Source organism: Cervus elaphus, chromosome 31 (assembly GCF_910594005.1).
Source record: "Cervus elaphus chromosome 31, mCerEla1.1, whole genome shotgun sequence".
Lineage (NCBI taxonomy): Eukaryota > Metazoa > Chordata > Mammalia > Artiodactyla > Cervidae > Cervus > Cervus elaphus.
Window position 1 is genome coordinate 20213184 of NC_057845.1, and position 123056 is coordinate 20336239.

The window sequence follows — 123056 nt, forward strand, 5'->3', positions numbered from 1 at the left end:
AATAGCTGCTTCTGAAGGAATGAGAAATGTCTCGCTACAACAGGAAGGGTTGCCACACAGTTTAGATGAAGTGGAGATTGGCACCCATGACTCACCATTGAATGAATTTCTCTAAATTTGCGTTCAGATTTTGTTACTGTAAATACAGAGTATTTTTGCAATTGGAGTATACTGAGAGCACTACTGAAAATAGAATGTGAAACTCAAATTTGTGGCTCAAAAATTCACAAAACAGCACCCAATAGATAAAGTTTCAAGTGTGGGGAGAACGAGAAATTTGAAAAGCTCCTATAAATAGTAAGTAGGAAACAATGAATTATGTAGCTCTAAGCAATAATTTTCACTTGTCCTCTCAGTAATTGGTCCTACAGGCAAGGTCCTAAGGCTGTTTTGAAGGACAAGCCTTTACAAGTCAGTTGGTATCAAGCTTCAGCAGAGGGAAGTGGGGAAATTTGAACCTAGATAAAAGGAGTTTGTTGAGAGGCCATCAACCTCCTCACAGAATGTGGAAGAAAGCCAAGGCATAGCTAAACACAGAGTTTCAGATCTGTAACTTCAAAGTAAAGGAAAGGAGATGTAAAAGGAGAGAGGCTCTTCTGGGGGAAAGAGCCAAGTGAAACGAAAGTGATGAAGGCAAAAGAGGAAGCTGAAATGAGCAAGGCCATTGCTGAACTGAAATTCGGGAACTTGGGGCCTAACCCACCGCTGCCGCTCCTGGGCGCCACTTCACCTCTCTTAGCCTCCGTTATCTTGCCTGTCAAAAGTGGACTTGAACTTGGTGATCTTCAGGGGAACTTCCAGCTCTCACATTCTGTAAGGATAATGAGTTTTAAGAAGCCTGTCATGAACAGTTTCCTCGGCCTCTGCATGAACAGTAGAGCTGAGCGGAACGGACATGAGAAATGTGGTTTCATTTAGAAGAAACCATGAGGTGCTTTTACAGCAAGATATTTCTATGATCACCTGTAACAAAAGAGACAGGACTCAAGAAAGCATGGCTCATAAACAACCCTCCAATTCCCTACGTGCTGTTTATAGAAAGAAAAAGAGGACTGTAAGTCTTGACACCTCATTACTTTCCTACTTTCTTTTATCAGGGGAAAATATTTGGGGAGACTCTTCTCTCACACTATCAACAGCTAGTCCAGCTCCTAAAGACGGGCTCAGGCACTTCTACCTGTGCTTGGAAAATGAAAACCTGGAAAGGCTGTGCACAAAGCTGTTTGGAGGACATGATCATTTCAATCAATAAAACTGTCCTTTATTTTGAGATTACATCTTTTCTGTTATGGGAGTAGAAAATTTTCTTCATGAAGTGATAACAGTAGATGGTAGGTTTTCATTATTTATTTGTTTGGATTTGAGTCCTTACTTGGTAAACATTAAAACCACAGTCTTAAGTTGGTGCATGATTCAGGGTTCTCCAAATAAAAACCAAAAAGGATAGGTAGACAGGTAGGTGGGTAGAGAGATAGGTAGGTGAAAGTGTGAGTCACTCAGTCGTGTCCAACTCTTTACAATCCCATGGGCTATAGCTTCCCCGCCACCTCTGTCCATAGAATTTCCCAGGTAAGAATACTGGAGTGGGTAGCCATTCCCTTCTCTGGGGGATCTTCCCGACCCAGGGATTGAACCCAAATAGATAGACAAACAAGACAGATGGGCTGGGGAAGGGGTTGAATGATTTAAGGGAACTGGCTTAAACAATTGTGGGGGCTACAGGCTGGAAATTTATGTTGCAGTCTTGGTTGGACCTGAAAGCAGTCTGGAGGCAGAATCCCTTCCCTCTCAGGGAAACTTAGTCTTTTCTCTTAAGGCCTTCAACTTATTGGATGAGGCCCACCCACATTATGGAGATTATCAAGCATAATCTGCCTTATACAGTCTACTGATTTAAATATTAGTCACATCGAAAAAATATTTTCACAGCAACATCTCAACTAGCGTTAACCAAACAACTAGACACCAAAGCCTAGGCCAGTTAACACATAAAATTAACCATCACAGTTGGTTACTATTTTTATTTTAAATTCCATGAATCTAGTAAGTCTGGAAATCATAGATCTGGCATAGTCTAGTTGGGATCTGCTGTCATAGGAGACCACAAAATATGTGGCACTAGAGGGGTCTCATAGCTTTTCTTTGATTTGCCCTTGTTTTATTTTACGAGAAAGTTTTCTTCAGAAAAAAAAAATTCCTTTAAGAACAGCTAAGCTGCAACATATATGAAAGTTGAACTGCTCCTGCTCTGTGTGAAAGACCGTGGAGATTATCTGACACAGCCCGCTTCACACCCTTTTCAGTTACTATCCCCCCCCCACCAGTCCACCAGAACTGCCACCATAAGCCCCCGAAACAGTTCTGAGTGACCTACAGGCCTGGGGATCTACAAAGTACTCATTAGAAACTGATCTGGTCTCACCCACATAAAATGGCCTAAATCGCTTAAGAAACTTCCAAACCTTCTACAGTCCTTATTAGCCACAGATGCAAAGACTGGACCCCAAACCTCCTGATTCCATTTCCAGAGCTCCTGTGACATGATATCACCTCTGCCTGGGCTCCTAGCTTTTATTTCTATTACACAAGATCTTCTGTTTGAGGGAATTATAGGATATTTCTCCACACTCCGAGGGACCACAGAAACAGCCAGGAAAGGAAAACAGGGGGCAAAGAAAAGGCGGGGCAAGTTTTCCCTGCTAAGCAAAACAGGGTTTAGTCTGAACCAGGACAACTGCTAGTGAATCCTGACAGCGCCTTATCTGCCCCTATTCTGGAAGGCAACCAGGATGGGCTACAAAGACAGTTCCCATCAGAACCTAAGACAGCAAGTGCCTTTCTTATATCAAAAAGCCAGTTTTAGCAGCACTCAATCCTAGGAAATGTCAAAGCTTATAAATGCCCATTGCTTTTCTTAGAAAATAAAGGGAAACACTCTGTTGCTCCTGATTCTTCAAAGCAGAGGCAATAAAGTCATATATTATCACAGTCACATTTACAAGGGACAGTGCACAGTGTTGGGGGGATTTCCTCTGTCAACAGAAGGAAATGGAAATAGTGTGTAAAAGCCCCAAATATATTATGTTATATTATATTATATCCTTGTGCAGAAATTACATACGTCTGTACCATACCCTAGAACCAATAAGAAGGCTAAACTAACATCAGGGGTCCCAGCAAAAAGGGTCATCATGAAGCCTAATTCCAATCTCATATGGAGGTGAATTTGAAATGGAAACCTAGTTAGTTACAAAGAAACTTTGAACAAGCTCTGAAACTGTTAGCTAAATAGCCCTCTTCTTAGTCATTACCAGTAACTTAATGCTCATTAGAAGTAAAAGGAGGACCTATCCAATTACCCACTGCTTGAGACTGCTGGAAAGCAAGAATGCATATCTGCTGTAGCCAGCTGCTGGCCACATGTCTTGGTGTACTGAGTTCTGATCAGTCAACTTAGGTAAAATCTTATCACTAGAGATGCTAGAAATAGCGCCAGCAAAATGACCGAAGAAAGGGCAGTAAGTTTGTGTTGTCCCTTTTCCTTTCCTTCTAGAACAGTTCAGTCCAAGAGCTATTAGGTGGGACAAACAAGGGTGGTATCCAAGCGGGGGTATGCGGGGCGGGGGGCGGGGGTGACGGGGGGCGCGGGGCGGGTGCGCTGTTGATGGGGGAGGGGGGTGTTAGACTTGAAGTAAGTTCTTACGTAGGTTGTCAGACTGCCAGAAGGATAAGTAGGGCACCCATGGGGGTGTTAGAGGAGATAAGGGCCTGGATATGGGGGCTCAGAGCCTCAGTGGGCTAAAGAGGCCACCTGTAGAGGAAAGAGTGACAATGGAAAATCTAACACACACAGAGATTGATCAGATAAGTAAATATATTAAGGATAATGACGGCCTGGTTTCTCATTCCTGAAGGAGTTAGAAAAGCAGTTAGAAAGGCAGAAAACTAGAATGAACCCTGTGGATCTGACTGAAATTGAAGGCAATGACATAAACTCATCATTTTCAAAAAGATATGTAAATACATAGATGCATACACATAGACACACCTGTGTTTGCTCACTAAGAAGGTCTGAGAGAGTGACCTCAGACAAAAGCAATGAATACATCTAGCATTCAAGTGTTACTCTCTAAAATCATTCTCCACTAAATCAGCAACCCTTCAGGGGAAATGACTGACTTTGGAGTTGAGACAGGGTATAGGGAAGGAGCAAATTAGCCAAGATGGACTATTCAGGCTCTCTCGCCCCACGTTTTGTGACAGCTGCGATCACTTACAGCACCGCGCAAGGGCGTCACGAGGTACTCGCTTGGTCACGGGGTTTTGTGTGCTGCAAGCACATGTGACCTCCACCCATAAGGCTGCGGGAACTGCTGCTGCATCATGGTTGCGTCTGGTGGGTCAGCCGTGAGAGGAAAGACTAGCGTGAAGCCTGCTCTGACTGCTGCAGCCAGCCAGGAGAGGACTGTGACGGCTGCCGTGTCAGCCAGGAGAGAGGTTGCGTGCAGTTATGTTGTGTTACGTTATGGCTGCTGCTATGGCTGCATTGGCATAGACTGCTATGCCAGCCAGAGGGAATAAACACGTCTGCAGCTCCCATGGCGTCTCGCGTCTCCTTCCGGCCTTCCGGCCTCTTAGCTCATGCCTCGCCTACCCTGGCTTCAGCAAACAGTGCCGGCAGTATGAACAGCAAGTCAACTGGCCCTGTGAACAGGATGAAGAGCAAAACACAGGGAAAGAAGAAGATGGGCCTTTGTGCCTCCCAAAAAGGGCTCAAAAAATGATATGGACATGTCAAAAAACACAGAAGCTATGTTGAAGAGGATCCACTGACCAAATAACAGATAATTTAAGTATCAGAATAATTAGTGAATCAGTTGAGTAAAATTTAAAAATATGTGTCCATACTGTTTCTTAAAAAATGAGTGAATGGAGAGTTGGCCATGAGAGATGGGAGAATTAGTGATGCCAAAAACTTGACCTCTGTGCACCAGTGCCAAATCAAATCTTGGAGACAGAGTTTTCAGTGATGTAGAAAGAATAGCTTTATTGCTTTACCAAGCTGAGAGGGACACTGAGGGCTCATGCCTCAAAAACCATGTGTCCTGACCTGGGAGGATTTGGGGAGGAGTTTTATAGCAATGATTCAAGGGCAGGGTTGCTGATAACATTAGAGAGTGTGAGGGGCCTGCACTCATTTAATCTGGTCTCGGGTAGGTAATCTTTTAATGAGCTTCTCTGTTTCCTTCTGGCCTCTTCAGAATGAACAATGCTGAGTCCATTTGCCAGGGTTTTAGTTCTATAAACAGCTCAAATATATTATTATGTGTATGCCTTGAAGTAGAACCAGGACCCCAAGGTTGCACTATTGTCTGTCTGAGCTGCTCCTCCCTGTCTGCCCTCCCTTCCCTGATTAGCAACTGTTTGAATCTCCCCTTCAGGACTCAAGGAAGGTCATAGTGGCTGGAATTTGTTCCCTAGAAAAAAGGAATGGGGGAGACAGAAAGGCTACCATGCCCACGGGCCCCACAGAGTCCTGCTCAGTTTCATGACCTCATCTCAAATTTATCTCCCCCCAAATAATAGTTATTTACAAAGAAGAAAAAGAAGAAGTTTAAGTCTCTACCTTAATCAAGTGATAAAGCCATATCAGGAATGAGGGTAAAGATAGGAATGAGCATGAGACTGCTATTTTTCATAAGAAAGTATAATTGATATTTTAAATAATATAAATGTGTAACTGTGATAAAAAAATATTATATTGGAAAAATTTTAACAAAAATGCTTATCTGTTATTCTTAGGTAAGAAAGCCAGAAAATAAACAACAAATATCATAAATGAAGACTAGTCAATGATAACACAGTATTTGAAACAAAAAAAAAGAAACAGTTTTTACAAAGCAAAAAAAATTATATAATGACTCTTAAGACAACTCCTGATCCTTAGAGTTTAAAATGTTATCAATTTGAACAAAGCAATTCAAAAAATTTAGTGGAAAATATTATGAGTTATTGTTGGTAATAAAATACTATCTAGTTAACATTTGTAGAGTCTTAACATGCATTTATGCTAAGTCATTTTAGTTGTGTCTGACTCTTTGTCACCCCATGGACTGTCCCCACCAGGCTCCTCTGTCCCTGTTGCCATTCCCTTCTCCAGGGGCTCTACCTGACCCAGGGATTGACCTGAGTCTCTTATGTCTCCTGCATTGGCAGATAGGTTCTTTACCACTAGTGCCATGTGGGAAGCCCTTGTAGAGTCTTCCTGAAGGGGAAAAACTCTTCTTAGTGCTTTATACCCATTATCATGTCTAACTCACAATTTCGCTATGAGGTAGGTACAATTATTATCCCCACTGTACAGATGAGGAAACCGAGGTAGAGACTTTAAAAATCTAGCCCCACCTCACATAGTCAGAAGGATGAACTCAGGGGGTTTCCCTCTTGTGCCTATGCATTGAATCATTACCCTGACAGTTTTAATCCTAAACTCTAACCTTTTGTGTTTTTCCTCCTCAGGTCATCTAAGATCTAGTAATGACATCTGTAACAGCTATCTCTACCACCATGACTATCTCAACCTTAATTCTAACCCTGCTATTTAATGCCTTGGTTATTAAGGAGACCTCTAATTCTTCTCTGTTATGCACTGAATATTTGTGTCCCCCCAGATTTCACATGGTGAAGCTGTAACCCTCAATGTGATAGTGTTAGGAGGTAGGGCCTTTGAGAGGTACTTAGGTTCATGTGAGGTCAAGAGGGTGGTTGCCATGATGATATTAGTGTCCTTATAGAAAAAGAGACCAGAGCACTCTCCCATCTCCCTCTCCCCCTCCATCTCTCTCTTTCTCTCTCTCTCTCTCTCTCTCTCTGCCTTGGAAGGACACAAGCGAGAAGGTAGTCATCTGCAAGTCAGGAAGAGAGCCCTAACCAGGAACCAAATGGCCAGCAACTGATCTTGGCCCTTTCCAGGGCCCTGGAACTATGAGAAATAAATATCTGTTGTTTAAGGCACCCAGCCTATGGTATTTGCTACAACAGCCTGATTAATATACTATCCCTTGAGTTGGACTCAACTTAGTGGCCAAACAACAACAACTATATATATATATATATATATATATATATATAATGACATACAGATTCTCCCCATACTGATACATACTCAAGGCTATCTACCAAGTAAGTTTTCAAAGACAGATTTATCAATATCACATTCCTACTTAAAAATATGTAAGGGTATGGTGCCTGAGGGCAGGATTCAAATCCTTCAGGAGAGTATTCAAAGCTTCATACCCTTGGACTCAATTACTTCTACTAACTTTACTTCTCACTATACTTTTCTCTGAAATGTTCCCTCCAGCCAATTCCGGAAACACCCCCAAACAAATGTTTGGATATACAGCCTCTCTCTCTCTGCCCCTATGCATTCTTTCTGGCCATTTCTGGAATGCCCTGCCCCTATTCTCTCTCCAGAAACTTCCTTTTACCTGTTCAGACTCACTGTAAGTATCCAAACTTTTGAAAAGATTTCTCCAAATCTCTGTGCTCCCATAAGACTTTGCTTATAGCTCTATTTTGACAAGCATTTATTTAGGGTCAGTCTCCACCTAAACCAGGCTTCCTTTGTGGCTCATGTGGTAAAGAATCTTCCTGCAACGCGAGAGACCTGGCTTCGATTCCTGGGTTGGGAAGATCCCCTGGAGAAGGGAAAGGCTACCCACTCCAGGATTCTGGCCTGGAGAATTCCATGGATTGTATAGTCCATGGGGTCGCAGAGAGTCAGACGTGACTGAGCAACTTTCACTTTGTTGTACAACATAATTGTTCACTGTTTGTGTATACCATTAAAAAGATGACTACAGTATGTCTAGTTAACATCCATCCCCATACATAGTTACAAAAATGTTTTTCTTGTAGTGAAGACTTTTAAGGTCTTTTATTGAGAGCTACTGTGTACAGATGGTCAATACCGAAATCAGATTGAATATATTCTTTGCAGCCAAAGATGGAGAAGTTCTATACAGTCAGCAAAAACAAGACCAGGAGCTGACTATGGCTCACATCATGAACTCCTTACTGCAAAATTCAGACTTGAATTAAAGAAAGTAGGGAAAACCACTAGACTGTTAAGCTATGACCTAAATCAAATCCCTTACAATTATAGAGTGGAAGTGACAAACAGATTCAAGGGATTAGATCTGATAGACAGACTGCCTGAAGAACTGTGGACAAAGGTTTGTGACACTGTACAGGAGGCAATGATCAAGACCATCCCCAAGAAGAAGAAATGCAAAAAGGCAAAATGATTGTCTGAGGAGACCTTACAAATAGATGTGAAAAGAGAAGCAAAAGGCAAAGGAGAAAAGGAAAGATATATATACCCATTTGAATGCAGAGTTGCAAAGAACAGCAAAGAGAGATAAGAAAGCCTTCTTCACTGAACAATGCAAAGAAATAGAGGGAAACAATAGAATGGGAAAGACTAGCGATCTCGTCAAGAAAATTAGAGATACTAAGGGAAATTTCCATGCAAAGATGGGCTCAATAAAGGACAGAATGGTATAGACCTAACAGAAGCAGAAGATATTAAGAAGAGGTGGCAAGAATACACAGAAGAACTATGCAAAAAAGATCTTCATGACCCAGATAATCACGATGGTGTGATCATTCACGTAGAATCAGACATTCTAGAATGCGAAGTCAAGTGGGCCTTAAGAAGCATCACTATGAACAAAGCTAGTGGAGGTGATGGAATTCCAGTTGAACTATTTCAAATCCTAAAAGATGATGCTGTGAAAGTGCTGCACTCAATATGCCAGCAAATTTGGAAAACTCAGCAGGGGGCCACAAGACTGGAAAAGGTCAGTTTTCATTCCAATCCCAAAGAAAGGCAATGCCAAAGAATACTCAAACTACCGCACAATTGCACTCATCTCACACACTAGCAAAGTAATGCTCAAAATTCTCCAAGCCAGGCTTCAACACTATGTGAACCGTGAACATCCAGATGTTCAAGCTGTATTTAGAAAAGGCAGAGGAACCAGAGATCAAATTGGCAACATCCGTTGGATCATCAAAAAAGCAAGAGAGTTCCAGAAGAACATCTACTTCTGCTTCATTGACTATGATAAAGCCTTTGACTGTGTGGACCACAATAAACTGTGGAAAATTCTGAAAGAGATGGGACTACCAGACCACCTGACCTGCCTCCTGAGAAATCTGTATGGAGGTCAAGAAGCAACAGTTAGAACTGGACATGGAACAACAGACTGGTTCCAAATCAGGAAAGGAGGATGTCAAGGCTGCTTATTGTCACCCTGCTTATTTAACTTATATGCAGAGTACATCATGAGAAATGCTGGGCTGGAGGAAGCACAAGCTGGAATCAAGATTGCCGAGAAAAATACCAATAACCTCAGATAGGCAGACGACACCACCCTTATGGCAGAAAGTGAAGAGGAACTAAAGAGCCTCTTGATGAACGTGAAGGAGGAGAGTGAAAAAGTTAGCTTGAAACTCAACATTCAGAAAACTAAGATCATGGCATCCCGTCCCATCATTTCATGGCAAATAGATGAGGAAACAATGGAAACAGTGACAGGCTTTACTTTTTTGGGCTCCAAAATCACTGCAGATGGTGACTGCAGCCATGATTAAAAGACGCTTACTCCTTGGAAGAAAAGTTATGACCAACCTAGACAGCGTATTAAAAAGCAGAGGCGTTCCTTTGCCTACAAAGGTCCATATAGTAAAAGCTATGGCTTTTCCAGTAGTCATGTATGGATGTGAGAGTTGGACTATAAAGAAAACTGAGCACTGAAGAATTGGTGCTTTTGAACTGTGGTGTTGGAGAAGACTCTTGAGAGTCCCTTGCACAGCAAGTATATCCAACCTAAAGGAAATCAGTCCTGAATATTCACTGGAAGGACGGATGCTGAAGCTGACACTCCAATACTTTGGCCACCTTATGCAAAGAACTGACTCATTGGAAAAGACCCTGATGCTGGGAAAGATTGAGGGCAGGAGGAGAAGGGGACAACAGAGGATGAGATGGTTGGATGGCATCACCCACTCAATGGCCATGAGTTTGAGTAAACTCCAGCAGTTGGTGATGGACAGGGAAACCTGGTGTGCTGCAGTCCGTGGGATCACAAAGAATCAGACACAACTGAGCAACTGAATTGAACTACTGTGTACAAGTACTGTTGTAAACATTATATATATGTGTGTGTGTATATATATATACACACACACAGTCATTAATCCTTGTAACACTATGAGCTAAATATAAAGATTGGGAAATGGGGCCCCAGAGAAGTCAAACAATGTACCCCAATGTTATAGGACTAGTAGGTGGCAGAATTAAGATCTTAACCCAGTTACCAATTTCAGCCACATAATCAGCAAAGTTTTCTGCTATTTTCTTACCTCCTTTTCCTTATAGGGATATTTGGTTGCCCAGAGGACTTGTATGAGAAGCAGGATGAAATAAAATGGACAAGCCAGAAACACATGCAGATACTTGCTTTACAGCAATATCACTGCAGAGCAGTAGGTATAGAAAATCTTCAATAAATATATATCTGAAAAAGAAAGTAGAAAGTGAAGTCGCTCAGTTGTGTCTGACTCTTTGTGACCCCATGGACTATGTAGCCCACCGGGCTCCTCTCTCCATGGGATTCTCCAGGCCCAGGTCTCCAACATTGCGGGCAGACGCTTTAACCTCTGAGCCACCAGGGAAGCATATATATCTACATGGAAACAAATGTAACTTCACTCTCCACCTATTCCCCCACCGCCCCCCACCCAGAGAATTTATCTAGAGGCAAAAGGCAAAACAATAGGACTTCTAGAAGATAAAATAGACAAATTTACGAACTCAAGGTAGGAAAAACTTCTTCAAGCGTCTGCCTGCAATGTGGGAGACCCGGGTTTGATCCCTGGGTCGGGAAGGTCCCCTAGAGAAGGAAATGGCAACCCACTCCAGTACTGTTGCCTGGAAAATTCCACAGACAGAGGTGCTGGTAGGCTACAGTCAATGGGATCACAAAGAGTTGATCAGCACTGAGCAACTTCACTTCAAAACCTGAAGATGCCCTAAGAGCAAGGACTATATCTCTTTGTCTTTGTATCCTCATCCTTTACACAGATAAGACAGCATTGTGGACTCAGATGGAGAGATAGTGGAGGACAGGGAAGCCTGGGGGGCTTCTCTGGTGGCTCAGATGATAAAAGCATCTGCCTACAATGCAGCAGACCCAGGTTCGACCCCTGGGTCAGGAAGATGCCCTGGAAAAGGAAATGGCAACCCACTCCAGTACTCTCGCCTGGAAAATCCCATGGACGGAGGAGCCTAGTAGGCTACAGTCCATGGGGTCGCAAAAAGTGACTTCACAAAGACACAACGCAAAGACAGTCGCAAAGACACAACTGAGTGACTTCACTTTCACCTTCTTTCAGGGGAGCCTGGTATGCTGCACTACGCAGGGTCTCAAAGAGTCAGACAGGACTTAGTGACTGGACAACAACAACCCTTGCACAGGGACCTTTAGTAGACGCTCATTAAATTAATTTTGAGGGAGTGAGTTGAAGTTAAAAATATACTCTTTCTGCATTTTGATGGCCATTAACTCTGGCCAGAGTAGTAGATAATTTTAATGAGCAGAGTTTTATTTTAGTGATAATCTTGCTTATCTAATTTCCTCACCCTGCAAATCTCCTGCCGTTGCACATCCAGTTCACTGATCTACTATCAAACTGAAGAACAGCTTGTCATTACATCCGCAGTGAGTCAGTTGCCTGGGGAAAAGTACATGTCACACATTTACATTTTGGCCTCAAGGTAAAAGCACTTTTTTGTTTTCTGAACAGAGCAACAGTCTTGAAGACTAAAACAGTAAATTTGATGCTGACTGTGGTCAGTGATGCAAACCTTGTATCACTTACAAAACTGTACAGTTTTTGGGGGAGGCGTGTTCCCGGTCTTGGGCTGATATATCTGACTATCATTCGTGTGATGAACTGCCAGACTGCTAAGTCTCACACAGATGACTTGTACAAACAGAACCTGTAACAAGCTATTCAGCCAAAATATTTCTTTGAGAATTTTAACTGCTAGCTGTATCACTGGTGACCTTAAAACTTCTACTTGAAGAAAAAGCCTAATATTTATATGAAAGCTTGTTCTGGGGCAAAGGGGTAAGAGTGGTGGCTAAGGAGAGGTCACTTAGGAGTCATCTGTAATAGTCTAGATGAAAGGAGACAAAGCCACCTCTTTGAAGGGCCCTGTTGTTCCATCATATGAAGTCCAGCCATGGACACACACACACATGCACGCACTCACTCACTCTTTCATTGTCTGTGTTCACCAGCACATTTGAACCTACAGTTAATGTTCTTTTCTGGGTAGCAGTAGCATAAAAGAAAGAACACTAGACTAAAAGTCAGAATATCTGAGCAGAGGAACTTGGAATAAATGATAATGACAAATAATAATCACAAAAAGTAATCCAATAATTACTAAATATTTACATATATTAAATATTAAATTCCTCTTCATCAACCCAAGAGGAGGGGACTTTTGCTTTACAGGTGGGAAACAGGCCCAGCAAGGCTGAGTTGACCACACCGCATGACTGTGCATGGTAGGGCTGGGAATTGAGATCATACATTCTGGCTGTGTCTGGGCTTGTAACCACCAGCTCCAACAGTACCCAATTCTAGTATCTATTTAGAAAACATACCACCTTATCACTTACGATTTTTCCCATTTGTCTGGGATTCTAAGCATCAGGAGATTTGTCTCCAAGCAGCCCTCATCTTAAAGAATATCTATATGAGAGGAGAAATTATATAAATAGTTATGTAATATTAATTAAACAGACTACAACAGAGATGATCTTTTCGTTTAAAAAGTAGGAGACAAATAAATAAATAAATAAAAAGTAGGAGACAACTAATAAAAGAAGCTGTTTCTTCAACTATCTTTCTCATGCCTATTCATAAACTTATCTTTATGTCATAAAAACTCCCATTTTGTAACAGGCACATAAACAAAGACCTCCTGTAATTCAGTGATTTTGTACCCCATCACCCCGTGCATTGGCTTTAGTCCCACAAAGTGAAAGTAAGAAACCCTGAAATCACTTTGGATTTAACCCTTCTGTTACCCAAAAGTGCTTTCACTGGAAAACCTCTAGAAGCACTATTCAACTCACTCCTAACTCTGGTAGTATAGCGTCACCTGATATGAACAGCACCAGTAAGTGCTGTTAATTTAATTAATTTAATTACTAAATTAAATTAAACCACATGAGAGCATTTGAGTGTGCTAGGTGAGAGAGGTCCCTAGGAGGTCTGTAAGTGCTGAAATATCTAGCAACCTCATCTCGGCAAAAATGTCTGATCAACTCTCTTTGCCTCATAATTTCCCAACTCCATTTTCACCAAGATTAAACGTTAGGATTTTATTTCTTGACCCAGAGTGGGAACATATCTGACTGCAGCTGTTTCTCAGTCTGCCGGTTTTATGGGACAGTGACTAGAGTGCACTGTGTTATAAAACCACAACCAGGCAGTAAATTACAAGGAGGACAACAAAAACAAATTTTGCTGACCACGGTCAGGTTTTTTGTTTGTTTGCTTGCTTGATTTTAAAGTGGACGAATCTATTTTAACTCAGCCTGAATGAGCAAATAATAAAACGTTTCTTAGAAATGTGTTACCACACTTCATCTTTATTTTGTCTTTAGTTTAGCAACAGAAGCAATCTTTGAAACAAACAGTTTCCACATGGGTGAAGGTAAGCTGAGAGGATGCCAGTGTGCTAGCAGTTTTGACAGTTACCAAGTAACCCTGTCTCAGGAACTCTTAGAATTTTGCTTTTGAAACTGTGGACAAACACACAGGGGAGAGAATCAGACTTGAATATTCCAGCCTTCTCAGCTGTCTTTGAACTGCGGAAGGTTAGCAGCAGCATCTTTTGCTCATGGAGATCAAAAGTTTTAGGGAGAGTCAATGGGGAAAGAAGGAGACAGTGCAATGTCATAAAACAGACAAAAACCAGTCTCTGCGCCAAAGAGTGTAAAGACTCGGGGGGCTTGGGTGGGGGTGTAGTGAATGGTAGTTCCTGGGGAGGCTGAGAGTATTGGCCTCCCTTCTAATTTTTCAAACCACTTCCACCCCAAGAGCTGGAGCAAAATTGGACAAATGAAGGCCACAGCAACTTTCTACCAAACAGCAAAGCGCAAAACTCAGTAGTTTCTCTGCTTGTTTCAATATCCCTGTTTCCTTCAATAATGACACAAGCAATCACCAAAGAGTCTTTATTAAATACTATGTGTATTACACTATAAAAGCAAAAAATAAAAAAACAAAAACCTCATACATGAATATTCTCCACCCATCCACAGCAACCGCCCATTATTCAAAACAACATTGAGGGAAGAAAATTGAAGTGACATTACCATGCATGATAGGATGGGAATTAATGGTTTTATTCGCTAGAGAATCCAGGGTTCTAAGACTTTGCTGTCCTTCCCAAGCCCACAAACTGTCAAAAGCTCTGTTGTAGCAATTTGATTTTGAGAACAGAGAGAGGTTCAAGGTCAAAACTGCCCTCAGCAGTTTGCACAGAGGAGCTCTGAATCTTTGGGAACTTTCCTTTTTAACAAGGTCTCAGATGGTAAAGAATTGGGAGGACTAAACTTTATACCTTATTTTGTTAAGTCAAGTTAAAATGTTTCCTTAATATAGTTATACAATTCTTAAATCTTACATAGTTTCTTTAGAAATAGATTCCCTTCCACCGTCAGGAGAGTTAGCAAAGTTGTTTGCATAACAAATGACCATCTTCATCAAAAATCTTCATCAGAAGACAAGGGACTCTTACTAGAAGTTCAAGAGGTCTGTGAGTTTTGAAGATGATTCACCTGCAATTCGGAGAAGGCAATGGCACCCCACTCCCATGTTCCCGCCTGGAGAATCCCAGGGACGGTGGAGCCTGGTGGGCTGCCGTCTATGGGGTCACACAGAGTCGGACAGGACTGAAGCGACTTAGCAGCAGCAGCAGCTCCTCCAATTATGCTGAGAAAACTAATTAGCTCTTGCTTGAGAGGGTTCTGTAAAACAAGGCTTTTTCAAGGATCTTAAAAAAAAAAAAGTAGAGAAAAAAAAGAAACCAATATATGGGGGTGGTGAGGACAGAAATTATGCTCCTTAATAAAAATGTTGAAGAGCAGTCTGCTCACTACAACAAATAGAACCATGTAGTCAAAACAGTTATGTCTTGGAATGGGAGAAAGACAGTGCCTGAGAGAAAAAATAAGAGCATATAGACACAATCACTGCTCTCAAACATTCTTTAGGCCACCCACCTCTTAAATCCTAACACAGTCGTCCCCCCTTACACATGGTTTTGCTTTGCATGGTCTCAGTCACCCTTGGTCAACTGCAGTCCAAAAATATTAAATGGAAAATTCCAGAAATAAGTAATGTATAAGTTTTTAAGTAACAGGTCCCTTCTGAGTGGCATGATGAGCTGTCATGTGGCCTTGCTCCTTTCTACCAGGGATGTGAATCACTGGGTTATCAGATTGATTGTCAAATATCACAGTGCTTGTGTTCAAGTAACCCTTGTTTACTTAACAACGGTCCCAAAGTGAAAGAGTAATGATGCTAGGAATTTTGATATGCCAAAGGGAAGCCATGAAGGCTTCCCTTAAGTGAAAAGGTGAAAGCTCTCAACTTAAAGAAAGGGAAAAATTGTATGCTGAGGTTACCTATGGAATGAAAATATGTATGCCTAAGGCCTATGGAAAGAAAGAGTCTTCTATTCGTGAAATTATGAAGAAGGAAAAAGAAATTTGTGCTGTTATTCTGCTGTCGTATTTCAAAGTGCAGAAGTTAGGGCCACAGTGCATGACAAATAGTTAAGGTGGAAAAGGCATTGAATTTGTACAATAATATATTTGGAGAGAGAAGGACCACATTCACATAACTTTTGTTACAGTATATTATTATATAATTTTCCATTTTTTATTATTAGTTATTATTGTTACTCCCTTACTGTGCCTAATTTATAAATTAAACTTTATCGTAGATATGTATTGTTATATAGGAAAAAACATGGGTTTCCCAGATGGTGTTAGTGATAAAGAATCCACCTGCTAATGCAGGAGATGCAAGAGATGGGAGTTTGATCCCTGGGCCAGGAAAATCCCCTGGAGTAGGAAATGGCAACCCACTGCACTATTCTTACCTGGAAAATTCCATGAGCAGAAGAGCCTGGTGGGCTACAATCCGTGGGGCTGCAGAGAGTTGGACATGACGAGTGACTGGGCGCATGCACACATACATAAGAAAGAACAGTACATGTAGGGTCTGAACCATCCGTAATTTTAGGCATCCACTAGGGGTCTTGCAATGTATCTCCCACAGATAAGGTAGGACTACTGTATCTTAATATGGTAGCCCTGGAAAGAACTATAGAGACTCTTCCATTCTGACTGACAAACCTGGCAGGAAAAAATTGAGGCCATTCTGGGGAGCTTATCTACCATTTCTGGAGACAGTCCCCAGGTCCACCTGCCTGTGTGAATCTGCCTCACCTCCCCAGGTAGAGACAAGGACTCTTCTTCTCTGTTCTCAGAGCCCTTCTTTCTGTTGCTACCATTCAGCACGTGTCACAACCACATCATTATTTCTTTACATGTCTATGAGCACCAGTTGATAAGAAGGGATGAACTGGTACTCATGTCTGTTTGTGTGTTAATATCCTCTGTGCTTTCACGAAAAGATGATCAACATCACTAATTATTAGGGAAACACAAGTCCAAACCACAATGAAACATCATCTCACGCATGTTAGAATAGCTATCATCATCAACATGGCAAGAAACAAGTGTTGTACACTGTTGGTAGGAATGTAAACTGGTCCCATCATTATGGAAAACAGTATGGAGGTTCCTCAAAAAATTAAAAATAGAATATGATCCATCTATTTCACTTCTGGGTATTTATCCGAAGAAAACAAAAACACTAATTTGGAAAAATATATGCACCCCTACCTATGTTCATCAAAGCATTATTTACAACAGCCAAGATATGGAAACAGCATAAGTGCCCATTAAAGGATGAATGAATAAAGATGGGGTATATAAGTACAACAGAATATTATTCAGCACTTGAATAAAACTTGTCATTTGTGACAACGGGGATGGACCTTAAGGGTATTATGTTAAGTGAAACAAGTCAGATGCAGAAAGACAAACACCATATGATTTCACTCATGCATAAAATATAATTATAATAAATAAATGAACGGACCAGACAAACCAAGAACAAACCGAGCAGTGGTTACCAGAGGGGAAAGGTAATGAGTAAAGGAGGTCGGCTGCAGTGTGATGGACGCAAACTAAACTTTTGGCAGCAAACATGTAGTGCTCCTGAAACTCATACAATGCTATAAACCAATGTTGCCTCAGTAAAAAAAAAAAAAAAGAAAAGAAAAGATACTTTTAAAAAAAAGATCCTGTAGCAAAGTCTGACTCAATAAATGGGTATTAACCAACTGATTGCTCAATTCAGTGACAAATTGATAAATTAATGCATAAGGAAAATAAGGCCCACACTTGTTAACCAGCTACTTCGTATCACATACTTGTGTGTATGTGAGTCGCTCAGTGGTGTCTGCCTCTTGCGACCCCATGGACTGTAGCCTGCCAGGCTCCTCTGTCCATGAGATTCTCCAGGCAGGAATACTGGAGTGGGTTGCCATTTCCTTCTACAGAGGATCCTCCCGACCCAGGGATCGAACCCGTAACTCCTGCATTGCAGACAGATTCTTTACTATCTGAGCCACCAGAGAAGCCCCTTTGTATCAAATTACATTTCAAAGGCCTTTAAAAATGTTTGGGTACATAATCCAGCAAAGGGTTTTATCAAAACAAGAAAAAAATTCCATAATAAAGCTTGGTAAAAACCTTAGCTCATAAACCAAATGTGTGCCAAAATTAGATATTTTCTTTTTTTAATATTTAAACAATAACATCATCCTAGAAGAGAATCTGAAGCTCCAGAATCAATGCCAAAAACAATTTGGTTCAATTTTTCAACATAATTGTAGCTCAGTTTGTCTGGGGGATCTAGTGCTGTGCTGGGAACAAGGACACCAAGATGGATGGGACAGATACCGGCTCCCAGGGAGTTTACCGTTTAGTGGTAAACATAGAGATTCCTTCAGGTTTTTTTATAAATAAACGTAACTTCCTCAAAAAATGTAGTTTAAAACATTAAGTAAAAGGAAAAAGATGTAGTAAAGGAGGAAAACAGTATCCACTCTGATCTCTGGTGAGCTCTCTTTCTTGGTGGAGGGCTCCTGCATCCAACCAGCAGGGTGCTTCTTTCTCAGAGCTATTCACTGCTCCGCTGCAGGTGACAGACTCCTCCTGCTGTTCTTAACCTTCTCTCTTAGGCCCTCATAGTCCATATACCCTGAAGGACAAGCCAACCTTTCATCACTCTGTTCCAAGGAGACAGAAACCCATGCTATAATAACATGGAGAGAAAAAAGGGTCAGGAAAGTCAGCTCCAACACCAGCCTCCTGCTCCACTGTCTATACCTGCATCATCAATTTCGCCCCACTCCCTCACCTCACTCAGCCTTTCCTTGGCATTTGTTTTCTCTTCCAGAAAAGGCTAGAATCTTTGCAAGGTTAGGACCAATGCCATGGACATGTGACCTGACCACTCAGAAGAGCACCATATTTGCTCTCTGCTCTGCTGTTGCCACCTTGAAATTCTATATAACTGTTTTATCAAAGGATCCCTCATTTTCATTTTGCACTGGATCCCACAAATTATATTCTTGTGACCCCATTCTTTTGAAATGGTACTAGGACTGTAACAGAGAAGGATAAACTTGACTCCCAATAGGCCTAAAATAAACATGATAGCCCATTCTCAAGGCTCTGCTCCCAGGCTTGACCTTTAAGGTATAATAAAAAGTTGCAGAACAGAAAATATGACTTTTATAGGAACACTGTGACCAGACCTACACAAACAGCTGCAATAACAGAGGATTCCGGGGCCAGGAAGTCTGCAACAACTAGCCATACACTCTCTTCCTCGCCTTTTAGTATAAAAAAGCTTATAAAAGTATAAAAGAATTCTAACCTGGGTCAGATGGTTCTTTGGGGTACTAGTCTGACATATTCTCCATCTGCTGGCTTTTTGAATAAAGTCTCTATTCTTTCCCACAGTGCTTCTTATCTCAATTCATTGGCCTGTCACGTGGCAAACAGCACAAGGTTGGACTCCATAACATGACCACACGTCAGCACAGCACATGACCCGCATGTGGTATATGGCCACCCACGCTGCATCACAACACATTTTTACTGACGTCTGAACAGTGACTGACCTTCAAGTGCTACTGTCCTTTCTCTGGGAGTTAAGCACTAGAGTAAAAGGATTTGCTTAGATTCCTTCACAGGTTCAAGGGAGCAGTAATTTCCAAACAATGCCCATCAGGAAGGTTGGTCTTCTCATCAGTCACAGCCCTCGGACACGCTGGCACAGTCCAAACTGTTTCTGAGTCTCTCCACCGTCCTCCTGAGTAAGCAGATCAGGGCTAACTGGACGAAAGTAACAGAGGCTCAATTATGTTGCTACCCTGTGATTGGTGCTTTTGAAGACTCTTGGGAGTCCCTTGAACAGCAAGGAGATCCAACCAGTCCATCCTAAAGGAAATCAATCCTGAATATGCATTGGGAGGACTGACGCTGAAACTCCAATACTTTGGCCACCTGATGCAAAGAACTGACTCCTTGGAAAAGACCCTGATGCTGGGAAAGATTGAAGGCAGGAGGAGAAGGGAATGACAGAGGATGAGATGGTTGGATGGCATCACCGACTCGATGGACATGAGTTTGAGCAAGCTCTGGGAGTTGGTGATGGACAGGGAAGCCTGGAGTGCCACAGTCCATGGGGTCGCAAAGAGTCAGACATGACTGAACGACTGAACTGACTGACTGACCCTGTGACTACACTCACACAATTACTATAGCTTATTACACTGGGTCTAAAAATCTAGTGCCTGAAACTGTGGAATCAGCATCACCTGGGAATTTGTTAGAAAGACACAATCTCAGACACATTGAGTCAAATTTGGGGGTGAGGGACAGGAACTTGAGTTTAAGAAGTCCATCCAGGTGATCCTGATGGCATTAGGAACCGCTGAGCCATTAGAAATGGAAGAAATAATATCTTCTGGTTGAAAATACACAGCATCGATCATGAAAAATGTTCTCCACCTTTCCACTTAAAGGGAAGTTACACTATTTTATTCATTCATCTACTTTAATCATAATTACTTTTACGCTTATGCTAAATATATTCATGTGTGTGTGTGTGCGTAAGCCCCTCAGGTGACTCAGGCACCACAGTGGATATAAAGATAATGGTTTGTGTCAGGAAAGAGCTTAAAATCTAACGCAGAGGAAGACAAGAGGCAAATTCATAAATATAAATAGCTCTGCCCAGAATGCTGGATGAGAAATTCAGGAAAGTGCAGCACGCATTTGGCCAAGGCAGAAATTACATAGTATATTGGGGCGGGGTTAGGGAAAATTCAATGAATGCACAGCATAGCTAGAATTGTGACATGTAGTAAGTGGGAAAGAGAACCTTCCAGGCACATGAAGAGCAAAAAGGAAAGAGGTGAAAAAGAAGAGAGTGCATTTCAAGCATGCCTGTGTTCTCAGTCGCTCAGTTGTGTCTGACTCTGCGACTCCATGGACTGTAGCCCACCAGGCTCCTCTGCTCATGGAATTCTCCAGATAAGAATACTGGAGTGGGTTGCCACTTCCTCTTCCAGGGGATCTTCCTGACCTAAGGACTGAACCCACAACTCTTGCCTCTCCTGCTTTGGCAGGTGAATTCTTTACCACTGAACCACCTGGGAAGTTTAGAGTTTATTTTGAGATGAGCATCTAATTCCGTTTCATTAGAGTGTAGAATCTATGAAAATGATCAATCTGAGAAAGCAAAACAAAATACTAGAGTAGGGTCGGCTTTTGGAGAGAAGTCCTGAGAGTGAGGCAGAGTTCTGGCTTCTGATGAGTGAGAACAGCGTCCCGAGGCAAGTAGAACCAGCTTCTCAAGTTCCTCTCCATCTCAGCCACATCTCCACCTGGGATGACTGGCAAAGGGCTTAAGCTCCTTGAGACACTGTTTCAACAAAGAGAAAGCATACTTGTCCTATCTCACAGGAAAAAATGGGATGAGCAGAAATGAGTCGAAGTCATTTGGAGACAGAGCTACATTCCTGGACCCACTGCTGGGGAGACTAGATATTTCTTCATGGCTCTTTCGGTCAGTGCACAGGATTTGTAAGTCATCTTTTTTTTCTTTCACATCAGATTCCTTCCTGAGGAATGAGGCCTTTTTTTTTTTAAGTCAAGAGTAATTTGTAGTTTGGGAAGTATCCTGGACAAGGCTATGTTTAAGCTTCCACTTTTAGACACCAGACTTCCAGCTCATCCGCCCCACTCTCATCTGCATGATGCTGTGGATGGACTAATGGGTAGCATGGCCTCTTTAAATCCAGGGACGAGAGACACGTGTGGCGACATGATGGGTTCTGAGGCAAGGGAGGACTATCATGTGTTAACTACCTTGCTAGCTGTTTCTGTCTGTTTCATTACACTCACTCTTCCAGACTTTTCTAAGCCTAGGCAAAGAACTGTGGGCAAATTATAAAAAGGCAGTCAATTCATATACATATTATATATATATATATATATGTATGTATGCTTAAAGAATTCTCTCTTTTCAGTGTTAGTTCTTGTGGGCAAAGAGCATCTATGGTTAATTTTGAATAACACTTGAATGATATAAAGTCATTTGATGCTTTGAGGGCCTCGGGAGCAATACTAAAATAGCTGAGGGAATGTAAATTAGTACTGTTTCTATGAGCAGCATGTTGGCAATGCCCGTCAAAACTTAAGTGTACAGTTGTGTCCAACTCGCTGTGATCCCATGGACTGTAGCCTGCCAGGCTCCTCTGTCCATGGGGATTCTTCAGACAAGAATACTGGAGTTGAGTTGCCACTCCCTTCTCCAGGGATCGAACCCGGGTCTCCCACAATGCAGGCAGATTCTTTACCATCTGAGCCACCAGGGAAGCCCTATCAAAACTTAACATGCATGCAAAATGTGAGTCAAAATTACATTTCAAGGGCTTTATCTTACAGGTATATTCAAATAAGCAAATTGGCTCTATACAAGATTGTCAAAAAAAATATTGTTTGTATTAATATTTTTTAATAAAAGCATTAGAAACAACCAAAATGACCATAAATAGGGAACTGGTTAACTAAAGTATAGCCATAAATACTTGTTAATCAGAGCAAAGAATGGGAGAAATGCTTTATGTACTGATATGGAGAAAGCTCTAATATACACAGGTTTTGACAAACGTGTTAGCACACTGTGATCAGTATATTACTATAAAGAATTTTTAAGGAATTTCTATATATTTATCTATACAAAAAATATGGGAATAAAAGAAATAACATTGGCAACTATAAGGAAAGAATCTTAAAGACATGAGATGGGAAAGAATTTTCATTTCATAACCTTTGGTTCCTTTTGAGTTTAAAGTGAAAGTGTGAAAGTCACTTAGTCATGTCCGACTCTTTGCGACCCCATGGACTGTTCTCCAGGCCAGTATATTGGAATGGGCAGCTGTTCCCTTCTCCAGGGGATCTTCCCATCCCAGGGATCAAACCCAGGTCTCCCACATCGCAGGCAGATTCTTTACTATCTGAGCCACCAGTGAAGCTCTTTTGAGTTTAGACCTGTGTTATCAATTAAGAAAATAAGTGAAGTAAAATAAGAATTCTAAACAGGTTTTAAAAAACAACTAAATTATTAGCCCGAAAAAATTCTAATTTTTCTTAAGATAATCATTCTAAAAAACTATCAATTTTGAAGCTCTTTTCATTCTAGAAACTCAGTGAAACTTCTCCACTCTAAAAATAACATATATATATCCTGCTAAGAAAAACAGGATGAACCAATTATCCTTCTTCGCCCTTACCCCAAAGAGTCAAGGCCAAAGAAATGAGTCAGTGAGGAAAAAAGTCATTAGAATAGCTATCATGAGAAACATGTGGAAGTGTTAAAGAGGAAGATTCATTAGGCCAAGTATTTATTTTGATGTCCCTCGTTTCAGAAAAAGATGTCATTGGACTTCACAAATTATAAGCCACACAAAAATGCAAGGTCCATAAGAATAAACCAGTGGTTCAATACAAATTAGCTAGTCACTCGCTCGATAGCACACAGAGTTTGGTAATAAAATCAGAGAAAGCCATTGCGTGTGACATCATAAAGAAAAACACCATGCCAAGTAATGAATAACTGACCCTACAGTAGCTTTCCAGCAGTCAATATAAGTTCACAGTGCTGCTATTTATAATATCTTTAAAAATAGGCAGAAGCCACAATTACAAAATATAGCTGAGTTTAAGCCATAGTACAAAGGACCAAAAACCAATGAAATCTAGATAAGCAACTCTGCCATAACCCATTTAACTTAAGCGTGGATTTCAACTCATCTGAGGAAAGGAAGGACTGCATATTTTTTAAGTTGTCTTCCAAAAATCTCTCTCTCCTCAGCAGACTTTTGCATCATGCTGAGTGCCTGGAAATTTAATGTTACACTTCTTGACAAGTGCCTGGGGACATTCTCAGGTGCTGCTTTAGGACAGAATGATGGGTTTTAATCATCAACAATGTAAGCACTGAATTAACATCTTTTAACATAAGCTGAAGAATTTTTCCATCCCCTTTAAAAGTAGAAGATCTAGCTACTTCTGTGAGTTGATAAGAGGTCAAGATTTCCCTTAAGAACATTTTAGGCCCATTCCGACATATGCACGAATGGAGGACTGATGCTTAAAACTTGACTGAAATTCAATATTTTTGCCTGAAAAAGAGAAATACATGTATAATCAAAAGTTCATCTTATAGTACTGATGAGCCTTTTTGCAGGGCAGCAATGGAGACACAGACATAGAGAACAGGCTCATGGACACAGCAGGGGAAGGAGGTGGGGAGACAAACTGAGAGAATATCATGGAAATGTATATTACCATATGTAAAATAGATGGCCGGTGGGAATTTGCTGCGTGTCACAGGGAGCTCAAACTGGTGTACTGTGACACCTAGAGGGGTGGAATGGGGCAGGAGGTGGGGAAAAGGTCAGGATGGAGGGGATATATGTATACCTGTGTATGATTCACATTGATGTTTGGCAGAAACCAACATAATATTGTAAAGCAATCATCCTCCAATTTAAAAAAATCAATTTTCAAAGAAAGTTCGTCTTAGTCATTTTGTAAAGCCAGAGATGCATTGAGAGAACATTTGAGTAAATGGCTTCACGGTATAAGACCAAAAATAAACAAATTACAAAATGTACATCTTGATAACTTGTAAGTCAGTTGGCTTACTTACATGTAAGCAAAAGCCAGTTGAATGTTAAAGGATGCTTAAATAAGAAAGCTAATTTGGCTATATTTTATTTGAAGTTTATTCTTTTGGGCAGTGTATATCAGTTAGAATAAGTTTCAGCCTTGTTTAACAGGAAAACCAAATTAACAGTGACTGAAATAAGAGAATTTTATTTCTCTGTACATAAAAGAAGTCTAAAGATAGGCAGTTTGGGGCTGGTACAGTGGTTCAGTAGGCAAGGGACCAAGGTTCCTCAACCACCCTTAGCATCCTACATCCTAGGATGATTTTCATTTGCAAGGTCACCTGCATGGTCCAAGATGGTGGCTGCAACTTCTGCCAACATGCACAAGTATGTAGCAAGAGGAGGAAAGACTGAGTGTTGGGAAAATATAACTAAAGACAAAATATTTTCCCAATCCAGAAATCATCTCCATAAAGGAAGTAGAGAAATAAAACACTTTTATTCTTGAATGCATATTACATCAGAATGTGATGTCATTAAAAAAAATACTGTCATTTGCACCAAGATGGATAAACCTAGATGGATAAACCTAGAAGTAAGTCAGAAAGAGAAAAATAAATACCAAATGATAGCACTTATATGTGGAAACTAAAAGAAAAAAGGACACAAGTTAACTTATTTCGAAAACAAAAAGACTCACAGACATAAAAAAAACAAACTTATGGTTAAACAAAGGAGAAAGGGGAGTGGGGAGAGGGATAATTTAGGAGGTTGGGATTAACATATACATACTGCTATGTATAAACTAGATTACCAGCGTGGACCTACGGTATAGCACTAGGAAGCATATTCAATATTTTATAATAACATATAAAGGAAAGGAATTTTTAAGAGCATCTATATATATAATTGAATAACTGTATATGTATATGACTATGTATAACTGTATAACTGAATCTCTGTGCTCACACCTGAAACTTACACAATAGTGTAAATCAACTACAATTAAAAAAATTTTTTTTTAAAGAATGTGATGCCCAACACAGGCAATCTGAAAAGAGATTTTAAAAATCAGAGAGATGGGGACTTCCCTGGTAGTCCAGTGCTAAGACTCACACTCCTAATGCAGAGGGCCTGGATTTGACCCCTGTTTGGGAAGCTAGATCCCACATGCTGCAACTAAAGTCCCACCTGCCACAACTAAGGTCCAGCACAGCCAAATAAATAAATACATAAAAATAAATAGCAAAAAAAATAACAGAGAGAAATCCCACCTCTCACCCACATAGCCAAGCAGATAGGACCCATTTCCTATAGGTTCTCAAGATAAACAATAACTAATCTTTAAGTCAGAAGACTTGGCTGCACTATTTCACATAATTCATCCTACATTTACCTGGGTATTGAGATGCCCATCTATGTTAGATACATGGGTTTATGCAAAAGAAAAACTTCTCATATCTTTGTGTTAGAAGCTTGGAGCAAGGTCAGCTAGAGTTGGGCTCCTATACCCCTGCTGAAACTGGGAAATAGGAAGCTATCTTCCTTGGATGTTTACATGGAAAAGAGATGGTTCCCAAGTTCGTGAGAAATGCATTCCTGGGTCAGAAAGTTGACAAAATGTTTTCATGGAAAAAAGATGGTTCTCAAGTTCCTAAGAAATGCATTCCTGGGTCAGAAAGTTGACAAAATGCTTACCTAGTGCACAAAAACATTTATTCATTTCAAAAAGAGGAAGTACTTCCACTTCCACTTACAATTCCTAAAGTAAGTTCTCTAAGAAAAAAGAGAGGGAGGGAAATCTCTTCCTTAGTTTTCGACAAGGAGAATTGAGCCTCTGACTTTTAACTTGTGTCCTTACATGTGTCAACAGGATTTAAGGGATGGTCTCATTTACAATAGAAAAAATATATATAAAATACTTGGCTTACTTCACTCTGTATAATGGGCTCCAGTTTCATCCATCTCATTAGAACTGATTCAAATGAATTCTTTTTAACGGCTGAGTAATATTCCATGGTGTATATGTACCACAGCTTCCTTATCCATTCATCTGCTGATGGGCATCTAGGTTGCTTCCATGTCCTGGCTATTATAAACAGTGCTGCGATGAACATTGGGGTACATGTGTCTCTTTCAGATCTGGTTTCCTCAGTGTGTATGCCCAGAAGTGGGATTGCTGGGTCATATGGCAGTTCTATTTCCAGTTTTTTAAGAAATCTCCACACTGTTTTCCATAGTGGCTGTACTAGTTTGCATTCCCACCAACAGTATAAGAGGGTTCCCTTTTCTCCACACCCTCTCCAGCATTTATTGCTTGTAGACTTTTGATGTTCTAATGAGATGGATGAAACTGGAGCCCATTATACAGAGTGAAGTAAGCCAGAAAGATAAAGAACTTAACAGCATACTAATACATATATATGGAATTTAGAAAGATGGCAATGATAATCTTATATGCAAAACAGAAAAAGAGACACAGAAGTACAGAACAGTCTTTTGGACTCTGTGGGAGAAGGCGAGGGTGGGACGTTTCGAAAGAACAGCATGTATATTATCTATAGTGAAACAGATCACCAGCCCAGGTGGGATGCATGAGACAAGTGCTCGGGCCTGGTGCAGTGGGAAGACCCAGAGGAATCGGGTGGAGAGGGAGGTGGGAGGGGGGATCAGGATGGGGAATACATATAACTCCATGGCTGATTCATGTCAATGTATGACAAAACCCACTGAAATGTTGTGAAGTAATTAGCCTCCAACTAATAAAAAACAGAATAAAAAAAAAAAAAACTGAAAAAAAAATAATAAAATACTTGGGAGTTATCTTAACAAGAAATGAACAAAAGCTGAAGGTAGGAAATTTTAAAACCCTCTGAAGGACACAAAAGAAAAGTTGATCAAAAGGAAAGGCATGCTTCTATTTAATCTGAAAAAAAAAATCGACATCATATAAATGCCAATTACCCATATGCTTTTTAACCCTTGTAATACAATAAATAATGACTTAAAAAAAAAAACAACAGCTAGATAACACTGTGCTGTGCTCAGTGATTCAGTGTCCCATTCTTTGTGAACCCATGGACTGTAGCCTACCAGGCTCCTTTGTCCGTGGGATTTTCCCTATAAGAACACTGGAGTGGGTTGCCATTTCCTTCTCCAGGGGATCTCTCCAACCCAGGGATCAAACCCATGTCTCCTGCAGCTCCTGCCTTGGCAGGCAGATTCTTTACCACTGAGCCACCTGGGAAGCCTAGATAACACTGTAGTTCATTTAAAAACATTAACTAGGCAAAAGCAACAAGGAAAACTAACAAGGAAGAGCAATACAGGAGGACTGATTCATGTTGAAATATGTTGTTTTTGTTGTTCAGTTGCTCAGTCATGTCCAACACTTTGCAACCCCATGGACTGCAGCACTCCAGGTTTCCCTGTCCTTCACCATCTCCCAGACTTTGCTCACACTTATGTCCATTGAGTCCGTGATCCATCCAACCATCTCGTTCACTGTTGTTCCCTTCTCCTCCTGCCCTCAATCTTTCCCAGCATCAGGGTCTTTTCCAATGAATCAGCTCTTCACATCAGGTGCCCAAAGTATTGGAGCTTCAGCTTCAACATCAGTCCTTCCAATGAATATTCAGGGTTGATTTCCTTTAGGATTGATTGGTTTGATCTCCTTGCAGTCCAAGGGACTCTCAAGAGCCTTCTCCAGCACCACAGTTCAAAAGCATTAATTCTTCATCCCTCAGTCTTCTTTATAGTTCAACTCTCACATCCATACATGACTACTGGAAAAATCATAGCTTTGGCAATACAGACATTTGTTGTCAAAGTAATGTCTCTGCTTTTTAATACGCTGTCTAGGTTTGTCATAGCTTTTCTTCCAAGGAGCAAGTATCTTTTAATTTCAGGGCTGCAGTCACTGTCCACAGTGATTTTGGAGCCTAAGAAAATAAAATCTGTCACTTTTCCCCTTGTTTCCCCATTTATTTGCCATGAAGCAATGGGACCAGAATCCGTGATCATCATTTTTGAATGCTGAATCTTAAGCCAGCTTTTTCACTCTCCTCTTTCTCTTTCATCAAAAGACTCTTTAGTTCCTCTTCACTTTCTCACATAAGGGTGGTATTATCTGCATATCTGAGGTTATGGATGTATCTCCTGGAAATCTTGATTTCAGCTTGTGCTTCATCTAGTCCAGCATTTTGCATGATGTTCTATGCATAGAAGTTAAATAAGCAGGGTAAAAATATACAGTACTCCTTTCCCAAATTGGAACCAGTCTGTTGTTCTATGCCCAGTTCTAACTGTTGCTTCTTGACCTGCATATAAGTTTCTCAGGAGGCAGGTAAGGTGGTCTGGTATCTCTTTAAGAATTTTCCACATTTTTCTGTGATCCACATGGTCAAAGGCTTTATCGTAGTCAATGAAGCAAAAGTAGATGTTTATTTCTGGAATTTTCGTGCTTTTTCTATGATCTAACGGATGTTGGCAATTTGATCTCCAGTTCCTCTGCCTTTTCTAAATTCAGCTTGTACATCTGGAAGTTCTCTGTTCACAAGGAGTTGAAGCCTAGCTTGAAGGATTTTGAGCATTACCTTGCTAGTGTGTGAAATGAGTGCAGTTGTGCAGTAGTTAGAACTTCCTTTGGCATTGCCCTTCTTTGGGACTGGAATGAAAACTGACCTTTTCTAGTTCTGTGGCCACTATTGAATTTTCCAAATTTCCTGGCATATTGAGTACAGCTTTTTCACAGCATCATCTTTTAGGATTTGAAATAACTCAGCTGGAATTCCATCACCTCCGCTAGCTTTGTTCGTAGTGATGCTTCCTAAGGCCCACTTGACTTCACACTCGAGGATTTCTGGCTCTAGGTGAGTGATCACACCATCGTGGTTATCTGAGTAATCAAGATCTTTTTTGTATAGGCCTTCTGTGTATTCTTGCCACCTCTTCTTAATATCTTCTGTTTCTGTTAAGTCCATACCATTTCTCTCCTTTATTGAGCCCATCTTCGGACGAAATGTTCCCTTCGTATCTCTAATTTTTTTGAAGAGATCTCTAGTCTTTCCCATTATTGTTTTCTTCTGAAGCTAAGTTGCTTCAGTCATGTCCGACTCTTTGCAACCCAATGGACTGTTGCAATGGAGCCTGCCAGGCTCCTCTGTCCATGGGATTCTCCAGGCAAGAATACTGGAGTGGGTTGCCAGGCCCTCCCCCAGGGGATCTTCCCTACCCAGGGATCAAACCCATGTCTCTTATGTCTCCTGCATTAGCAGGTGGGTTCTTCACCACTAGGGCCACCTGGGAAGCTGAAATATATTATAAAGCCTTAACAGTTACAGCAGTGTTGTCTGACTAATGAATAAATAGACCAAGTCACAGAATGGAATGTCTAAAAATAGGTCAAAATATATAAGAGGATTAAAGATGACAATTCAGATCAATATGGAAAAGATAAGCAATTTAATTTATGCTGGTGGGAGAACTGGGAAGCCATTTGGGGAAAAAAATAGAACTCAAATCTCACAACGTACACTAGAAAAACTCTTAATAAAGATTTTATAAAAAGAAGGCTATGAGTATACTAGAGGAAAACAAGAAAAGATCTTTCTATGACCCCCAACATGCAGAAGTCTTAAAAGAAGACTGATCATTTCTACATAACCAACTATATAATCAAAGCTTATATGTGACAAAACAAAACAAATCAGATAGTCAAAACCAAAAATCTTAATAAGCAAAATCAAAAGACAATGACAAATTGGTAAAGTGTTTGAAATTTACTGTAGACAAAGGCCTAACATTTGTAAAATAAAAAGTACATTTCAACCGATAAGGAAAAAAACAATAAGAATGGATAAGGATGTGTGTGTGTTCGTGCTAGGTAGCGTCAGTACTCTCTGACTCTTTGCGACCCCATGGACTGTAGCCTGCCAGGCTCTTGTGTTCATGGGGATTCTCCAGGCAAGAATACTGGAGTGGGTTGCCATGCCCTCCGCCAGGGTATCTTCCCAACCCCAGGATCAAACCTACATCTCCTGCATTTCAGGCAGATTCTTTACCAATGAGTCAAGGGAGAAGCCCCAGATAAAGGGTATGGATAGACAATTCACCAAAAATAAATTATAAATGTGTCTCAAATATCTGGAAAAGATGTGTAATCTCCTTTGTAACATAAAGAATACAGATCAGAACTACCTGTCATTTTTACTTGTCAGATGAATAAGAAGCCAGAAGTTTGATAATATACTGTATTAATTAAACTGCAGCAAAATGGGCACTCTCATGAATTGCTGGGGGCTCTATAACTTGTCACAACTCCTAATGGAATACTGGACAACATCTATGAGAATAGCAAATTCCTATTATATTCTTGCAATTAGCAATTCCAACTTTAATATTTTATTCTACAGAAATACCTACATGTATGTGAAATGGTGTACATACACAGGTTCTCACTGAAGCATTTTCTGTAATAGCAAAAAACTGGAAACAATCCAATAAAATATTTTGTAACTACAAAACGAATGAGGAAGTTTTTTATGTACTATTATATAATTATCTGCAAAATATGTTAATATGAAAAAAGATGTCAAACAGTTTATATAATATGCTACCTGCCATTTATATTAAAAGGGCAGAAAACAACATTTGTACCTAATTATTAATAAAGCTAATTTCCATGTGTCTCCATCTTCCTCTCTCCCTCCTCAATTTCTTCCCCCTCCTCCCATAAAATAATAAAAATTTCAGTATTAATTTTAAAAAAGTGGTTACCCTACTGGAAAGAGGGTGCCAGCTAGGGAACGTAATGATGGATGGGAACGATACTGCTCAGAGTAGATTTTTATAGGCATTTTTAACTAAGAAGATTCATTACTATTTTAAGTAATAATTTAAAATTTTTTAAAAAGAACCCTCTATTAAGCTTATGAAAATCAGGGCTTGGCTTCCCAGGTGGCACTAGTGGACAGCTTGTTCCCTGAGAGGTGTGAGGTTTGGAGGGTTGGATGCCATACCAAGATTCTATCCCATCCCTCTTTATCACTTTGTGTTCATTCTTCAAGACTGAGCATCTCCTCACAGAGCATAGGTTAGAGGGGAGGTCCTGACAACCCACTCCAGTATTCTTGTCTGAAAAACCCTGTGGACAGAGGAGCCTGGCAGGCTACAGTCCACGGGGTCGCAAAGAGCTAGATATGACTTAGCGACTGATCAACAACAATCTGGAAGCATACTGTCTGGGTTTGGATGTTCTTGCTGCTAGCTGGGAGTGTAACCTTGGGCAGGTGCCGCATGTTCCCATGTATAAAATGGATTTGACCATCCTCACTCAGTGCCTCATTTGTAAAATGAGTTTGATTGTAACTACACTGTCTTGGGTTTCCCTGGTGGCTCAGATGGTGAAGAATCTGCATGCAATGCAGGAGACTCAGGTTCAATCCCTTGGTCAGGAAGATCCCCTGGAGAAGGGAATGGCTACCCACTCCAGTGTTCTTGCCAGGAAAATCCCATGGACAGAGGAGCCTGGTGGGCTACATCTGTGAGCCTGGGGTCGCAAAGAGTCAAACAGGACTGGACGACTATCACAGATAAAATAGGAAGAAGCATAAATGAGGCCCTGTAGGAAAGCAGCTCAGCATTTACAAAGTTCTGGCAACTGACTGAATTATTACATTTGGTAGAAGAGAGCCTTGTAAGAACTGAGCTTCCACAGCCTCTCTTACATCATTTATAATTCAGGTGTTTTACAGAACTTGCCTGGATTACTAGAGCTGATCATCTTTCCATACAATTTTTTTTATACTCAAGTTTTTAAGTCAATGCAAAGTTTCATATGAAAAATGTAAATGCTGTCGGGGAGACTAAGCAGAGAGCAAACAGGATGGTTGATGTAGTTTAATTAGAGAAAGTCACCCAGAAGCAAATCTTCTCTGTTTTAGGATGCATTTGAGGAGTCTGCCTTTGTTAAATAACAAGAGGAAATTGGCCCACATGGGGAGGGTGAAGGGCTCCTAAGTGTGGGGAAAGAAAGCTTTTGTTTTTCTTTTTTTGAAGACCTTTTTAACATGGGCCATATTTAAAGTCTTTATGGAATTTGTTACAATATTGTTTCTGTTGTTTATGTTATAGCTTTTTGGCTGGGAGGCATTTGTGATCTAAGTTCTTTGACCAGGGATCAAACCGGCAGCCCAGGCACTGGAAGGGAAAGTTTTAACCACAGGACCACCAGGGAAGTTCCAAAGCTTCTGTGTTTCAAGCAAGGTTTTCTAGTTCAAGGAAACAGCAGGTAGTGAGGCTGTCACCTGGAAGGAAATGAGTCTTGTTATACAAAGAATCCAGAGCCTCTGGGAGAGGTTTCAATAGTCCAACTCTGCTCCCAGAGTCTTGAAGTTAAGAAAACTCTGGGTCAACTACGGTGGTCCTGGAGACAGTAACCTGGAGGGAAGGGCCCATCTGGCTGAGGACCTGGGGTCTGTAAGGAACTGGACAAAGTTGATGGAGATGGGGAAAGCGCTGGTTTCAGCACAGTATGCAGGTGACGAATCTGGCCTCAACAGTTGTGTTTGGAAAGCAAGTGCTTAAGCCTGTAAGTAAACATCAAGAGAACTTTGTCAACCAACTGAATCATCAGTCTCTGACAAGTGTTTGGAAATTCTGGTGTTTACAAATATAACCAACCTAGCTGGAGTCCTTAAACAACTGAGTTCTTAAGAAGGAGGTTCTAGACCTATTATTTTTTCAAAGGCAAAGGGGGGTAGGTGGGAAAGCCTGGGAGTTTGGGATTAGCAGATGCTGGATAAACAAAGTCCTATGGTATAGCACAGGGAACTATATTCAATATCCTGTGATAAACCACAAAGGAAAAGGATATGAAAAAGAAGATATTGAGGTATAACTGAATCACTTTCCTGTACAGCAGAAATTAACACAATATTGTACTATACTATACTTCAATTTTTTAAAAAAATGACAAATGAGTACTAGGGACATTTATTGAGCAAATAAGAGGATGCAGTCATCTGCCCCTAGGTTTGAGGCAATGATGCACATTTGGAAACATCCCATGTGAACTTATGAAACTTTATTTTTTATATCAGCTCACTCACTCACATCACTCACTCAGCTGACTGTGGTTCTTTGTTTCCCAGGTAATGAGAAAGGCTCAAACTCAAATGCCTTTAGGAATGAAACAATTGTCATATAACAAGGAAAGCGTGTGACCATGGCAAACTGAAGGGTACATCTTTTACCCAAGGGGATCCAATTCAATGATATTTAAAAATCTGAGCTAAAACAAAGAAAAAAATATCATAAGCCTGTAGGTTGAAGTCAGCAACTCACCTGTCACTTGGATACTGCATAATTTCAGTATAGCTAGGACCTGTCCTGATTTATTCCTATCTATTTCTGCTTTCCCAAAGTGACTGACAAAATGCAGTCCACTGGAGAAGGGAATGGCAAACCACTTCAGCATTCTTGCCTTGAGAACCCCATGAACAGTATGAAAAGGCAAAAAGATAGGACACTGAAAGATCAACTCCCCAGGTTGGTAGCTGCCCAATATGCTACCAGTGGAGAAATAACTCCAGAAAGAATGAAGAGACAGAGCCAAAGAAAAAACAACACTCAGTTGTGGATGGCTGGTGATAGAAGCAAGGTCTGATGCTGTAAAGAGCAATATTGCATAGGAACTTGGAATGTTAGATCCATGAATCAAGGCAAATTGGAAGTGGTCAAACAGGGGATGGCAAGAGTAAACATCGACATTTTAGGAATCAGTGAACTAAAATAGACTGGAATGGGTGAATTTAACTCAGATGTTCATTATATCTACATTGAGGGCAAGAATGCCTTAGAAGAAATGGAGTTAGCCATCACAGTCAACAAAAGAATCCGAAATGCACTACTTGGATGCAATCTCAAAAATTACAGAATGATCTCTGTTCATTTCCAAGGCAAACCATTCAATATCATGGTAATCCAACTCTATGCCCCGATCAGTAACACTGAAGAAGCTGAAGTTGAATGGTTCTATGAAGACCTACAAGACTTTTTAAAACTAACACCCAAAAAAGATGTCCTTTTCATTATAGGGGAATGGAATGCAAAAGTAGGAAGTCAAGAAACACCTGGAGTAACAGGCAAATTTGGCCTTGGAATATGGAATGAACCAGGGCAAAGGCTAATAGAGTTTTGCCAAGAGAATGCACTGGTCATAGCAAACACCCTCTTCCAAAAACACAAGAGAAGACTCTGCACATGGACATCACCAGATGGCCAACACTGAAATCAGACTGATTATATTCTTTGCAGCCAAAGATGGAGAAACTCCATACAGTCAGCAAAAACAAGACTGGGAGCTGACTGTGGCTCACATCATGAACTCCTTATTGCCAAATTCAGACTTCAATTGAAGAAAGTAGGGAAAATCACTAGACCATTCAGGTATGACCTAAATCAAATCCCTTACGATTATACAGCAGAAGTGAGAAATAGATTTAAGAGACTAGATCTGATAGAGTGCCTGATGAACTGTGGACGAAGGTTCATGACATTGTATAGGAGACAGGGATCAAGACCATCCCCAAGAAAAAGAAAAGCAAAAAAGCAAAATGGCTGTCTGAGGAGGCCTTACAAATAGCTGTGAAAAGAAGAGAAGGGAAAAGCAAAGGAGAAAAGGAAAGATATACCCATTTGAATGCAGAGTTACAAAGGAGAGATAAGAAAGCCTTCCTCAGTGATAAGTGCAAAGAAATAGAGGAAAACAATAGAATGGGAAAGACTAGAGATCTCTTCAAGAAAATTAGAGATACCAAGGGAATATTTCATGTAAAGATGGGCTTAATAAAGGACAGAAATGGTATGGACCTAATGAAGCAGAAGTTGTTAAGAAGTGGTGGCAAGAATACACAGAAGAACTGTACAAAAAAGATCTTCACGATCCAGATAATCACGATGGTGTGATCACTCACCTAGAGCCAGACATGGGCCTTAGGAAGCATCACTATGAACAAAGTTAGTGGAGGTGATGGAATTCCAGTTGACCTATTTCAAATCCTGAAAGATGTTGCTGTGAAAGTGCTGCACTCAATATGCCAGCAAATTTGGAAAACTCAACAGTGGCCACATGACTGGAAAAGGTCAGTTTTCATTCCAATCCCAAAGAAAGGCAATGTCAAAGAATACTAAAACTACCACACAACTGCACTCATCTCATATGCTAGTAAAGTAGTGCTCAAAATTCTCCAAGCCAGGCTTCAGCAATACATGAACCATGAACCTCCAGCTGGTTTTAGAAAAGGCAGAGGAACCAGAGGTCAGATTGCCAACATCTGTTGGATCATTGAAAAAGCAAGGGAGTTCCAGAAAAACATCTATTTCTGCTTTATTGACTATGCCAAAGCCTTTGACTGTGTGGATCACAATAAACTGTGGAAAATTCTTAAAGAGATGGGAATACCAGACCACCTGGCCTGCCTCTTGAGAAATCTGTATGTAGGTCAAGAAGCAACAGTTAGAACTGGACATGGAACAACAGACTGGTTCCAAATAGGAAAAGGAGTACGTCAAGGCTGTATATTGTCACTCTACTTATTTAACATATATGCAGAGTACATCATGAGAAACACTGGGCTGGAGGAAGCACAAGCTGGAATCAGGATTGCCAGGAGAAATATCAATAACCTCAGCTATGCAGATGACACCACCGTTATGGCAGGAAGTGAAGAAGAACTCAAGAACCTCATGATGAAAGTGAAGAAGGAGAGTGAAAAAGTTGGCTTAAAGCTCAACATTCAGAAAACTAGGATCCTGGCATCCGGTCCCATCACTTCATGGCAAATAGATGGGGCAACAGTGGAAACAGGGGCTGACTTTATTTTCCTGGGCTTCAAAATCACTGCAGATGGTGACTGCAGCCATGAAATTAAAAGACACTTACTCCTTGGAAGAAAAGTTATGACCAACGTAGACAGCATGTTAAAAAGGAGAGACATTACTTTGCCAACAAGGGTCCATCTAGTCAAGACTATGGTTTTTCCAGTAGTCATGTATGGATGTGAGAGTTGGACTATAAGGAAAGCTGAGTGCAGAAGAACCGATGCTTTTGAACTGTGGTGTTGGAGAAGACTCTTGAGAGTCCCTTGGACTGCAAGGAAATCCAACCAGTCCATCCTAAAGGAGATCAGTCCTGGGTGTTCACTGGAAGGACTGATGTTGAAGCTGAAATTCCAATACTTTGGCCACCTGATGCGAAGAGCTGACTCCTTGGAAAAGACCCTGACGCTGGGAAAGATTGAAGGCAGGAGGAGAAGGGGACGACAGAGGATGAGACGGTTGGATGGCATCACCGACTCGATGGACATGAATCAGAGCAAGCTCCAGGATTTGGTGACAGACAGGGAGCTTGACGTGCTGCAGTCCATGGGGTCGCAAAGAGTCGGACATGATTGAAAGACTGAACTGAACTGAATTCCGCCTCAGCTCCAAGTCCTAAAGACCCAGCGATAACTAAGACAAATCCTCAATGAGGTCGCAAATGCAATTTGATACTCTCAACATAATTGGTTCAGATTCCTATATCCTGTCCCCTCATTCATCAGAGACACTTCTTTATAACATTGCTGGACAAACACATTTTCCCCTTCCATAGAGGTTTTTGTGTAATGTCTGTAAGACTCACTTCTTCTATCGTATTAGAAAACCGTTCATACCTTTACCAGCTCCTGCCTACCCACATCTCACCCTCTTTGTTGTCCTTCCACTTCAGTCCCTGAATACCTACAAAGCCTGGATTACATCTCTGACTGCACTTTGTGCACTATGCCCCCAGCAGAGCTCTTGGCACGCCGTTTGCTTTCCGTGTGCTTAATGATTTCTACTGAGTTGTGTTGGCCTGGAATTCTGGTTAACGTTCCTGATCTTTCTCTTTGTGAGTCTCCTGATAACAGTTCTTTGGATGTAAACCCAAGTTTCAGAGGTCCTGCCTGCTCTTTGGTTTGGCATGACATTTTGATTTTGCTTTTCCTTTCTGTAAGCGGAGTGCCCTATACTGTTCTCTCCCCCATGAACAAATGTTTCTACATGAAGATGCAGTTTCTTTTCTGCACTTTCAGCTCCTCAAGCTTGTGGTTTTTCCTAGTTCTTTTCATTTTGTCCCATCTTCTTGTTACTTATCATTCCCCTGCTACTTTTGCAAGTAAATTTCTGTAGAGCTTCTCTTAGAAAGGTGAGAAATTTAGAGTGTAAAAGTGAATAGTAGAAGAGAAGAGAAGGAACTCATGCACTAGAGACCTCATCTTTAGAAAAAACTCAATCCCCATCAACCATTAAAAATTATCAATAGAAAGATTTTGGCTGCAGAACAGAAGTCCTTCCTATTTGCCCCACTTATTTGCCCCACTCTGTTCCCCTATTTTTAGTCTTCAAGTTATATTTTTCTTTCATCAGATAAAATATCCATTTATGCAGCAGGTCATTTTTAGCCACTTAATTCTTATGTAAGAAGCAGCTCTCAATTTTCTCTAAACATTTATGTCTTACACAATTTCCACTCTGAGTTTTCATTTTAATTAGCGAAATCCATCCTTGTTCCTGCAGCCATAGGACCATTCCAACCACCTGTACGTTCAGCTTAGCCAATACAAGCACTTCTTTTCCTTCTCACTCATTTCTTTCTCACTAGATTCTCAAAGGGCACAGTGTTTATGGCTCACCAGACAATGCTGCCTTTAGGAATAACATTTTAAAAGTATAAATAACCTAATTTGTTGTTGTTTAGTTGCTTAGTCGTGTCCAACTTAGTGACCCCATAGGCTGTCCATGGTATTTTCCGGACAAGAATACTGGAGTGGGTTGCCATTTCCTTCTCCAAAATAACCTAATAAAACTCCAGACACTCCTTTTTTTGACTTTTTATTTTGTCTTGGGGTGTAGCCAATTCCCAGTGTTGTGACAGGTTCAGATGAACAGTGAAGGGACTCAGCCAAACATACAAATGTATCCATTCTCCCCCTCAACTCCCCTCCCATCCAGGCTGCCACATAACAGTGAGCAGAGTTCCATGTGCTATACAGTAGATCCTATCCATTTTAAATATAGCAGCAAAACCATATACTTCTGAATCTGTATTCTAAATACATATTACATTTCAGGGGTGAAAAAGAAAAGTCAAACTCCAACTTATTGCCACTCATCTTGATTTCACATACTTTTCCTTTGCTGAAATTCTAGCATTACAACACTTTGTAAATATGGGATGAAGGGCACTCTCAGAGGCTAGTCAGCTTTGTTGTTCATGCTTTTGACCTGATTACTAAATTATGCCTGCAATCATAGTCTATTTTGATTATTTCAAAATGAAACACTTAAAATCACGATTCATTTTGTTACTAAGAGAATATGAGTAGTATATAAATATGAATAGCACTGGAAGCCCAGGCAATTCCAAGTTTTCCCAAATCATCATCCACCCCACCCCAAGTCCATTGTTTAACATACTTTCCACAACCATTATTCTGTGATGATTTGGTTCCAAGGCTGGGGGGAAACTCTAATCAACCCTTCTTGGAGGAAGGCTACCACATGAATTCCTAAGGGAAACACATTTAGAGTTCCAGTTTGGACTGTAGCAGGTGTGTCCACATTCCCACAGCTACAAAATTCAACTCTGCTCTGACATCAAGAAGAAAGGCGTGAAAAGACAGGTTAGCGTAGGAACTTCTCTGGTGGCCCAGTGACTAAGATGGGTTAGCGCTGGCAGCAGGGCTAGGAAATGGGGAAGTGGCAGGCATGAGGAGGACTGGGTATGAGTGACCACAAGGTTTGGTCAGTTGGCTCAATAGAACAAGGAAGTTCTTGAGGTCAGGGAGAATAGGGAACTCCAAGACAGCTGCGAAACAGGAAGTGTACATGAAGGGTGTTTACAGGATGCATGTTCATAAGCAAGAGAATGTGCCTCTACTTGATCATAAATAGTTATTATGAAATGCCATGGGACTTTTCTAAGGAGAAAACTGCAACCACCTGCTCTAGCCAGAAATTCTCGGATAGGCCTGGCTTTGTGGGAATTTGCCTGGCTTTTTGTGGCTGCCATCCAAAACTGGTGACCACAGAGTCAAAGCTAAATATAAGCTCAAATTAAATTACTTCCCCTCTTTGTTTTTGTAGGTCTGTTGAATGAGGACATTTTAGCAGTGATTTTATATTCATTAGGAGAATGGAAAGTCACAGCAAGTCAATCATAGTCAGAATGAAAATCCCAAGACATTCTTGCAGATTTTCCCACAATCCCCTATGTTCAGTTGGGATAAAATATAGGATCTCTAGTGACACAACAGTACTATGTGTTCAGTCACTCAATCATATCTGACTCTATGTGATCCCGTGGACTGCAGCCCGCCAGGCCCCTCTGTCCATGGGATTTTCCAGGAAAGAATGCTGCAGCAGGTTGCCATTTCCTACTCCAGAACATAATAATACTATAAATAGATGTAAATGCACTTTAGTTCTCAATGTGAATGGATATTGATGGTAGAAATGTATGAGCTGTGTTCAGTAGCTTCCAAAGAACAATATCTAAATTTCTATCTACCAAAACAGACTTTACAGGATTAAAGTTCAAGCTCTTTTAACTTTTTTCACATTTACATGAAAACTATTTCTCTAGAAATAGCCAAGGAAAAACACAAGTGTTTTCAAAGCGAAGAGACTCATGAGCAACACTCACAAAAATGGAGGGTGAGGGAGTTTGTGAAGTGTGGACATGATAGAAGATTGAACGGAGGAGTATTTAGAAGAGAATAGAGTCAGTGATTCTAGATCTTTCTGAAACTCCTACCTACAATCCACAGTTACACTTTTTGCTTCATGGGGAGCTCCAATAGTTTGCCTACCTGATGCAAAGAGCTGACCCATTGGAAAAGACCCCGATGCTGGGAAAGATTAAAGGCAAAAGGAGAAGAGTGCAGCAGAGAATACGAAGGTTAGATAGCATCACCAACTCAATGGACATGAGTTTGAGCAAACTCCGGGAAATAGAGAAGGACAAGGAAGCCTGGCATGCTGCAGTCCATCGGGTAGCAAAGAATCGGACATGACTTAGCAACTGAACAACAGCAATGATAGTTCATCCTCCAGAAGCATGCAATCCTTCCCACCAATTTTTATAGTTTTTTTTGTATCTGGTCCCCGTTTAAGAATAGATGCAGGCATGTAACAAAACCAAGGTTGTTTCCAGCACAGCCGCTGATTTTCTGTGAACAATCCCAGGCAAGTTTAACTCTCTTCATAAGAACCTGAACATATTCAGCTGCGCCAACCAGTTCCTCCTACTGTAGGTGAGCTCTCACAATAAAAAAAAGGAGTAAGAGAAAATTAAATTTTGAGCGTATTATCAAGGAGAAATATTCCCATAGGTTGTAGCTATTTCAAAGTGCCACATAGAACAATTACCAATAACATTTGTCTAGTAAAAGAAAACTTTTGCAAAGAAGAGACACCAGTTATTAGGCCCTTCCACCACTTACTTGCCATATTTTTGCAGATCAGGTGAATCTCCTCGACCTCTATGATATGGTCCATGAGGGATTCTAAAACACATTTCTTTGAAATAGTTTAAAAAATTTATCCATTTACAAAATACAAACATGCCCGCAAACAATCACAAAAGAGGGTGGTATGTTAGTGGGAAGATGAGGATTCCTCAGACACACAATAAACACCCAATGTAAACTAATAGAAGAGGAGAGTTAGGGAGACTTTCCTCAGGGTGAAGAGGAGTGTGGGATCCTAAAGGACCAGAAAGAAGGGATTGGACCCTTCTTTGACTGAAGGCCTTGGGCAGGGAGGACAAGTGCAGGGCATATTCTAGGTACCAAAAGAAATGGATGCAGCATCAATGGTGGAGAAAAACATGGGCAAGGGGGAAAAGCAGGAGAGATGGTACTTACCATCATAGTTACCTTCCCAGTCATAGTTTTTCCAAACAGGATGGAAATGCCAAAGATGTGGCTGGGCAAATAAGGGAAGACCAAATTTGGCAGGGCTAGACCTATCATCAGTTTTTTGTTTTTTTTAAGAATTTTGTTTTCCTCAGGGGGAAACAAACGAAGCCATTTTAAAACTTATAGTTTCTGAAACTTCCTTCCACCTCCCACCCCATCCCACCCCTCTAGAACACCAGGTTTGAGTTCCTAGCATCATATGGCAAAGAGGGAAGGGGCATATGTATGCCTATGGCTGATTCATACTGATGTATGGCTGAAACCAACACAATATTCTAAAGCAATTATCCTCCAATTAAAAGGAGGTAAATTTTTTAAAAAAAACTTACAGCTTCTGGAACTAACAAAAAGAACTGCATCTCAGGAATATCACTCCAATTGCACTGGAGATTAGCATTAGTTCAGGAGGAAGGGAGTAGTGAGTGTTAGACCAGAAAAGTGGTACCTTGATAGCAGAGACAGAAACAAATGGATGGAACTGAGATGCATTTAAGAAGCAGACTCAGAAGAACATGGTGAGGACGGGGCTATGAGGTTGAAGGAAGAGGGAATTAGATTGGGGATACAGGGAGATACAGGTGACAAGAAATAGAGATACAGGATAAGAGTGGTTAATTAGGAGATTGACAGTGAGAGGGAAGTCAGGTGTGCAGAGAGAAAGGATGGTGTTGACAAAGATCATATTTAAATACACTGAGTATCCTTTGAGATGTTGCCTTCAAGGCCCAAACAAGATTTCCAGGATGGACCTTAGAAGAAAGATATCAGCAGAGAGATATTCATGGGTTGTGCTTAGTCGCTCCATCATGTCCAACTCTTTGCGATCCTATGGACTGTAATCCGCCAGGCTCCTCTGTCCATGTAGATTCTTCAGACAAGAATAATAAAGTGGGTTTCCATGCCCTCCTCCAAGGGATCTTCCAGATCCAGGGATTGAACCCAGGTCTCCCACATTGGAGGTGGATTCTTTATCATCTGAGCCACCACTGATGGGTAGATTTGATCATTTTGCTGAAAGAGCTCTTAAAAGATTGGACCCTGGATTAGGTAAAAAGTAGGCCCTTCTCTGGACCGAGGAGCCTGGTGGGCTATAGTCCATGGGGTCGCAAAGAGTCAGACACGACTGAGCAACTTCACTTCACTTCACTTCACTTCAGGCCCTTCTCAGTCAGTTTTCCCTATTTGGAGGTTTTTTTTTAAGTATAGGGGTGGGGGTGTGTGTGAGTATGTTTGTGTGTGTGTGTTCTGATGGGAATTTTGTATTGCCAAGAATTTATACAGCCAGAAAATAAATTGCATTGCAAATTTTTTTGTATTTCTAATGCCAATCAAGAGGGATACTGTCACTTGAAATATTAAAGACAATATTGTCTAACAGGCACTTGCCTAGGACTTGCTCTACTTGAAAATAAATACAAAAAGAAATATGTAGGTTAATTACTGTACCAACCAAAATAATGTTTTCCCTTTATTGTGTCTGAGGCATCACACTATGGGTCAGCATTCAAGGAAAGATTTTATCTTCTCTGTTCATTCAGACTTTTCTTCAAGATCCTAAATGCCCCATTTTATCTTTTTCCTTACTGGCATTTGCTATTGTAATACTCCTCTTCCTTTCTTTTCCCTGCCTTCCCTCACAATCTCTCTTGCTCAAAAAAAAAAAAGAAAAAAGCCTTTTCAATGTGCTAAGGGGTGTTGTTTGCGGTGTGGAGCTGTCAATCAATGAACAGCTTTTCTAAAATAGACAATTTTCTGTGCAACTAGACTGGATACCCCCTCCACTGGACACTGACCTGTCTCCTATCACGTTCCAGGCTTAAAACCGAGCATTTTTTAGACATCTTTCCAGAATGAATGAAATGGACAATAAAAGGACAACTTGAGACTCCTCAGAGGTACAAAGAGAGAGAAAGGAGATGGAATTCATTCTCGCCATTCCCGAAGAAACCTCCTCGTAGAGCTTATATACAAAATTGAATTCTTCCACAGAAGCATGTGAACTAGACAGCAGTTAAGAGCCGATGAGGCAATCGAATTGGAAGAGGGTTTTTTTTTTCCCCCTCTCTGTGAAGGGTGCATGTTTCTACTTTCCTGGGAGCCTTTCATTTTCTAAATACATTCCACCACACCCCACTAAGTGAGTCTCACATCAACTTCCCTCAGGCAGTTGCCACAAACGGTCCAGTGCCATCCAAGACGTACTGAAGCACAATGAAGTCAGAGAAGTCAGAAAGGAAACAGCAGTCATCTGAAGGTCATGGTTTCTCTTGTAAAGTTTACAAAAAATGTGACAATGTAATCATATTGTTAGAGCCCCTCCCTGGAAGGAGCCTGTGCTAGTTAAGCGCTCTGAAGCTTAAGCTTTACAATAATCTGCTTCCTTTTCCTCACATGTGTAACAGGGATAATATTGATCAAGCTTCTTGAAAGGATTGAGTGGGGAAGATTTACACAAACACTTAGAAATGAAAGGCTCCTGGGAAGGTAGACACATGTACCCTTGACACAGGAACTTGGAAGATTTGCCCACAAACCTATCATCTCAGTGAATATAAAAATCAATCTCTTCTGGTTTATTTCCATCGGTGCTTGCTTCCTTTTCCTTTTATCCTAACTTGTACATGAATTCTGGTATCTCTTTCCTCCACTTGGCTTATATTTTGTTCATTTTCCTAGGTTTCATTTCCTGCGTTTTCTGTCCCTTTTTTTCCTAACTCCCTTGAGCCCCTTCCCTCCCCTGCTCAACTCGCAACTCGTGTTTTTTTTGTCCACTGATATGACCACCGCGGCTTCCCGGGTGGCCCAGCAGTAAAGAATCTGCCTGCAATTCTCCTGCCTGCAGGAGATGCGGGTTCTACCCCTGGGTTGGAAGATCCCCTGGAGGAGGGCATGGCAACCCACTCCAGTATTCTTGCTTGGAGAATTCCATGCACAGAGGAGCCTGGTGGGCTACAGTCCATGGGGTCGCAGAGAGTCGGACACGACTGAGCGACTTAGCACGCACGCAGGCATGGCTGCTGGTAGCCACAGAGCGGCTCCCATAGCTTCTCCTAAGCTGCTTTCCATATCTTTAAAACCCACAGATGTGAGGACAGTCATCCATCCTGGAGAGACAGGCAAGCCACGTGATGCTTCACTCTCCAGATGGGGTTTCAGGGTGACCCTGTCTGATCATCAGGCTCAACTTATGAAATACAACCTCTGATGAAATTCATGGCAGGCAAACTCCCTGCTCAGTATGGGGCAATGGGTGATGGATGGGCCAGTGATGATGGATAGCTCCTCTCTCACCCTCAGTCCATGAATTCTGGTTCGGGAGATTCCCCTAGCAGGGGCTGGATTGTCCCAGAGATAACAGCACTCAGTCGGGAGCTGGGTTCTGGGCTTATTGCTTGCTTAGGGATAGCAACTGCCCTCATTACTGAGTAAAGCAAATTACTGCTGACGCTATAATGTTTTAGTTCATTCCAGTGGTTTTTAAATTAAACAAGACAGGTTGGCATATGGATCAAGATCCCAAGCACTGTAAAAAAAAAAATAATAATCTCTTCTACAGTATGGACAAAACACAGAATTAAAGTAAAAGGGAAGATTTATATATAGAAGCTTAATAATCCTCCTTGTCATCTGTTCATTCTTTTGGGGAAATAACCTTAATCCTGCATAGTTGATTTTTTTAAAATTACATGACCCTTTTTTAGTATTAGGAAATGAATCTAAAACCTGAATATGGAAAAAAAAAAATTGGGTGACTTTAATATGCCTGCTAACCTTGTCTCATTAATCCTTATGGTGCTTCTGAAAGATGTATGGAATGTATTTTTATCTCTATTTCATGGAATGTAGAACTAAGATATCCCAAAGCTCTTTAACATACTTAAGATCACACAGCGGCTCAGTAATATAGTCAGAAATAAAAGCCAGCTTTTCTAACAAGAAAGGCTCTGACAATTAATCAGAAACACAGCAAGTCTGCTCTTTGATGACTAGAAATTTCATCTGAATCCAGATGATGAGGTGAGAAGAATGACATTGCCACAACTGGTGATTACATTATTTCTTTGGCAGACTGCCAGTCCCCAAACTGGTAACATAACATGTGGACCCTGCTTAGATTTGGTACATCACAGCAAAGATAATGACTCCCAAAGATTTTTATAAAGAAAATCTTATTCTACTTCATTTATTTCATTTATAAAATTCAGGAGTCATTCCTATGGGAAACAGAATCCATAGACCCCAGTGGAAACAAAAGTTTCAATGAATAGCTCAAGCTTTGGTAAGAAGACAGTCAAGGATCTGAGAAATTGGACTGTCACTTCCTAGAGCTTCTGTTTCCTTGTTCCGGAACTGACACTTGTTGTTTAGTCACTCAGTCGAGTCTGACTCTTTGTGACCCCCATGGACTGTAGCCTGCCAGGCACGTCTGTCCATGGGTTTTCCCAGGAAAGAATACTGGATCGATTGGGTTGCTATTTCCTCCTTCAGGGGATCCTCCTGACCCAGAGATCAAACCCGTGTCTTCTGCATTGCAACAGGATACTTTACTACTGAGCCACCAGGGAAGCCCCAGAACCAACACTGTGAAGTAGAAATAATTATACTACATGCAACAGATGTGACAAAAATCACCTTTTGTATCCCCTGTGCTTGGCCTGATGAGCAGGTATTTAATACATAATTATTGACTATGAAGGGGGTGGATTATGTATTCAATAAATAATCAATGACATTCAAATGGGCTCCTATCACTCTGCCCAACACATTTCCACCTGCAGATGATACTGATGTACCTGGAGTTCTTTCCACTGCCTAACACATTTCCAACCAAGAGAGTTCTTCCATCTAACTTCAACAAAAAGAATTTCCTATCTCTATAAATACCAAGGTTTTACACTTGTGACTACCATCACATCACTTTAATTGAACTGATAACTGCTAATTCAGTGGTTTTCCAACTGTATTGAGTATAATAATCACCTGGGAACATGTTACACATGGATTCTCAGGTCTCCAGCAATTTTGGTTCAAATGGGAGGGCAGAACTCACCATTTAAACAAGAACCTCAGAGGGTTTTGATACAGACATTCCAAGGACCACTCTTAGAGAGAGAAAAAAAAAAAAAGTCTATATATTGGCCCCATCCCAGAAATAAAGAAATGGAGATTCAAAAAAGATTCTTGCCCAAGGCAACTCATTCATTCCATCATTCAGTCATTTGACAAATACCTACTATGAGTATAGATGTTCAGAACCCTCCTGATTTTTGCAAAACTGAAACCTGGTCTGGTCCCCAATCCATTACTACTTCGAATCTTGTAGCCAGATGTTATGGGAATTCCAAACAATACACAAGACTGGCTGGAGTGAACTCAGTAAAGGCTTCATGAAACAGGCAGAATTTGGACAGAATTCTAGCTATCAAAATGCAGAGAAAGGAACTGGGCCAGCAAAGATATTAATAATAAATGGCAGGTGTCCAGCACCTCAGCTTGCCCTCAGAGGACCAGGCAAGTGAGGCAGAGAAAGTGCAAGAGTGATACAGCTCAGGAACCCCATTTGGCATATTTCAGGAGACCCCAAAGCCTCACCTCATGAATTTCTTGGGCAATTCTCACTGCTACACCCAAGTCTGTCGGGATTCCCATTGGAACAGGAGGATGCCGCCAGCAGTGGCCCCAGCCCTCCATACCCAAGTACTCTTGAATCTCCAGTGTCAACCTTCTTCTAAGCACCTCCCTTCCCTCAGTCTTTCCAGCAGAAAGAACCTCTTCCTCACAAACAACTTATTGATACAGAAAAACAGGGAATATGATAGAAAGGGCTGCATGCAAAAATCAAACAAGAAGTATAAATATGACCTGGGATAATTCCTCAGGATCCAGGGACCTCAGAAGGAAGAAGAGAAATACTCATTAAGAGGCAGAAGCATGGGTAGTTTCTCTGGGCAGTTCAGTTCTCAGTCTGGGCTGCATGTTAGAATCACCTATGCAATGTTTGAAAAAACACCGAGGCCTCGGCATCCCCATGACCTCTGGAATCAGGAGTTCTGAGGTGAAGTCCAAACATCAATGCATCCTGAAATCTCACTGGGTGTCTCTAGTATGCACCCAAGAGACTGTGAACCACTGATCTAATAAAGCCGAGCTTGCTGGGAAAGATTGAGGGCAGGAGGAGAAGGGGACGACAGAGGATGAGATGGTTGGATGGCATCACCGACTCGATGGACATGGGTTTGCATAGACTCCGGGAGTTGGTGATGGATAGGGAGACCTGGTGTGCTGCAGTTCATGGGCTCGCAAAGAGTCGAACATGACTCAGAGACTGAACTGAACTGAACTGAGGAAAACCAATACAATGTAAGCATGCTGGAGCCAATGAGGTGAGATTCAGTTCAGTTCAGTCGTGTCCGACTCTTTGTGACGCCATGAATCACAGGACTCCCTGTCCATCACCAGCTCCCAGAGTTTACTCAAACTCATGCCCATCGAGTCAGTGATGCCATCCAACCATCTCATCCTCTGTCGTCCCCTTCTCCTCCTGCCCCCAATCCCTCCCAGCATCAGGGTCTTTTCCAATGAATCAACTCTTCCCATGAGGTGGCCAAAGTACTGGAGTTTCAGCTTCAGCATCAGTCCTTCCAATGAACACCCAGGACTGATCTCCTTTAGGATGGACTGGATGGATCTCCTTGCAGTCCAGGGGACTCTCAAGAGTCTTCTCCAACACCACAGTTTAAAAGCATCAATTTTTCAGCGCTCAGCTTTCTTCACAGTCCAACACTCACATCCATACATGACCACTGGAAAAACCACAGCCTTGACCAGATGGACCTTTGTTGACAAAGTAGTGTCTCTGCTTTTTAATATGCTGTCTAGGTTGGTCATAACTTTCCTTCCAAGGAGTAAGCGTCTTTTAATTTCATGGCTGCAATCAGTATCTGCAGTGATTTTGGAGCCCAAAAAAATAAAGTCGGACACTATTTTCCCTGTTTACCCATCTATTTCCCATGAAGTGATGGGACCAGATGCCATGATCTTTTCTGAATGTTGAGCTTTAAGCCAACTTTTTCACTCTCCTTCTTCACTTTCATCAAGAGGCTTTTTAGTTCACCTTCACTTTCTGCCATAAGGGTGGTGTCATCTGCATATCTGAGATTATTGATACTTCTCCTGGCAATCTTGATACCAGCTTGTGCTTCCTCCAGCCCAGTGTTTCTCATGATGTACTCTGCATATAAGTTAAATAAGCAGGGTGACAATATACAGCCTTGACATACTCCTTTCCCTATTTGGAACCAGTCTGCTGTTCCATGTTCAGTTCTAACTGTTGCTTCCTGACCTGCATATAGGTTTCTCAAGAGGCAGGCCAGGTGGTCTGATATTCCCATCTCTTTAAGAATTTTCCATAGTTTATTGTGATCCACACAGTCAAAGGCTTTGGCATGGTCAATAAAGCAGAAATAGATGTTTTTCTGGAACTCTCTTGCTTTTTCGATGATCCAGAAGATGTTGGCAATTGGATCTCTGGTTCCTCTGCCCTTTCTAAAACCAGCTTGAACAGCTGGAAGTTCATGGTTCATGTATTGCTGAAGCCTGGCTTGGAGAATTTTGAGCACTACTTTACTAGCATATGAGATGAGTGCAATTGTGTGGTAGTTTGAGCATTCTTTGGGATTGCCTATGGGACTGGAATGAAAACTGACCTTTTCCAGTCCTGTGGCCACTGCTGAGTTCTCCAAATTTGCTGGCATATTGAGTGCAGCACTTTCACAGCATCATCTTTCAGGATTTGAAATAGGTCAACTGGAATTCCATCACCTCCGCTAGCTTTGTTCATAATGATGTTTTCCAAGGTCCATTTGACTTCACATTCCAGGATGTCTGGCTCTAGGTGAGTGATCGCACCATTGTGATTATCTGGATCGTGAAGATCTTTTTTGTAGAATTCTTCTATGTATTCTTGCCACCTCTTCTTAATATCTTCTGCTTCTGTTAGGTCCATACCATTTCTGTCCTTTATCGAACCCATCTTTGCATGAAATATTCCCTTGGTATCTCTAATTTTCTTGAAGAGATCTCTAGTCTTTCCCATTCTGTTGTTTTCCTCTATTTCTTTGCATTGATCACTGAGGAAGGCTTTCTTATCTCTCCTGGCTATTCTTTGGAACTCTGCATGCAAATGGGAATATCTTTCCTTTTCTCCTTTGCTTTTCACTTCTCTTGTTTTCACTAGTTGTAAGGCCTCCTCAGACAACCAGTTTGCCTTTTTGCATTTCTTTTCCATGGGGATGGTCTTGATCCCTGTCTCCTGTACAATGTCATGAACCTCCGTCCATAGTTCATTAGACTCTCCGTCTATCAGATCTAGTCCCTTAAATATATTTCTCACTTCCATTGTATAGTCATAAGGGATTTGATTTAGGTCACACTTGAATGGTCTAGTGATTTTCCCTACTTTCTTCAATTGAAGTCTGAATTTGGCAATAAGGAGTTCATGATCTGAGCCACAGTCAGCTCCCAGTCTTGTTTTTGCTGACTGTATAGAGCTTCTCCATCTTTGGCTGCAAAGAATATAATCAGTCTGATTTCAATGTTGGCCATCTGGTGATGTCCATGTGCAGAGTTTTCTCTTGTGTTTTTGGAAGAGGGTGTTTGCTATGACCAGTGTGTTCTCTTGGCAAAACTCCATTATTAGCCTTTGCCCTGGTTCATTCCGTACTCCGAGGCCAAATCTGCCTGTTACTCCAGGTGTTTCTTGACTTCCTACTTTTGCATTCCAGTCCTCTAAATGAAAAGGACGTCTTTTTTGGGTGTTAGTTCTAAGAGGTCTTGTAGGTCTTCACAGAACCATTCAACTTCAGCTTCTTCAGCGTTACTGGTTGGGGCATAGGCTTGGATTACCGTGATATTGAATGCTTTGCCCTGGAAACGAACAGAGACCATTCTGTCATTTTTGAGATTGCATCCAAGTACTGCATTTCGGACTCTTTTGTTGACCATGATGGCTACTCCATTTCTTCTAAGGGATTCCTGCCCACATTAGTAGATATAATGGTCACCTGAGTTAAATTCACCCATTCCAGTCCATTTTAGTTTGCTAATTCCTAGAATGTCGACATTCACTCTTGCCATCTCCTGTGGGATTCAGGTGGCTGTAAATAGAGTGATTCCAACCTGGGACTAAGCGGTCTGGAATAAAGGCATAAGTAATCCAAGGAGTATGGGCTTCCCAGGTTGCTCAGTGGTAAAGAATCCAGCTGCCAATGCAGGAGGCAGGTTCAATCCGTGAGTTGGGAGGATTCCCAGAGAAGGAAACAGCAACCCACTCTTGTATTCTTACCTGGGAAATCCCATAGACAGAATAGCCTGGTGGGCTACAGGCCATGGCATCACAAAAAGTCAGACACAACTTAGTAACTAAACAACAACAAATCCAAGGAGTGCAGGTTATAAGTGTGAGGCAGTCAGTCCGAGAGCAACACTTAGATATTGCCTGCGGAGGACCTGAGTGGTAAGCAACGTGTGCCAGGCTAGAGAAGTTTGACTTTATAAATCAAGGAATCTATTAATATTACTATCTCCACTTGACAAATAAGGCAACTGAATCATGCACAGGTAAAACTGCCCAAAGCTCTTATTACAGCAATTATCCAAAAATAAATAAATGATTACCAAATCAAACTGATTTTGATACAGGTTGTAGAATATATTTGGTTGAATTATAGGACATCACCATTTTTGTAGGTTATATATAAACAGTTGAATACAGGAAATTTCACATGGCTTAGCCTAATACAGTCCCATCCAATCTTGTCTCTAGGTTGTTTCTTATTCACATATTTATGCAGAAAGTGTATCTTGGCCTGAAAGTCCTCTGTGCGTGAATGCTCAGTCACTTGGTTGTGTCCGACTCTTTGAGACCCCATGGACTGTAGCCCGCCAGGCTTCTCTGTCCATGAAATTTCCCAGGCAAGAATACTGGAGTGGGTTGCCATGCCCTTTTCCAGGGGGATCTTCCTGATCCAGGTATTGAATCCCAGTCTCTTGCATCTTCTGCACTGCAGGCAGATTCTTTACCACTGCACCACCTGGGAAAACCGATAGTCCTCCAAAGCCTTCTGAATACTAATTTCATCATACCAGAACTGTCTATATTCATATATCAACTTGTCTTTCTATTTGTCTCATATCAGCAATTGGTTCTATGTGATAAAGACTATAAATCAAGAGAAGAAGAGTAAATAAATGACACTCCCTGATAACAAAATCAGGCTAATAAACTTTTTATAGGGCTATCAACCTCTGCAGGAAGAAGTGAGGTTGACCAGGCAGCTTCCAGCTTTCCATCAGAACAAGGGCAAAACTTGCAGCCAAGGAACAGAAATGAAGTCTGTGAACTTAATCTTTAATAAAATCATTAATAATATCAAAGAAGAAGAGGAACTTTTCTCCCCTTAGAATGTTCTGGGTATCAGGATATCCTAGAAGAAACTTTCGTGGCTCTAACATCTAAGTAAGTCTAGACTAAGGAAAGTTTAATATGATTTTCATTGTACTAATCTTATATGCCATCACAGGGTCCCATTTTTTCATTTGTTCTCACTCAAAGATTGCTTTGAGTAAGCTCCATGAGGCCAAGACCCCCTCTGTATTTTTTTATTTGACCCCTGACTTTTTAATTTTTATTTTTAATTAGAGGATAATTACTTTACAATATTGTGATGGTTTCTGCCATACAACAACATGAATCGACCACAGGTATGACCACCTCTGTCTTACTCAGCTCTTGATCACAAGTGCCTGGCCCAGAATGTGATGTGACGTGAAATTGGATACGTATTTTGGAAAGAATATGTTTTAAAAAGGGACTGGGCTTCCCAGGCCACTCAGTGATTAAGAACCTATCTGCTAATGTAGGAGACACAGGTTTGATTCCTAGGTCAGGAAGATCCCCTAGAGAAGGAAATGACAAACCACTTCAGTATTCTTGCCTGAAAAATCCCATGGACAAAGGAGCCTGGCGGGCTACAATCCATGGAGTCACAAAAGAGACAGAAGTTAGCAACTAAACAACAATAAATGTTTATAAAGGCAGGAGTTGTTTTATTAATAGTCACAATACAAACAATCCTGGTTTTCTAATCCCAACTTGCTGGAAACTGGCTATGTAATATTGGACAAGTCATTTAAACTCTTTGGGCCTCCCTTTTCCTTTTGAGTAAAAGAGGGAATTGGGATGGAATCCGTCTTTCCCTCTGTAATTCCAGTGCAGAGAATAGAGGGTGTTGGAGCTACTATTGTGCTCAGCATGGTTATTTCTGCACTGCACTCTTCCCTGGGTCTGTTCATCAGTCCTCTCTACGCTTACCCAAGAGCACAGCAGAGAAGGGCAGGGAGTGCAAAATTATGAACCAAATTACAAAGAATTTTCAGGAGGCTTCTCGGGGTATCTGAGTTTGCCTGACCACAGGAAACTGTACAACAGCAAGGCTCACAGGGACAAAGCCTTGGTATGCAGAAGTTAGATTCTTTGTGCATTGTCGATTCAATTTAGGAGTGATTTCTCAATCATATTTCCATCCATGAGGTCTACATTTTCACCGCAGTTCAGTGAAGATTCTATTCCTTCTCGTTTTAAAAACAATTGAAAAAGTTCCATGAAAAGCCAGTTTCTCCCCAGTGGAAGGAGACCAGATAATAGCATGGCCTTAGCAAGGTCAGACTTTGAAAGCTCTCTGTCCTAAGAGGAGATACATTCCTGCAAGAGGTAAATGGCACATGTTCCGGGGTCCCACTCCATTCTGAAGGAGGGAAGGTGACCCCAAATACCACCACTTTTAATCCTCAATTTCCCAACCTCTTCATCTTCCTTTTTACAAGGTTATAGATTGGATCAAAAGGATTACACTCTAAGCCTAAGAGAATGGCGAAAAGGGGAAGAAAACAGAGAAAAAAAGATCTGGCAGTCTCCATATCAACTCACCTCATAGAATATAAGGGCCCTGAACTCCAGACACACATTCCTATATATGTCTGTTCTTACCTGGTGGCTCAATTGGTAAAGAATCCTCCTGCAATGCAGGAGACCCCGGTTTGATCCCTGGGTGGGGAAGATCTCTTGGGGAAGGAATGGCAACCCATTCCAGTATTCTTGCCTGGAGAATCCCATGGACAGAGGAGCCTGGCAGGTTACAGTCCATGGGGTCACAAAGAGTCGGACATGACTTAGCGACTATACAACAAAGATTTTGTGCATCAGATCAGGAAGTCAGGTGGAACTCAGATGGATTAATTCTTCTGCTCTCTGTGGCATTGGCTGAGGTTGCTTAGGACGTATGCCTGGTGGATGGGTTGAGTGGAGGGTCCAATGTGTCTTCATGCACGTGTCTGGCACCCAGGCAGGGATGGCCTGGCAGGCTGGGCTCATCTGAAGACACCAGCCAGAGCACCTGTGTGAGTCAACATAGGCTGCTGAGACCTAGAAAAAAGTATAGGACATCTTCCAGAAAAAGAGGGAACGCTGAAAAAGAGGGAACACTGAAACCAATGCCAGGATTGAGATGTGTGAATGGGAAGAGAAAGAGGCTGCAGTGTGATCACTCATCATTGGTTTATAACACTCACGCTGGAGACAGGAGCCCCTCTGAGGAGAGAGGACAAGCAGAGCTGGGCATAGATGATTAAGACAGGTAAGTGGACAGCAGAGGATGAGATGGTTGGATGGCATCACCGACTTGATGGACATGAGTTTGAGCAAGCTCCAGGAGTTGGGGATGGACAGGGAAGCCTGGTGTGCTGCAGTCCACGGGGGTTGCAAAGTGACCCATCTGAGCAATTGAATCGAGCAATTGAACTGAACTGAACTGAAGTATGATACTATGAAATGCCAATTATATTGTCTTCTGATCCCACTGGTGAGGAAACTGGAGTCACAATTCTTTCCAGGAAATGAGAGCTCTGAAAAATGGGAAGAGTGTATAAAATAGGAGTTAACAATCTTCAATCTTTGTTGTTGTTTTTTCTTTTAATGATGAGAACTTTCCTACTTGGGAATTTTAGCATGCTCTAGGGAAACTTTAACAACTTTTACAAACTTTTTCCCTTCTGTGTGTAGGGGATGTGTGGGAGTGCCCCCCAAACTGCCCCTAAAGACCAGGTACTCATTCCCTATCCACTGGGAGTGTTGGTGGCTGATCCAAAGTTCTCAGCTGAGTTCCTCCCTAGGAAACACTCTGTTCTGAAAAGAGCCACCATGTTCAACGGGTAGCCCCCATTTAACCACTAGTCCTTCTCATGAGTTCACTGATAACTTCTTCATGGCTACATTACAGTTCAACCCTTCCTTCTGCAACCTTTCCTCCTCTCCTCCGTAAGAATTGAACTCAAGCATACTCCCCAGGTCAATTAGGGGCATAGCTCAAATGGTGAAGAATCTGCCTGCAATGCAGGAGACCCAGGTTCAATCCCTCAGTGGGGAAGATCCCCTGGAGAAGGGAACAGCTACCCACTCCAGTATTCTTGCCGGGAGAATTGGACAGAGGAGCCTGGGGAGCTACAGTCCGTGGGGTCGTAAAGAGTCAGACACAACCGAATGGCTTTCACTCTCCCCAATAAGTTTCCACACACAAAGCTCCATCTCAGAACTGGTTCCCTGGGAAACTCAACCATAAATAGATTGCAATCAGGCAGCAACAATGATGAAAGGAGGCTCTGTGTAATATGGAAGCCCTGGGTGTGGCCAGGTGAGACAACCAACCATACAGGGTGCTTGCCAGTTACATGGCCCCCATCAGGAAAGCCTCAGAACGGCAACCCCATAACCAAGGGAAAGAGCTCTGAATGCTTCCTGGGGGTAAACCTTGTTCTCTAATCCACTCAGCTGCATGCTGGCAAGTTGGCTCTCTGGGAGGAAAAGAGCCCTGATTTCTAGCCTTTGCTGATGTCCATGTGTAAGTACTCCAATCCTGGGTGATTTCAAACCATGGACTGTTAAACAACTGGGCTCATCAAATTCCTAAATGTTTCACAATCAGCTCTCGGGGACCAGTAAGAGGCAACTCCAGCACATCACTGCATGTGAGCAGGCTGTTCTGTTTGGACCTGCTTGGACCAACCATGAGCACCAAACTCACAGCAAATCCGGTATGGGCCTCTCAGTGGCCTGGGCTTGTGGTGGCCTGAGAATCAGAAAAAGATCAGAGTGATTAAGCAAAGCAGTCAGTTGCTCTCTGGGTGAATCTGAATGCAAAGGATATAGAGAATATGAGCAGCGGACGCCAGGAAGTAAAGCTAAGAAGGCAGCTATGGGGGCACCAGAGGGGCCAGGAAGTGGTGAGAACTATGAGCAAGCTGTTGAGAGTGAGAGGTAACCGAGCGAGGCCAAGCTCAGAAACTGAAAGACACTCCAGGCGATGTGTGATGCAGAGACGGGAAGAGGAGCTGAGCTGAGTTGCTTCAGGGCCAGACTCTCCTGTGGGCCCATAGACTGTAGCCTGCCAGGACCCTCTGTCAATGGGATTTCCCAGGCAAGAATACCAGAGCGGGTTGCCATGCCCTCCTCCAGGGAATCTTTCTAGTCCAGGGATCGAACCTGTGTCTCTTAAGTCTCCTGCAGTGGCAGGCAGGTTCTTTACCACTAGCGCCACGTGGGAAGCACATAGATCTTTACAATCAGCCCTGATAGTTGAAGTAATCAGAGAAAAATCACTGTTGCCTGCAAAAACTGCTGCTGCTGCTAAGTCGCTTCAGTCGTGTCCAACTCTGTGTGACCCCATAGACGGCAGCCCACCAGGCTCCTCCATCCCTGGGATTCTCCAGGCAAGAACACTGGAGTGGGTTGCCATTTCCTTCTCCAATTCATGAAAGTGAAAAGTGAAAGTGAAGTCACTCAGTCGTGTCCGACTCTTTGCTACCCCATGGACTACAGCCCACCAGGCTCCTCCGTCCATGGGATTTTCCAGGCATGAGTACTGGAGAGGGTTGCTATTGCCTTCTCCAAAAACAGTAGTTTATTAATCCCAGGTCACCAGCTGAGCCTAACAGCCACAAGGCATAAACAGATTTAGAGTGTGTGTAAAGGTTATTGACATCATTGGAAGCAACCCAAAATAAAGACAGCGGAATCCCTGTGACAACAAGGGAAAGACAAAGACAAAGCCATTTTCTTCTGAGGGTCTAAATATCCATCCAGGCGGCATGATTCAGTCACTCGTTTGCCTGCTAGTGAAGAGAAAGGCTGTGAGTGACTTGAGTACCATTCCTTATTCATCCAACAACTCTATAATGAGTGTCTGTTCTCAGAGCCACATGCTGAGTGGGACTCTGGGGATGCAATGATAACAGAAACGGATGTATTCTCCACCGCAGAGCTGGTATTCTAGTGGGAGAGATAAATATTTGATCAAAAGATGTCCATAGAAAACATAAACCCCAACTGTGCCACGTGGAAAGAAGCAGAGACATGGGCTTCCATGAGATTCACAGTGGGGTTGAGGTGATTTTACTTAATAGATCAAAGGAGAAGTCCCTGAGAAGGGATCTGAACAATGTGCTCAAGTGAGAGAGGAGGAAAGAGTATTGAAAACCAGGAACAACATGTACAAAAGCAGGAGCAAAAGGAAAATGGCGACCAACTCACCTTTGGATTCAAAGCAGGGTCTTGACCAGCATCACCTGGGAGCTGGTTAGAAACGCAGAATTGCAAATTTCACCGCAGCTCTACTTAACTAGAACCTGATTTTAACAAGATCTCCAAGCAATGTATACAGATTTTAAAATTTGAGAGGCTGAAAGAAGACCAGTGTGGCTAAACCTAAGGAAGGGGCAGGTGGGGCATGGTGTGAGCCCAGGCTGGACAGGCAGTGACAGTCCAATGCTCAGAGTTTCATCAGCCCCGTTTAGAACTTTGGCTTTATTCTGAAAGTACTGGCAAATCATGAAGTGTTTTAAGTATATGCGTGATGGGGGGAGGAGCAGGAAGGAATCTAGCAGCAATATAGAAACTTTATTAGACAGGAGTGGAATTAAATGTGATTTGCAATTGGAAGGTGATTACTACGATCCAAGATGGAGAATGTGGAAGTTTGGGCTCCAGAAATGGAAGTAGAGTTGGGAAGAAGGGAATGGATCTGGAAAAATATCAGGAAATAAAGTCAAGACATGATGATGATTCAGATTTGGGGAGGAGGGTGGTGATAAACTGTAGGATGCTTTCAGACTCACATGAATGATTTTCATGGTCTTTGTTGATTTTTATTGTCCTTTTCATAGCACTAGGCTTCGCTGGTGGCTCAGGGGTAAAGAATTCGCCTGCCAATGCAGGAGATGCGGGTTTGATCCCTAATCTGAGAAGATCCCCTAGAGAAGGAAATGGCCACCCACTCTAGTATTCTTGCCTGGAAAACCCCCACGAAGAAAGGAGCCTGGCAGGCTATAGTCCATGGAGTTGCAGAGCTGATTTAGTGACCGAACAACAATTCACATCATCAACAGCTATGCCTAATAACTGTTGCAGGTGCCCAATATTTACTGAACAAAGGAATGATTGAAGTGAATGGAAAGTTTGAGGTATAGTTTTAGGGAGAAGAACGTGAACTTGGCTTTAGAATTGTTGTTGAGGACTGTTGTGGGTTGGTTTGTGTCCCTGCCAAAAGATATGTTGAAATCCTAACTTCGGGACACGACTGAGCGACTGAACTGAACTGAACTGAACTGAACTTCGGGACCTGTGAATGTGACCATACTTGAAAACAGAGTCTTTGCAGATGTAAATGATGAGGTCATATTGGATTAGGAAGGGCCCTAAATTTAATGATTGGCATCCGTGGCAGGAGAGGGAGACACACAGATACACATGTGGGATTAGTCATGTGAAGATGGAGGCAGAAGATTGAAGTGATGTGTCTGCAAGCTGTGAAAACTGACTGCCAGCAACCGCCAGAACTCAGAAGAGAGGGGCTTGGAACAGATTCTCCCTCAAAGCTTCCAGAAGGAATCAACCCTGCTGAGAGCCTGACTTCAGATTTCTAGCCTTCAGATCCATGAGGGAATACATTTCTGTTGCCTTAAGCCACCCAGTTGGTGACATTCTGTTATGGCAGCCCTAAGAAACTAACACAGGAGTGCTTTTCTGAAATCCAAGAAGAAATCTTTATGTGGTTTGAAATTTGGATCTGAAACTGAGCAATTACCCTAATGAAGGCTCTTAGCTAGAACGTGCAATTATTAAGATAAACACCTCTGATAATTCCCTTTCTAACCATTGTGGCCTAGGAAATACGAGTACTCAACTTTGTTGAAAAGTACAGTCTATGACGGACTTCCCTGGTGGCTCAGATGGTAATGAATCTGCCTGCAGTGCAGGGGTCGTGGGTTCATAACCTAGGTTGGGAAGGGCTCCTGGAGGAGGGCATGGCAACCCACTCCAGTATTCTTGCTTGGAGAATCCCCATGGACAGAGGAGCCTGGCAGGCTACAGTCCATGGGGTCACAAAGAGTCAGACATGACTGAACAAATCACACACACACACACAGTCTATGAGATCCTAAGTACCCTTTGGAAATAGGAGAGTTGAAAAAAGAATGATATAAAAGAAAAGGAAAAGTCACAAAGAAAACAAGAGATGGTAGAGAGCATTGACAAAGTTGTTTTATGGGCGTGCTCTGACTTTTGCTTCAAGGGACAGAAGATTTTCTTGTGTTTGAGTTTTGTGTGTTATCTAACTACATGGTTGCCCAGCAGTCTCCTGGAGATTTTCTCTAGTTCAGTTATCACTTTTTAAGACAGGTTAGAGATAACCCTTCTGGGCCTTTCCTATGATGTGAACACCATTATCAATTATCAATTCCCTGTAAGATTCTAAAGGTCATCCTCATTTATCACAGGCCAGTCTACGTCCCAGGTTTCAGAGATCAAACTGTTGCAACAGGCTCACCATCGATGTTGTGCTCTGTCTAACTCTGCCTCCAGGGTAACTGGGCCTTGAGCCCAGAGAAGTCTAACTGGCTGAGGACTGGGACTGCTCAGAAACGAAGATCTCGTTGTTCAGTCTCCCTGGGTTTCTCTGGGTTTCTGTGTGTGATGGGTAGCCCCTTTCTCCTCCAGTGCTGACCGAGAGGGGTTATCCCAGGCTGGCCTTAAAGATTGCTTGGCTTGAGCAGGATTATGAATTAATATGAGCTGCTGAAGAGCAAGGAACAACAAAGATGGTTCACATCCAGATGGTTTCAAATGATTTGTGCTTTAAGAGCGCACATCTAGTTTGGTTGTCCAGGACTGGAAACTGTATCTTCATAGATAAAATGTATAGGTGGTGCTAAGGACTTCAAGAGCATCCACCTAACGTAGCCAAACTCACTGAATGCAGCTATACCTGATAAGTAATTACTATATGAAACTCTATCTAGAGCCCCCTGTTGGAATTCCTGGGACATACAGATCCGATGGCCAAATTAAAGAGGCCTCTCCTCTCTCCCTCTGGCCCTATTTCTACCTACCTACTGAGCAAGCAGTGGGTAGAAGAAGTAGTAGTAGCAAGCAGTAAGTAGTAGCAAGAAGTAACATTTCCACAGATCTAAGCCAAATCAAACAGAAATCCTCAGAGCAATACACGGGGATGGACTTGTGCGGTAGACAGCTCCAGGTGGTCAAGAGAAATGGTCAAGGACTCTCTGCACAGACCTCTCTCCCCTGGGCTTCTCTCACCACCAGCTGATTAAGTAAATTTCTGCGCCACATGGATCCTCTCTGCAGGCCTAGGCATGAACCGAAACCTTATTTTTCCCTTCCCCTGGTTAGGGCAAAGGAAGATGAATATTTCTGAAAAGAACTTTAACAACAACAACAAAAACTGAAATAAAAGAAGGTACAGGGCTTCCCTGATGGCTCGGTGGTCAGGCATCTGCCTGCCAATGCAGGAGACACGAGTTCGATCCCTGGTCCAGGAAGATCCCCCATGGTAAGGAGCAGCTAAGCCCCTGCGCCACAATACTGAGCCTGTGTTCTAGAGACTGGAGCCTCCGCTGCTGGGCCCACGTGCCGCAGTTACTGAAGCCCGTGCACCCTGGAGCCCGTGCTCTGCAACAAGAGGAGCCACCGCAATGAGAAGCCCACACACCCACAACTAGAGAGAAGCCCCTGCTCGCCACAACTAGAGAAAAGTCCATGCAGCAGCAAGCACCCAGCAGAGCCAAAATTAAATACTTTCTTTTTTAAGTGCAGAAAGCAAGAGTAAACGTTCAAATTACATGTCACGGCCCAAGTAGCCCAAGGATCCGGGAGCAGACCGATAGGAATTCCTAGGAAGCAGCTGTAGCTCACTGCTTACTTGGCCGGCATTCAGCTCAGGGGTGTCCCTGCCCTCCTCTCTCCCTACCCCAGTGCCTGCTCCTGGACTCCTGCCAGCCACGGGTTGTCTCCTGTAGACTCACTAATGCAAGACTTTCGAGTGGATGGGAGTGGACAGGAGAGGGTCTTTAATAATTCGATGTCTTCTCTGGTAAGACGCATTAAGTGTCACCAAGCCAATTAAAGGAGTAAGTGAGACTTTGGGGAGTTGGAAGCCGACTTGGCAACTGGGCAGCCCTTTGACCTTCCTTCTTGTCCTCTTTATAGGGTTGGGTTGTTGCAGTCAGTCTTCTTGTCTCTTTAGATCTGGAGTGGGAGGTAAAACGGAGGGAGAACCTCAAGCAGACTCACCCCAGGCAGTGAAAGTATGGGTCCCTGCTTTCCAGATAATGTAGACCCTTTTTTTGGGAGAAGATGAAGTGGCCAGGTTCTTTAGCCAGGAACAGTGGTTCTGTCTTTGAAAATTTTGCCTGCTCAGTTGATTTGCACTGGGAAATAAATGTGAAGCTGTGAGAACTGAGGGTATGAAGATAACAAAAGTGTAGTAAAGACAAATAGTTTTAGCTACTTCCCACCCATCTCCTGCACACTGTGTCCATGATGATTTAAGGGAAAAATAGCCACAGAAGGGAGAGAGAGAGAATTAAGGGAGATAGAGGGGCGAGAAAAGAAGGAAGAGGAGGAAGAACAGAGGAAAGGGGAGAAGAAAGGATAAGAGAAGAAAGAGAGATAGAAGGGTGGGGGGGAGGGCTTCCCTGGTGGCTCAGTGGTAAAGAATCTGCCTGCTGATGCAGGAGACACAGGTTTGAGCCCTGGTCTGGGAAGATCCCACATGCTGCAGAGCAACTAAGCCCATGTGCTACAACTACTGTGCTTTAGAGCCAATGAGCTGCATCTACAGAGCCTGCCCGCCCTAGAGCTCATGCTCCACAAAAAGAGAAGCCACTGCAATAAGAAGCCCACACACCACAGCTAGGATTGCCCCCCGCTTGCAGCAACTAGAGAAAGCCCTCACACATCAACGAAGACCTAGCAAAGACATAAATAACTAAGCAAAAATTATTTTAAAAAGAAGAAGGGAGGGAGGTAGAAGAGGGTCAGGTGGTTGAAGAGAAACATATTGAAACTTTAAGGGCTAATTCTGAACCCCTACCAGGCTTCCCCAGACCTTGGATCTCCTGCTCTGCAGGAGGGGTCTCTAATGATCATCTCCCACTGTAGCTTTCACCTGACCCAATCCCATCGGCAGAGAAAAGAAATTACTTATCCACAGACTCTCTTCTGATGTGTCTCAGAATTAACTCAGTCTCCTAGGCCAGGGCCTGGTGACCAAGTAAGAGGAGTTGTACTTGATAGCTGCCTGCTGGCTAAGATTCTTTTGCTACTGAACAAACCCTGGATTTGGTATCATTTGTTTTCCACCAAATATTTTGATCCAGCTATGGTTTTGTCTGACTCTTCTTGTTTCTGACTGATTGTTTTCCTAATACTCCGGCTCCTTCTTCTAAACCTGCCATGACCAACTCCAAATCAGAGAAACAGAGTCTATCCTTCCCCTATCCATAAGATGCTAATGTTAACTGTCTTACTGTCTTGGTTCTCAAAAATATAAACAGAATCCTCAACAAAATTGTGTTGAGTTGGCCAAAAAGTTCATTTGGGATTTTCCATAACATCTTATGAACTTTGGGGACAACCCAATAATAAACCAAATTCAACAACACATTAAAAGATTAAACACAATCACCAAGTGAGCTTTATCTCTGGGCTGCAAGGATGGTTCCACTTTGAAAATCAACAGATCTACTCTATAGCACAAGGAATTCTACTTGATACTCTGTAATGACCTATATGGGAAAAGAATCTTTAAAAAAACTTTAATATATATATATAATATATATATTATATATCCCTGGAGTGAATATATATATTACACTATCCCTGGTGGCTCAGATAGTAAAGAGCCTGCCTGCAATGCAGGAGACCTGGATTCAATCCCTGGGTCAGGAAGATCTCCTGGAGAAGGAAATGGCAACCCGCTCCAGTATTCTTGCCTGGAGAATTCCATGAGCAGAGGAGCCTGGAGAGTGCTAGTCCATGGGGCCGCAAAGAATCGGACACGACTGAGGGACCAACACTTCACTTCATATGTACATATACGTATAAACATATGTATATATATCTGATTCACTTTGCTATATACCTGAAACTAACATAACATTGTAAATAAACTATATTCAAATAAAATATTTTTAAAAAAGAAAATCAATGAATACATTAACAGAATAGAGAAGAAAAAAATTACACAATCATCTCAATTGATACAGAAAAGGCATTTGACAAAATTCAACATCCTTTCACGATAAAAAAAAAAAACACTCAACAAATGAGGAATGGGAGGCAATTACCTCAAAATAATAAAGGCCATATATGAAATAACCACATCTAAAATCATACTCAATAGTGAAAAACTGGAACATTTCCCTCTAAGATGAGGAACAAGGCAAGGATGCTCACTCTCACAACTTTCATTTAACACTGCACCAGAAGTCCTAGCCACAGCAGTTAGGCAAAAGAAAAGAAGTAAAAGTCATCTAATTTGAAAAGGAAGAAGTAAAATCATCTGTTTGCAAATGACATGTTCTTATACACAGACAATCCTAAAGATTCTACAAAGAAAAACCTGTTAAAAATAATAAATGAATTCAGCAAAGTTGTAGGATACAAAATCAACACACAACAGTCAGTTGTGCTTTTATATATTAACAATGAACAATCTATAAAGGAAATTTTTAAAAATCAAATTTACAATAGCATCAAAACAATTAAATATTTTGGAATAAACTTAATCAAGGAAGTGAAAGACTTGTATAATGTAGACTATAAAACATTGCTGAAAGAAAGAAACAAGATACAAATGAGTGGAAATGCATTCCATGTTCATTGATTGGAAGACTTCATATTTTTTAAATGTCCATACTATCCAAAGTGATCTCTAATTTAATGGAATCCCTATCAAAATCCCAACGGCATCTTTTGTATAAATAGAAAAAAATGCAAAATTTATCTGGAACCGCAAATGACTCCAACAGCCAAACAATCCTGAGAAAGAACAAATCCTGAGACCCCAGCATTTCCTGATTTCAAAACATATTACAAATCAAAACAGTATGGTGTGTGCACGCGTGCAAAGTCACTTCAGTTGTGTTCAACTCTGTGCAACCCTATGGACTGTAGCCCGCCAGGCTCCTCTATCCATGGGGTTCTCCAGGCAAGTAAAATGGAGTGGGTTGCCATGCTCTCCTTCAGGGGATCTTCCCGACCTAGAGATCGAATCCGTGTCTCTTGTATCTCCTGCACTGGCAGGCGAGTCCTTTAGCATTAGCACTAACTGGGAAGCCCAAGCAGTAAGGTACTGACATTAAAATGAATGTATTCACCAGTGAACAGAATAGAGAACCCAGAAATAAATCCTCATGTGTAAGGTCAAATGATCTTCAACAAGGGCCCCGAATCCTCACAGCAGAGAAAGGATAGTCATGGTATTGAAAATACTGGATCTCTATCTGCAAAAGAGTGAAGTTGGATCCTTACCTTAAACATAGACAAAAATAAACTCAAAATGGATTAAGGACCTAAACATAAGACTTGAAATTTTAAAATTACTAAAAGAAAACATAGAGAAAAATTTCATGATATTGGATTGGGCAATTATTTCTTGAATATGACAGCAAAGCATAGGCAGCAAAACCAAAAATATACAAATGGAAGTACATTAAACTTAAAAACTTCTGCATGGCAAAGGAAACAATCAACAGAGTGAAAAGGCAATCTACAGATGGGAGAAAATATTTGCAAACCATATATTTTGACAACCATAATATATACAAAGGTACTGTAACACAACAACAAAAAGATAAACAACCTGATTTTTTAAATGAGCAAAGAACTTGAATGGGTATTTCTCAAAGAAGATAAACAAATTGCCAAAAGCATATGAAAAAATACTCAAGGTCACTGATTGGCATATCAATAATCATAGAAATGCAAGTCACAATGAGATATCACCTAATACCTACCCACTTAAAAAAAATTAGAGAAAGAAAGAAAGAAAAGAACAAGCAAGGGTGTGGAGAAATTGGAACCTCTGTACATGGGGTTGGTGGAAATGTAAAATGGTGTAACTACTATGGAAAACAGTAAGGAGTTTCCTCAAAAAATTAAAAATATAATTATCATATGATCCAGCAATCCCACCTCTTGTTATATATCCAACAGGATCACAAAGAGATATTTGCATACCCATGTTCATTGCAGCATTAAACACAATGGCCACAAAGTAGAAGCAACCTAAATGTCCAGAAACAAATGAAAGGATAAAAAAAAAATATGTATATATACACACACACAATGGCATGCTAGTCTTAAAAAAGAAGGAAATCTTGTCATATACAACATGGATGAACTCTGAGGACACTATGCTAAGTGAAATAAGTTAGTCACAATAAAAGACAATACGGCATGATTCCATTTATGTGAGATACCTCATTTAGTCAGACTTGAAACAGAAAATAGAATGTGGTCACCAGGAGCTGGGCGAAGAGGGAAATAAATACTTGTTCAATAGGTAGAGTTTTAGTTTTGCAAGATGAAATAGTTTCAGAGATCTATTGTACTAAAATATGCACATAGTTAATTACTACAGTATTATACACTAAAAAATGGCTAAGATAGTGATTTGACCTTGTGTTCTTCAACACAATTTCAAAAAATGGGAAGCAACCCAAGTGTCCAATAGCAAATGAATGGATAAACAAATTGTGATTTATGCATACAAGGGATTCAACCATAAAAAGGAACAGAGTATAGGCTACAGCCTGGATGAAACTTGAAATCATTATAAGTGAAAGAAGCTGGATTAAAAAAGTTACATATTGTATGAGATCTGAAAGAGACACGTGCACCCCAATGTTCATCGCAGCACTGTTCATAATAGCCAGGACATGGAAGCGACCTAGATGCCCATCAGCAGATGAATGGATAAGGAAGCTGTGGTACATATACACCGTGGAATATTACTCAGCCATTAAAAAGAATTCATTTGAACCAGTCCTAATGAGATGGATGAAACTGGAGCCCCTTATACAGAGTGAAGTAAGCCAGAAAGATAAAGAACATTACAGCATACTAACACATATATATGGAATTTAGAAAGATGGTAACGATAACCCTATATGCAAAACAGAAAAAGAGACACAGAAATACAGAACAGACTTTTGAACTCTGTGGGAGAATGTGAGGGTGGGATATTTCAAAAGAATAGCATGTATACTATCTATGGTGAAACAGATCACCAGCCCAGGTGGGAAGCATGAGACAAGTGCTCGGGCCTGGTGCACTGGGAAGACCCAGAGGAATCGGGTGGAGAGGGAGGTGGGAGGGGGGATCGGGATGGGGAATACGTGTAAATCTATGGCTGATTCATATCAATGTATGACAAAACCCACTGAAATGTTGTGAAGTAATTAGCCGCCAACTAAAAAAAAAAAAAGAAAAAAAAGTTACATATTGTATGATTCTATTTATAGAACATATGCTGAATAGGTTAATTCATAGAAAGCAAATGAGTGGTTGCTAGGGGATAGGAGAAAGGGGAAAATGGAAAAAAACTGTTTAGTGGATAAATGGGTTTTTTTGAGGATGTAGAAAATATTTTAGAACTAGTTATAGGTTGTGGCTGCACAATACTGTGAATATACTAAATGTCATTTAATTATTTGCTATAAAACAATGAATTTCATGTTATGAGCATTTCACCTCAAAAAATTAAAGCATTAAATATTATGTTTAACATTAAATGTACATATATTTTGGGCTTCCCAGGTGGCGCTAGTGGTAAAGAACCCACTTGCCAATGCAGGAGATGTAAGAGACGCAGCTTTGATCCCCTGGAGGAGGAAATGGCAACCTGCTCCAGTATTCTCGCCTAGAGGATCCCGTGGCCAGAGGAGCCTGGTGGGGTACAGTCCATAGGGTCGCACAGAGACAGACATGACTGAAGCACCTTGGCACACACATACATACATTTTATGGTGTTGTTCAGTCCCTAAGTAGTGTTCAACTGTTTGTGACCCCATGGTAACACTCCAGGGTCCTCTGTCCTCCACTATCTTCCAGAACTTGCTCAAATTCATGCTCATTGAGTCAGTGACAATATCTAAGCATCTTATCCCCTTCCACCCCCTTCTCCTTCTGTCTTCAGTCTTTCCCAACATCAGGGTCTTTCAATTCTTGGCATAAAGAGGACAAATTATTGGAGTTTCAGCTTCAGCAATAGTCCTTCCAATGATTATTCAGGGTTGGTTTCCTTTTGGATTGACTGGCTTGATCTCCTTTTAGTCCAAGGAACTCTCAAGAGTCTTCTCCAGCAACACAACTCAAAAGCATCAATGGGCTTCTGTGGTGGCTCAGACAGTAAAGAATCTGCCTGCAATACAGGAGACTCGGGTTCAATCCCCGGGTTGAGAAGATCCCCTGGAGAAGGAAATGGCAACCCACTCTAGTATTCTTGCCTGGAGAATTCTATGGACAGAGGAGCCTGGCGGGGCTACAGTCCATGGGTAGCAAAGTTGGACAGGACTGAGGGACTACTTTTACTTTCAACCTTCTATATGGTCCAGCTCTCACATCTGTACATGACTACTGGAAAAGCCAGAGCTTTGACTATACAGACCTTTGTCAGCAAGGTGATATCTCTGCTTTTTAATATACTGTCTAGGTTTGTCATGGATTTTCTTCCAAGAAGCAGGAGTTTGAATTTCATGGCTGCAGTCACTGTCCACAGTGATTTTGAAACCCAAGAAAATAAAATCTGTCACTGTTTCCACTTTTTCCCCTTCTATTTGCCATGAAGCGATGGGACTGGATGCCATGATCTTAGTTTTATATGTGTGTGTGTATATATATATATATAAATTTGTGTGTGTATGTGTGTGTATGTACTCACATGTATATATATTCATATGCAGAATTCTTGGATCAGCAACCTCTATCTAACTAGATTAAATAAGATACCTGGGATCACCCAGTATAAATCTCTCAATTTTAAATCTCATCACCTTGCATGCAAACTTTTACCTCATTTCATACTAAGAGAATGAGGTGTCCTCCTCATTTGAAGATAACTCCTCAAATCTCTCCATTCTTTCTTCCAAGCCCTCACTCTTCCAACTTTTCCTTTTCTCTTAAATATTCAATCCCTTCCTTTCTATTCTTTTCTCCCCTTTAGCCTATAAATAGTCCCAAGTCTCTCCCACCATAAAAAAAATATTTTACTAAACTCCTACCGCTCCCTATAATTTGCCACCTTCCATTCTCTGCCAAGTTTCTCAAAGAGCAGTCAGAATTCACTTTCTGCCGCAATTTGCCTCCCCAAGATCAACAACGACTCTATAATGTCAAATCTAATGAATATTTAAGTCTTCAAAAATGACTCCTTTGATTTCTTTCCATGTTTCCTTTGTTGATACTATCTCCATCTACTCTTTTTCTTTCTTTTAAAGTGAAAGCAGATTTATCTAGAAAGATACACACTCCATAGAGTGTGGGCTGTCACAGAAGGCGAAAGAGGCGGCCTATCTTCATCTTCTCTTAAAATATTCTTGTTCCCAAGGGCCCATTTCCTGCCTACTCATGCTGCAAACTCATGTGTAATTTCAATCACTCTTGTGGTTTTAACAACCACCTATATATACGAAGATGATGAGTTTCTCATCTACACCTTTGACTGAGACTTCTCTCAAAGCTTCAGACACATGCACTCAATATCTTACTCACCATTTCCACTTGGACATCCCACAGAAACCTCAGGCTCAGCATGTCTAAAATAACACATCAAAAAAAAAATAAAATAAAATAAAATAAACTAACACATCAGCTCTCACAGTGCCGTCTCCTTCTAGAGCACCAACAGCCACCCAACTGGCTAAGCCAAAAATCTGAAATTCGCCTTTGAACCTTTAAAATTCCTCATTCCACTCTCTCCTTTAAATGTACTAGAAATGAACCCAGTTCTGCTAATTACACCTCATATTTCTCAGAACTATAGATTAGATGATGAGATTATGTCACTCCCTGCTTAAAATTCTCTACAGGCTTGTCAGTGCACTTGGCATAAAATGGAAATTCCAAGACCCCACATAATCTTGGCCCCTCTGTCCCCAGGCTGTTGCCACACTGCATCTCTTTGTGTTCTTCAAACACTCGAGTTCATTCACATCTCCAGGTTGTATCACTGAAGGTTTCCTCTTCCTGGAAATGTGTGCTGCCATCTCTCTGCGGGACTCACTCTTTTCTTACATCTACTCAACACAAAAGCCATCTCTGAGGCTCTAATCCTGCTCCACCACCATCATCAACCCCCCCACCCCGCCCCACCCACAATAAGCAGACCCTTGCAGACACACCATCACTTTGATTATCTTCACGGCACTCATCACTATTTGAATCATCTGATTTGCGTATTTCCTTATTGTCTCCTTTACTACAGACTAGCACTTATCATTTTGGAAATATTATGTTTAACTTGTTTTGGGCCCACCTCCCTTACTAAAATTTAAATTTTATGAGATCTGAGATCTGTGTGTGTGTATATATATATGTGTGTATATATATACACACATATATATATATTACTATATAGCCAACTCTAGTCTCCCTTCTGACAGGTCATGAATTCCTCTCTCATCCTCCAGGCCCAATACTGCTGATAAACCAGCAAGCTTTATGCCTGGTCCTGACTGAAATATGACAAAGAGAGAAAAACACAAAAAACTCTCTCCATTCAGCTTCTGAGAAAAGTCTGAAGCACCTAGTTTCCGAGTGGTGCTAAAAGCATCTGGCCCTCCCCAGGGTGGCATCATGTTCACATATATGCTCCGTGATTCAACATTTACTGGGCACCTTCTCCGTGCCTCATGCCATATTAAGTGTTGTGTGGGTTACCCTGGTGAATTGAGCACTATCTCTGCCTCCAGGAGCTCATACTTTTATCAAGGAAGACACACAAACAACTGTAACAGATTATCTGAGACAATTCCGATTGTTGAATGACGTGTCCTGGTTTGCGATTCAGAATATCTTGATCTTGTAACCCAAAACTGAACATGATAAATACTTGTCAACAGTATTTTCTCTTTTGGGAGTATAAAAGAAGCAACTAACTCTGCCGGTAGAATCAGGGGAAGTTACACAACAGATCAGTTAGTTGAATCTTGATGTAACTAGGGGATTTTTCTAACTGGAGAAGATGGAGAACAGCATTCAAAGCATAGTGAAAAATTTGAGCAAATGTTCAGAAGTGAACGTGATCAAGTACTAGAGAAAAGAGAGGGAGGAAAAAAAAAAAAAACCCACTAAAGTTAACACTGCAGAATGATGACAGCTTGGTGGTTGAGAGCACTGAATGTCGTGGAGAAGAATGTTCATTCCCTACCCCCACCACCAATTCACTGGTCCTCACCTGAGCTAGACTGGCTATGTCAGAATTACCTAAGAAACTTGTTTAAAATCTATTTTCTTGGGAGTCAGACCTGGATAATCTGATTCAGACCACTTGGAATTCAGACCATCTGGACTGTTTCTGAGAAACTCGGAGGATGAGCTCAGGTTGGGAACCTTGGGGTGGAGACTAAAGGAAGTCCTTCTTAGTCTTGCTCCACGGGCCGTTACCAAGATCTGAAACTGGCTGGTTCAGCTTTGGAGAGTTCCCCAGCAGGACAGGAAGCAGATTGGTCACCCCATATCCAATGAGAGTGGACTCTGTCTAGCCCTTCTGCTCTGCCCATCACCCTGCGTGCCTGGGGACTCGATGTCCATTGGGCCTCTGGCCCAGGTCCAGGGGCTCGCTTTGTCTCAATGTCCTCATCTGCGATCCAGTTTTCCTCTAGACTTGTGGCGTCCGTAAGAGCCCCGAGTTACTTGGTTGGGGTAACTGACCCATGTTTGCACTTCCTGCCTTGTAGGGCTGGACATTAGTGAAGGTCTGACTCCAAAGCAGAGAATCTCAGACACTTGTCCTCACCAGACTCATCAAATGAAGGTTTCAACAGGAGGATGACATAACTGGGTCTATATTTTAGGAAGATGGATTACAAAAAATAGGGGGAAACATTTAGAAGACTGAAGTAGTAGTTTAATGGGAGAGACAGTGAAGAACTGTGCAAATAACAGCTGAGAAAATGAAGACAGGGGACTGAGAACTTGGTCACAGATTAGAGGCAGAGAGAATAAAAGCAGAGACGATGTCAAGGTTTTTAGTTTCATAAAACCATGTTTTCGCTGCATTAGCAATTTGCTTCTAAATCACTTGTTACCTATTTTTTAATCTTACTCAAAGTTTTCATTGCATGGGGAAGCACCAATATTAAATGATGTCACAGTGGGTTGCAGCCCATTTATTTAAAAAAAAAAAAAAAAGCACTGAAACTACTGCCATTTTGAAAGCCTTCCTACTGGTTGGAACTAATTTTCTCTACCACAAATATCAAAAGTGCCTGGAAATGTATAAAGCAATCATTTTCAACCCCCAGAAGTAATGCTATTATTCTGAACTCAAAGTAATCCACTTGAGATGTTATTTTAGAAATATTAAAAAAGCATCAATACTTTATCAGAGAGAGGAAACTCTGCATTCAAAACTGCTAATCTGAACATTTTTTAAATTAGTGGCAGGCTACTCATCTTTTTGTTTCCACTTTTTTTTCACATGAGTATTTCAGCTTTACTTAACAATTTTACTTCTGACTAATTTGAACATATGTGCATTGCTTTACTGTTTGGCTTGGAGAGAATTTTTCTGGTAAAAATAATTCAAAATCAAGCTTTGTTTTTGGAATGTTTATTTCTCATGAGATTCTGAGAGATGTGCATAGATTCAAAGGGATAACTTAATATTTATAGATTTACTCTTGGGCTTTAAAGGGTCATTCAATATTAGAGCAATTGTGCTAACACCCTAATTTCAAAGGGGCTTCCCTGGTGGCTCAGACAGTATAAAGAATCTGCCGGCAATGCAGGAGACCTAGGTTCGACCCCTGGGTCAGGAAGATCCCCTGGAGAAGGGAATGACTACCCACACCAGTGTTCTTGCCTGGAGAATCCCATGGACAGAGAAGTCCGGCAGGCTACAGTCCAAAGGGTCACACACAGTCAGACACAACTGAGCGACTAACAATCAATATTCAAATGTTGTCCAGTCACCATATCTTGATTTCTTGAAAGATGATAGCGGCCTCCTTTCCTCTGCTTGAAGTTGCCAAGTTAGAACCAATAGTGACGTTTAGCAACAAACCTGCCCATTTAGGACTCTTCATTCTTGATTTAGCTACTGCCCAGCCCTAAATCAGAATACAGCAAAACTCTCAAGTTTTATGTACGAAGAAACCGAACTCAAATGCTGAGTCCACAAACTCCCACAACACAGATGTGCCGCCCTGGATGTCGGCCACAACCGCTGGAGAAGCCACCACCACGGCCCTTCGTGCTCAATCATGAACTCTTCCTTTAACCAGAGTTTTATTCTTTCCTGGCTTTCTTCTTTCAACAAAATAATGGAGCAATTTGCAAACCTTCACGTCTGTTCCACAAATACCTTCCTACCATGGAGTGAGCTTTAACAACACACACTGTAGAAATTATTTCCCTCCTCGATGAGTTCATCTTGACCTTCTGTGTCCAGGAAGGAGAAACAACCCCTCTTCCCAAGGAGCGGATGAATAATCGCTCACAAGTAAGAAGAATGCTCCCAGGCAGGAGGAAGGGAGTTGCCAGCTCCTTCCTTGGTATCACGTCCCCTGCCAAGTAACAGTTGGTAGGCTGCCCCGTGATTTTCCACAGTCCAGATTCAGTGAGGGTGACGCCCTTCTTCATTAAGATAAACCAGAGAAAACATCAGCAGCTGTGGTGTAATTCGCTGAGCCTGGACTCCAGACAAAGAAGCAAAAAGCCCCTACATCTGCATGTAAGGACAAAGCTTTACCGTAGCAGGAATTTGGGACTGAAAGCCAAGTGTGGAATTGCCTTAAGTCAAGTTGCAAAGAAAAACAGCACAGGCTGGGACTTGACCGGGTGTCTCAGGACTTGACAGCTCCCTTCTTTGGCTTCTTCCCAGCTGAAGTTTAAGAGTAGAGACGACGTGACCTGAACCCACAGTTCTCAGGAAATTCAAGAAGAGGAGGCCCTGTGGAGCAAGACTAAACTTAGGCATCTTCTTCAAAATGCTTTCGCTTTCAGTAAGCTTCTGTTTGCAGGTGAGTGGAACAAATCCAGTTACTTTGTCCCCTCGAAGAATGGGGAGAGGATATGGAAAAGAGCCAACAGCCACATCCTGACAAGAAAGAAAGTGAAGTCGCTCAGTCGTGTCCCACTCTTTGGGATCCCATGGACTGTAGCCTACCAGGGTCCTCTGTCCATGGGGATTTTCCAGGAATATTGGAGTGGGTTGACATTTCCTTCTCCAGGGCATCTTCCCAACCCAGGGATCGAACCTGGGTCTCCTGCGTTGCGGGCAGATGCTTTACCATCTGAGCCAGCGGGGAAACCCACAGCCTGACATCCTGACAAGAGCCACGTCAGACTTCCAGTCCTTCCAGCAGGGGCTAACGTTGGCTCCACCTTACAGTGCTTGTAACTGAGGCTTGGAAATGTTCCATCACTAGCTCAAGGTCAAGTGACTAATAAAGGGCAGGGCCTGAATCTGTTCTTGTTTTGGGCTGTGCTGGTTCTTTGTTGGGGCGCCCAGGCTCCTCTACTTGTGGGGGCTTAGTTGCCCCAGGACAGCATATGAGAATCTTAGTTCCCCGACCAGGCATCAACCATGCATTGGAAAGTGGATTCTTTTTTTTTTTTTTTAAGATTTACTTTACTTATTTATATATTTATTTTATTTATTTTATTTTTGGTCTGTGCTGGGTCTTCATGGCTGTGCATGGGCTTTCTCTAGTTGTGGCGAGCAGGGGATACTCTTCGTTGCAGTGCGCAGGCTTCTCATTGCAATGACTTATGTTGCAGGCGCGTGGGCTTCAGTAGTTGTGGTTCCCAGGCTCGAGAGCAGAGGCTCAATAGCTGTGGCACATGCGCTCAGCTGCTCCGTGGCACATGAGGTCTTCCTGGATCAGGAATCAAACCCATGTCTCCTGCACTGGCAGCGTGGATTCTTTACCACTGAACCACCAGGGGAGCCCCTAGAAGGTAGGTTCTTCACCACTGGACCACCAGGGAAGTCCCCAGAGCCTGAATTTGAACCCAGCATGGCCAAGCTTTCTACCCGGGGTTTGTCCTTTGTCCTCATGATTCTCAAATGCCAGTCCCTGGACTGATGCTAGCCCAGCCACTCAGAAGACCCACCTAGGCAGCATTGTCAAAATGCCTAGACCATATACAGGCTCTAAAAAAATCTAATTCAATAGATCTGGAGTGAGATCGGGGAAACCGTGTTCTTAAATTTTTTTTCTTTAATGTTCTTTTGCAGCCAGACTTGGAAACCACTGCAGTATATATTCTTCTTAGCCTTTTTTTCCAGCAGTTAATTGATTTTGTGGAAATCTTAGCTCATCTCCCAAATCAAAGTATAATACATCCATCACTCATAGGGAGTGTATCTGATGTTTCTTTGAACTGTGAAATATATTTTCAAAATATTTATAATTCTAGTGCTCCACTGGAAAATGTCCTTGAGCTATATTACATGCTTCCTTATGTTCAGAGAATGAGGGTGCATCCTTGGGATGAATGTGTAACCTACAACTGTCTCGCTGCAAAACTCAGTCATTTCCTGCAGGGTTCAAGATTCTCCTTACTTCTGAGTGGCTCAGAATGCAGGGCTACCGGTGCTCAGGACCAGCTTCCCACCTCTTAAGACACTTCTGACTTACTGTACCTTCGGGGCTTTCTTTGTGTTAGACGCGGGTCATGCATCTGTTTCGCCAGTTTTCTACAGTACACTTTTTCCTAAGACAATTTTCATTTCAAACTCCTGCTAAATACCCTGAGGAGCCCCTCTCGAGACCTGAGGAGAAGCCTTTTATATCCTTATGCCTTCCAGCTGAGGTTCTTTGTGCTCCTAGATCCAGGTCTCCAAAGCTTATGTCTCCTCCTTACTCACCCTCTTCTGTGAAACAGTCCACAGCTAGACCGAAGGAGGATTTAGAAAACTGTGATTTAGGGGCCAAATCTAGCCTGGCGCTTGTTTCTGTAAATAGCATCTTACTGGAACACAACCAGGCCCATTCATCTGCTTGTCTGTGGCTGCTTTTATGCTACAGGGGCAAAACTGGGCAGCCAGAGACCACATGGCCTGCACAGCCGGGAGCATTTCAGTTCTGGCCCTTTGCAGGAAAAGTTTGCTGATCCATGGACAAAAGGAACATTTCTAGTGACAACATTTATAAATTTTCCTGCAACAGAGAAATACCACATACACTTCTAGGATCACTCAAAAACACATACACTGTGAGGATTTTGTCCTTTGCCTATTTTTCTTCATTTTTAATCCTTTTTTTACAGCATAATATTTGTTGTTCAGTTGCTCAGTCGTGTCTGATTCTTTGCAACCCCACGGACTGCAGCACACCAGGCTTCCCTGTCCTTCACTATCTCCCGGAGCTTGCTCAAACTCATGTCCATTGAGTCGGTGATGCCACCCAACCATCTCATCCTCTGTCACCCTCTTCTCATCTTGCCCTCAATAATATACATATTCTTTTTTTTTTTAATCACATGTTCAAGTTTCACTAGATTATTAATGAGGCAAAATTATGGCATAATTATGAGGCAAAATCACATGTTCAGGTTTCACTAGATTATTAATGAGGCAAAATTACGGCAAAATGAAATGATGGACAGTCTTTTCAGTAAAAGCCACTTTTAAATATATGATGAGTCACCTATTTATATATGTAAGGAGAAGTACTGTGGAGAAGATTATTTGAATCTCTGTTCATTTGTCATAATTCTCTCCTCTTAACCTTTCCCCCATCTGCTAAAATGAACCCAAATTTCACCAATTTGTAACGTGTATTGCTGATAACAAAAGGAATCAATATTTTCTTTTAATTTTCCCTAAGCCATCTTGATAATTGGTGATGGAACAAAGAATATATCTAATAAAATATCAACCCAGGAAAGTAAATCTTAGAAAAAAGTCTCATTGCTTTCTACGAAAATAAGAAAAACACGCCTTTAAAAATCTCATTATTCTTTTCAAATATCACAAAAGTCACTAAAGAAAATCTTCCAGATTTTATATTTAATGATTGTCAAAAAGCATTGTACCTGAAATCTGAACCTTGTCTAATTATGCTCACTTTGTCTGCCAAGTTATTGACATTTAAAAGTACCAGTACGCCCTCTTGTGGCACACTGCAGTCACTGTTCTTTTCTACTACTAATCGAGCAGTTGTGTGCGTGTCAGTCGCTCAGTCCTGTCTGATGCTTTGCCTTTCCGTGGAATTCTCCAGGCAAGGATACTGGAGTGGGTAGCCATTCCCTTCTCCAGGGGATCTTTCCGATTCACCTAGGAGCTGAACCGGGGTCTCCTGCATTGCAGGCGGATTCTTTACCCATTGAGCTACCAGGGAGATACTGGTGGGACCAGCTCCCCGTAATGTCCCCCCTGGACTGCTTGGGATTCTTTTGCTTTTTTAATATACAAGCCCATCACTTACTAGTTTAACTGGGATCCCTTGAGCAAACTACTGTAATATTCTCAGCCTTAATTTCTTACCCGTAAAATGGAGAGACTAATAATGGCACTTTCATATAGCTGTCTGAGGATTAAACACAAGCATGAACGTGAAGGTGCCTAGCTCAGGCTGGCAGCAGAAGAGATTAACATGTGTTACAGCCAGTACGATGAGGTTTCCAAACATACCCCAACACTGTGATTTCTTAATAGTCCCCCTTCTCCTTTTGCCACTCCCACTTTTCGAGTGTATTCTTAATCTGTTTTATTACATTTTTTGTTTGTTTGTTCATGTTTGCTTTTGCTTCCTGTGTGGCAATGGAAAAGCTAGCCTTAAACGTGTGGGCTCTTGTTTTTGAGCCCTGGATTTCAACTGACTTCTTACTTCTCTAACACAGGAAGACTACCTTTTAGGGCCAGTACCTAGAAATGTAAATAGTGGAATATTTCTGTGTTACATGGCTATGAATCCCTGGACACCCTTTTTATTGGAGAGCTGAGAGAGACCCTCTGATGATTAAAAAGTATGACGAGCAATACAAGGAAGTACTTGTGTGTGTGTGCGCTCAGTCAGGTCTGACTCTTTGTGACGGCATAGCCTGCCAGGCTTCTTTAGGCAAGAATACTGGAGTGGGTTGCCATTTCCTCCTCCTGGGGCTCTTCCCAACCTGGGAATCAAACCCATGTCTCCTGCGTCTCCTGCTTGGCAGGTGGATTCTTTACCACTAGCGCCACCTGAGAAGCCTCAGCAAGTACTTACTGTTTGTCTTTTCAGTGGTCACATCATTCCTAGGCATTGAGCTGGAAGTTTCTGATGCAGGTCAGGCAATTCCCACGTCATGGATCTGTCCATTTTAAAAGAAAAGTAAACAATGACTGCAGTACAACATCAATGGATGGAAGAGATGCTCCAACTATTGAGGGTATTTTTTTTTTTTTTTGTCCACAGCTTCATCAAACATTAAAAGTGAATTTCTAGGTCAACTCCAGCTGAAAAGTACTTATTTTAGAACCCAATTTTTTGTTTCCCTAGCAATGCTCTGACATCACATCAAGGTTCTTACACTCAAAAATAGGGCCTAAAAAGGAGTCTTGATTCTTTTTGTATGGTTTATATTTGCAGGTGTTTCAGTGTCTTTATTAGATGTAGTAAGAGTAAAATATGCTAGAGAGAGAGATGATTCCAAACAGACTACTCCAAATAGTATTTAATAAATAAGTTTTTAACTATACTCATGTTGGTATCCATGACTGTTGCCTGTTACAGAGGAATTAAATGTTGAGTTGCAAGGTATCATCACTATAGTAACTGGAAGTCACTGGAATGCTGAAAATGTGGGAAGATGTTAAATTTAGATCAGAGTATTTGTCACATTATCAATCCTATCCCTGCAGGAGTTAATTTTCTTCAAAAGATCTTCCTTATATATCACATGAGAGCCTCCTTTCTCTCTTTTGTGCCAATTCTCAAAATCATTCAAATTAGCAAAAAAAAAAAAAAAAAAATTGGGGGGGTTTTCAGAAATAATTGTTTTGCTAATTGTTTTGCTGTTTTTTCAAACCATAACTTAACCATTGCTGTTGTTGTTTAGTCCCTAAGTGGTCATGTCTGACTCTCTCAACCCCATAGACTGCAGCACACCAGGCTTCCCTATCCTTCACTATCTCCCAGAGCTTGCTCAAACTCATGTCCGTGAGTCGATGATGCCATCCGATCATTCATGTCCCAGTGCTGTTTCGCTTTCGCTGAATGATAAACACGACAAATGTCTTGTGTTTTCTGGACACACACTTTTAAGCAGCCTTTTTTTTTAAACCTCAGAAATGCCCCATCTGACCTGCCTTGTGACTGTTCACAGTGAATCATTCAAAGCTGGCATGCTGTAAGATTTTACTGCTTTCTGGGGCAGTAACTTTCTTACCCGCAAACACACAGCTTTCAAACTACCCAGATGAGATCAAACAGTTGCTGGCATTTATATTTTCCTAGGCATCAGGAAAAAAAAAAGTCAATCCCACAGAATTAAGTGCCTTTAGGAGAAAAACAAAAAGACATGTGGATGTCTCACCTCAAAGGCAGAAATATTTTCTGTCTCTTGTTTAGTGTTCCCAAACTCCAGGCAGCCTCTTTTTAATTTTTTTTTTTCCTTTTTCTCTATTCCTTTTCTCTCCTGCCTCTGAATTATAATTAGGAAACTGGAGGATAGAGTTGACCTTCACTTGAGTTCATTTTCAGTAATAAACAAAGTCTAATGGAGGACTTCTCTGCTTCATGACAAATGATCAATGCTGCTTCTTCGGAGTTCCCGACACACACTTGTGGGGTGTTGGCCATGGGCTCCCCATTGGAAACCCCTGAAGGGGGACTGTGCTTCCAGGCAGTGCGAACACATGTATTGCTAGTCACCTGTCTTGCATTGTCCATGGCCCATTGCTGTCTAAAAATAACGAGTGCTCTTGACCCAACTAAAACTTTCTGGAGAAGTTGACCTCCTTGGATTGTGTCCCTGGAAGAGCCAAGTGAAGGACGGTATTTTGCCTCGGACCAGATCCCCCAGTAGAGCAGCTCCTCCCGTAGGTCTGGACTGAGGAGAGGAAGAGCCGTGCTCTGAACCAGTGGGAGCAGCTGGATACACTTCATATCAAAATATACTCCCTCTCTTCTGCCCCAGAGCTCGAGGAGAACCAGGTACAGTTAATTTCCCCAAAGAAACAATCCTACTAGTAACTAGTCCTGACACGGAGTTCAGCAGATGTCCAGAGGTGAGATATTTATTACCCCTGGCAGTCCTTACAGAGTCTTCAGTGGGAGCCTGGGAACCTCTTCCTCTGCGTCTCTTTTCTCTCTCCATGGCCCCAATGATGCCCACCCCATTCTAGGGGTGCTGGCTCCATCTGGGGAGTGAGTAGGTAGTGAGATTCCTTGAGGTCATCATGATCGTTTTTCCTAGACAACTCAACCTCTGTTACACATGTCTTCTCCCTCATAAGAAGAGGCTTATCATTTCAGCATTTTCTGATGAGACCGTTCAAAATAAACCCTTTCTCTTATGTGCTTAGTATGCTTAAAATTTTCTTTCACTTGAATCTTTACCAGAAATTCCCTTCATCAGAAGTAAACAAGGAAGAAAAAAATTTAATTATATATATATACGTGCTAAGCCACTTCAGTTGTTTCGACTCTTTGTAATCCCATGAATTGTTGTCTGCCAGGCTCCTCTGTACATGGAATTTTCCAGGCAAGAATACTGGAGTGGGTTGCTGTTTCCTTCTCCAGGGGATCTTCCTGGCCCAGGGGCTGAACCTGCATCTCCTATGTCTCCTGCATTGCAGGCAGATTCTTTACCACTGAACCGCCGGGGAAGCCCCCACATATATATACACATAGATACAGACATATCTATTCAAGAAGTCCAAACGTAACTTAGTGTCTTCTTTGAACTAAGAATTGTAGTAGGTCCTGGGAGTATAGAAATGAATAATTCATAGGCAAAATTTCAGTGTCTTTGAATTCAGAAATTAACTAGAGGTAAGGTGGTGGTGGTGAGCTTCCTGAGTGGCTCAGTGGTAAAGAATCTGCCTGTCAGTTCAAGAGATGCAGGTTCGATTCCTGGGTCAAGAAGATCCCCCAGAGAAGGAAATGGCAGCTCATCCAGTATTCTTGCCTGGAGAATCCCATGGACAGAGGCGCTTGGGGGGGCAGCAGCAGTGGTGGGGGAGGTAAACAGACATATAAAAAGTTAAAGATAATGCAGTCCTGTAAGCAGTTGCATCTAGAAATGAATAAAGTTTTGGTCAGCTCTGAAGGAGGTACCACTCCCTGGGAGAGCCTGAGAGGACGTTGTTGGTCTAGGGTGGACGGGTCTTAGTCACAAGGAGGCTAGCTGCAGGGCGCAGGGGAGGGTGGGAGGCTTGGGGGCGGGGGGTAGGGACATGTCCCATGGTTAATGCTGACTCACTAGTGGGCAGAGCCAGGCCTTGGCATAGCTGGCTGCCAGGCTGGGAATCCTGGAGCTGGTGTCAGCCTCCTGGCAAGTGAGGCCAGATCCGAGGGCAGCTGGCTGTGGGACCCAAGGTATCCTGAAGTTGGTGTCGGCTTGCTGGGGGATGGGGCTGGGGCCCAGGGGTAGGGTTCCAGGGCTGTGCTCACCCCCTGGTGGATGAGGCTAGGTCCTGGACTGGCTAACGAGCAGGGCCAGGTCTTCAGGTGGTCTGCTGGCGGGTGGGGCTGTGTCCCCAGTTCAGCTACTGCTTGACCTGGGGTGTCACAAGACTGGTGTCAAGTGGCCAGTGGGCAGGGCTGGGTCCTGGCCCCAATGAGCTGGAGGGAGAATTGTAAAATGCTACTTGCCAGCACCAGTGTCTCGTGGTAAGACAATCCCCCCTACAATGGCTTCTGCCAGAGTCTGTGCCACCCATCTGTGTCATGGGGGCGAGTTTAAATTGCCTCCCTCCTTTCCAGAAGGCTCTCCAAGATCAGAAAGAGGGTTTGACCCTTTCAACTTCCCCCCTGGGTCTCCAAGTGTGTGTGATTTTGTGTGTACCCTTTATAAGTGCAGTACCTCTTTCCCACAGCCCTGTGGCTCTCCTGACAGTAAGCCCCACTGGCCTTCAAAGCCAAATGTTCTGAGAGCTTATCTTCCCCGTGCAGGACCCCTGGACCGAGGAGCCCGAGGTGGGTCTCCGATATCTCTCACCTGAGGAAGAACCTCTGCAACTATAATTAGCACCCTGTTTGTGGGTTGCTCACCCGGACCTGTGGGTCTAGACCGTACCACCCCCCACCCCTCCTACCTGTGTTGTTGTGGTTCCCCCTTTATATCTCTGGGCTTCCCTAGTGGCTCAGATGGTAAAGAATCTGCCTGCAATGCAGGAGACGCAGGTTTGATCCTTGGGTTGGGAAGATCATGGAGAAGGGAATGGCAACCCACACCAGTATTCCTGCCTGGAGAATCCCATGGACAGAGGAACCTGGCAGGCTACACAGTCCATGGGGTTGCAAAGAGTCAACACGGCTGAACGACTAACACTTTCACTTTTCACTTTTATATCTTTAGCTGTAGACCATCTTCTCTAGCTAGTTTTCAAGTGATACTCATCAACAGTTGCTCTGTATATAGTTGTAATTCTGGAGTGCTCATGGAAGGAGATGACTTGGGATCTTCCCAATCCAGGGATCGAACTCGAGTCTCTTGAGTCTCCTGAATTGGCAGGCAGGTTCTTTACCACTAGCACCACCTGGGAAGCCCTCTGAGATACCATGTTAATGCTAAGTCACTTCAGTCGTGTCCGACTCTGTGCGACCCCATAGACGGCAGCCCACCAGGCTCCCCCGTCCCTGGGATTCTCCAGGCAAGAACACTGGAGTGGGTTGCCATTTCCTTCTCCAATGCATTAAAGTGAAAAGTGAAAGTCAAGTCGCTCAGTCGTGTCGAACTCTTAGCGACCCCATGGACTGCAGCCTACCAGGCTCCTCCATCCATGGGATTTTTCAAGCAATGAGCTACCATACCCCAATACAAAATAAAAAGTTTAAAGTTTAAAAAAAAAAATTCTCCCTTAATTGTGATGTTTCCTCTTGGTAAATTTCCATCTACTGAGTCCCACCCTGCTTCTTGGCTACAAATTCCCATTTTTCCTTATTGAGTTGATTGGAGTTGAGCCCAATCTCTCTCCCCTACTATAAAATCCCTTTGTAATGGTTCCTAAACTTTTTGTGATAGTTCCCCTGAATAAAGTCTGCCTTAGCATTCTTTAGCAAGTGTCATGAATAATTTTCTTTTTAATAAACTTCAACATATGAATTTTGGAGCGAGGGGACTCAATTCAGCTGATAATGTAAAGCTTTGAAAGTTTTGAGAAAGTATGGTAAGGAAGCTCCAGTGAAGAGCTTCTGCTGAGAGAGACAAAGAGAGAAAGAGGGAGGGAGAGGAGATTCTTGGTTTTCTTAGAGCTCTGGAAGACGGCATGGATTGGCTGGGACAACCTCAAGCTCTGTACTGGGGAGTAAGGAGAAGAGAATGAAAAAAGTAGTTGGCATCCTGTAGGATAACACTTCTGTTAGGAAAAATAAACCTCAGGAAAACACAAAATCAAACAACGCTCTGACATTTAGCCCTATGTATATCATGGCAATTGAAAGTCCCACTACTATTCCATCACCAAAGAATCATGTTTATAATTCTTACCAGTTATTAATTGCCTACTAGTTCATTCTAGCAGAGACTTTAAGGGCCCTAGGGTCAGACAACCTTGCATTTGAGTCCCAGCTGTATCAGTTACCATGCGATCTTGAAAAATTCATCTTCTAGGCACCTCATCTTCTCTTCTGGAAACTTTGAATAAAGACTGTCTTCCTCAGATGGCTCTAGTTAGGATTATATGAGATATGATTTAGTGTTAATATAGTTAATTATATGAGATATGATTTAGTGATTTTAGTTAATGTATTAAAAAAAAACCTGAATTTTTTATAGCTTATCTTTTTTATTTTGGGGGGAACACAACTCAGCCCCTAAAAATACCCAAAATAATTGAAATCAGTGTCTCAAAGAGACATCTGTATACCCATGTTCATAGCAGCATTATTGACAATAGCCTAAAGGTGGAAGCAACTCAAGGGTCCATCAAAAGATAAATAGATAAAATGGGGCATATATATCAGTTTAGTCACTCTGTCACGTCTGACTCTTTGTGACTCCATGGACTGCAGGACACCAGGCTTCCCTGTCCATCACCAATTTCCAGAGCTTCTCAAACTCATGTCCATTGAGTCAATGATGCCATCCGACCATTCATGTCCCAGTGCTATTTCATTTCACTGAATGATAAACATTACAAATGTCACATCCTCTGCCATCCCCTTCTCCTCCGCCCTTAATCTTTCCCAGCATCAGGGTCTTTTCTAAGGAGTCAGTTCTTCACATCACGTGGCCAAAGTATTGAAGCTTCAGCTTCAGCATCAGTCCTTCCAATGAATATTAAGGACTGATATACTTTAGGATTGACTGGTTTGATCGCCTTGCAGTCCAAGGGACTCTCAAGAGTCTTCTCCAACACCACAGTTTAAAAGCATCAATTTTTCAGCACTCAGCTTTCTTTATGGTCCAACTTTCACATCCATACATAACTACTGGAAAAACCATAGCTTTGACAGTTTGGACCTTTGTCAGCAAAGTAATGTCTCTGCTTTTTAATATGCTATCTAGGTTTGTCATAGCTTTTCATCCAAGGGACAAACGTCTTAATTTCATGGCTGCAGTCACCATCTGCAGTGATTCTGGAGCCCAAGAAAAGAAAGTCTCTCAATCTTTCTGTTGTTTCCCCATCTATTTGCCATGAAGTGATGTGATGGGAAGCCATGATCTTAGTTTTTTGAATGTTGAATTTTAAGCCGCTTTTTCACTCTTCTCTTTCACATTCATCAAGAGGCTCTTTAGTTCCTCTTTGCTTTCTGCCATAAGGATGGTGTCATCTGTATATCTGAGGTCATTGATATTTCTCCTGGCACTCTTGATTTCAGCTTGAGCTTCATCAAGCCCAACATTTCACATGATGTACTCTGCATATTGAGTTAAATAAGCAGGGTGACAATATACAGCCTTGATGTACTCCTTTCCTGATTTGAAACCAGTCCCTTGTTCCATGTGTGATTCTAACTGTTGTTTCTTGACCTGCATACAGGTTTCTCAGGAGGCAGGTCAGGTAGTCGGGTATTCCCATCTCTTGAAGAATTTTCCACAGTTTGTCATGATACACATAGTCAAAGGCTTTGGTGCAGTCAATAAAGCAGAAGTAGGTGTTTTTCTGGAACTCTCTTGCTTTTTTGATGATCCAACAGATGTTGGCAATTTGATCTCTAAGGCTTCTGCCTTTTCTAAATCCAGCTTGAACATCTGGAAGTTCTCAGTTCACATACTGTTGAAGCCTGGCTTGGAGAATTTTAAGCATTCCTTTGCTAGCGTGTGGGATGAGTGCGATTGTGCAGCAGTTTGAATATTCTTTAGCATTGCCTTTCTTTGGGATTGGAATGAAAACTGACCTTTTCCAGTCATGTGGCCACTGCTGAGTTTTCCAAATTTGCTGGTATATTGAGTGCAGCACTTTTACAGCATCTTTTAGGATTTGAAATAGGTCAACTGGAATTCCATCACCTCCACTAGCTTTGTTCATAGTGATGCTTCCTAAGGCCCACTTGACTTTGCATTCCAGGATATCTGGCTCTAGGTGAGTGATCACACTATCGTGCTTATCTAGGTCATGAAGATCTTTTTTTGTATAGTTCATCTATGTATTCTTACCACCTCTTCTTAGTATCTTCTGCTTCATTAGGTCCATACCATTTCTGTCCTTTATTGTGCCCATTTCTGTATGAAATGTTCCCTCGGTATCTCAAATTTTCTTGAAGAGATCTCTAATCTTTCCCATTCTATTGTTTTCCTCTGTTTCTTTGCATTGATCACTCAGGAAGGCTTTCTTATCACTCCTTGCTATTCTTTGGAACTCTGCATGCAGATGGGTATATCTTTCCTTTTCTCCTTTGCCTTTAGCTTCTCTTCTTCTCTCAGCTATTTGTAAGGTCTCCTCAGACAACCATTTTGCCTTTTTTGCATTTCTTTTTCTTGGGGATGGTCCTGATCACTGCCTCCTGCACAAAGTCATGAACCTCCTTCCATAGTTCTTCAGGCACTCTATCAGATCTAATCCCTTGAATCTATTTTTCACTTCCACTGTATATTCATATAAGGGATGTCTCACTTCCTCTGTATAATCCCTTGAATCTATTTCTCACTTCCACTGTATAATCATATATATATATATATATACACACACACAATGGAATATCATTCACACTTAAAAATGAAATAAATGTTGATGTGTGCTATGACAAGGATTAGCCTTGGGTATATTATGCTAAATGGATTAAAAACAGCCACAAAAAGACAAATACTGTATGATCCTACTTACATAAGTCACCTATAAAATTCATAGAAACAGAAATTATAAGGGTTGTTGTAACTATAACCCAGTTTTTAAAAAAAAGAAAAGAAATACAGGGTGGTTGCCAGGAGCTGAGAGGAGAGAAGAATGGGGTGTTAGTGTTCAATGGGTATGGAATTTCAGTTTTGCAAGATGAAATAATTTGGGAGCTTAGATGCACAGCAATGTAAATGTACTTAACACTATTGAAGTGTACACCTAAAAATGGTTAAGATGAAAAAGTTTATGTTTTGTATCTTTTAAATAAATTTTAAATCTAAAAATTACATAGCTGTATACACATGTTATACCACTGTTAATTTCCTTGCTTTGATAATGTACTATGTTTATGTAAGAGGCAACCATATAATCTTTGCAATTTCCTGTGAATCTATAATTACTTTAAAGCAAAAAGGTTTTAAAATTTCTATTCTTGTGTTAAAACAATTAAGGAAGCTAGAGATTGTCAATTAAATCTCCTGGACCAGGATAACAGAACTTTATGGAGACAGAGATTAAACTGTTTAACCTCAGCCTGCCCATGGGGGGAACTTTAATCAGAAAGAAGCTCACAAACCGGAACCCAATTGGACCAAGTAACCCATGTAATTATTGACCTGGACTCTTGGGCCCCTGAATCAATAGAAATTGATAAGAGGCCAGACAAGAATTTCAGGCAAAGCGTTATCAGAACTTGTGCTACAGCACGAGGAAATGAAAACAGGAGTCAAGACACTCAAGCTCACTATTTTATCTATTTTTAATCTCCTACAAAAATCCTGTGAGGAAACAATAAATGCTGGAGAGAGTGTGGAGAGAAGGGAACCCTCCTACATTGCTGGGGGGAATGTAAATTGGGACAGCCACTGTGAAGAATAGTATGGAGGTTCCTTAAAAAACTAAAATTAGACGCAACAATCCCACTCCTGGGCATATATCCAGAGAAGAACATGATCCGAAAGGATACCTGCACCTAAATATTCATTGCAATACTGTTTATACCAGCCAAGACATGGAAGCAACCTGAGTGTCCACTGACAGAGGAATGGATAAAAAAGATGTTGTACATGCATACAGTGGAATATTACTCAGCCACTAAAAAGAAGGAAATAATGCCATTTGCAGCATCAGGGATGGACCTATAGATCGTCATATTGAGTGAAGTAAGTCAGTCAGAGAAGGGGAAATATTGTATGACATCCCTTATATGTGTAATCTAAAAAGAAATTGATTCAAATAAATTTTCAAACCAGAAAGAGACTCACAGACTTAGAGAATGAACTTATGGTTGCCTGGGGGCAGGATGTGGGTGGAGGGAGAGTTAGGGAGCTTGGGATGGACAAGTACACACTGCTATATTTAAAATGGAGAAGCAACAAGGACCTACTGTATAGCACATGGAAATCTGCTCAATGTTATATGGCAACCTGGATGGGAGGGTGCTGGGTGGAGAATGGATACATATATATGTATGGCTGAATCCCTTCAGTATCCACCTGAAACTATCACAACATTGTTCGTTAATCGGCTATATCCCAGTTCAAAATAAAAAGCTAAAATGTAAAAAAAAAAAAAAAAAAAAAATCCTGTGAGGTACATATCATCAGCCCCCCTCCAACTGTCTCCTAGCATCCCACATACCCCAGGTATCACTGAAGATAATTTACATGAAATTCATGAAAGCTCTATTCCCCAAAACTGATGGGAGCAGTAGCTTCAAAATCACTTCCTTCTCCTCCTCTTTGGATGGTGCAATTATCCTGCACATAGCTGTTCTCCTGGCACTGTTCCTATGACAACGGCTCTCTCAGATATTTTTCTGCCCATCCGTAGTACTCATGGCTCTTCTTGTTACCAAAGAAAATCATCAAATAAAGCCTTACGTCAAGGGTTTTGTTAACAGGAAATCTTTTGTTAATGGGGACTCTCAGAAAAGAGCTATGATGCTCCATCAACTGAGGCAGTAAATTGCTTTAAGCTGTTTCTGTTTAAATGTTATAAAGCTCCATACACACTCACTCTCTCCAGCACAATAATTGGGAACATGTACAATTAGATGTCATAGTTACTAGCACAATGCAAAGCAAAGAGTTTCATTCTGATTGATCTCTTTTAAAAAAATCTTTTTCTCGATGATGTTTCATTGTAATTGTCTGTTGCAATTTGCTTTACAATACCACAGTATGTAAACATTTGGAACTCTGTGTGCACAATTCAACTCTAATCTACACCCCAGGGATCGATGAACATATGAAGCGGCCTGATAGAATAAATACCCTAAGAACTGGCCAGGTGGCATTCAAAAGTATTTTTGTCAAAAAAAAAAGTGAAATTGTTAGTGGCTTAGTTACCCTGACTCTTTGTGACTCCAGGGACTGTAGCCTACCAGGCTCATCTGCCCATGGAATTCTCCAGGCAAGAATACTGGAGTGGGTTGCCATTCCCTCCTCCAGGGAATCTTCCCAACCCAGGGATCCAACCCAGGCCTCCTGCATGGCAGGCAGATACCTCACTGTCTGAGCCACCAGGAAAGCCCATATCACCACTAAAAACTTTATTATTTACTGTGTTAGAAAGACTTTCTAATTGGTGAAATCAGTGGAGTTTAAGTTATGAAATTGTTAGAAGATGGACATCTCCATCTTTGCAGGAACAAAGTAGAAATACCTGTCTGGGTCAGTAGTTCATACCAGGAGGACAGTTGGTATGGCCCTGTACCCCTCCCATCAATGGATGACCCCGTTCTCTGATCTGACTGAAAGGCCTGACCACCCCCTCCATCAGAACACACCTGTCTTCATCTTGGGGAAAGTCTTTCATGGAGGTCCTGGTCATTGTGTCAAGGGTTGAAACAGAAAATACTAGAAGTAAACAGAGACTGTACAATTGTTTTATGCCTGTTTGCTACCCAGTATTTGTTTGCTTAGAATGATATGGTCTGAAATGAATAACCAACAAGGGCCTACTGTATAACACACAGAACTCTGCTCAACGGTATGTGGCAGCTGGATGGGAGGGGAGATGGGGGAGAATGGATACACATATATATATGGCTGAGTCCCTTCACTGTTTACCTGAGTAATACTAACAACATTCTTAGTCAATTGGCTATGGTGGTGGTTTAGTTGCTAAGCCATATCCGACTCTTGCAACCCCATGAACTATAGCTTGGCAGGCTCCTCTGTCCATGGGATTCTCCAGGTAAGAATACTGGAGTGGGGTGCCATTTCCTTCTCCAGGGGATCTTCCCGACCCAGGAATCAAACCCAAGTCTCCTGCATCGCAGGCAGATTCTTTAACAACTGAGCTATGAGGGAAGCCCTGTCTTCATATTGGCTATACCCCAATATAAAATAAAAAGTTAAAAAAAAAGAATAATATAGTCTGAAATGTACTTTTGCTACAACTATCTGGTAGAAAGGTGGTAAGTGATATTCCCTCTACTGGAGAGCTCTGATGAAGTTCAAAATTACCTGATATTCAGCAACGAAAAGTAACCGGGACTAAGTTGGTTCAAATTCTCATACTTCATTCTTCAACACACAGCTCATAATAATCCGAATACCTCAATTTCCCCTGCCAGACTGGTATTTGTTTTCGTTGACAGGCTCATTGATCTTTATACAAGTGCAGTCCACCGTCAGAATATTATCTTCAGGCAATGTAGAAATGCTCTAGTGTCCATAACCACCATTTAGGTACTGAGTCATGAATCCTCATACTAATTCCCAGACACTTTGTTTTCCTTTTTAAGACTATTTTTAGAGCAGTTTTTGTTCATATCAAAATTGAATGGAAGGCATTGAGATTTCCCATTATCCTCTGTCCTCAATACATGCACAGACAGCGTCCCCCACTATCAACATTCCCCCCACAGTGGCACATTTGCTACAACTGGTGAACCTACACTGACACATCATTATCGCACACAGTCTGCAGGTTGGCTCTAGGGTTCACTCTTGGTTTCGGACATTCTATGGGTTTTGACAAACACGAAATTATATGTATCCATCATGATAGTATCATACAGAGTAGTTTCAATGACCTAAAAGTCTTCTGTATTCCACCTGTTTATGCTTCCCTCCCACTGCCAACCCCCCGGAACCACTGATCTTTTTATAAATGATATACATTTATCTCTTCTCTCCCTACTATCTCCCTAAAGAGCCCTCCTATCACCATCTGAGCTCCCAAATCCACTTGCAAATACTTGTATTACAACATATCTGATATTGTTCCTGTTATTTTCACTAACACACCCCCAAGACTATGCGTTTTTAAGTAAGGTTTTTCATTCACATTCATCAGCCTTTCTCCCAGGAGAGGGTCTGGCATGTGGTCGGAATGCAATAACTGCTTGGTGAGTGAGTGAGAAAGTGACTCCTGGAAGTTAACACTTATTCCCTTTATGGTTTTGGAATCATTCCTCTACCAGCAGCACTTGTGATTTCCCAAATGAAGTTTTACATGCCTAGGAGTCTGACATGATCAGTCACCACAGGAAAAGCTTGATTTCCCTTCAAAAGAGATGCAACTTTCACTCTCTAAGGACTTTCCTCTGTGGAACAGTCAACATGCAGATCAAATAAGAAGTAAAGAAACAAAGCACCTTTAACAGTTCCATGAAGTACGGAAAGCAGATTGTAAAGTCTCAACATCTCATCATAATGTCCTGAAATGGAAAGTCCCTGTGGCTGTTTGGTAAGCCAGTGCAGGGCTTTCTTCATCCCAATTTATAGACACCTTTTGAGGCAGAGAATGGATATCAAGGAAACCAATGGCTGGAATGCCTCGTATTGTTAGGCCAGTAGTGGATGGACAAAATGGCCAGAAGGATTCCTCATTGCATAAACATACTTGGGAAACATCCTTTAGGAAAGAAAGTCAGGAACATTCTGGAAGGTTTATGTCTGAAATATGTCAGAGACTGGAAAAAACAAAGGTTGGAAACCACTGCTTTTGATTTTAGACCATGCAACCCCAAGCACAGAACTGCTTGACCTAATTTCTGGTTCCACAAACAGCTTTGGGGAAATCGTCATTACTTTACCCTAGCTTTCCCAGAACAAGAACCAAATATCCCTGAGGACACCAAGTGACATACCACCCCACCACCAAGCTGGCACTGGCGAAGAGGTAGGCTATTTGCAGAGAGCACGCCTCTGCTGTGAGTGGGCAGTGAAGCACCAGAGAGGTGCGTGCTGCCTGCCTGGAGACAGGGTTGCTAGGTGCCTCTGAAGCAGTGAGACCAAGAGGTGTGCATTATTTCCCCCACACTTCTGATTTTACCCAGTGACAGCGGGAGCCTGGAAACAACAGGAAAGAATAGTGCCTGTGATGTCAGAAATAATGGCCAGCCAAGTGCCCTGTGGGGCAGAAGGAGCAGTGTTGAAGCTTTTATCAAGAGCCGGAGAAAAAACGTAATGTGATTTGGTTTCACCATAATTGCTTAAGCAGCCTGGGTGAGAACTAATTATGAGTTCTTCTGGCTCCAGAGAAACCCCACCTCTTCCTTCTCCAGGATGGTACTAAAATATCAGCATTGCATCACCAGGAATCACTCCCATTGGCGGCCTTTCTTAAGGAAAGCCGTGTGCTCCGTTTCTCTGAAAGCCACTGGAATCTGAATAGACCCAGGAATTTATATCTTTCCAAGGCAAATAAAATACTCCTGGCACTTCCTTGTCACTTGAAAGCTCCTAGAGTGCTTGCCTATGATTATGTCATAGAGGAAGTATTGTTTTTAAAATGTGGGAGTGATGAAATGCAGACAAGGAAATGAAGGGACAAGTTATAGGCCCTTCGTCACCACAACAGCCCTGCCACTGTGAGACTCAGGGTAAGTCCTGGGTTTCAGAACCAAGCTGTTCACTGGTGATATATGGGGGCTCTCCCTGGGCTCTAGAGGGCTTCCCTGGTGGCTCAGTCAGTAAAGAATCTGCCTGCAATGCAGGAGACCAGGGTTCGATTCCTGGGTAGGGGAGATCCCCTGGAGAAGGGAATAGCAACCCACCCCAGTATTCTTGCCTAGGAAACGCCATGGACAGAGGAGCGTGGGGGGCTACAGTCCATGGGGTCACAAGACTCGGGCATGACTTAACAACTTAAACAGCAACTGGGCTCTAATGGCCCTAAGGAGTAAAGGACTTTTGCTCAGAAAGTCGGTCACTTAATTCTCAAAAGAGCAGAGGTAACACTGAAAATCAACTTGTGTTCATCCAGGTGAATAGTCCAAACTGCAAAACTAGATGCAAGCAAAGCAATACTGCTATAATGTGACTGTTTGGAATCTTTGTGAGCTCTGAGAATGAGGCAAGTAGATATACAGCAGGAAAAAGAACATGAGTTCAAATCCGAGGTTCAACCTGGGTTCAAACCCTAACTCCAGTGCTTACTGGCTGCACATAAGTTATTTGCCTTTTCGGAATGTCAGGTTCAACTGAGAAAAGAGGTAAAATGATCAGTTCCTATGTCAGGATGAGAAGTAATATGCAAAGTGTCTGCACTGCACTTGGAACACAGGTTGTGCACAGGAAATGGCAGCTCGCGTCACAATTCTCTCTCCCTCGACGAGAAAGCCTAAGCTGAGTGCCTCATACCCAGGCGGCACTGCTGGGGTGACAGATACAAACACCAAGTATGACTTCTTTTCTGATCCATCACAATGCAGCTAGTTGGGAGGCAGAAGGGGTGTGAGGACGGAAACAAGCAACAACAACACAACACTATAGTATTAGATACTACAGATCTTCCCCAGTTTAGGATGGGGCTAAGTCCCAATAGTTAGTTGCTCAGTCGTGTCCGACTCTTTGTGACCCCGTGGACTAAGGTCTGCCAGGAGCCTCTGTCCGTGGAATTTTCCAAGCAAGAACACCGGAGTGGGTTGCCATTTCCTTCTCCAAGGGATCTTCCCAACCTAGGGATTGAACCCGGGTCTCCAGCATTGCAGGCAGACTCTTTACCATCTGAGCCAGCAGGGAAGCCCAAGTGAACCGTGTATAAATCAGAAACATCCTAAGTCAAAAACGCATCTAACATATCTAGCCTGTGAGCACCGTAGCTTAGCCTAGGCTACCTTAACCGTGTTCAGAACACATCAGTCTACAGTTGGGCAGAATCATCTCACACGAAACCTATTTTATAATACAGTGCTGAGTATCTCATGGGCTTTATTGAATACGGTACTGAAAGTGAAAAACAATGGTTGTAAGGTTACTAAACGGTTCTCTGTGTCAGCTGTTTACCTTTCGACCACGTGGCTGACTGGGAGCTGTGGCTCACTGTGGCTGCCTGGCATCACAAGAGAGTATTGTACCACATATGGATGGTCCGGGAAAAGATTCAAAGGAGTGTTTCTACTGAATGAGTATCACTTTCACACTATTGAAAAGTCAAAAAAAATTGTAAGGTGAAATCACAGTAAATCAGGGACTGTCTGTCAGGGGTGTAGCGCAAATTCGAGGCAGGGGAGAAGCTCAGGGTAAAGGAAGAATAATGCAAGTAGAGTGATAAGTTCAATCACTTGAACAGAAAAGCAAACCCAAGTGGGATTTACCCACCACTAAGGTTCACACAGAAGCGAAACTGTAGATTTAACAAAGACAGAAGGGCAATCCTCTGAGAAGAGGCTCATTTAAGCACCCAAAGGATATCTGAGCAAAAGTCAACTTTGGCTGCTTATTCACCAAGGCATCATTCTCAAAGAAGACAGGAGCCCTTTGGAAGCTCTAAGCATGGACCTTGACTGAGCTCACCTGTGGTAGACAGGAGATGAGTTACCAACTTTATTCTGCAAGAAAAGTTAGGAAATGAGGAGCAGAAATAAATCATCCAACTCCATAAAAAGTCCAAACTGAAATACAAGTTTAACATGTGGTATTTCATAAAATTAAATGGCTGATTCTACCCATGATTCTGCTGTTCTCCCTTGTCATATATATCTTTAAATATGTAATAGAGTTATGCCCAACTCCATAAAAATGGATAAACAATACACAGCACTTTATTTTCTATAAGCCTTAGTAATTTGAATCTGAACCCTCCAGGAAAATCCAGTCTTTATGCTTGACCACCCACTTATTGGGAAAAGAGGAAGAAAACACAATAGCATTGATTGTGTATTTAAGTCACACCCAGGCTTACTATTGTGTACAGATTTGCCTAAATACCATGTGAACTTGTGGAGAAGGCAATGGCAACCCACTCCAGTACTCTTGCCTGGAAAATCCTGTGGATGGAGGAGCCTGGTAGGCTGCAGTCCATGGGGTTGCTAAGAGTCGGACACTACTGAGTGACTTCACTTCCACTTTTCACTTGCATACTTCCACTTTTCACTTGCATACTTCCACTTTTCACTTGCTTGCATTGGAGAAGGAAATGGCAACCCACTCCAGTGTTCTTGCCTAGAGAATCCCAGGGACAGAGGAGCCTGGTGGGCTGCCATCATCTATGGGGTCACACAGAGTCGGACACGACTGAATCGACTTAGCAGCAGCAGCAGCAGCAGCATGTGAACCTGAATATAAATGATATTTTCTCCAAAAACTATTCCACAGACATAAAATGGGTTACCTTTCATTGAGTTAGCCAAAAAGTTCATTCAGGTTTTTTCCATAAGATGTTGCAGAGAAATCCTAATGAACTTGTTGGCCAACCCAATATTTAAGCCTTTACAAAGTTAATTATCCTGATTCAATCTCAATAGTGGAAGTTTAAAATGCTTCCTGAAGTCAGCTGATGAAGTTGGTTAAAAAAAAAAGGAGGCAAAATATTTCACACAGACTTGAAGTTATTCCTTGAGGTAGGAATTGTAAACTATAACAGTTGGATGATGTTGCAAATAATAATTTAAAAATCAACTTTAAAAAGTAGTATAGTAAGTGATTAGTTTATAAAGATAATAAATGTAGATCTGCTGGTATAAACTGTTTGGTATATGAATGTCTGTGTCTCTCCAAAATTTATATGTTGAAATCCTTACCCGCAATGTGATTACATAGGTAGGAGCTTTGAGAATCAACAAATTCATGAGGATGGAACTCTTATAAATGGGAATAGTGTCCTTACCAAACATCAAATCTTCCAGAACCTTGATCTTAGACTTCCCAGTCTCCATAACTGTGAGATATGAATGTTGGTTGTTGAAGCCACCCAGTCCATGGTATTTTTGTTATATCAGCCTGAATAGATTAAGACAACTCATATGTGAAATAAACCAAATGTGGAGTAAATACGAACCACTGAATATGTTCATTTGTTTTTTATACTTTTCAGAAACCCTATTAAGACATGGTAAAGAATTTTTTAAGACACCAAATCACAAGGACAAAGAATGGGGAAACACACAACAGCATCAAAATTTGAAAGCCTGGAAGGTTAATGAAAGATCACTAAATGTACCAGTTCCAAGAGTACTAGGTCCCAAAATGATGATACAAAAGCTGCGAGGCATTGATTACACGTGAGTTTTTGGGAATTTGTACACTGGGCAGCTATGGAAGTAGGATTGAAGGTAGAGAAAAAAATCAGTATCAGAGTCTCAAACCCCTATTCACCCCCAACAAAACCTAGAAGTTTCTTTTTGGGAAACCTCAAACACGGCTCTGGGAGAGTTGGAGAACTGCAATACCAAGCAGTAAATTAAAAATATGTGGATATTGGCATTTTGGAACAAAAATCCTCCTTGCCCCTACTCCTCTTTCTTTACTTGGCTCTCAGAATGCTAGCATTCAAGCCTAAGCCTTTCAGAAAGGAGTTCAAAATTCTTTCTCTAATGAACCCAGCCCAGTTCACTACAAAAAAAAATTCAAAGGGAAAGCCTAGACCTGCATTGTCCAATGCAGTAGTCACTAGCCACTTGTAGTGATTTACAGTAAAACTCAGTCGTGTTGTGTCCGACTCTTTACAACCCCATGGACAGAGGAGCCAGGTGGGCTACGGCCCATGGGGATTCTCCAGGCAAGAATACTGGAGAGGGTTGCCATGCCCTTCTCCAGGGGATCTTTCCAACCCAGGGATCGAACCCAGGTCTCCTGCACTGCAGGCAGATTCTTTACCATCTGAGACCCCAGGCCCAAGAATACTAGAATGGGTAGCCTATCCCTTCTCCAGGGGATCTTCCTGACCCAAGAGTTGAACAGGGGACTCCTGCATGGCAGGCATATTCTTTACCAGCTGAGCTACCAGGGAAGCCAGTAAAACTTAAATTAATTAAATCACATAAAATTAAAGCATTATTTTCGCAGTTGCACTAGCCACATTTCAAGTGCAACAGATGTATGACTACTGGTTATGAGACAGACAACATGTCCATCATCGCATAAAGTCATATTAGCACTAGTCTTGACAAATCTTCACACAGCAGAGTCAACAGTCTCCACCCTCACACGCTGTGTGCCACGCTCTCAACTACGTGCAAACATGAAGGACTGCCAGATGTCTAAGACCTCTTTTAACACACACACACACACACACAGAGACCTGAGTTACAGTTTAAGTAAACTGGAAGAACCAAAGAAAATACACAGAGAAGAAACATGTTATCTTTGATATCTTCATGGAGGTAAGGTTCAGTTCAGTTCAGTCACTCAGTCGTGTCCAACTCTTTGCGACCTCATGAACTGCAGCACATCAGGCCTCCCTGTCGATCACCAACTCCCAGAATTTACCCAAACTCATGTCCACTGAGTAGGTGATGCCATCCAACCATCTCATCCTCTGTCGTCCCCTTCTCCTCCTGCCCTCAATCTTTCCCAGCATCAGGGTCTTTTCCAATGAGTCAGCTCTTCGCATTAGGTGGCCAAAGTATTGCAGCTTCAGCTAAAACATCAGTCCTTCCAATGAAAGCTCAGGACTGATCTCCTTTAGGATGGACTTATTGGATCTCCTTGCACTCAGTCCAAGAGACTCTCAAAAGTCTTCTCCAACACCACAGTTCAAAATCATCAATTCTTCGGCGCTCAGCTTTCTTCACAGTCCAACCCTCACATCCATACATGACCAGCGGAAAAACCATAGCCTTGACTAGATGGACCTTTGTTGACAAAGTAATGTCTCTCCTTTTTAATATACTGTCTAGGTTGGTCATAACTTTCCTTCCAAGGAGTAAGTGTCTTTTAATTTCACGGCTGCAATCACCATCTGCAGTGATTTTGGAGCCCCCAAAAATAAAATCAGCCACTGTTTCCCCATCTATTTGCCATGAAGTGATGGGACCAGATGCCATGATCTTAGTTTTCTGAATGTTGAGCTTTAAGCCAACTTTTTCACTCTCCTATTTCACTTTCATCAGAGACTCTTTAGTTCTTCTTCACTTTCTGCCATAAGGGTGGTGTCATCTGCATATCTGAGGTTATTCATATTTTTCCCTGCAAACTTGATTCCAGCTTGTGCTTCTTTCAGCCCGGCGTTTCTCATGATGTACTCTGAATATAAGTTAAATAAGCAGGGTGACAATATACAGCCTTGACGTACTCCTTTTCCTATTTGGAACCAGTCTGTTGCTACATGTCCAGTTCTAACTGTTGCTTCCTGACCTGCATACAGCTTTCTCAAGAGGCAGGTCAGGTGGTCTGGTATTTCCTTTTCTTTCAGAATTTTCCACAGTTTATTGTGATCCACACAGTCAAAGGCTTTGGCATAGTCAATAAAGCAGAAATAGATGTTTTTATGGAACTCTCTTGCTTTTTCGATGATCCAGTGGATGTTGGCAACTTGATCTCTGGTTCCTCTGCCTTTTCTAAAACCAGCTTGAACATCTGTAAGTTCACGATTCACGTATTGCTGAAGCCTGGCTTGGAGAATTTTGAGCATTACTTTACTAGCATGTGAGGTAAGGTAGTTTGTTGTAAAAAAAAGAAAATCAATACATACAAATAGAAGATATTAGATATTTAAAAAAATACAATGACAGAGTACTTTGCTGGTGGTACAGTGGATAAAAATCCACCTGCCAATGGAGGGGACATGGGTTTGATCCCTGGTCCAGGGAGGATTCTACCTGCCTCAGAGCTACTATTGGAGAAGGCAATGGCACCCCACTCCAGTATTCTTGCCTGGAAAATCCCCGTGGACGGAGGAGCCTGGTGTGCTACAGTTCATGGGGTAGCGAAGAGTCGGAAACGGCTGAGCGACTTCACTTTCACTTTTCACTTTCATGAATTGGAGAAGGAAATGGCAACCCACTCCAGTGTTCTTGCCTGGAGAATCCCAGGGGCGGGGGAGCCTGGTGGGCTGCCGTCTATGGAGTCGCACAGAGTTGGACCTGACTGAAGCGACTTAGCAGCAGCAGCAGCAGCAGAGCAACTAAGTCTATGAGCCACAGCTCCTGAATCTGCATGCTCTAGGGCCCGTGAGACACAGCTCAGGAACCCAAGTGCTGCAGCTACTGAAGCCCCTGCGCCTAGAGCCTGCGCTCTACAACAGAAGCCCACGCACCACAACTAGAGGGTAGCCCCCACTGTCCACAACTAGAGTAAGCCCGCTCAGCAACGGCCAAAAATAAAATAAATATTTTTTAAAATTCAATGACATAAATTACAAACTTAATAGACATGTTATAGAAGATAAAATTGGAGAAACTGCTCAGAAAACAGACTGGAAAATAGAAAATGATCAGAAAAGAGGATAATTTCTTAAGTTCAACACTCAAATAAAAGGAGCTCCCAAGAAACCAAACAGAGAAAATGAGGGGAAATAATTGTTTACGAAGCATTTCAAGTGAATTTCCCAGAGTGGAATGACCTAAGTATCCAGACGGAAAGAGAATCCAGAATACCCAGATAATGGTTGAAAATAAACCACACCAAAGTCACCTCCCCATGAAATCTTAAAATACTGAGACAGAGGCAAGCCTCGGGTGGAGGCAGGGGGTTGGTCACTTAAAAGCGTAGAGACTCTGAATAGTTTCACATTTTTCAGCTGTATACTACAGGTACAAGAGAAGTGCCATAAAAAAATCTGAAGGAAAATATTTCTCAACACAGATGTCTATATCCAGCCAATATATCAATTAAGTATGAGGGAAGAATAAAGGCATTTTCAGACATCCAGGGTATCCAATTGTTTTACATCACCTGCACCCTCTCTCAGATAGCCACTTATAACCTGTGCTTCCTTAAAGTCAGTGGATAAATTTTTTTTTTAAGAAAAGGAAGCTGTGAGACCATACAGAGGTGGAGAAGTGGAGGGAATCAGAGAAGCCTGGTCATAAGCAATTCAATGATCACAGGTATGTGAGGACTCTAAGAACAGTCTTTTCAGATGAGGGCAGGTTAGCATGCCTCAGGAATGAATGCTTCAGGGATATACAACACCACAATACTGGACGTGTCTGATACGTCAGGAGATTTAAGCAATTGGCAGAACATTTCCATTAACCATACATAGGAAACTATTGTTTTTTTCATTAAAGGATAATTTTTTAATCCAGAGAAAATACAATTGTGAATCAGAGAAACAATCATGCTTATATAAGCCACTGTATTCTATAAGGCATAGCTGTGAATAACATTTACATCATCATCATAATGCAATAATTTTGCTCTGTCACAAAGTATGAAATAACTATACTAGACAGATGGGGAGCAAAAAGGAATGCATGTACTGGGGTGGGGTGAAAGTATAAGGACTAAAGAAAGCTCATCTTCCAAAATGAGATATGTTAATATTAATTTGCTGTTGTTATAATGTTATAGTGTTAGTTGCTCAGTCATGTCTGACTCTTTGTGATCCCATGGAATGTAGCCTGCCAGGTTCCTCTGCCCATGGGATTTCCCAGGCAAGAACACTGGAGTGGGTTGCCATTTCCTTCTCTAGGGGATCTTCCCAACCCAGGAATCAAACCCAGGTCTCCTGCATTGGCATGTGGATTCTTTACCACTAAGCCACCTGGGAAGCCCATTAATATTAATAGATAATGACTAAAAAAAAAAAAAATGGAAATATTAGTATATAACTTAGAAAAAATAAGATCATATACCTAAGGGGAAAAACAGAACAAAAAAAATAAAAGATTTGATGACTTCCCTGGTGGTCCAGTGGCTGAGACTCTGCATTCCCAATGTAGGGGGTCCAGGTTTGACCCCTGGTCGGGGAACTAGATCTCACATGCTGCAACTAAGCCAAAATGAATAAATAAACAATCAGGACTTCCCTGGTGGTCCAGTGGTTAAGATTGCATTTTTACTGCAGGGCCGCAAGTTCAATCCCTAGTTGGGGAACTAAGATCCCACATGTCATATGATGTAGAAAAGAAAAAAAAAGTGTTGAAAATGGTTGCTTCTGGGTATTGAGGCTCACCAAGGGCTGTCCCAAATACAAGGGCTGTATGCTAAAATGGCATACTGATTATTCTGAATTAAAGTTACTTAAGAAACAACTGGTGGGAAATAAGATATAAAAAGCCACTCTGACTCCCCTCTGTACTGCTGAAAATGAGAAATAAATCTCTCATGTGAAGGAATCCTCCCTGTAACAGGAGGATAGAAAGTATCCTTATCGCAAGAGTTATGGAATTCAAGGCTAAGAAAGCTGTATAAGTAAATTTTGTTACTTACTTTATTAGCTTGCTACCCCAAGTACAAGCTCTTTTTTGTTAAATTTTCACAAGCAATATTTTCTTTGTCTAAAATAAAACTAACAGAAGAGGAAGATGAAGAAGAATTAACTACATGAGACTGAGTGTACTAAGGAAGATGATTATAATGTTTTATAATTTTTTTCACTTGAAACGTTGCTAATTTTCAAAAGATGTTTTGTTTCTCCAGATTTAAGAAAAACCTCTCCTTTATCTAACTTAGAGCATATTTGTTCTCTTTTAGCAACTTAGAGCAGTTTGATAAATTTTATTTTCGTAAGCAGAATAGAAATGTTTATCATTTTTCTCCTTGACTGATCCCTCTGGAACTCAAAAAACTCACAGTGATTATTCTTATTTTCATGGCAATACAGTTGCTTCCATAAGTTCAATAAGAATCTACTCTTCTTGTAACAGGACACAATTGGAAACATTGATTTTATTGCCAAGGCTTTAGCTGGAATTTCACATTTGAGAATGAACATAGATTCAGATATGACCAGAAAGCTTTGAGGAACTAAGATTGACTTTATGGAGCCAATAAAGTCCCTTGGAAAATCAGCCTGGTACCTTGCTTACAGGTTTCCCAGAAACCTTACTAGGTATGTAAGGAAGATCAGTTCCCAGGCAGGCCCAGGAATCTCAGGATATTTGGGGGACCTCAAGAAGAAAGGAATTCACTCAAATCTATCAGTATTGCAGGTGATATCTGATGGCAAATGTCTGACTTGACTTCTTAGCCCTGAGAAGCTATTAAAAGTTTGCTCTGGGACTTCTTTGGTGGTCCATTGGTTGGGAATCTGCCTGCCAATACAGGGGACGTGGGTTTGATCCCTGGTCTGGGAAGATTCCACATGCGGAGGGGCAGTGGAGCCCATGTGCCACAACTACTGAGCCTATGTGCAAAAGCTACTGAAGCCCTTGTACCTAGAGCCTGTATCCCACGAGAGAAACCACCGCAATGAGAAGCCTACGCAGCACGACTAGAGGGTAGCTCCTGCTTGCCACAACTAGAGAAAGCCTGTGCGCAGCAAAAAAGACCCAGGGCAGACTGCCCCCCCCAAGAAATAATTAACTAATTGATTTTTTAAAACGTCCGATCCGAAGATTCCTTATGAAAAGTTCCAGCAAAACAGATTTTTTAAAAACCTGTATAGTAATCACTGTTCTTGCAGAACTCATATAAATAACCATGTCAAATGTATTAAATCTGGACTTATTTTGCAAACAAATTAGTCTTAAAGGTTATCTTTGGTAAAAGTATCAGTGATTTTAGAGAGAAAAATTATGTTTCAGTGGAAGCTGCTATAAAACATACTTGTAGATATCAGATTCTAGTCTTACTAATTGTCTTCAATATTTTGTTTTCTAACTATTAACTGGATGGAATCTTTAATTCTTCTGATATCCTCCAATATCTGGCTACAACTCTTGAAACAGGTTTCAAATTTTTCCTCCCATCCTTTTGACTTGGAATGATTGCCTAAGATTGTCCTTTTTCCTGAAGCCCTGCAGATCGAAGCTAGATGACTTGATATAAACTTCAAAGAAATCACAGAAATTGCTCATATTTTTAAGCAATCTTCTTCATGCCTGTTGTGCAGGCTGCTCAGAAAGTTTCCCCTAATACTCGATAAGATCATCAGAGACATTTCAAACGGCAAAAGATGCTTCAACTTTTGACATCTAGAAATCTCCTTGACTAGCTGCCTCCTGGGCTCAGAAACTGACTTATAGTTGGCTCCAATCATTAGCCTCTGTTTTTCTTTGTTTCCATAGATACATCTCTTCTCAAATACCCCATTGCTTGTGCAATGTAGACCTGACTTTGGGAGGCCACTTGTTTCACCATCTCCTGAAATGAGTTTAACTAAACTGACCTATGCTCAGGACTAAGAACCTGATTCAATAACAGAACAATCCATCAGCTCAGCTTTTAATATGTGAAACTTCCAGGGAAGTCTTAAAGGAGAAAACTGTGGGGGCTCAAGGCAAGCTACCCTCAAAGATACCAAAATGACATATCAATTATTTCAAATTAAAGTCACTTGAGAAACAACTGGCAGAAAAAAAAAAAAGTGATATTAAAACACTGACCCTCCTCTTCCCCCTGAAAGTGAGAAAGAAATCTCCCTTGTAAAGGTATCTTCTATATACCAAGGAGGATAGAAAACATCCTCAACACCAAAAGTTAGGGAATTCAAGACTAAGAAAGTTATATACCCAGAGGGATCGGGTGGAGAGGGAGGTGGGAGGGGGGATCGGGATGGGGAATACATGTAAATCCATGGCTGATTCACGTCAATGTATGACAAACACCACTACAATATTGTAAAGTAATTAGCCTCCAACTAATAAAAATAAATGGAAAAAAAATTTTAAAAAAAAAGAAAGTTATATAAACAAACTTTCTTACTTCTTCATTTGTCTGCTAGACCTGTTGTTTTGTTAAATCTTCACAAATAATTGTTTTCTCTGTGTAAAGATGATGTATAAACAGCCTGCTTTGATCACTTTGGGGATCCTATTTCTGTGAGACCTCCACACCTATGAATCAATTTTTTTTCTTCTGGTTAATCTGTCTTGTGTCAATTTACTTATTAGAGCAGCCAAAAGACCTCAAGAAGGTTAGTAGGGAAAACTGCCCCTCCCATGGGTAAAGAGAAGTAGATGAGAGAGACTAAATTTTTCTTTGCACATTCCTGTTGAGTTAGTTTACTCTGTTAAGTGTGTGCACCTATAACTTTCATTTTTTAAAAAATGAGGAGAAAAGGGTACAAGGGAAAAAAATCCAAAGCTGCATGCCAATGACAGGATCATACACAAATTCCTTTCACCCTCAGTGTTTTCCCTTCTAAGCCTCCCCTAGGTTTTCTGTTTAATGTCACAATTCCTGCCTCCAAATCTTCCTACTCAATTTCCCTATGGCCCCTCCCACATCTTACCTGCTTGTATTTCTTGCTAAGAGTTATGAACCTAGTACTTTTAAATAGTTCTATATACTCAATCTACATCTCTAATTATGACAAAGTTTTTGAGAACTGAAAGTTATGTCTTGTTCTTCATTGAAAACCTAACACCTGATTCCATTCTTGCAATGGTGTGGAGACACATAGATATTTCTTAGTAATTATTTATTGAATGTATATTATGTGATACAGTCACTTTACACATGTCATCTAATTTCAAGCTAGAACAACTCTGCAAGAGGGGTTTAATAATTGTCATTTTACAGATGAAGTGGGAAAAAGAGGAAAGGCAATAAAAATTTCACCACAACTCTGAGTGTAAGAAATATCACATTTCTTCAGATTAAACTGCTTAAAGAAAGTAGCTATTGGCTGGGCAGGAAATTCTATTTCAGTCATTTCTGGACTCCCTTCCTCCACTCCTGTTTCCAGGTGATGCAGAGGTTGGTGGTGGGGACTGTCTTCTGCAATCTGAAATACTGAAGGAAGGCTGTGGTCCCCACTGATAGGCTTGCTGTCCAGGACACTGGATAATCTTGACCTAGAGTTCCTATCATCTCCATTCCCAAGGCAGTGGCTCCTAGAGACCTTCCTCCCTAGAGTCTGCTAGGAACCCACTCACTGGGAGTTAACAAGTAGGCCAGGGGTGGGTTACCTCTTTTGAAAACCACCCAAATCTATCTCCTTCTGCTGTTTCAAGGAATTACTGCCAGTAGTCAGTTCTCTTTTCATTCCCAGCACCCCTCAAAAGCCATTATCTTTCCTCTCTTCCACTCTAGGTGATGGGGCATAATCCCCTCAATGATTATACTTTTCCAATCCCACTTCCCCCAACCCGCCCACAAAGAAATGCACACAAAGAATGAAGCTAGCCTCTGGCAACATCTGCTTTCCATCAGCAACCAAAGGCCCCTGGGGCAAAGGAACACAATGGCTTGGCTACTTTCTTGGAATGGGAAGGGGAAAAAAAAACCCTTAGCAGTGAAAACAAAGGGCAATTTTTTTTTTTTTTTGGTAGAGAAAAACAAATCCTGCCTCCAATAGAAACACACATACATCTATAATATGAACATAGAAAAATATTTATACAATTATATCTCTAACACACAGTTGAATGAATGCCTGTGGGAAAAGATTTTCACTGGAAAAGCAGTAGCTTTTATTAGAAGGACCTGTCTCGTCCTCTAGTCTTCTACTATTGCTTTTGAACCACATTCCAAACCCAAGGAAAGAACATGTTTATAAAATTGCAAAGGTCAAGGCCAGTAATGGAAATTGATTTTACATGCTCAGTGGAGTGTTTTTAAAACCATGGAACCATCTAAGGAAAAAGAAAAAACCTATTTAATTACCTGACAGTCCATTAAAAAGGCTCTGCAATTGTCTACCTTTCCTGAACCAACTTAACATAAATCCCTCCCATTAAAAAAGCACTTCTTAGAAATACAGAGAACGTGCCCTTCTGAAGAGGTGAAAACTCCAGAGGATGAACTCAAACCAAGAATAATGATTCCTACATTGAAGACAAGCTGCTTCCTTTAAATGTTTTTAATGGGGCAGAAATTTTCACTGGAAGCTCCTGCCCAATACCTGAGTAGCTGATCCCTTTGAACTTGGTATTTTTCTCCCTTCATTCTCTGTTTGATGAGATGATAAGGAAGAAATCAATAGCCTGTGCTAAAGGAGCAATTATGGTGCATTTTTTGCCTTGATTCTTTTTGAATTTTAGTCTATCTTGATGCACACTAAAAATCTTTTCTCCACTTTTCAAAGCAAATTCATGATCAATTGAAAAATGATTTTACTATGATTAACAATGGATTGCTTTTTAAATTCTTACCACTTGAGATCTTGAGATAGAAAATAAAGAATAAAGTGATTATGTAAATTAGATTTAAGGAGCTGTGTCTCTGAATAATTACTTGGCTATACAAGCAACTGTGCCTTCCTTGGTAGGTCAGTGCTCAAATGAGTCTCCTGGGACAACTATTCTCCAGGTAGGGAGGCTGGGCTGCAAATCCTTCTAAAGATCACTATGTTCATTAGATCATTAATTTAATTAATTCCACTTAATTAAAGTTCTTGCATAAGTGTGTAGTCAAGCACTATTGTCTAGAGTTTTAGTAGTCTTTCTATAAAGCCATAATTAATTAATTATACATTAACTATATAGCATCTATTCTTGGATAGTAACTTGGAAACCATGATTAATGGTTTATGCTACTATTGCTGGTTTGAAACAAATTATATTTCAGATTGATATATAGTGTCCTCTCCCCATACTAACAAGACTTCACTGTATCATAACTATTATTTTAAGGTAGGTACACATAAGTATGTCAAGGCTGTATATTGTCACCCTGCTTATTTAACTTATATGCAGAGTACATCATGAGAAATGCTGGGCTGGAGGAAGCAGAAGCTGGAATCAAGATTGCCAGGAGAAATATCAATAACCTCAGATATGCAGATGACACCACCATTATGGCAGAAAGTGAAGAACTAAAGAGCCTCTTGATGAAAGTGAAAGAGGAGCATGGAAAAGTTGGCTTAAAGCTCAGCATTCAGAAAACTAAGATCATGGCATCTGGTCCCATCACTTCATGGCAAATAGATGGGGAAACAGTTGAAACAGTGGCTGGCTTTATTTTTTGGGGCTCCAAAATCACTGCAGATGGTGATTGCAGCTATGAAATTAAAAGACGCTTACCCCTTGGAAGGAAAGTTATGACCAACCTAGACAGCACAGTAAAAAGCAGAGACACTACTTTGTCAACAAAGGTCCATCTAGTCAAGGCTATGGTTTTTCCAGTAGTCATGTATGGATGTGAGAGCTGAACTATAAGGAAAGCTGAGCACAGAAGAATTGATGCTTTTGAACTGTGGTGTTGGAGAAGACTCTTGAGAGTCCCTTGGACAGCAAAGAGATCCAACCAGTTCATCCCAAAGGAGATCAGTCCTGGGTGTTCATTGGAAGGACTGATGCTGAAGCTGAAACTCCAGTACTTTGGCCACCTGATGCGAAATGCTGACTCATTTGAAAAGACCCTGATGCTGGGAAAGATTGAGGGCAGGAGGAGAAGGGGACGACAGAGGATGAGATGGTTGGATGGCATCGCTGACTCAATGGACATAGGTTTGGGTGGACTCTTGGAGTTGGTGATGGACAGGGAGGCCCAGCGTGCTGCGGTTCAAGGGGTCCAAAGAGTCGGACACAACTGAGCGACTGAACTGAACTGAACTGAATTTATCTAAGACTGGGCTTCCCAGGTGGTGCAGTGGTAAAGAATCCACATGCCGATGCAGGAGATGCGAGTTCAGTCCTTGGGTTAGGAAGATCCCCTGGAGAAGGAAATGGCAACTCGCTCCAGTATTCTCGCCTAGAAAATCCCATGGACAGAGGAGCCTGGTGGGCTACAGTCCATAGGGTTGCAAAGAGTTGGACACGACTTAGCAACTGAGCATGCACTCATCTAAGATGACTCCTCCTATCTTGTTCAAGCGAAATTTACCTTTCATCTGATTCCTTCCCTTGCAGCCCAATTCAGTGACAGTTGCTTGCTTCAGCTGGTCCTAAACCTGTGAGAGAGTTGCCATTTTTCTTCTTTCAGACTGATTTCCGGATGTGTGTTTTTTTTTTTAATAAACTTCAATAAATTCTATTTTTCTTTTGAAATTCATTTATTTGTTTCTATGAGTCCCACCTCAGATGATTAACTATGACCTTCCATAAGGTTTTGAATTACTAGTTTTTTAAGTTTTCTTTTCCATCTATGGTCGGCTAATAAATGGGAACACAAAATATATCCATGCCCTAATCCCTGCACCCCGTAAATGCTACGTTATTTGGAGAAGAATCTGCTGTCCTTAAATTAAGGATTTTGAGATAGAAGCTTGTCCTAAATCATCTGGGTGAATCCTCAGTACTGTCACAGGTGTGTAGCTGAGCAGGGTCTGTGTGTAACAGACCCCTCCTCTGTCGGAGCTTCTCTCTGAAGCATCAAGGTAACAGTACCTGGTGCACATTTCCTGAGTTATCTTACAGGTGCTAAAACTCCCACCACATGAAATACATTAACTACTTGATGACCATGAGGACAAAGCTCCCAGACCTACTGGGGCCTAAGGATTAATAATGTTAACATTACTGTGACATTGTTTTATTACCTTGCCATCAACCAGTCAGATTATTGAGCATGAGCTAGTCATATACCCTATAACTCCCCTCCCTCACCTGGCTTTTAAAGGGCTTTCCTGAATGCATTGGGGAGTTTGGGCTTTTTGAGCACTAGCTGTCCTGGACTCTTTGCTGGGTGCCCTGTAGTAAATGCTGTACTTTCCTTCACCATAACCCAGTGTTAGTATATTGGCTTCACTGCACATGAGTGAGCAGATCCAAGTTTGGTTGCTAACCCGTGCCCTTACAAGAAAGAAGCAGAGGGAGATTCAACATACATACAAAGGACCAGACAATATGAAGACAAAAGAGGATGATGGCCTTAAACATTGGAGTGATTCAGCCACAAGCCAAGGAATGCCATAAGTTATCAGAAGCTGGAAGAGAAAAGGAATCTATTCTCCTCTAGAAATTTTGGAGTGAGGATAGCCCTGCCTACACTTTGATTTCAGGCTAATGATATTTATTTTGGATTTCTGGCCTCCAGAACTGAGAGAAAATAAATTTTTGTGTGTGGCATTATAGAGCCAAAGGAAACTAACATACTATCCAATTTTTTACCTTAATTCTCTAAGAGTTGGCCATCTATATAGTGCCAAGAAGTCATAAAAAAAACCAATAGAGAAGGACTCACAAAAGCCCATGAATACTCTCAGGAACAAAGAAGTAATCAGTATCTTTAATTACCAAAAGGTCAAGGTAGAGATCTTAAAGTGCCTATTGGATTAAGCAATTAGGAAGACTTTAGTAACCATAAGAAGAATAGTTTTAATATGGTGGTAGTGGTAGCAATCCATATCCAGTATCTAGTAGATTGAAAAGTGAATTGGAAGTCAGAAAGATTAAATTAGTAAGAATATAACCAATTTTCAAAAATCATGTTTGTACAAAACTGATGCTTTAGGCCCAGAACCTAGGGCCCACAAAGATATTTTAATTTTTTTCAAATGTAATAAAAAAAAATAACCTTTAGGTAAAAAAACTGTTTTAATACATATTTATCTTTATATAAATACAATTGTAAAATATGAATGTAAAAATCACTTTGAGGGAGCCCATAAAAAGCAAAAATGAATCAAATTTATAAGTCATTACGTAGTCCTGCCTAGGAGGAGCAAGAGAAATATTAAAGAAAAGAAATATAAGAAAAAAGAAAAATATTAAAGACATCAACTAGAGACTTCCCTGGCAGTCCAGTGATTAAAGTTCCACACTTCTTCTGCTGGGGGCACAGGTTTGATCCTTGGTCAGGGGACTAAGATCCCACATGCCATACAGTATGGCCAGTAATAATACTAATAAAGGCACCAACTAAAGAACGTTGTTAATCACCCAGTTCTACAAGAATTTAGTCATTAGCTACTGTAGTTGCTGACCTTCAAAACACCCTGAAAGAAATTCAGGACACAGATCATGAATGAAGCCCTCTGTGCTCTGGGAAAATTGACAGAACAGATCTTCTGCTAGTTAGACATTTTCAGGAGAAAATGTTATGAACCCCACTATTCTTACATCTTCCCATACTTAGAAAAGCACTAAAAGTATTAACAGAGATAATATGTTCCTCGTGACTGAGATGTGTGTTTAATTGCACGTACTCCTTTTCCAAAATCACATATACACTGATCTACCTCTTTATCTCTTTGAAGAAATTCCTCAGAGTCATCTGAGAGGCTGTCTTCTGTTCTATAGTTCTCAGTAAGTCCCCAAATAAAACTGAAATTCACAACTCACCGCATTTAAAATATACATATATACATATATTATTGAAGTATAGTTGATTTACAAGGTTGCATTAGTGTCAGCTGTATGGCACAGTAACTCAGTTTATATATATACATATGTATATTATATATATATAGTTTCCTTAGAGTCTTTTTCCCTATAGGTTACTAGAAAATATGGATTATATTTTCCTTGCTCTATAGTAGGTCCTTGTTGGTTATCCGAGCAGCGGCTGCGTGGCGCTGGAGTGGTTGTGGGCAGATACCCCACGTCCAAGGGCAGAGAAGCCCCAGCAGATGGTACGCACTGGAGCAGCGGCTGCGTGGCGCTGGAGCGACTTTGAGGAGATACCCCATGTCCAAGGGCAAAGGAGAAGCCCCAGCAGGATGGTAGGAGGGGCAAAACCACATTTAGAACCAAACCCCACACCTGCCAGAGACGCTTAGAGGACTCAAACATAGCTGTGCACACCAGGACCCAGAGACCCCCCAGAGGCTGAGACAGAGCTGTGTTTGGGTGTCTCCTGAGGAGGTACGGGTCAGCAGCAGGCTGGGGATCTGGGTGCAGTAGTCCTGGGTGTGACATAAGCCCTCTTGAAGGAGGTCACCATTAACCCACCATAGAGCCGCCAGGACTTACACAGGAATGGGGAAACGGACTCTGGGAGGGCACAGACAGAACCTGTGTGCACTAGGACGCAGGAGAAAGGAGCAGTGACCCCACAAGAGGCTGACCCAGACTTGCCCATGAGTGTCCAGGAGTCTCCGGCGGAGACGTGGGTCGGCGGTGGCTGCTGCAGGGTCGGGGGCACTGAGTGAGGCAGAGCGTGCACGGGACCTTTTCAGTGAGGTCACCATTATCTTCATTACCCCCACCAAAGTTTGGCCTCAGGTCAAATAACTGGGAGGGAACACAGCCCCACCCACCAGCAGAAAATTGGATTACAGATTTACTGAGAATAGCTCCACCCATCAGAACAAGACCCAGTTTGCCCCTCAGTCAGTCTCTCCCATCAGGAAGCTTCCATAAGCCTCTTATCCTTCTCCATCAGAGGGCAGACAGACTGAAAACCACAATCACAGAAAACTAACCAATCTGATCACATGGACCCAGCCTGGTCTATCTCAATGAAACTATCAGCCATGCTGTGTAGGGCCACCCAAGACAGATGGGTCATGGTGGAGAGTTCTGACAAAATGTGGTCCACTGGAGAAGGGAATGGCAAACCACTTCAGTATTTGTGCCTTGAGAACCCCATGAACAGTATGAAAAGGCAAAAAGACAGGACACTGAAAGATGAACTCCCCAGGTCAGTAGGTGCCCAATATGCTACTGGAGATCAGTGGAGAAATAGCTCCAGAAAGAATGAAGGGATGGAGCCAAAGCAAAAATGACACCAAGTCATGGAGGTGACTGGTGATAGAAGTAAAGTCCGATGCTGTGTAGAGCAATATTTGCATAGGAACCTGGAATGTTAGGTCCATGAATCAAGTCAAATTGGAAGTGGTCAAACAGGAGATGGCAAGAGTGAACATTGATTTTAGGAATCAGAGAACTAAAATGGACTGGAATCAGTGAATTTAACTCAGATGACCATTATATCTGCTATTGTGGGCAAGAATCCCTTATAAGAAATAGAGTAGCCATCATAGTCAACAAAAGAGTCCGAAATGCAGTACTTGGATGCAATCTCAAAAATGACAGAATGATCTTTGTTCTTTTCCAAGGCAAACGAATATCACAGTAATCCAAGTCTATGCCCCGACCAGTAATGCTGAAGAAGCTGAAGTTGAATGGTTCCATGAAGACCTATAAGACCTTCTAGAACTAATACCCAAAAAAGAGGTCCTTTCCATTATAGGGGACTGGAACGCAAAAGTAGAAAGTCAAGAAGTACCTGGAGTAACAGGCAAATTTGTCCTTCGTAAAGAATGAAGCAGGGCAAAGGCTAACAGAATTTTGCCAAGAGAATGTGATGGTCATAGCAAAAACCCTCTTCCAACAACACAAGAGAAGACTTTACACATGGATATCACCAGTTGGTCAATACTGAAGTCAGACTGATTATACTCTATGCAGCCAAAAATGGAGAGGCTCTATACACTCAGCAAAAACAAGACCTGGAGCTGACTGTGGCTCAGATCATGAACTCATTATTGCCAAATTCAGACTTAAATTGAAGAAAGTAGGGAAAACCACTAGACCATTCAGGTATGACCTAAATCAAATCCCTTATGACTATACAGTGGAAGTGACAAATATATTCAAGGGATTAGATCTGATGGACAGAATGCCTGAAGAACTATGGAAGGAAGTTGGTGACATTGTACAGGAGGAAGTGATCAGTCACTTTTCAGTCACCAAGAAAAAGAAATGCAAAAAGGCAGAATGGCTGTCTCAGGAGGCCTTACAAATGGCTGTAAAAAGAAGAGAAGCAAAAGGCAAAGGAGAAAAGGAAAGATATTCCCATTTGAATGCAGAGTTCCAAAGAATAGCGAGGAGAGATAAGAAAGCCTTCCTGAGTGATCAATGCAAAGAAATGGAGGAAAACAATAGAATGGGAAAGACTAGAGCTCTCTTCAAGAAAATTAGAGTTACCAAGGGAACTTTTCATGCAAAGAAGAGCACAATAAAGGACAGAAATTGTATGGACCTAAGAGAAGCAGAAGATATTAAGAACAGGTGGCAAGAATACACAGACGAACTATACAAAAAAGATATTCATGACCAAAATAATCACAATGGTGTGATCACTCACCTAGAGCTAGACATCCTGGAATGCAAAGTCAAGTGGGCCTTAGGAAGCATCACTATGAACAAAGTTAGTGGAGGTGATGGAATTCCAGTTGAGTTATTTTGAATCCTAAAAGATGATGCTGTGAAAGTGCTGCATTCAATATGCCAGCAAATTTGGAAAATTCAACAGTGGCCACATGACTGGAAAAGGTCAGTTTTCATTCCAATCATGAAGAAAGGCAATACCAAAGAATGCTCAAATGACTGCACAATTGCACTCATCTCACACGCTAGCACAGGAATGCTCAAAATTCTCCAAGCCAGGCTTCAACAGTACGTGAACTATAAAATTCCAGATGTTCAAGCTGGATTTAGAAAAGGCAGAGGAACCAGAGATCAAGTTGCCAACATACTGGATCATCAAAAAAGCAAGAGAGTTCCAGAATAACAACTACTTCTTTACTGTCTATGCCAAAGCCTTTGACTCTGTGGATCACAACAAACTGTGGAAAATTCTTCAAGAGATGGGAATACCAGACCACCTGACCTGCCTCATAAGAAATCTGTATGCAGGTCAAGAAGCAACAGTTAGAACTGGACATGGAACAACAGACTGGTTCCAAATAGGAAAAGGAGTACATCAAGGCTGTATATTGTCACCCTGATTATTTAACTTATATGCAGAGTACATCATGAGAAATGCTGGGCTGCAGGAAGCACACTCTAGAATCAAGATTGCCGGGAGAAATATCAATAACCTCAGATATGCAGATGACACCACCCTTATGGCAGAAAGTGAAGAACTAAAGAGCTTCTTGATCAAAGTGAAAGAGGAGAGTGAAAAAGTTGGCTTAAAGCTCAACATTCAGAAAACTAAGATCATGGCATCTGGTCCCATCACTTCATGGCAAATAGATGGGGAGACAGTGAAAACAGTGACAGACTTTATTTTTTGGGACTCCAAAATCACTGCAGATGGTGATTGCAGCCATGAAATTAAAAGATGCTTGCTCCTTAGTAGAAAAGTTATGATCAACCTAGAGAGATGATTAAAAAGCAGAGACATTCCTTTGCCAACAAAGGTCCATCTAGTCAAAACTATGGTTTTTCCAGTAGTCATGTATGGATGTGAGAGTTGGACTATAAAGAAAGCTGAGTGCCTAAAAATTGATGCTTTTGAACTGTGGTGTTGCAGAAGACTCTTGAGAGTCCCTTGGACAGCAAGGATATCCAACCAGTCCATCCTAAAGGAAATCAGTCCCGAATATTCATTGGAAGGACTGATGCTGAAGCTAAAACTCCAATAATACTTTGGCCACCTGATGGGAAGAACTGACTCAATGGAAAAGACCCTGATTCTAGGAAAAATTGAAGGCGGGAGGAGAAGGGGACGACAGAGGATGAGATGGTTGGATGGCATCTCCGACTCAATGGACATGAGTTTGAGTAAACTCCAGGAGTTGGTGATGGACAGGGAGGCCTGGCATACTAAAGTCCAGGGCATCACAAAGAGTCAGACATGACTGAGCGACTGAACTGAACTGAGCTGTTGGTTATCCATTTTATACATAGTAGTATGTATATATTAACTACAATCTCCTAATTTATTGTGATTCCACTGCTTTCTCCTTTGGTACACATCAGTTTGTTTTATATGTCTGTGGGTCTATTTATGTTTTGTAAATAATTTCATGTGTATCTCTTTTTCTTTTTTTAATTTCAGATATAATTGTGCATGTTTATTTCAGTCAATAAATCTTGACTAAACTAGCATAAATTTATAGTCAAACTAAGAGAGCAAACGACCTAAAAGAATAGAAGATTGTGATGAGGGAGTGGGATGTGAGAGTTCTAAGTTTTCAGAAAAGGAGAAGGGTCTCACCGATGATGAGAAGCTCTGGGATATTGTAGTGAAAGGTGGAACAAAGGTAGTATAGGAAACAAGTGTGGGAAAGGAGCAAGTAGGAGTATGAGACTAAGAGATTAAAAACTACTACACTATGTATATATATATAAAAAAAAAAAACGGTGACTTCCCTGGTGGCTCAGAGGGTAAAGCGTCTGCCTGCAGTGCAAGAGACCTGGGTTTGATCCCTGGGTGCGGACGGTACCCTGGAGCAGGAAATGGCAGCCCACTCCAGTGTTCTTGCCTGGAAGACCCCATGGACAGAGAAGCCTGGTGGGCTACAGTCCATGGACAGACAGAAAATGAACCCATGGTTGCTGCAGTGAATGGATAGTTAGGGATTTGGGGGAGGCCATGAACACACTGCCATATTTAAAATGGATAACCAACAGAGATCTACTGAACAGCACACGGAACTCTGCTCAATGTTATGTGGTAGCCTGGAATGGAGGGTTTTGGAGTAGAATCAATACATGTATATGTATGGCCAAATCCCTTCATTGTTCACTTGAAACTACCACATCATTGTTAATCAGCTACACCCCAACACAAAATAAAAAGCTTAAATTTAAAAAAAAAATTAATAAGCAATGAGGATACATTTCAAAGGGAAATATAGTAATTATTTCATTAATTTTAAATGGAGTATTATCTACAAAAATATTGAATCACTTTGTCATTCACCTGAAACTAATACTGTAAATCAACTATACTTCAACTAAAAATAAACATAAAATATATTGTTAAGCAAAAAATGAAAGGCTTTAGAACAGTGAATATAATATCTTACCATTGTCTATTTCTAAAAACAAGTAATCCATAAATATGTATGTATATTCATATATATACATATGAACCTATTTTCATAAAATATTTCTGAAAGAATATTCAAAATCTGGTGATAATAATTGTTTCCAGACAGAGGTACTGGAATACTGAAAGACACGGAGAGAAGATAATTTTCTTTTTTTTTTTTTTGAAGATAATTTTCATTTGTCACTTTTTGATGAGTAGCCACTTGTAGAGTCCTCATTAATCATGGAAGTGACCTGATTACTTGAGGCAGGATAGTGGGGGTTAGAGTTGTGCATCATATCAGATAACTCAAAGAGAGGGGGCATTTTGGATATGATTGGGGAGTTGAGGTTTGAAAGTTACAAACCTTGAGTCTAGGTCAATATCACCCACTATTTCAGAGATGCAAATGAAGAGGAAATGGCTAGCATCTTTAAGGAAAGCTGCCTGAGAGGTGATGACGTCAAGGAAAAGCCAAGTTTACATTAGGACAAGAACACAGCCAGTTCTGAGAAAAGACTGAGGATTTTGTGGAAATGGAATAAGATTTCAGGAGAGCAATAGAAAGGGTTGTGAGAGGTCATCAGTGGGAAGCAATGAGAAGATGACTCAGAGGGGAAAAAAAAACACAGAGCATAAAGGAGAAGAAAATTAGAAAACAATGCCTTGAAGTGCCTGAATTCTAGACCTGAGGGCAACAGCCATGAGAGGCATGAAAGAAATTAGCAGTTCACAAGGTTCTATGGTTTCATCAGTGTCAGTTTGGGCAAGAGCCCTAAGTGACCCAACAGTGTTAGCTGGTGACCCAGTCTCTAAGTGCTATGATTGGCACTGGCTAGAACCCATGTGCTCTCAACCATCAGGATATGGAATTTATTCAATAGGCTGTCTACACAGTGTCTCTGATAGAAATTCAGTAAAAAATGGTTTCTGTGCAGTCACAAAACTCAACCCTAAGTAGTAATGGCCACCCACATGGGGCCTTTCCCTCAACTGCATCATCAACCTGAAATTTCACCTTCTGACCTATTTTTCCAACATTCCAATCACCCCCTATAACTGAACTTATATGTGGAATTTAAAAAAACAAAACTAGAAACAGAGGAGACTGGTGGTTGGGGCGGAGGTTGGGGATGCAAATGGGTGAAGCTGGTCAAAGACACAAACTTCCAGTTATAAGACGAATAAGTTCTGGGAATCTAATGTCTAGCATGGCAACTATAGTTAACAAAACCACATTGTATACATGTAAGTTGCTAAGATAACTTAACGGTTCTTATCACATACAAAAAAAAAAAAAGGTAGCTATGTGAGATGACAGATTATTCACTAATCTTCTTAACAAACATGGTAATCATTACACAATATATATGTTTATCAAATCATTTTTTGTATACCTTAAACTTACACATGCTACATGTCAATTATATCTTAAGAGTGAAGTTAAATTCATTCAGTTGTGCCACTCTTTGCAACCTCATGGACTATACAGTCCATGATATTCACCAGGCCACAATACTGGAGTGGGTAGCTGTTTCCTTCTCCAGGGGATCTTCCCAACCCAGGGATCAAACCCAGGACTCCCACATTGCACACGGATTCTTAACCAGTTGAACCACCAGGGAAGCAGCTCTGTCTTAACAGAGCTAGGAGGAAAAGTCACTGGACAAGCTTTAAAAACACATGAACAAACAACAACAACAACAAACAGATACCTAAGACACACCTAAGAAACTCCAATACTTTGGCAACCTCATGCGAAGAGTTGACTCATTGGAAAAGACCCTGATGCTGGGAGGGATTGGGGGCAGGAGGAGAAGGGGACGGGCAGAGGATGAGATGGCTGGATGGCATCACCAACTCGATGGACATGAGTTTGAGTAAACTCCGGGAGCTGGTGCTGGATAGGGACGCCTGGCCTGCTGCGATTCATGAGGTCGCAAAGAGTCGGACACAACTGAGCGACTGAACTGAACAGAACTGAAGACACACCTCCCAATCTGATTGAATTATTCTAAGATAGGGATCTCTTAAACTTCCCCAGGCAATTCTATGTATAGCCAAGGTTGAGGGCTAATTTACTTCAACAACTTTATCCAACTTTATCTTTGTAAAGATAAAAAGCTAAGGGAGATTATCCAAGGTCTGCATCTGGAAAGTGAAGGCAAGGTAGGAAACCCAGTCTCCTGGCTCTGAGTCTAGTACTCATCCCGCCCCCCCCCCCCCGCCCCCCCCATCACATTGCTTTGACTCATGATTCCGTCCTCCCTCTCAGCTTCACCTGGCTCTTTACCTAACCTCGAGGCAAAAATTAAAAATGCCAACATGTGACCAGAATGACCACATTGTTCACATGGACCCACAAGTCCAGCTCCCACCACCCGCGGAAGCCCACAGCTCTACTTCTGCCTCACGGTGCGCTGTTGCTGTGCTTAAGAACGTTGATGAATGGTGCCCGCTGGCCCACACTACACGTTCATGCCACCTAACCTCAGAGTGCGCTCATTGTGCTTGGCCATCCTCACTCCCCTCTTTTTGTTCCTTGTCAGGCCAGCCACAGAGTCTGCTCCAAATCTGTTCACTTGCCTTAGCTCTGTATCCCCTCATAGATTAAACCATCTGATATTAATGTTATCTATTCCCCTAGTCTCTCCTCTGCCTGAAACCATCTCTATGTTTTCATCTGTTCTCTTTTCATGTCTGTTGCCTATTAGATTTAACCTCCTCCCCCTCCCCTTTCTTTCCCTCTGATACATATTCTGTCTCCCTCTCTTTCTCCAGTTAAGCATTTCTTCTCTACTGCCTCTTTCCTCTAAGCCTACTTAGGAATTTTCCTCATCTTCACAGCAATGCTTCCCTTACAATTACAGCTGCATTAAAGCAACTATCACACCCCAATTTTTCTTTCTCTGTTTAACTTTTCTATTAGATGGTTTAAAATCACTCTTAGTGTTTCTACCTCTTTCCTGTAATGTGACTTCCAACATTTACCTGCTGAAACCATGCTCTTATTTACATATGCTGGATTACTTGTCAAAATTAAGCCTCATTTATTGTCCTTGCACTAAGGAACACTCTCTTACTTTGAAACTTTCTTTCCCCTTTTTTTCATTGCATTGGAGAATTGTATTCTCAATAATTTTATTTTTGCTCCCCCTCTCTCCCTTTCTTTCTCTCTGCTTCTGTCTCTTCTGGCTCTCAATTTTCTGACCTCATCTCAGTACCTCAGGCTGTGCCCATGGACTAGCAATACTGCTGCATGCTGGGAGCTTGTCAGATGAACAGCATCTCGGGCCCCACTTTAGACCTACCGAGTCAGAGTCTGTAGTTCAATAACATGCCCAGGTGATTCATATACATGGTAAAGCTTCAGAAGCATTGTTCTACGTTTCTGCCCTTGGCCTTTCTCTCTAACCTTCGTTCACTCTATTCTTCATATGATCCCAAACTCCAAGTAACCATTCTAAACAAAAATCCCCCAATGTATTCCTCTGACCATGAGCTCCTTCCATCCTTTTACACCATGTCCCCATTTTCAGAGCTTTCGAACATCCGCTATGAGTTTTTAAGGGACAATGTATCATGTTCAAAGGAAGTCTTCATCTCTTCCCTGTTCTTTCTTCCTTATAACAATTAATGAACACTCTCCTAGGCACCTGAGGTTATAGTTTTTTATTGCTGTTATTTCTGATTCCATTTTCTCTGCAACTGACCTTCACACAATAAAGCATATAATCGTAATTAGTTCCACCCCTTAAACATCTTTTGCATTCCTATTACTTAAAAAACATAGAATGATAGAAAGATAATCACTTATGGTGAGTTATGAGCCAGGTATTCTAAGAGCTTTACAAACATAAACTCATTTAAACTTAATCTTGTTAGACAATAGTATCTAATTATCTTATCATCTTAAAGACTCTGGTCATTTTTCACTCAGATCTCTGCTATTGCCCACCTGCTAACTTCTACTTTCTCTTTAGTCAGGAACCATATGATGAAAATCTTCACTAACCTTTGTGTACTGTATAAACTAAAGTTTACAGGGTAATTCCATAAGATGATCCTATTTAACCCTCTCGAGAAAAGTAAAAATGAAAAACTATGAACAAGGTATTTATATTTACATTTTACAAATAAGTAAAATAGGATCCTAAGTATTTATATGATTTGTTCAAAACCAACAGCTGCCTTCTGACACTTATCCTGTGCAGCTGTCTCTTCCTGAAATACAGACAGAGCCTCCTCTTAACAAACAAAATGAAATAATGTTGATGTCTTCTAACCCTCTACAGAATGATGCAACCCACCTTTCCAATTTTAACTCCCCCACACCCTATTCTACAATTACTCACTCTTCCCAGAATGTTCTGGTGCTTTCCCGATCCTGGTTTTGTTCACACTCTTCCCACTGAGACAGGTTGGGACCAGGCACCCTTTGCTGCAGTGCTGCAATGCTTGCATCTGGACACACCTCTCCTTCAGCAACAGGATTTAAAGAAACTGTATGGGACTGAAAATAACTGCATGCACGCCCAGTTGGTGCAGATTCTGGACAAAAGATACAAAGAGACCAAAAACCCAACTGCCACTTCTAAAGAGCCTGGAGCAAAAACTGAATGTCAGGGGCAAAAGATGGGTACTGTGCATGCCCCCTGCACTCAACGCCACCAGTGAAATGAAAGTCAAAGTTGCTCAGTTGTGTCCTACTCTTTGGGATCCCATGGACTGTAGCCTGCTAGGCTCTTCTGTCCATGGGATTATCCAGGCAAGAATACTGGAGTGGGTAGTCATTTCCTTCTCCAGGGGATTTTCCCAACCCAGGGATCGAACCTAGGTCTCCCACATTGCAAGTATATTCTTTATCATCTGAGTCAGGGAAGCCCCTCGACACCACCAGAGGGAAGGGCAAACCACCTGAGCTACTCCTCCGGCCTGAATGCTGGACACACCCCTACCCTCACCCCATGTAAGGAATGGGCTTGGCCCCCTGAGTGGGCGAGTGCGCAAGGGAACTCCTTGTTAGTTCTTGCTCCCACCTGCTGCAGCAGGGGCCCCAGTAAAGCATTGCCTGAATTTCTTGTCTGGCCTCTAGTTGATTTCTATTGATTGAGAAAGACCAAGAACCCTGGTCATTTTCTCCACCACCTGCAATATCCTTCTTCCCATCACCATCCTAGAAAGTGGTCCCCAACACTCAAGGCCCTACTCAAAAGGCCTTACCACTAACAAAGTCCTTCCCTATCACCTACGACAGGCCAAATTAGTGCACGCTTCTCCTCTTTTACCAAATCATTGAGAGCACAGTAAATCAGAGCATTGCTTCTGGAGTCTAAGCCCTTGGGTTCCAGGCCTGACTGTGTCCTTTACCACCTATGGGCCTTGGACTTCAATTCCTATCAGTGAAGTGAGAAGGACAATAGTACCCAGCTCTTCCGGTTATGAGGAAACACCAGGCATGGGACTAGATGCAGAGATACAGCAATGACCAAACTGATAAGTTTTCTGCAGCCATGAAGCTTCACTTACAGGGGCAAACAAAAATAAATGAGTAAAAATAAATGTTGATATATAACTACCACCAGCGAAGTCCATTAAGAGTTTTCAGGAAATAAAAATAGAATCTAGGTAATAAAACAGTCTAACCTTTTTCTTCCGTGGTGCTAGTCTTGATGCTTGCTCATACAGTGCCGTACGCAGAGGCCTTGCACGTGACCCTTCAGACCAGAGGTCTTGGTGAGAAACAGCTGCGCCAACACCTCACGCTGTGTGCAGAAGCCAACACCACACAGCAATTCAAGATGGCGGCAGTGGGCTGTTAGCCGAGCCCAGCGCCAGAATCCTGAGCCAGAGCAGCGCAGCTCTGCCCGCCTCGTGAGAACTCCGCCCCCTCCGCTCCCCGCTGACAGGGCTCCCTGTAAAGCAAGCCCTGCCCACTGATCCCTATAAAGCAAACAAGCAGCTTGTTTGCTCTAGAGCAGGCTCTCGCCTCTCCATTTTCTAATCAGAGAACAAAGCTTTCCTTTGCTTATGAGCCAAATCTGTTCCATTGGCTGACCCCCCGACACCTGGCATAAGAAGTCTCCTTCCTGGGGACGAACTCAGAAGGGTCCATAACATACTGTCTTAGCTAATTACCTATTTAAAGGCCCCCTGAAGAGGTGGAAAAGACCAGTTTTCATTCCAATCCCAAAGAAAGGCAATGCCAAAGAATGTTCATACTATCACACAATTGCACTCATCTCACACGCTAGCAAAGTAACGTCTAAAATTCTCCAAGCTAGGCTTCAACAGTATGTGAACTGTAAACTTCCAGATGTTCAAGCTGGATTTAGAAAAGGCAGAGGAACCAGAGAGCAAATTGCCAACATCTGTTGGATCATAGAAAAAGCAAGATAATTCCGGAAAAACATCTACTTTTGTTTCATTGACTACACTAAAGCATTTGACCATGTGGATCCCAACAAACTGGAAAATTCTTCAAGAGATGGGAATACCAGACCACCATATCTGCCTCCTGAGAAACGTGTATGCAGGTCAAGAAGCAACAGCTAGAACTGGACATGGAACAACAGACTGGTTCCAAATTGGGAAAGGAGAACATCAAGGCTGTATATTGTCAATTGTCACCCTGCTTATTTAACTTATATGCAGAGTACCCCATGCGAAATGCCATACTGGATGAAGCTCAAGCTGAAATCAAGATTGCCAGGAGAAATATCAATAACCTCAGATATGCAGGTGACACCACCCTTATGGCAGAAAGCAAAGAAGAACTAAAAAGCCTCTTGAAGAAGGTGAAAGAAGAGAGTGAAACAGCTGGCTTAAAACTCAACATTCAAAAAAACGAAAATCATGGCATCTGGTCCCATCACTTCATGGAAAATAGATGGGGAAACAACAGAAACAGTGAGAGACTCTCTTTTCTTGGACTCCAAAATCACTGCAGATGGTGACTGCAGCCATGAAATTAAAAGATGCTTGCTCCTTGGAAGAAAAACTATGACCAACCTAGACAGTATATTAAAAAGCAAAGACATTACTTTGCTGACAAAGGTCCATATAGTCAAAGCTATGGTTTTTCCAGTAGTCAAGTATGGAAGTGAGAGTTGGACCATGAAGAAGGCTGAGCACCAAAGAACTGATGCTTTGGAACTGTGGTGTTGGAGAAGACTCTTGAGAGTCCCTTGGACTGCAAGGAGATCAAACCAGTCAGTCATAAAGGAAATCAACCCTGAATATTCATTGCAAGGACTGATGCTGAAGCTGAAACTCCAGTAATTTGGCCACCTGATGCAAAGAGCTGACACATTGGAAAAGATCCTGATGCTGGGAAAGATTTAAGGTTGGAGGAGAGGGGGACAAGAGAGGATGAGATGGTTGGATGGCATCACTGACTCAATGGACATGAGTTTGAGCAAGCTCAGGGAGGTGGTAAAGGATGGGGAAGCCTGGTGTGCTGCAATCCATGGGGTCGCAGAGTCAGACATGACTGAGAGACTGAATTGAACTGATATTGTCTTTTGGACAGTAAAACTAGCCCTCCATAACCACGGGTTCTGCATTCATGGATTCAACCAACCATGGATAAAAAATATTTGAAAAAAATGCCAAAAGTTCCCAAAATCAAAACTTGAGTTTGCTGTGCCCCAGAAACTATTTACATAGCATGTGCATTGCATTAGGCATTGTAAGTAATCTAGAGATGATTTAAAGAATAGGGAAATATAAAGTATTATATGCAAATAGTTATACCATTTTATATAATGAACTTGAGCATCTGCAAATTTTGGTATTGGTCCTGGAACAAGTCCCAGAAATGTGCTCTGCCTAGGAATTTTAGGGCACTGAAACCATCTTGTATAATAGTGTAATGATGGATACGTTTGCCAAAACTGCAAGCGAACCCTATTGTAAGCCAGGAACTGTGGGTGATAACGTGTCATTGTAGGTTCATTGATTGCCACAGATGTACCACTTTTGTGGGGGATGTTGATACTAGGGGAAGCTGGGAGTGTGCAGGGAATCTATGTACTTTCCAGTCAATTTTTCTGTGAACTTAAAGCTGCCCTAAAAAATAGTGCTTTTAAAAAAAAAAGTGTATTAAAAAGAAAAACTATGAAAACATTTCATATAGTCATAATGTATCTCCTTTAGGTATGTTTTATAAAAATACTTCTTTCCTTTTGTGGGTTCTCTGGCTAGATTTGCCTCGTGTTCTTTTATTGCTTGACCATGAGCAGATTACAGATGATTGTGGCAGTAAGTTAACTGAGAGGCAGTTAGGCAGAGGACTTCATTGCTCAGTCTTTGAAGTGGGACAATTTGACCATACGAATTTGGATCTTTGTGACACCTCTGCACTTCAGTCTCCTTATTTGGAAAGTTGGAATAACAATCATTGCTACAGGGTTGTTTGGAGGAGGAGTTTAAAGTACTATGTACATATTGTATGCATATTAATAAATATTAATACAGTGGACTATTACTGATTCTGGCTATTCATAATCTTTTCCAAGTTTGTTAACCACATCCCTGTTTCTCTTCAGGGAAATACCTCTGCCAATCTCAGACCACATAGTTTTGTTGATTCTGGCCCCACCCCAACTCCAGG

General features: G+C 41.7%; 1 long non-coding RNA gene and 1 other non-coding gene across 2 annotated transcripts; both read right to left on the bottom strand.

Annotated features, from left to right (window-relative positions):
- Window positions 1–68676: 68676 nt before the first annotated feature.
- LOC122687339 lies at window positions 68677–120220 on the bottom strand. Its single transcript, XR_006339123.1, has 3 exons — window positions 120089–120220; window positions 77341–77425; window positions 68677–68721 (listed from the first exon to the last, which is right to left on the bottom strand). It is a non-coding gene; the product is annotated as an uncharacterized LOC122687339 (long non-coding RNA).
- TRNAC-GCA lies at window positions 73366–73437 on the bottom strand. The gene has a single exon. It is a non-coding gene; the product is annotated as a tRNA-Cys (tRNA).
- Window positions 120221–123056: the final 2836 nt, after the last annotated feature.